Source organism: Heteronotia binoei, chromosome 1, assembly GCF_032191835.1.
Source record: "Heteronotia binoei isolate CCM8104 ecotype False Entrance Well chromosome 1, APGP_CSIRO_Hbin_v1, whole genome shotgun sequence".
NCBI classification, from domain to species: domain Eukaryota; kingdom Metazoa; phylum Chordata; class Lepidosauria; order Squamata; family Gekkonidae; genus Heteronotia; species Heteronotia binoei.
Window position 1 is genome coordinate 152,348,738 of NC_083223.1, and position 144,179 is coordinate 152,492,916.

At 44.6% G+C, this 144,179-nt stretch overlaps 2 protein-coding genes across 3 annotated transcripts in view; one reads left to right on the forward strand and one right to left on the reverse strand.

Annotated features, from left to right (window-relative positions):
- Positions 1–39,236: 39,236 nt before the first annotated feature.
- On the forward strand, positions 39,237–113,107 carry LOC132573790 (uncharacterized protein K02A2.6-like; the record flags this gene model as incomplete). Its single annotated transcript, XM_060241604.1, has 5 exons — positions 39,237–39,908; positions 104,488–104,790; positions 105,727–105,903; positions 106,241–106,322; positions 113,100–113,107. Coding segments are annotated over 5 exons (1,242 nt in total), but the record flags the coding sequence as incomplete, so codon positions are not given.
- A 17,495-nt stretch (positions 113,108–130,602) lies between these two features.
- The window catches only part of DLL1 (delta like canonical Notch ligand 1), a 14,675-nt gene continuing 1,098 nt past the window's right edge, over positions 130,603–144,179 (reverse strand). Inside the window, exons 3-11 of one of the 2 annotated variants that reach the window (XM_060242591.1) lie at positions 142,755–142,815; positions 142,239–142,496; positions 138,485–138,545; positions 136,307–136,437; positions 136,007–136,176; positions 135,684–135,900; positions 132,303–133,095; positions 132,065–132,179; positions 130,603–131,310 (exon numbers count right to left, since the gene is read on the reverse strand). In XM_060242591.1, the coding sequence (XP_060098574.1) occupies positions 131,305–131,310; positions 132,065–132,179; positions 132,303–133,095; positions 135,684–135,900; positions 136,007–136,176; positions 136,307–136,437; positions 138,485–138,545; positions 142,239–142,496; positions 142,755–142,815 (1,812 nt within the window). In that variant the 3' untranslated portion in view covers positions 130,603–131,304. Of the gene's footprint in view, positions 131,311–131,487; positions 132,180–132,302; positions 133,096–135,683; positions 135,901–136,006; positions 136,177–136,306; positions 136,438–138,484; positions 138,546–142,238; positions 142,497–142,754; positions 142,816–144,179 lie in introns of those variants that run through there. The other variant, XM_060242582.1, reaches the window with a different exon arrangement.

Below are 144,179 nucleotides of genomic sequence, written 5' to 3' on the forward strand. Positions count from 1 at the left end.
AATTTAATAGATGGCAAAGAAAAAATTCAGATTTTGTGTGGGCAGGGAAGAAACCAAGAATTAAAATGAAAATTTTAACGGATGAAAAAGAGAGGCGGATTTCAATTACCAGACTTAAAATTATATCATGAAGCAGTTTGCTTAGTATGGATAAAAGAATGGATAATGTTGTTAAACAAAAAATTCTTAGCGTTGGAGAGTCATGGAAATAAATTTGGCTGGCACACTTATATGTATTATGGGGGGGGGGAGATAGACGGCTTTTTCTATCACCATTATATAAGAAACAACTTGCTAAATACATGGATGAAATATAAGAAATATGGACATGAGAGAAAACCGTTATGGATAGTGCCAGCCGAAGTGATAAAAATAACAGCTGAGACGGGTGAAGAAAAGTGGTTCTCATATAATCAACTATTAAAAATACAAAGTGGCAAAATAGAATTGAAAACTGCTGAAGAGCTGAATAATAAATATGATTGGTTTCAAATGCAACAAATAAAGAGCTTGGTGGAGAATGACATTAAAACTGGAGGAATAAGAAAAGAACAAACAGAAATGGAAAAAGTTCTGCTTGGAGACAACGAAAAATTATTAGGGTTTGTAGAATATTTCGGGCTCAAATGCCGTGTTCTACTGGAGAAAGTTTTCCTTCCAGACGTTTCGTTCTCAGCTGTGGAGAACATCCTCAGTGGCGTTGCAGCCGGAGCAGGCGCAACCAAGAAGCCAAGAAGGTCAGAGCACCTGCTCCGGCTGCAACGCCACTGAGGATGTTCTCCGCAGCTGAGAACGAAACGTCTGGAAGGAAAACCTTCTCCAGTAGAACACGGCACTTGAGCCCGAAAGATTCTACAAACCCTAATGATGTTACCAGCCATGAAAACCTGAAATCTTTGATAACGAAAAATTAATTTCAAAATTATATAAATTATTTTAAAATGGTCTAAGGAAGATGAAGTAGTGAAATCTCAAATGATTAAGTCGGCAATTAATGTAAATAAAGAAATACAGATGGAAACTTGGGAATATTTGTGGAAGAATATGAATCTTTCGACGAGTCATAGTATCAAAGAGAACTGTTTTAAAATGATGTATAGATGGCATATGACTCCTAAGAAATTGGCAAAGATGAATAATAAGATGCCAGACAGATGTTGGAAATGTAAAAAACATGAAGGTTCTTTCTACCATATGTGGTGGACTTGGGAAAGAGCAAAAAAGTATTGGCAGATGATTCAACAAGAAATTTCTAGGATCTTGGGATATGAATTTAAGAAAGTTGCAGAGACTTTTTTGTTGGGATTACAAACAGAAAAATTTCCAAAAGAAGATAGAGCTATAATTTGGTACTTGCTTTCAGCTGCTAGGACATAATATGCGCAGTTGTGGAAGCAAGAAAAAATACCAGAGAAATGGGATTGGATTGTAAAAGTTATGACATGGAGTGAAATGGACAAATTAACAAGAATTTTAAGAGACTATGATTTAGAAGTTTTTAAGATGGAGTGGAAAAAGTTCAGAAGATATGTAGAAAAAGAGTGGAAAATAAAAGAACACTGGACAATTTTTGATAATGATTAAGTCTTAGAAAAAAGAAGAATATTAATTTTTGTTTTTATTAGTTAAGGGTACATTTAAATATTAGTACTTTAAGTAAATAACACCAGCGGGGGTCAAGTAACGGGGGGAGGGGTGGGTAGAAAGTAATATATGGGATAGATAAAAGAAGTTATTAATGATGCAAGAAATATAATTCGTTACCATATGTTACCAAATAAAATTGTTTTAACCCTAAAGAAGGGAGTCCATCAAGTTTTGAAAGATTCCAGGGGCCACGCTGACCCCAAACTGCAAACACTTCTCTGTAAGCCCCTCCGGTGCATTACGATAGTTTGCACTTTTGCTGTGGCGGCGTCCACAGGAAGCTGTTGGTATGCCTGTGACAGATCCAGTTTCCCAAAAACTTTTGCCCCCGCTAATGACGCTAGTGCGTGGCTCACCACCAGAACCAAGTATGCATGGCCCTGCAGTGACTTGTTAATTGTACATTTGTAATCTGCACAAATGCATATGCTACCATTAGGTTTGATCAGGGTGATGATGGGAGTCTCCCACTTCGCATTAGCTACCGGTTTCAGAACCCCTTGCACCATGAGGCAGTCTAGCTCCTCTTCAGTCTTAGGTCTCAATGCTAGGGGCACGCATCTGGCCTTCAGCTGTATGGGCTGCACGTTAGAAGAAGAAGAAGAAGAAGATATTGGATTTATGTCCCGCCCTCCACTCCGAAGAGTCTCAGAGCGGCTCACAATCTCCTTTACCTTCCTCCCCCACAACAGACACCCTGTGAGGTGGGTGGGGCTGGAGAGGGCTCTCACAGCAGCTGCCCTTTCAAGGACAACCTCTGCCAGAGCTATGGCTGACCCAAGGCCATTCCAGCAGGTGCAAGTGGAGGAGTGGGGAATCAAACCCGGTTCTCCCAGATAAGAGTCCGCACACTTAACCACTACACCAACTGGGGTTCAGTTGTAACGCTACGGGGTCCCCTGTGTATGTTCCCAGAGTTCTGACGAAAACAGTGGGGAACTCTTCGCACACTATTTGAAAATCTCTTTGAATGGGGGCCTGATGGATACCCATTACTCATGTTCCTAGGGCCTTGAACTATGCCCACCCCAGGAGGCTACTCAAGTCCCCTTCCACAATGATTAGGGAAAGCTTGCCCTTGAACCTCCTATATGTAACATGGACCACCCCCACCCCCAGGACTGCAACCTCCTGCTTTTGAAAATCGCGGATTATGAATGGGGACAGGTGTAGCTGGTCTTCTCCCCCTGGACACAACTCCCTAAATGTGCGGGCCAAAATGACCGTGTGGCCTGCCCCCAAGTCTACTTCCATTTTGTAAGGCTTGCCGCCAATGAACACAGTCACGTGGTACTTATCCAAGGATGGAAGGGGCAGTTGGCATACCTGAGTCCCCATCGTGGAGAGTGCCTGGATGTCGTCCATGAGTGCGACCTCGTGGCGGTGGCCATCTTGTTGGCATGGAGGTTTCCCTTGCCGCTGTGCCAACGATCGGCATACCTGTGCCAGATGCCTGGCCTTTCCGCATGTGTGGCAGGTCGAGCTCTGGAACCTGCAGGTGCGTCACTCATGCGGCTCCCCGCAGCTGGCGCAGGTCCTGGGGGTGGTCAGTTCTGTCGCCTGTGCCCGTGGCTTTTGTCGACCTGCCTGATGCAGCTTAAGGGCATCATCCCCATAGAAGTTGTCCAACTCTGTGGCTGGTCGCAGCTGGTGAGTGCTGGTACCCGGGCAGCGGGCCTTCTCCTTACTTGCATCCTAGGTGGCTATTTGTAGGGCCTTCACTAGTGTAGGATCTGCTTGTGTTGCGATTTTCCAACGTGCCTTCAAGTCCCTGAGGCCATGAGTGAAGTTCACAAGCAAGGCCTCTTCCAATTATGCGCCGTACTCCACCTTCCTGCCCATGTCTCGCAGGCGGGCTAGGAAGATCGCTATGGTCTCATTCGATTCCTGGAAGCTGTTGAAGAACTGTAGCTTTCGGGTGAGGTGAGTTGGCTTCGGGATGAAATGGCCAGTCAGCGCCTCGATGATCTTGTCAAAGGAGGACAACTCAAGTGTTTCCGGCGCGACCAGGCCCTCCACAAGCTGCAAGGTAGCAATGTTGCAGTTGCTCAGCAGGATGGCCTTCTTGATTTCTGGTTCGTCATCCTTGATTCGCTGTGCCACGAGGTGGTACTTGAGTCTTTTGACCGAGGCTTCCCAGGCCTCGGGCTGCGCCATGTCAAACTCCGGAACGGAATTTTGCTATCTGGATATGGTGGCCATGACCGGACTGGGCGGCAATGCCTGTTGTGCGGCGGTGCTGGAGCTCAGTGTGCTTGGTGGTGCCGGGGAACTCTGGACCTCGCTCATCCAGATCCCACCTTCGTTGCCACTATTGTATAGTGGGTTCTATGCATGGAGGAGTCTCGAAGTAACTGATAACAAGCTCTTTAATAGGAGTGACATAATATAAGGTCACATTAGAAGACTGGATATGGGGTCTACTGGGCCCAACTTATATACATCTCTGGGTTCCCACGCAAGTTCGTCATTGGGTCAATTAAACCAGTGGGGGCTTGTGATTGGTCTAGGGCTGCAGAGATTTGGATCCTGCAGTCCTTTGTTCCTAAGTCCCCAAGCTCAGTCCGTATGGCTCCAATGAACCCAGCAGGAATACCCAAAGTCTTCCCTTGAGTCCACATACATAACAGAACTGGTTTTATATACATATACAGTGCTTTTTTTGTAACAGGAACTCCTTTGCATATTAGGCCACTCATCCCTGATACTGTATATCCAATCCTTCTGGAGCTTACAGGGCTCTTAGTACAGGATTGGCTACATCAAGGGTGTATGGTCTAATATGCAAAGGAGTTCCTGTTCCATATATATATATAAGATTTCTTCCCAACCCTAACCCAACATTCTCTTCTTGTCAGGATTCACAGACAACAGCTGGTGCAGAACCACCAACACCCTCCAGCCCTGATTCAGCAGGTGAAATTCAGTGGATCATTTCCAGTCTTCTAGTATTACCCACACCCTTAGAGTGTAGTTTTGTTTGTAACCTCCATCCATGTATAATCTTGTAAACCTCTATCATGACACCCTTGAATTGACATTTCTCCAAGCTCAAGAGCCCCAACGTTTTAACCTTTCTTCATAGGGAAAGTGTTCCAACCCTTTAATCATTCTAGTCGCCCTTTTCTGCACTTTTTAGAATGCTATAATATCTTTTTTGAGGTGTGGTGACCAGAATTGTACACAGTACTCCAAATGGCCCTCCTCCCTGTTTGTATATTTATATTGTTTTATTAATTTAAAATAATTCACATGTATTTATATTTTAAACACTTAATGTTTGACATGTTTGACACTTAATGTTTGACATGCTGCCTTGGAAATCCTGAACTGGAAGGGAAGTCAGCATGGAAGTATAGTAAATGAATGAATGCTAGCATAATGAATGAATGAATGCTAGCATAATCCATGATCTATGCATAATCTTCTCCATCTCCCCCCCCCTCAAAAAAAAAGTGCCCTCTTCCTTCCACATATTTCTGGAATGCAAGCCCAAGTGCTGTACAGTCAGAACATCCTTTAGCCAACTTTTATTTCCACTCTGTTTTCCCTTCCACTAATGAGATTACTGAGCCAGCTCAGGATCAAGTTCAGCTTCCTTGAATGGATTTCATTTCCAAACAGTAGTATAAACTGCATCCCCATCTCCAGTGAGATACTCAGTTTACCAAGCTTGTAACTAAAGCTTATTGTTGCAGCCGTCATAATCAAAACATATCATTTCCCTTTCTTCTTAAAAAGGGATTGTTACATTAAATTAAAATCATATACTATTATTAAAACAGCCAAAAAATAGAGATTTCATAACTAACAAACAAAAATATTACAGAAAATATTTTTTTTTAAAAAGAGAGAGAAAAGTAACATATCATTACACAATTGCCCTCACATTATTACATCAATGTTATTAAGACTGGCTCAGGCAAATAAGAGGTCTGTGGTAAGGAACATTCATTCATTATGTATTTCACCATCTGAGCCTAAAGTGTCGTTAATAATAAGTCTTTTGAAGGCATTTAAAATAAACTGTTACAACAAGAATGATTTTCCTAACAACTACTTTAGTTTCTCAATTTCACATTCTTAAATGCATAAATCTCTAAACTAAATTACTAAATTACATCAACTAGATTACTTAGGACAGCTATTCTATGCAATCATTTGGAAGTTGTTTTGCTTTTGGATCGCATAATATTATTGTGATCAAGTGTTTCTCATGAGGAATCTACTGATATTTCTGTCATTGGTGGGGGTGGGATTTCCCCTAGTCTCTATGGTAAAGGCAATAGGGCAAATAGCCTAGAGTGTCACCCAGAAGTGACTTCACATCCTTCCCAAACACCATACTCCCCAAGCACTGCATCCAAAATCTCAGCATTTCCTGAGGCAAAGTTGGGAACCCTAATCTACATGCACCCAAGGCTTCAGTCTGCACTGATACCCCTGCACATACACATTTTACAAGTCTTCACTGTAAACTAGGGTTGCCAATCCCCAGGTGGGGTCAGGGGAATCCCCTAGTTTGGAGGCCCTCCCACTGCTTCAGGGTCATCAGAAAGTGGGGGGTGGGGTGGGATGTGTGCTCAGCATTTGCAGACTGATTCCCATAGGGTATAATAGGGAATTGATCTGTGAGTATCTGGGGCTCTGGAGGGGGGCTGTTTTTTGAGGTAGAGGCACCAAATTTTCAGCACAGCATCCAGTGCCTCTCCTCAAAACACCCTCCAAGTTTCAAAAAGATTGGACTGGGGGTCCAATTCTATGAGCCTCCAAAGAAGGTGCCCCTATTCTTCATTATTTCCAATGGAGGGAAGGCATTTAGAAGGCATGCAGTCCCTTTAAATGTGATGGCCAGAACTCCCTTTGGAGTTCAATTATGCTTGTCAGACCCTTGCTCCTGGCTCCACCCCCAAAGTCCCCAGATATTTATTGAATTGGACCTGGCAACCTTACTGCAAACAGCCACACAGTGAAGGAGCCATTTTATGTGCCAGCTGGAGAGTGGGAAGCTTGTTGTCTTGGCAGACGGTAAGAAACCTGGACTAGTGATGAACAGTAAAGCAAGTCATTTGGTAGTTTCTACAGAGATAGGATAAGTCCTGTTTGTACCAGGTACATATATAGACATATACCAGGCAAATAATCAAGCATAAAACAGAGATTACTGCCATCTGTGCAAGTGTGAAGTCTTTGATGAAGATCTGAAGTTGTGTTATAATGCATCAGACTATTGGTTCAGGAAGCCCAGTATGGTGCACTCTGACTGGAAGTGACTTTCCAAGGTCTTTCCAGCCCTTTTACCAAATACTGTTCAATGAATGGATTGAACCAGGACCTTTTTGATACAAAACATGTTTTCCAAAGCCAAGATATGACAGAGTACATAACATTTTCACTCATGAAAACTGTGACAGGTGTTGCCTTGGTGACAAGGTATGTGTCTTGGTGGCTGACAATCTATGCTAGAAAAAACTCTGGAAATTTTGGCCAAGATCCAAAGCGCTATGTGTGGAGTTCTGTTTGCATACAAGGTATTTCTAGCTCCCTCTTCCAGCAACATTCCTCTCTCAATGCTTCTGAGGAGACCTAAAAATTCAGCCCTGAAGACCACATTTCAAACTCCTCCTAAGCAGAGGCAGAACTGAGCAAGCTGGGCTGGAACAGAGAAGCCAGGAGAGAGCTGCTGGGAAAGTGAATGGGGATTTTTTTCCTTTCCTAAATTGCTAGATTACCGGGGAGCATTAACTGAGGTTGCGTCATGAGAGGACAGAGACTGAGGGTGAGTGGGTGCTTGTAGCCTGCTGGAGAGTAGTGTTTTTGTATGGGTCTGTTTGGGTCTTTTGTCCAGTCTGTTGTTTGCCTGGGGCTGGTGCAAGCCCCATCCTCTACTGATGTTCCTGAGAGATGGGGGCTGTGGACCTCTGAACTTTAAGGCTCCTCCTAGACAGAGGAGTGAGAGTCAAAGGACTGTTGGCCTGTGGGTCTTAGCCTGGGGAACAAGCCAGAGGACACTGCATCACTCTAGATCAGGGGTGTCAAACGTGTGGCCTGGAGGCCAAATCAGTCCCCCAGAGGGCTCTTATCAGGCCTTTGAGCAACTGGCTGTCATCTGCTTCCTTCTCCCTCTCTCTTGCTTCCTTCTGTATAACAGCTTCTTTTTCAAGGCTTGCACAATTGCACAGGAGCTATAGAGCAAAACCTAGACCACCATTAATGTTTTAAGTATGTTTAAGTTATATATATATATATATTGTATATATATTGTATATATTTAAGTTATATATATATATATATATATATATATATATATATATATTGTCTACGCAGACTGGCAGCGGCTCTCCAGGGTCCCAAGCTGCGGTTTTTCACACCTATTTGTCTGGACCTTTTTAGTTGAACCTGGGACCTTCTACTTATCGAGCAAATGCTCTACCACTGAGCCACCGTCCCTCCCCTAAACATATCCCCTTGTGTTTGTCTGTGTCCTTTATAAAATTTATATCTCTGCTACCATTTTATGATACACATGGCCCAGCCCAACAAAGTCTCAATTATGTCAGATCTGGCCCTCGTAACAAATGAAATTGACACCCCTGCTCTAGATACCTTTAAACCCCTAACCAGTTATGAAGGTAAAAAGCCAACAGGGGAGCGGGGGTTATCCAGTGTTTTGCAGAGAGTGCCACATGTATAATTATCTACCTACTGGGCACAAATTGTGGGTGTGTGCTCGCTGCATGGAGTGCATGACTCTCAGGGAGCAGGTTCGTTCCTTGAGACATCAGTGTGATGAGAAGGATACCTCTGGGGGGAGATAGGGAGAGGAGAGGGGAGGAGGATTTTGCAAACTCTGTGCAAGAAAATAAGAAGTGAACACAAAGGGGGGGCCCTCTGGAAACTGACATGATTAGTTTGAAACTGAAAATAGTGTTTTCATGGCTGGAGAATCACATACACACCATTGTTTTGAAGTTTGGTAAACATTTTAAGCTGCAACAGTCTGCCTGGAAATCTGTCAGTTCACAAACTGGCATGGACCTCCACAAACTGCTTAAAAGTTCATGGAAAGTTTGTGCAGGTTGTCCTGCCATGAAGTTCAGCTCACATACCACTAGCTGGCCAAAATTTTGTAAACTGCTTTAAAACCAGCATAATGTAAACTGCTTTTAAACCTGCAGGTGATACCTAATGGCTATTGTACAGCTTGTTCAGTGCAAAGGCCTGCAGTGGAAACTTGAGCTGAAGAACTCCGGTGGGGAGGGCGGGATAGAAATTAAATTAAATAAAAAATAAAATAAATACCACTAGCATGTATGTTGAAGCTGCATGTAGCTGACAGTATAGATTTGCATATTTTTGCATAAACTTGACAGATACTGAATGTGCTACAACTATGACTCTCCAACAGAAATAATTCCAATGGATATGCTTAAGAGTTGAAAGTTCATAACCTTTACAGCTGCTTGTCTCTGTGCTATCAAAAGAATTTAAAAAGAAAGCTACAATTCTCGCAATTATTAGAATCCACTGACTGTATTAAGCTGTCAGCAACCCACAAAATGGCAAATTATATGCTGTATATTACATTTAGATCAATGCAACCATAATTTACTTTTGATTCAAGAACACTTTCTTCATTGACTTTTAGATCATACACCATGACATTCAATGGTTTACCCAGAGTAAAAGGGATGACTGAACATTGAAGCTTTAGAGACCTCACATCACAAAGCTCTATGTAGGGCAGATTCTTTACAAAAGGGCTTATTTAACAGCCACATGACATTTGTGCTGCATGTGCAGTTAGTGAATTTTTTACAAGGATACTATGTTACTGGCAGGTCACAGGCACATAATTACAGTAACAGCTTTTCCCTAGACTTAGTACTCACAAATAGCTACGCTTGATTTGCCAAGTCTATAGAAGGACGAGTGTTCTTTTTGTTTCTAGGCATGGTATGAAATACAATCCTGTATCCTTACAAGAACTGAGTGAGGTTTCTTCAGAACAAATACAGGCAATCTACAATTGAGGCTTCATGCAGCCCTGAAGACCATATTTCATTTGCTATGGCATTTAATGGGGCATAAAGTGCAGACTAGGGGTGTGTATTCAGCATAAACCAAGCTAAAAACATACCCAAAATTTCCTTATCAGTATTTTTTTGGGGGGAGGGGGGGGTTCAGCTAGTTAGCCAGTGGGCTACTTATCTGGCTCTCTGAAAATGGCTATTTTGGGTTTGTTTGTTTGTTACTGCCAGATAGCCACAGTTAAAAGGCATTTAAAGGGTTCTTAGTCCTTTATGCCAGGTATGTCTAACAGGTAGATCACGATCTACCAGTAGATCGTGGAGAAGTCAGAGGTAGATCACCAGCCCCACTTGGTCTCATGGTTTGCTGGACAGGTGTTTGGGGGGGGGGGTTGATGATTGTTTGGTGTGGTGGTATTTGATTATTGGTGCCAGTATAATGAATTGTTATTTTTACTTTTAGAACTGCATGTGTGGTTTTGGCATCATTCAGAGGTTTTCAGTTCCTGTTGATCTTTAATACTTTGGGACAGTGACAGTTTTGGACCAGATTCAGTCAGTGTTAACTTAGCACCCCAGCCACCCCAGTATAATGAAGATGAGTGTTCCAAAGAACAGCAAAACCTACCACTTTTATGATGAATGGGAAATGGACTATTTCTTCATCATGGTGGAAGACAAGTGTTGTTGTCTTCTTTGTAACACCGCTGTATCCTTGCCCAAAAAGGGTAGTCTGAAGCATCATTATAAGGCTCTGCATAGCAATAAGTTTGATGCTGATTTTCCACCCAAAAGTGAAATTTGTAAACTGAAGCTCAAAGAACATAAATCTAAATTGGCTGCACAGTAACAATTGATGGCGAAGCCAAGGTCACATTCGGTCAATGCAACCATGGCATCCTTCAAGGTCAGCAACCTGATCGCAAAGAATGCAAACCATTCAATGAAGGAGAATTTGTAAAAGAATGTTTTCTTGAAGCAACAGACAATCTTTTTGAAGGATTTAAGAATAAGAAAGAGATCATAGCTGCTGTTCAAGATGTACAGTTGTCAAGAAACACCTTTGTGAGGCGAATAAAAAAGATGTGTGGAGACACAACTGAACAATTGTTGGAGGATGTTTCAGTTTGTGTTGCTTTCTCACTCTAACTGGATGAATCTACAGACATAAGAGACGTAGCCCAGTTACTAGTCTTTACCCAGATGGTTTTGAAGACTTCAGTGTTAAAGAAGAACTACTTGGAATGATTTCTTTAAAAGGGAGAACTACCGGTCAGGAAATATTCAGCTCTTTCCATTCTTTTGTGACAAAGTGTAATCTTCCATTGCATAAACTTTTTTCCATCACTACTGATGGAGCAAGAGCAATGACAGGTGAGGTTAACGGTTTCATAGGCCTCTGTAGACAGCATGATGACTTTCCAGATTTTCTTTCTTACCACTGCATCATTCACCAGCAAGTTTTGGCAAGCAAGAGACTCAATACAAAGACTGTCATGGACATCACTTTCAAAATTGTAAATTCAATTCGTGGAAGATCACTTCAAAGACGGCTTTTCAATCTTACTCTTGATGAAGGGGCAGCGGAAATCATTTTGCACACAGATGTAAGGTGGCTAAGTAGGCACAAATTTCTGCAAAGATTTCATGATTAGCTGAATGAAATAAGAAGGTTTTTGAAGGAGAGGGGAGATGACAAAGCAGAGTTGGAAGATGAGGAGTGGTTATGTGATCTGGCATTTCTCGCTGACTTTACAGGCGAACTAAGTGATATGAACCTTGAACTACAAGGTAAAAACAAATGCATTGGCGAGATGATGAATACAGTTTCATCCTACAAGAGCAAATTTGAGCTAATGATGACTGACCTTGCAAACAACACTTTTGATCATTTTCCTAATACGCAGGACCATCTGGGACAATATCCAAATTTTGTTTTTCAGAACGAGAAGTATGTGACAGAAATCTGCTCTGTTATCCAGGAATTCGAAAAAAGATTTTGTGACTTCCAAAGAATTCAAAAAGTTGTGGAGTACTTGTCATACCCATTCAAAGCAGATATGGACATTAAGGAAACTGCAGCTGCTATCAGTAAAAATTACTCATTGAAAAAGGCATCTCTTGAAAATGAAATAGTAACCCTTAAAAATAACATTTTTCCCAAGATCCGTGCTGAGCAAGAATCATTTTGGAAGCTAGTGCCTAGAGACAAATTTCTCAACTTGAGAAGATGCAGTGAAGCTGTACATTTCTATTTCAGTTCAACTTATTTGTTTGAATCTGCATTTTTCCATCTGAAAATGACAAAAAGTATAGTTCCAACATGACAGATGAACATCTCCAGGATTCCCTGAGACTGGCCCTCACACAATATTCACTCAACTTCAAAAGGCTGGTGGATGAAATGCAGGCTTAGACATCTCACTAATTAGCAAGAGCAAAGTTTTAAAGATTGCACAAAATCAGCCTGGATCAATACTTGACCTACATTTAACACAAATTACTCAATAAAAGTTAAAGGCCGAGGTCAGACGCACATAAACTGACGAGATGGGCATGGATGAAAGTCAGATGAATGTCGGATTTTATGCGGTTGTCCAAAAATCAGCATCTGGCAATGGTCATTGGCTCGTTCGTGTCCCGAACTGCCATGACTGAGACGCGGGCTTTTTTGATAGTACATTAAATCCAGAATAAGAATGCTTCCGACGACTCCCGCGCGTACTTTCTATGTTTGAACGCTCCATTGTAGCCGACTCGTCGCAAGCACACATCCGCTTCTCTGCGAGAGCCCACTCCAAATGATATCATTGTGCCAGCAATTGTTGACTCAGCCTTCCAACCTTCCGAGGTCGGTAAAATAGGCACCCAGCTTGCTGGGGGGGGGGGAGTATAGATGACTGGGGAAGGCAATGGCAAACCACCCCGTAAAAGGTCTGCCATGAAAACTTTGTGAAAGCAGCGTCACCCCAGAGTCGAAAATGACTGATGCTTGCACAGGGGACCTTTCCTAAATGGGGGGCGGGAGGCAGATCACCCACCTTTGCTGTCTCCTTGCCAGGGGAGGAAGATGACCCACCTTTGCCATCTCCTTGCCAGGTGGAGAGACAGCAAAGAGAGTTGCCATGCTCCCCCCCCCATTTAAACACCACGGCGGGGTGTTTAAATGGGGGGGGGAGATCACCCACCTTTGCTGTCTCCCTGCCAGGCGGAGAGACAGCAAAGAGAGTTGCCGTGCTCCCCCCCCATTTAAACACCACGTCGGGGTGTTTAAATGGAGGGGGAGGAAGATCACCCACCTTTGCTGTCTCCCTGCCAGGCAGAGAGACAGCAAAGAGCGTTGCCGTGCTCCCCCCATTTAAACACCATGGCGGGGTGTTTAAATTGGGGGGGGGGGAGGAAAATCACCCACCTTTGCTGTCTTTCTGCCAGGCAGAGAGACAGCAAAGAGAGTTGCCGTGCTTTTTCCCCCATTTAAACACCACGTTGGGGTGTTTAAATGGAGGGGGGAGGAAGATCACCCACCTTTGCTGTCTCCCCGCCAGGCGAAGAGACAGCAAAGAGAGTTGCTGTGTTCCCTCCCCATTTAAACACAACGTCGGGGTGTTTAAATGGGGGGGGGAAGGAAGATCACCCACCTTTGCTGTCTCCCCGCCAGGCGGAGAGACAGCAAAGAGAGTTGCCGTGCTCTCCCCCCATTTAAACACCACGGTGGGGTGTTTAAAGGGGGGGAGGAAGATCACCGACCTTTGCTGTCTCCCTGCCAGGCGGAGAGACAGCAAAGAGAGCTCCTGGGCTTCCCCTTCCTTTCTGGGTGTTTAAATGGGGGGGGGCAGATCGCCCACCTTTTCTGGCACCTTTTTTTTTTTTAAAAAGCCAAGCACAATATCCCACGTACTGCGCTTGCGCGAGTGTGGAATGCCATCTCAAAAAATGAGGTCCGGTTGAGACCTCTAATCAGCCAGCGACGTGACCAACGCTGCTTAGAACTGAAGGATGGAGGGATGTCTGATCAGGAAATTCATTGCAAAAAAGCTGCAGGGTATAATAGCGACGGGTTAGGGATGGATTTAATGGTGAGTGTGACCGTGGCCAAAGAAGGTTATTAAGACAGTTTTTAAAAGTTATAACAATAAAAATTTAAGAAAAACTGTTTGCAGTTCTTTCTGGATCTTCATCTCTGTTTTGTTTTTGCTTATTTTGCTTACCAATAAATGACAGAAGGTGCATTGTAAATGGGTGTGGGGGGGGGTGGAACCCAACTTTGGTGGGTTAAAATCTAATTTAAAACTAATTTGAAGCTTAATTTTCATGGTGGTAGATCACCAGCACTTTTGTCCAGAAAAAAAAGATCACGACCTGTTCGAAGTTGGACATGCCTGCTTTATGCCTTTGGCATAAACTCTCAGCTTGGAGAAGGCATTTAAAAAGACTGTGTCCTTTAAATGCCTTCAGAGTTTGCCCCAACCAAGTGATGTATATAAATAGAAGACCACTGAAAGAATTTCAGCAGAGATGGCAAGCTTACTACTCATGTTATGGGATTAGTTAAATTTCTTGATTTTTGAAATTATTTGCATATTATATTAAAGATGATGATTTTATTGATTATAGGTTTAGTATTTTTATTTAGTTTTTAACTAGAAACAAGACTTAGAATCTGACCAACAAGGTTAATATCCAGGTTTCAAAGACGGTTTAAACTTACACAGAAATTTGTTTAACTGTTAAAGATGTAACCTTTTTACTGTTAATAGATTATTGCCAATATTAAAATAGTTCTTGTCTATAATTTTAAAGAGAGAACTCAATTCAAAACACTGTTTTAATATCTGTTTCTGTATCTGAAACATGTATTCTTATCAATACAGTTGATTTAACCTGTTGTAAGTAACTATTCATAATATTTCACAGTTTTTGATCAGTTCATATTTTTCCCTTTCTTCTTTTCCCCTCTGTATCCCACTTCTTCTTCTTCTTCATCTTCTGGAGAAAAGTAAAAAAAAAAAACCCTTAATCATAAATAAAATGCCTTCAGAGTTCATTCACCATGGAGTCATGCAGCTGGGGCTCACAAAGTTAGACCCCCTGGTCCAACCTTTTTGAAAATTGAGTGGGGTGGTGGTGGTTTGAGGAGAAGCATGAGCAGCTATGCTGCAAATTTGGTGTCTCTACCTAAAAAAAAAAGTAGTCCTCTCAGAGCCCCAGATACCCCTGGATCGATTCTCCATTATAGCCCATGGCGACCATTGACTATAACAGTCCACATAGGATATAATGGAGCTAAAAAATTTGGCAAACCCAAATGTTTCCCAAATCCAAATGCCATACCAGTATTGGGATACAAGAATATCAGGAGATACCAATATTTTGGGGGTTCAGTATGGGCAAACCTGAAAGATACCAGGGTTTTGTTTTGTTTTGCACACCTCTGCTGCAGACATATTTGGGGGCAGTGGGTTAGCTGGGGTTTTTAAATTTCACATTTTAATTGTGACTTGAGCAATTAGAAAAAACAAGGTATAAAAATTTAAATAAATAAACAATATTTCTGCGGCTTGCAAAAAAAAAGCTGAACTGTTGTTACCATTTTTTAATGTTTCTAGCTAATAGCCCACTGCTTTGTAGATGCCAAGCCACATATTCTACAGAAAGACAGACAGACAAACAACACAATAGTATTAATTAGCAATGACCAGATTAAAGTTGTGGGCTAAAGGAACTTGGAGAAGTTTAATGAGTGCTGATTATAGCTATGACTGTGACTGAGGATAGGTGTATACCCCTGAGCAGTTGTCCTAAACTAAGACTTAGAATAAAGTTGGAGTCCAGTAGCACCTTTAAGACCAACAAAGTTTTTTGGGGAACATAAGCTTTTGTGTGCTAAAAGCACACTTCATCAAACAATAGTATGGGGTGGAATAAACCTTTGTTGGTCTTAAAGGTGCTACTGACAGGGCTTTTTTTGTAGCAGGAACTCCTTTGCATATTAAGCCACACACACCTGATGTAGCCAATCCTTAAGAGCTTACAGGACTCTTAGTACAGGGCCTACTGTAAGCTCCAGGAGGATTGGCCATGCCAAGGGTGTGAGGCCTAATATGCAAAGGAGTTCTTGCTACAAAAAAAAAGCCTGTATGCTCCATCTCTCACCCTGGCTACTGGACTCCAACTTTGTTCTATTGCTTCAGACCAACACAGCTGCCCACCTGGATCTAAACTAAGACTTGCCACTGCTGGCAAGAACAAGGAATTTTTATAACAGGTTGTATGTAATTTATCTGATTTAGCTATTTTTCATTTTGTTTATCTCTTTCAATAAAGGGGCAGGTATCTCTTTCAATAAAGGGGACCCTATCCCTGCATGGGACAACTCTAGACTTTGCAATGCCTTCTGCCAATCCAACTTTCTGATGTTTGTTTCCTTGCCTTATCAAAGCTCATGGAGAATTCAGGACAGCTATCAACAATAGAACTCATGCTTTGCATTCTCAGAGAGCCTAGCTAGGCATTACATTTGGCACATGTCAAGACATAGGTGACCAACTCAATTTGTTGTCACACATATGAACTGGAGAAGTGCTCCATTTGTATTCTTGGTTCTGGAGTGCGGGGAGGGGACGCGAGGAGAGGCTTTTGGTTTCCCTCCAGTACCATTTTCCAAGTGGAAATGGCCACAAGGAGGGTCCTTGGAGTCAGGGAAATAAGAGTTTTTATATTCCACTTTTCTCTTTAAGGAATCTTAAAGCAGCTTATCAAAACAGTTCCTTCCTCTCCACACTACAGTCACCTTGTGAGGTAGATTTGGCTGAAAGAGTTTATTTATGAAATTTTCATTCTGCCCTTCCCCAGAAGCAAGTTTAGGGCAGGTTACAATATGCCAGTAAAACATATAAAACAATTCCATATAATTTCAGTTAAAATCTAGAAACCCAGCCAGATCTACATGATGGTGAGATGGTAATTGGTGCACCTCAGGGATATAACTGTAGATGACTCCGGAAAGGGCCATTGACTACAAAATTGCAAAGAAAAACAAGAAGATGGAGAATAAATGAAGATTTGCTACAAGCTAAAGAAATTGTAACATTTTTAGAAAATGAAACTAAAGCTTTTTTCCAAATAAATGACAAAGATGATATAGAGTTCCAGATGGTATGGGACGCTTACAAAGCTGTAATGAGAGGAATGTTGATTACATTAAACAATAAGGATAAAAGAGTGAAAGAAATACAGAGATTGGACATTCAAAATGAGATTTAAAAAAAAGAAGGGGAACTGAGAAAAAGACCAGGGAAAAAGAAAATTATAAGGGAAATTACTATATTACAAACCCAAATGAGACATTTGTTGAATAAAGAAGCGGAATGGAATTTGAAAAAACTGCAACAGAAATCTTTTGAGGGTGCGAATAAACCTGGAAAGTACTTAGCCTGGCAATTGAAGAAAAACAGAGAAAGTAAAATTATTAATAAAATTGTGGCTGATGGAAGAGAGATAGTAGATCAAGAAGGAATAAAAAGACAATTTTTAAGTATTATGCTAATTTAAGGGTGTGAAGATAAAAAAGAAAAGATTGAAGCGTATTTGCAAAACATTAAAATAGTACCCTTAACTGAATATATGAAGAAAATTTTGAATGAGCCAATTGAAAAAATTAAAATTGAAGCAGCAATTAATGCAATGAAAATGGGAAAGGCATCTGGGCCAGATGGATATATGGCTAAATTTTTCAAAACCTTTAAAGAAGAATTAGTACCAAAACTGCAAAAATTGATGAATATGATGTAAGCCAAAATGCCCTCAAAACGAGGTTGGGGAATTAGTTAGGTGGGCACCTGGCTCCCAAGGAATCTTTTTTACCAATATATACCAGGCTCAACCATCCAGAGGGTAATGCTCAATAAAGAGGACTCTAATTTAATAAAACCAATTGTAATTTATTTAGAATAATATAGTTCTTTCACACAAGATAAAAATACAATACAATCACACATTCACACAGGTCTAAGAAACACAGATAGATTGATAGGGGAACATATAAGGGTAGACAGACAGGGTGATATTACCTCTCGCAGACTTCAAGGAAGGCTCCGGTGGCGACAGCTGAGGGAATGGGGGAGGACCCGAAACTGATCAGGAATCGGGGATGGATCTATGCAGCGGAAGGTGGGTTACTGATAGATGCACACCTGTGGGTAGCTAGTCCACAGGTTATAAGGCCTCACCTGAGCCCTTAGGGGATGGGAGGCAACGGGGAGGAGGAATGGGAGGCTCTGTGATGACCATGAAGGCTGGACATTAGCAGAGCCAATGGTGAGTCCTTTGGTGACACCTGATTGGGTGTTTGCTTTGACCAATGAACTTCACCTTCGTCCTGGGCACCCTGGAAACTTCCAGGTTGCGACAGGGCCTGAGGCGGCTCCAAGGGTGTCAGTATGGAAATGGCTAGGTACTTGGGATTAAGTGGGCTTATCTGGGAAGGTGACAATAGAGAATCAAATATTGACCTAGGTATCCCCGGTGTAGACAAAAGACCTGGTTATGACAGGAGATGTTCTTCCTCTTTCTCATCAACTTCTGGGCAGGAGTTATTGTTTAGGGTATTGCTCGGCAATTAGGACTGACAGTTGAGCTGTTAATCCATTCATGGGGCGAATGGGTTGCTTGCGGGCTAAGGGTGACTCAGGGTGTGTACATGAGCTTCTCACTATGAAGGAATGAAGTCCAGCCTGGCAGGAAGATGGCTACAAGTGGTGTTAGCGAGACACAGTGGATTCCATGCTCAACGCTTCAACACCGGTCGCCTGGAGAGCTCCGTGGCAGCGCAGCTTCTTCCCTACCATGGCGGACCCACGCAGTGACGGGGAAACGTCCGTACACATTGGCAAGCACTCTATACCGGTTTAGAATGCCTGCACACTTAGGTTGTTTGCACACATGAGTCCCTTTTAGTTCCTGGATGGTTTTGCTCACACCCTCTGGCCAAAGGTGTGTGAGCTCACTTCTCCAGGCACCCTGGCAACCATGCTGGTGATTATGATATTGGGGAAAGAGGGGTCATTTCCTCCCAATGATAAGAGTAAAAGGAAAAATACCAAACACTTGGAAAAAAGCTGTAATTTCGTTGATCCCCAAGGAAGATAGAGATGTTACGAACGTACAGAACTACAGACCAATTTCATTATTAAATAATGATTATAAGATATACACAAGAATCTTGGCAGAATGACTTAAACAATATTTGATTAATTTCATAAAGGAAGATCAAGCAGGGTTTCTCCCTAAAAGGCAAATAAGAGACAATATAAGAACAGTTGTAAATATTGTAGAATATTATGAAAAACATCCAGAAAAAGAAGTCGCATTATTTTTTTGCAGATGCAGAGAAAGCCTTTGGTAATTTGAACTGGGACTTTATGTTTGCAGTAATGGAAAAGATAGAACTTGGAGAACACTTCATAAGAATGATAAGATATTGAAGATGAAGAAGATGAAGATATTGGATTTATATCCCGCCCTCCACTCTAAAGAGTCTCAGAGTGGCTCACAGTCTCCTTTACTTTCCTCCCCCACAACAGACACCCTGTGAGGTGGGTGGGGCTGAGAGGGCTCTCACAGCAGCTGCCCTTTCAAGGACAACCTCTGCCAGAGCTATGGCTGACCCAAGGCCATTCCAGCAGGTGCAAGGGGAGGAGTGGGGAATCAAACCCGCCTATCCCAGATAAGAGTCAGCACACTTAACCACTACACCAAACTGCAATATATATGGAACAGCAAGCAAAGTTGTGTATAAATGCAGACCTCACAGAGGATATGATGATCAGTAAAGGTACAAGACAAGGTTGTCTGCTTTCACCATTGCTGTTTATAATGACTCTTGAAATTTTGCTGATGCAAATATTAGACGATAAAAAAAATAGAAGGGCAGAGGATTTACATATAAATATAGAGCGTTTGCTGATGATATAATGTTTATAGCTGAAAATCCTATACAAGTAATACCTTTGCTGTTAGCCAAGATACAAGAATATGGAGAGTTGGCGGGACTTTATCTTAATAAAGAAAACTCAAAATTTTTATGTAAAAACATGCAAGTAAATAAGCAAAAGGAATTGCAGAGACTGACGGGATGTGAAGTTACTTCTAAAGTAAAGTATTTGGGCTTGGAGATAACAATGAGGAATATTGATTTGTTCAAAAATAACTATGAAAAGCTATGGCATAAAATGGATGAAGATATGGTGAAATGGAATAAACTTAATCTGTCATTGCTGGGCAGAATAGCTGCAATTAAGATGAATATTCTGCCGAGAATAATATATTTGTTTCAAACCATTCTGATTGTGAAAGATAGCAAACAATTTAATAAATGGCAAAGGAAGATTTCAGAATTTGTATGGGCTGGGAAGAAACCAAGGATTAAAATGAAAATTTTAACAGATGCTAAAGAGAGAGGAGGATTCCAGCTACCAGATTTAAGACTATATCATAATGCAGTTTGCTTAGTATGGATAAAGGACTGGATGACGCTGTTGGATAAAAAACTTTTAATGTTGGAAGCTCATGGAAATAAATTCAGCTGGCATGCTTATATGTACTATGGGAAGAAAAAGATGGATGTTTTTTTTCCCCCTCACCATTATATTAAAAATAATTTGTTAAATACATGGATGATGTACAAGAAATATGGTGATGAGAGAAAGCCATTATGGATAGTGCCAGCAGAAGTAATAAAAATAACAGGTGAAACCAGTGAAGAGAGAGGATTGTCATACAATCAATTACTAAAAATACAAAGTGGCAAAATAGAATTGAAAACTGCTGAGGAGTTGAATAAAAAATATGATTGGTTTCAAATGCAACAAATAAAAAGCCTGGTGGAAAATGATTTCAAAACTGAAGGAATAAGATGTGAGCAAACAGAAATGGAAAAAGTTCTGCTTAGAGATAATGAGAAATTAATTTCAAAAATATATAAGTTACTGTTAAAATGGTCTACGGGAAATGAGGTAGTAAAATCTCAAATGATTAAGTGGGCAATCAATGTAAATAAAGAAATACAGATGGATACATGAGAGTATCTTTGGAAGAACTTTATGAAATTATCAACATGTCAGAGTATAAAAGAAAATTGTTTTAAGATGATGTATAGGTGGTATATGACTCCTAAAAAATTGGCAAAGATCAATAAAAAGATGCCAGACAGATGTTGGAAATGTAGAAGACATGAAGGCTCTTTTTACCATATGTGGTGGACTTGTGAAAGTGCGAAAAAGTATTGGCAGATGATTCAACAAGAAATTTCAAAGATCTTGGGATATGAATTTAAGAAAGTAGCAGATACTTTTTTATTGGGATTACAAATGGAAAAATTTCCAAAATAAGATAGAACTTTGATCTGGTACTTGCTCTCAGCAGCTAGGACATTGTATGCGCAGTTATGGAAGCAAAAAAAAATACCAGAAAAATGGGATTGGATTGTAAAAGTTATAACATGGAGTGAGATGGACAAACTAACAAGAATATTAAGAGACTATGATTTGGAAGTGTATGAAAAGGAGTGGAAAAAGTTTAGATGTTATGTAGAAGAAGAATGGAATATAAAAGGATATTGGACAATTTTTTTATAATGATAATACTGGAAAAAAGTAGAATATGAATATAGGTTCTTATGGTTTAAGGGTACCTTTAAATGTTAGTATTTTAAGTATATAACTTCGGCGGGAGTCAAGTAATGGGGGGAGGGGGGACTAGAAAATAGCATATGGAATAGATAAAAAGAAGGTATTAATGGATATGGTTATCATATGTTATTAATAAAATCGTGTTTATAACGGAAAGGGCCATTGAGGTAACAATTGGGCCCAGCCTATAATACGTTGGTATAATGAAGAGCCTAGGTTGGTTGAAGGAGGAGCTGGTTAGAGACCAGATGTAGTTCTCTGAGAGAAGTGAGACTGGCCCATGTTCACTCAGCAGGCTTCACCCAGTTCTCCCACTTTGTAGTACTCCAGAGCCAAATAAAGCAACAGAGCACTTTCAAGGTAAGTTCTCCGATTTATACATTTGACAATGATTAAGGTCAGTCACCCATGTTCTGACTGAACATGTGTCACACAGTGTCTAGTTTGGCTCAATGTCCTCTAGTCAGAAGATCTTAGATGTCTGCATAATGTCACTGGTCAGGATGAGAGAAGGCTTAAGATCTGAAATGGGTATAAGGTAGCTTTGTTATGTTCATATTTTTGTCTATCTATATATTAATCAGAAATATGTGGGGGGAGACCCTGTAGTTCTAATTTGAAATATAACTGTTTTGTTGTAGGCTCCCACACACACACACATGCACACAGCCACACAACCAATCCTTTAAAAATACAGGTGAGGGTAACCACAACTACTCCAGATCAGATCATTGTCTTGTGATGAATATGCACATTTTATCTGCTTCCTCAGTCCGATTATTCTGCCACTTTGCATATTACTTTCAGCTAATGCGATGGACACACTGATGATTTACTGACCAGCAATTTGCATGAAAAGTAGCTGCAACTGCAGTGACCAGTGTAATTATCATTCCTAAAACAGACATCAGGGGGTTTTGTATCTGCTTGCTCCTTTAAAATCTGAACAAAAATTTAAACAAAATAGAGTTTTTCCCCTTTTCTCCCTTAACCAAAGGGAAATAAGAAAATATATAACATTATCACCAGGGCTGGAGGGGTGGGGAGATCAAACAATGAAATAGAATGTTGACTAATACTGCAAAATGCTTGCCTTATTAATAACCCAGCTGAAGCAGAGGATTTCCCTTGAGGTTCTGGATTAATGGCCAGCTAGGTGGAGCTGATGACATGAGGCACAGCCGATAGCCATTACCCCAGCTGGTAATTATTTAATCCCTTAGGAAATGCCTGACACAGAATCCATTATTGTGTGTATTAAATGAAAAGAAATTGCAGACATATGGATGGGGTGCATGGATGATGCCATTTCAAATGGTATGCACACAGGGCATTCCAAGTGAATTAATGCCCTCCACAGGAGCCAATCGGGTTGCTGGCTTTACTGCCACAACATTCCATCTCTCTTTACAACCTCTCGCACTATCCAAGCTGACTGGTGGACACATAATTAAAAAGAATTAATGATCTGAAGCAGAAATTGTATTTAATGAAGCACTGATCACACATGTGTGTTGGTGCCAAAGCTGTTTGCTTACAAATGTTTACCAATTTTCTGCATATAAAATGGCTCTACCACCTGCTCTTTCTTTCTCTTTAATGAAACTCACCATTGGTTAATCTCTTCAGTATAAGCTTATTAACAGACCTTAGAGTTTTCCGATGAAAACTTCAAATATCAGGAATACATGTGCCAACTGTAATGTCTATTGCTTAAAATTATATAGTGCCCAGATGCTTTGACATAAAATATCTGTACATTCTGCTTTCCTGTAACATGCAAAATAAAGGGGATCTGGCGACATTTACATAATAAACGGATGTTTATCTTGTGCTATAAATGTAGGGTTGCCAAGTCCAATTCAAGAACTATCTGGGGACTTTGGGGGTGGAGCCAGGAGACTTTGGGGATGAGGGCAGGAGACACTGGGGGTGCAGTCATGAGCAAGGTTGGAACAAGTACAATTGAACTCCAAAGGGAGTTCTGGCCATCACGTTGAAAGGGACTGTACACCTTTTCAATGCCTTCCCTCCATTAAAAATAATGAACAATAGGAGCACCTTCTTTGGGGGCTCATAGAATTGCCCCCCCTGGTCCAATCCTTTTGAAACTTCAAGGGTGTTTTGAGGAAAGGCATCAGATGCTATGCTGCAAATCTGGTGCCTCTACCTCAAAGAACACCCCCCTCCCAGAGCCCCAGATAGTCATGGATCAATTCCCCATTATTCCCTATGGGAATCATTCTCCATAGGGAATAATAGAGTGCCCAGTAGACATTTCCCTCCCCTCCCACGCTTTCTAAATATGCACAATGCACACAATGGCAGAAGCTTAGAAATGCCCTGGCAATACATCTTTGAGATGTTGGTGCAATGCCATGCCTATGTGCAAGAGGGGGAGAGATGGAGCATACAGGGCTTTTTTTGTAGCAGGAACTCCTTTGCATATTAGGCCACACACCCCTGATGTAGCCAATCCTTCAAGAGCTTACAGGGCTCTTATTAGAGGGCCTACTGTAAGCTCCAGGAAGATTGACTACATCAGGGAGTGTAGCCTACTATGCAAAGGAGTTCCTCCTACAAAAAAAGCCCTGATTTCTATCAGCTTGCAGAATCAGAGCCTCATGGAACAGCCCAACAGAAACTGCAAACTGTTCCAAAGCAACTCCATGCAAAGGATGAATAAGGACACTTATCTGTGTGGGATGCACTGTTGCTGAGTCCTCAGTTAGATTAGTTAAAAATCCAGGTGAATTCTAAAATCTCAAAAGTGGAAAAGAAGAAGTATGGTAACTGGAATAGTGCCAAGGGGATGTCAGTCTCTCAGATCTGTACCTCCCACCACATGCAAGTGCTTGGGCTCACATGCTGGTTGTTGCTGCTGCAGAACATTACCAGTTACTGGCCTTGTTTCTCTTTGGGTACTTTGTTGGCAGCCCACCAAAAGGGGTAGAGGTCAGGATGGATCACATTCATAGTGTCATGCTAACCAAGTGCTGAGTCTACAACACTACCAAAAATACTAGTGGCCAGGGTGCATCTAGCAGCTGTGCCATGGGGATGCCAACTCACTTGTTCTAGCTTGGCTCCTGCACCACTACAAGCTGCTTAACAGACAGTTTTTGACCACCCATATGTGGTCTTCTTAGGCACTGCAGTGACAGGGGAAGTTTTACTGTGATTCTGTGGTCTGCCCTCGCATCTTTCTAAGGCACAGAGCTTTGGTTGACCAAGAGAACTGGCAACCACATTCATCTGACTTGCATTCTGAACTTCATTCCAAACGATGTTCAATAAATGTTTGGATTGTTTCATAGACAGCTACTTTAATGAGATTTAGTAGATGGACATCTATGTCCAGTTCATTTTTACTGCTAAGCTCAACTCTTTTCAGAGTACGATTTGCATTAAGAGGAAGCTGGGCAGATCCTCTATGGCCTATGCATTTTTGCTCAAGCAAAGTTTTCTTTTCATGTTTTCTCAGCTCTGAGGAATTGGAGGAACTCCCCCAATCCCTTAGAGCCAAGCATCCTCAGAGGGCACTGGGGAAGTGAAGGGCCAAGTGATCTGACCCCGCTCAGCTTTCCTGCACCGCGGGAAGGCCAAGCCGGGGGGGGGGGGTTGCATGGAGGGTTCCTCAAGAGGAGCCTGCTGTGCAGACAGGGCCATCTGACTCTGCTTAGCTTTCGCTCGCCACAGAAAAGTCAAGTGGGGGCGGCGTTTGCGCGGAGGGCTCCTCAAATGGGAGGGCAGGGGTGGGGCCTCACCTGGGGCAGCAAAAACCCCAACACCACCCCTGAAGAAGAGGAAAGGCCACATAGGTACATGGTAAGCCAAATGATTTGTGTCTAAGGAACCAATCAACATAAACAGCCCGTTCTCTCCAGTTGCATCTGAATCTGCAAAATCTATAGATGTTTGTCCTCTTCTTGTCATAGTGCCAGCCTGTGCCCCCCTTTACTTGCAAAAAAGTGTTTAGGCATTACACCCCTCCTGAGACCTCATCTGGGAAAGGCTCTTGGCTTTCTGATGGGTGTTCTTCTATGCAAAAAGAAACCTAGTGTAGTGGGTGGGAAAGATTCTCCTATCTTGGTTCAGTTTGCTGATTTTTCATTTAGGGAACTTTTAATATAAGGAAGTATTCCAAAATGTGATATTCCATTATCCTCCAGTTCTAGACTGAAGTACCACCCCATTCTCATCTCACTCTTCAATATGTGTGAATAAGGCCTGATCAACTTTAATTCAACTGTGTCTATACAAGTGAGAGACCCACAATGATACACAGGAGAAGGAAGGCCTCACCCCCTCTCATTTGACCACATACCTCCCCATACTCTCCCTCCCCCTTTTAAATGGATCAGATAAATGTCAGTGCATTGGAAAGGGCTCTAAACCCTTCAGAAAACTGAACATTGCACTCTTTCTGCAGCCCAAGGCCTTAGCAGTATTGTTTTTGTTTGCCTCATTACACCAAATGGTCACCGAAATCTTATGACATAGGCTGATTTCCCACTAGTATTGTTCTGCCCCAAGGCTTCTGTTTCTCCCCAGCTCAAGAGATCAATTTCCCATCGGTTGCTGTGTGGGTGCATTTTAAGCCGCGGCAACCTCCAGTTCCTTGTGCCGTTTTTAGATGCTATCTTTCCAGGATTACATTGCGGCATGGAGAATTGGAGGTTGCTGCAGCTCAGAATGCACCCACAGAGCAACTAGTGGGAATTCTATCATTGCTCCAAGGAAAACAGAAGCCTGGGGCAGAGAAACACTAATGGGAAATTAGCCATAGTCTTGCAGGAGCTCAGTCAGCATTTGTTTTTGTTTTTGTTTTAATATTGTAATGTCTGTGGCTACGAAGGCATCACTTCTACAATTTTGAGAGTGGACTCAACCAACCAATTTATTTTTTTTTCCAGGGCTTTAAATCCCCCCTGTAAACTTGAGTTCTCCCCACTGTGGCACCACTGTGCAAAACTGAAGAAAGTGAAGCAGAGAATCCTCACTGTGTGAATGCAGCCTAATGGGGAATGTGTGACTGCTGCCAACTTGCATCTCCCTAGTGATGTCTAGTAAAAGAAACACATGATGTGATGTCATGGATTCATTGTTCAACCCACCATGCACATTGTAGCCAATGAATGGGAGCAGAGGCCAAGAAATGCAAGATGTGATGAGAACATGTCATGTATTTCTTTTACAAATATAACTGGGAAGATGTATGTTATTTGCTGCCATGTGTCCCCTGTAACACAGGTCTAAACATTTAGGACAAAGCATTGTAAACTAAGGGAAATGTAACCAATACTGTTAAGTGAAATTGGTTCTTCCCAATGAAATGCTTCCATTTTTTACACTAATTTCCATTATGTTTCACAAGAGATTTGGGGGCCTGGCATTGCTGTGAGAAGAGTGTGAGAAGATGCCAGCACAGTCAAGCAGTTGCCAAGGCAAGACTACAGCAATGTTTGACATTGTATTAATGATGGTGCCGGCCATCTGGCCATTAAGGACAAGCTGCTGCCAGGGTGTCTCTTTCCATCTCATTTCAGGAGCTCTGGAGCCTGAGACAGAGTCCCCCAGGGAGATCCTGGCTAAAGATCATTCCAGCATCCCCCTCAGATGTTGTAGTAGAGAAAAGGGACAGGGGAACTGATAAGGGAAGGGAAATGTGCTGTTCCTCCAACCCACCCACACAGAAAAACAACAGACAGCATCATACATGAACAGTGTCAAAGTAAAAGAAAACAAATTAATGTGCTGTAACAAAAGAATAGGTATCTTAAGTAAGAGATTGGGAAAATCAACATTACAGTCCCCCCAAAATCAAGGAGAATGGAGAAGAGGCAAAATCAGGATGAATTAAAAGTTTAAAAATAAAAATTAACTGATCAAGGGTCCATTTATGGAAGAGAAAGTAAGAAATTGTTTCAGAGGGTCACCATGTTGGTTTGCAGTAGAACAACTACATTCAAGTCCAGCACCTTAGAAAACAAGATTTGAGAGGGTTAAGATTTTGAGAGTCAAAGCTCTCTCCTCATCAGATATGAAGAAATAGTTTTATTCCTGAAAATACTGGAACATCCTAAATCTCATTATAAAGGTTCCATGCTGCCAACTCCATAAGAAATAAATAGGTCTCATTTCACAAATCACAATGAATAGATAAGGAGAAATAAGAAAGAAGTCATTCACAAGCCTTCAAATCAATCATTGTGATAGGCTCAGCTTGGTTTGTACCTCTTTGAGCAGCAATTCTTTTACCCTTTGAGGCCTAGACGAATGAAGAGGATCCTTACATCCTCTGTTTTTTTCTCTGCTATGATAAAATCTATGAAAAATCTAACTTATCTTAAGCATGCAGTACTTTCTCTGGATTGCATCCTTACTAGTGAGGAAACCAGCATATAATTAAAAAAAAAACCCAGTAAAAACCATCCCTTCCATTTCTTCTGTATATGGAAACACCTCTTCAGACTGGTGTGTTTGCCTCCAAGTTACATTAAAACAGAACACTGAAATCCAGTGGTTGAATATTTAAGAAAGAGGCATTTTATTTATTTATTTATTTATTTATTTCTATTCCTCCCATTCCCCGTAGGGCTCAGGGCAGAGTACAACATATAATAAAACAATAAAATACAATAAAAACATTTTATAAACAAACAAAACAGCACTCAGAAAATGTTTCATATCATTGCATATTGCTCAGCCTGGCCATCTCACATCATGATAAGATGTTATCCCATAGAGATGGCAGATATTGTTCCATTTTATAGCACAGGTGACAGTGCTGGCAGGGGAGGCCAACCAGATCAAGAATTTGCAGGCTAACCTTCTGTTCCTGATCATAGAGGAGCTTCTTCCAGTCTGTTTATTTTGAAATAACCAACATAAGAATAACACATTTAGAATAGGTTTCCCAATCTCCTGACCCCAGCAGGGGAACCCCCGGTTTGCCAGGCTCCACCCCCCCCCAGGCTTCCCAATCCCCAGGTCCCAGTGGAGGATTCTCCGGTTTTACAGGCTTCCCTCCGCCCCCAGCCAGCTGGCCAGCGGGGGCAGCCCCACCCTCACAGCCACCATGCAGCTCTAGATCCTGGGCAGGTTTAGAAACCTGCAAACAAGTCCGTTTCAAAATGTGTGTATATGTGTGCCTTTAAAGTTGAGCAGGAAGTACTTCATGGGAAGGGTCCTCAGCATAGTCCCTCGGTTTGTTTTCATTTCATTTCAGAGGAACTAAGAGTGTGTGTGTGTGTGTGTGTGTGTGTGTGTGAGAGAGAGAGAGAGAGAGAGAGAGAGAGAGAGAGAGCAGTGTAGCCCCTGTTCTTTTCAGATATCTGTGGAGGAACCAGACCCAGTAAGTGCGTGTGTGTGTGAGAGAGAGAGGGTTGCCAATCCCCAGGTTTGGAGGCCCTCCCCCCCCCCCCGCTTTAGGGTCATCAGAAATTGGCGGGGGGGAGGGAAATGTCTACTGAGCAATGATTCCCATAGGGAATAATGGGGAATTGATCCACAAGTATAGGGGCCTCTGGGTGGCGCTGTTTTTTGAGGTAGATGCACCAAATTCTCAATATAGCATCTAGGGCCTCTCCCCAAAATACCCCCCAAGTTTCAAAATGATTGGACAGGGGCACCTTATTTTGGACCAGGGGGTCCAATTCTATGAGCCCCAAAATAAGGTGCCCCTGTCCTTCATTATTTCCTATTGAAGGAAGGCATTTAAAAGGTGTGCTGTCCATTTAAATGTGATGGCCAGAACTCCGTTGGAATTCAATTATGCTTGTCACACCCTTGCTCCTGGCTCCACCCCAATGTCTCCTAGCTCCACCCCCAAAGTCTCCTGGCTCCACACCCAAAGTCCCCAGATATTTCTTGAATTGGACTTGGCAACCCTACCCCAACCCAGCCAGCTGGCTGGCGGTGGAAATCCCATCTCCACAGCCACTATGTGCCTTTAGATCTCCTGCAGGTTTAGAAGCCTGCAGGCACATCACATTTTAAAATGTGTGTGTGGGCCTTTAAATTTGAGCAGGAAGTGAAAGCTGCATCAGGAGGGGCCAGCAGCAGAGCCATGTGTGTATGTGCATTTGTCTGTCCGTTTGTGTGTGTGTGAGAGAGAGAGCAGTCTCTGTGCTTGTTTTGGATTCATTTCAGGAGTCTTTGTATAGAAACCTGTTTATGGGATGGAGGGAAACTCCACCTCTCTCTCTTTTCATTTGCCTGTGTTAGTCTGTCAGTTGGAAATACAGCAGCTCCTGTGTGTAAAGCCCCAGGGAGATTTGTACTTAAGCTAATCAGTTGTTGTGAAGCAAGTGGACAAGGAGCTGAGAACAGCCAGTGGAGCTGAGTTCCTTGGTAGACAGAATTGGGCTAAGCTTCTGTCTGAGTGAGAGAGTTTTTGGTCAGAAGGGGGTCACAGCCAGGCACTTCAGTGGGGTTCTGTCAGAGCAATAGCGCAGACTCCTAGTATAAACTGAGAACACTCTAATACATAAATACTGTGACTGGATTCCTGTGGCTAGAAAGGGATCACAAGAGTCCAAGTAGGGATCTAGCTGGGACTGAGACACACCAGGAGTTGAGAGGCTGGTTAGAGCACTCAAAAGGGTGTGAGTCCGGTGAGCTAGTGTGTATGTCTGCGAGGGAAAAGTTATCTAGCACAAATCAGGAATCCTCAGTGTGTGTAGAAAAGAGTGAATGTCAGTTTATTATTTTTATGATTTGAGAAGCCAGAGCATAGGGCAGTACCAACACCTCTGCAAAGCGTTTGTAGTGCCCAGTAGGCACTGCCCACCAGTCCAAGGTTTTTGTATAACTCTAAAGCTTGCCTGTTTATAGTTTTGATATCATCTCAGCCTGATACATCTCTGTTGTTTAGAGGCTGATTATTTTAATAACCATCTGCTGCCAACTGATTTGATCAACTAATTAATATTATTTTACCCCTCCTCCCTTACCTTTTGTGAACCAATAAATATTCTTTGTGGTTTTGAAAACTGTCTGGTGCCTAGTTTACTTTAGTACTGACAGGATTTCTGTATTTGTTCCTGAGGGATTGAGGGAAAGTGACTGGAGAAAAATGTATAGTGGTCACCCTCCCAAGCTGACCCTGACCAGTTCCTTACAGTGTGCTTGCAAACTCTGTTTATTTTGGCTGCTTTGTTTGTGTGTGTTCACTTTCCTTTACTAGAATTGCTGGGGGGACAAGCAAATGAAGACTATTCAAGGGAATAGCACTGCTGTATTTTTATTTATTTTAGGGAATGGGAAAGTCTCCTGGCTCCACCCCCAAAGTTCCCAGGTATTTTCTGATTTGGACTTGGCAGTGGGGCCCTTGGATGACCAAGGGGTAAAAGGATTACTGAAGAAGGATAGGGAAATGGCTGAGAAGCTGAATGCATTTTTTGCCTCTGTCTTCACTGTGGAAGATGAGAAGTGTTTGCCCACTCCAGAACCGCTAATTTTGGAAGGGGTGTTGAAGGACCTGAGTCAGATTGAGGTGACGAGAAAGGAGGTACTACAACTGATAGACAAATTAAAAACTAATAAGTCACCAGGCCCGGATGGCATACATCCAAGAGTTCTGAAAGAACTCAAAGTTGAACTTGTGGATCTCCTGACAAAAATATGTAATCTTTCATTGAAATCTGCCTCCCTTCCCGAGGCCTGGAAGGTAGCAAATGTCACCTCCATCTTTAAAAAGAGTTCCAGAGGAGATCTGGGAAATTACAGGCCAGTCAGTCTGACTTCAGTACTGGGAAAGTTGGTAGAAACCATTATCAAAGACAGAATGAGTAGGCACATTGATGAACACGGGTTATTGAGGAAGACTCAGCATGGGTTCTGTAAGGGAAGATCTTGCCTCACTAACCTGTTAAGAGTTCTTTGAGGGGGTGAACAAACATGTGCAGAAAGGGGACCCAATAGATGTTGTTTACCTTGACTTCCAGAAAGTTTTTGATAAAGTTCCTCATCAAAGGCTCCTTAGTAAACTCGAGAGTCATGCAGTAAAAGAACAAGCTGCCAGGGCTCTTTTTCTAGCAGGAGCTCCTCTGCATATTACACCCCAATCCTCCAAGAGCTTAGAGGGCTTTTAGTACAGGGCCTACTGTAAGCTCCAGGAAGATTGGCTACATTAGGGGGGCATGGCCTAATATGCAGAGGAGCTCCTGCTAGAAAAAGAGTCCTTGTCAAGTCCTCTTGTGGATCAAAAACTGCCTAATTAATAGGAAGCAGAGCAAGTATAAATGGGCAATTTTCGCAGTGAAAGATGGTAAGCAGTGGGGTGCCACGGGGCTCAGTACTGGGCCCCATGCTCTTTAACTTGTTCATTAATGATTTGGAGTTGGAAGTAAGCAGTGAAGTGGCTAAGTTTGCAGATGACACTAAATTGTTCAGGGTGGTGAGAACCAAAGAGGATTGTGAGGCACTCCAAAGGGATCTGTCGAGGCTGGGTGAGTGGGCGTCAACATGTCAAATGAGCTTCTGTGTGGCCAAGTAATACACATTGGGGCCAAAAATCCTAGCTATAAATACAAGTTGATGGGTTTGAACTGGCAGAGACTGATCAAGAGAGAGATCTTGGGCTCATGGTAAATAACTCATTGAAAATGTCAAGACAGTGTGTGATTGCAATAAAAAAGGCCAACACCATGCTGGGAATTATTAAGAAGGGAATTGAAAACAAATTAGCTAGCATCATAATGCCCCTGTATAAATCGAAGGTGTGGTCTCATTTGGAATACTGTGTGCAATTCTGGTCACGGCACCTCAAAAAAGATATTATAGCATTGGAAAAAGTGCAGAAAAGGGTAACTAGAATAATTAAAGGGTTGGAACACTTTCCCTATGAAGAAAGGTTAAAATGCTTGGGGCTCTTTAGCTTGGAGAAACGTAGATTGCGGGGCGACATGATAGAGGTTTACAAGATTATGCATGGGATGGAGAAAGTAGAGAAAGAAGTCCTTTTTTCCTTTTCTCACAATACAAGAGCTCGTGGGCATTCAATGAAATTGCTGAGCAGTTGGGTTAGAACAGATAAAAGGAAGTACTTCTTCACCCAAAGGGTGATTAACATGTGGAATTCACTGCCACAGAAGGTGGTGGCGGCTACAAGCATAGACAGTTTCAAGAGGGGAATGGATAAGCTTATGGAGTAGAGGTCTATCAGTGGCTATTAGCCACAGCTTATCATTGGAACTCTCTGTCTGGGGCAGTGATGCTCTGTATTCTGGTGCTTGGAAGGGGCACAGTGGAAGGGCTTCTAGCCCCACTGCTGGACCTCTAGATGGCACTTGGGGGGTGGAGGGGTTTTTTGGCCACTGTGTGACACAGAGTGTTGGACTGGGTGGGCCATTGGCCTGATCCAACATGGCTTCTCTCACGTTCTTATGTCTCGCAACAAACTCTGTCTTGCAGTGGGAGGGAAATGGTGATGCCACTACCTGCATGACCCGGAAATGTTGTCATCACTTCAGGTGATACTCTAGCATTTGTGCCAAACTCTACAGTTAAATCACAGCATTTTGAGTGAATGATAGAATGTCATGCCTGGCATGATAATGTCACCTCTGGGTTGCAATGAAAGTGATGTCCTCATGCCAGGGATGCCAATTGCCACCTTTGAAGTCCTGCCTCCCCCATCTCCAGCTATGTGCCAGGCCACGCTTGGCAACCCTAACCTCCATCCCACTTGCTGCTGTTTCCATGGCAAGGGTACCTTTTCCCACCCCCTTGTGGAAGCAGATTCAATTTAATTATCTATTATATATTTGAAGTTTTGATTTGATTTTTTAGATTTATTAGATTTATATCCCGCCCTCCCCGCCGACGCAGACTCAGGACTACTTTCAGTTTTGCTATAAACTGAAATGAAACATGAATATGGAGAGGGTTTCTTCTGATATTCACAATATACTTTTTAGTTTTTCTTAACATAAATTGAAAACTGATTTAATAGTCTAGTGGATCTGAATGATTCCTGAAGATTAAATTTTACATTTTACATGAATCTATAAATTCAAATCACAGGGACTCCAAGAAGACTTCACACACCAGCTAGAATGTGAGATATTTTCCACTCTCAAAGTACTAGCAAAACAAAGCACTTTTTGCACCAGCTGCCTGAAACAAAGGACTTAAACATGGAAACCTACAAGCTTGGGCTCACATTCACCCTGTCCTCCCCCTTACTTTTGTGCACTGCACTGAGATTAAAGACTTCCTGATTTAGATGAAACTAGCTGCAATTGTTGTGCCATATGAACTGGGTGATTTAACAAAGCTTAATATGCTTTTCGTCTATAAACTGGGATTCATCTAAATCTGCATTAAATCACATTTGACTTCCTTCTCAGTTGGAGTTTATTAAAATGATTTTGGAAAAAAAGATAACTCCCTTGCTTGAATCCCCCCCCCCATATGCTGGGGGCAGTGTTCCCTCTAAGCTGACTTAGCGTGAGCTAGCTCGCAGATTTTTAGCCTCCAGCTCACACCTTTTCATCTTACCTCAGGAAGGATGACCCCAGAGCACAATAATTTATGCAGTAGCTCACAACTGTAATGCTACCAGCTCACAACTTTAATACTGGTAGCTCACAAAGTAGAATTTTTGCTCACAAGACTCTGCAACTTAGAAGAAATATTGGCTGGGGGTGTTAAAAAGTACATTGTGAGTTCCAGATCTCCAACGTAATATGACTTGGCCTTAAAACTTTGGGTTTTGGGCTTACTGGCATGTTCTTCTGTGAAGATACATGTGTTACATCATGTGTATGTTTTCGTAAAACTCTGTGTTTTCAAATAAAACAAAAGAAACTAAAACAATTACTTAGTATGCTTCTCCTCTTCCTCCAACAATATCTAATTATTACGTTATTGTGATTATTGAAAAACAAAGTTAATTTAATATAGGTATATTGGCATGGATTCAACCATACAATTAAGAAAACTCAAGCACTCTTAAATTTTCTTGAGGAAGCAGTGGTTTCAGCTGATAACCCCTTCTTACTCCAGTCCACTGATCCCCTTGAACTTTTGCTCCTGATGGTCAGTAAACCCCCATGGGCAGCATAGTGGAGAACTTCAGAGGAAGAGGAATTGGTGGAAATTGCCACCCCCTCTTAAGAAAACTTAAGGGCACTTATATTTATATAATAATTATATTTACTTGATTTATAGCCTGCCTTTCTCACTGAGACTCAAGGTGGATTACTGCTGCTGCTAATAGTAGAAGTAATACTAGTAGTAGTACGTTGACAACTGGAAACAAAAACACTTGCATGGGCAGTGTTTGAAAGGAACGGAAAACGCATACCAAAAAAAATTGGAAGTGGCTCCAAAATGAACACCTGAAGAAAGAAACAGAAGGACTCATTCTAGCTGCACAAGAGCAGGCACTTGAAATAAATAGTATGAAAGCCTTTGTTGAACTGAAATTTTTGCAAGAAATATGGCTTACTATCAGTCAGAAATTCATGGGAGCACAAACAGCACAAGATCACAGAGAATTATGAAACAAAGATTCTTTGGGACTTTGGATTACAAAAAGATAAACACCTAGAGCATAACACCCCTGATATCACAATTGTAGGGGAAAAAAATGAGAAATAGGGTTTGGATCAGGGACATTGCAGTCCCTAGAGACAACAGAATAGAAAAGAAAGAACAAGCAAAGATCACAAGTACCAAAACCTACAAATACAGTTAGTGACCTTCTGGGAAAAGAAGGCTGCCATCATATTGGTTGTCATTGAAGTCCTTGGAGCAGTGCCTAGAAATCTCAAGAAACAACTGGATATTCTGGGCATTGAACAAAAAATACTAGCTCCGCTCCAGAAGGCAGTGTTACTTGGAACAGCAAGAATAATGTGAAGATACATCTGCAGTTCCCCAGAACTTGGCTAGATCTCAAATTGCAGAACACCATCCACCAGTCAAATATCGGACTGTGACAATTCATCATCATCCCCATTTGTAAGAAGGCTTAGCTCAGATGATGAATGAAGCTGTCTAGACAGGGCATAGCAGGAGAGGTAATCCTGTGGATATGTGCATCAAAAGCCACTAAAGACTTTGTAGGTGATGACTAGAACCTTGAATTGAATAGTCTAGCCGTGAGGTAACCATAGCATGGATCCATGTTGCCACATCAGTCAAGTCAAAGGAGCCATCTTCCAGGCTAAATAAAGCTGGAAGAATACTTTTGCAGCTGCCTTAACAGTCTATGGGGTGGGGTTTTCCTCCAAACAAACAGAGGGACTGAGAGCAATGTGGCTTTGTCTGTTCACTCCACCCCTGCAGCTTTCCTGCCAAGGTTTAAAGGTACACACACATTCAGAAACACAAACAGTTGTAAGCCTCTTCGAAACTTGCCATGGTTTGAAGAAACATGGTGGCTGCTGGGGCAGGGTTGGGGCAGGATTTCCTGAAAAACTGGGGGATCCCCCACCTGGACCTGGGGACTGGCAAGCCTAGATAGCTTATGCCAAAACCACAAATGATTTTTCCTAGCGGGCTTTACATAGCAACTGAAAACATTGAAAAGGCTGAGTTTTGTGGAACCCCATAAGGCCGGTCTCAAACACCCACCAACAGCAATGTTTTGAGTCCTACCTGTAGTGTATGGCGTTCGCAGAACGCAACCAGTTCATAAGGGCCACAACAGCAGAATGACATCAGCCGCGGAGGCAACTGAGAAACATCCAGGTGCCTCCGCGCTGGGCGCAACGATCCGCCAATCACAGCTCGTGGTGGGAAATACGGCTGGCCGGCATTGGACCGGCCAGCAGGGAGAATAGTCCGGCAACTGTATATATGCGGGATCCGGCCCGCGTGCTCTCTCTCTCCATCTTGTATAGTACCATGGAATAAACTATGTTGCCCTACGCTCGTCTCCAAGTCTGGTACTTTACAGTGGCGACGAGGATGGGATCCTAGCTTCATCGGCTACGACGGAGATCTTGGGCAACGAACGACCGGACACGACCGCCGCCGCCACCATGGCCAACCAGGGCGGGATCACCGGCTACCTCGAGCCCTTCGACCCCGCAAATCCAGAGGGGTGGGAGTCCTACTCGGAACGGGTCGAGTTCTACCTCCGGGCCAACAAGATCACCGACGCCGGAGCAAAGAGGGATGTTCTCCTGAGCGTTTGCGGGCCAGCCACGTTCAAGATCGCGAAGGGTCTCTCGGCGCCCGCCCGCCTGGCGGAGAAATCCTACGAGGAGATCATCCGGCTCCTCACGGGCCATTTCTTGCCGCAGCCCTCACGGGTGGCTCGCAGATTCCTGTTCCACAGAAGGGACCAGACCGCAGGAGAGTCAGCAGTGGACTACTTGGCGGCCCTCCGCAAACTCGCCGGGAACTGCAACTTTCCCCAGCTGGAGGAAACCCTGGCCGACCGATTCACGTGGGGCCTCCGCGATGAAAGGCTCCAGCAGAAGCTCTTCGCCAAAGAAGAGCTCACCCTCCAGGGCGCCTTCAGCGAGGCGGTAGCGTGGGAGAGGACCGCCAGGACGTTTCCCCGGGCCAAGACCGAGACCGCTCACCACGAGGAGCTGGACCCCGAGCACCAGGACGAGGGAGAAGCCTTCCAGACGCGACGCGCCGCAGGACCCGCCGCCCGAGCTCCACAGCACCCCCGAGCCCACGAACGGCAGAGTCAGCGCACCAGCGAAAGGGCTAAATGCGCCAGCTGCGGCGACCCCCACGATCGGCGGGACTGCCAGTACCGGACCTGGGACTGCAGGAGCTGCGGGAAGACCGGCCATATCGCGCGAGCTTGCCGAGCCAAGCCCAACCGCCCGAGGCCGCCGAGTCCCACTCCACAGCCTCCACCTCACTTCAGGTACTGAATTTACCCCTGACCACCCCCAACAAGATAACGATGGCGGTCCTCATAGACGGGGCACCCTGCACCATGGAAGTGGACTCAGGCTCCTCCATCTCCATAATTGCGGAGGAGACCCTGAGAAGGCTACGCCCCGGCCAGGGGCTGCAGCTGCGACCGGCAAATTTCATATTGCGGGACTTCCAGCAAAACCCGGTCCAAATAGCGGGGTGGGCACGGGTGCTGGTGGAGCAGGGGTCCTTCAGAGGGCCCCTAGACATCCTGGTAGTCAAGCGGCCGCTTACCACCCTGTTGGGTCTTGCATGGTTTGGCCCCTTGGGAATCCGAGTAGAGGTGGCGCGCACAGCCACAGCAGGAGGGTTCGGGGAGGTGTGCGGAGAGTTCCCCGACGTATTCGATGGGTCGCTGGGTAGTTACAAGGGCCCGGCCATCTCCCTACCGCTCGACCCGACGGTCAGACCGATCCGGCTCAAGGCAAGGAGGGTCCCCTTCGCCTTGAAGCCCAAGATCGAGGCAGAGTTGGACCGCCTAGTAGCCCAAGGGGTCCTGGAGCCAGTTGATTACGCCATGTGGGAGACCCCCATAGTGACCCCGGTCAAACCAAATGGGGACGTGCGGATATGTGCCGATTACAAGTGCACAATTAACAAAGCGCTCCAAGACAACCCATACCCGGTGCCAGTAGTCAGCCACATCCTGGCAGCCCTGGTGGGGTCAAAGATTTTTGGGAAGCTGGACCTGGCACAAGCCTACCAGCAGCTCCCAGTGGACGCTAAAACGGCCGAGGCGCAGACGATAGTTACCCACAGGGGGGCGTTCAGGGTTAACCGGTTGCAGTTTGGGGTCAGCGTGGCTCCGGGGATCTTCCAGAGTATAATGGATGCTCTCCTTAAAGGGATCCCCGGAGTCCAGCCGTTTTTCGACGATGTTTTAATCGCCGCCCCGGACCCTGAGGAATTCCGCAACCGCCTGCGAGAGGTGCTCCGCCGTTTCCAAGCCGCTGGACTAAAAGTTAAGAGGGAGAAGTGTATGCAGGGGGTGCCACGGGTGGAGTTCCTGGGTTTCGCAGTGGACGCGGAGGGAATCCACCCGACCGAGGAAAAGACCAGGGCCATTGTTCAAGCCCCAGCCCCCACGTGTAAAGCGGAGCTACAGAGCTTCCTGGGGGTCCTCAATTTCTACCACATGTTCATACCCCACAAGGCGGCTCTCGCCGAACCCCTACACCGATTACTGGACAAAAAAGCTCCATGGGTGTGGGGGAAGAAGCAAGCCGCCGCCTTCCAGGCAGTTAAAGACGTTCTGGTTTCCAACGGGGTGCTGCACCACTTCGACGAGCGCCTTCCGGTCATCTTGGCTTGCGATGCATCGCCGTACGGGGTGGGCGCAGTCCTGGGGCACCAGTTACCGGATGGCCGGGAGGTTCCGGTCGCATACTACTCACGCACCCTGACCTCGGCAGAACGGAACTACGCACAAATCGACAAGGAGGCCCTGGCCATAGTAGCGGGGGTCCATAAATTCAACGATTATCTGTATGGGCGCCGGTTCACGATAGCGACGGAACATAAGCCGCTTTTGGGTCTGTTGGCCCCAGACCGACAAACTCCCCAAATCCTGTCCCAGAGGGTGTTGAGGTGGAATCAATTCCTCAACTCGTACACCTACACGCTGGTACACAGGGCGGGCAAGGCAATGGGTCACGCGGACGCTCTCAGCCGGTTGCCGCTCCCTGACACAGGCCCCGATCCAGCCCCAGCACACCAGGTCATGTCGATCGAGTCGCTTCCGGAGCAGCCCCTCCACGCGGCGGAGGTGGCTAGAGCCACCGGGAAAAACAAAACCCTAGCACGGGTGCTCGACTGGGTGGTGAGGGGGTGGCCAGAGGGGAACATGGGGGAAGAGTTCAAACCCTACAAAATGCGAAGGGAGGAACTCACAGCCCACAAAGGGTGCCTCCTATGGGGGAGCAGGGTAGTGGTCCCCCCCCCTCTACAGAAACGGGTCTTAGAATCACTCCACGAAACACACCCAGGCATAGTGAGAATGAAGGCCCTGGCCAGGAGCTACGTATGGTGGCCGGGGATGGACGGGGAGATAGAGAACTGGGTCCGGAGATGCAGCACATGCCAGGAGTCGCGGCCGGACCCACCCAGCGCCCCGGCTACACGGTGGGAGACCACAAGGAAACCGTGGTCCCGGCTCCACATTGATTTTGCCGGGCCGTTCCAGGGACAGATCTTCCTAATCATTGTGGATGCATACACAAAATGGTTAGAGGTCGTTCCCGTAGGGTCTACCTCGTCAGCAGCAGCCATTAGAGCATTACGCAGGGTCCTGTGCACCCACGGTATTCCGGACACCATAGTCTCGGACAACGGGGCAGCGTTCACCTCGGGGGACTTCCAGGCGTTCCTCCAGAGGTACCTCATTAGACACATCCGGTCAGCCCCCTTCCACCCGGCCACCAACGGCCAGGCCGAGCGGATGGTCCGAACAACAAAAGAGGCCCTGGGAAGCATAGTGCAAGGCGATTGGGACCACCGGCTAGCCGCGTTCCTCTTCGACAACCGGGTCGTCCCAAACCCAGTCACCGGGGTCAGCCCAGCCGAGCTCCTCATGGGGCGCAAGCTCACCACAAGGCTAGATCGGCTAAACCCCGACAGAGCCCCCGACATGCGAGGGTCACCGGAGGTCAGAGAAGCGGCTAGGGGGTTCTTCGCAGGGGACCCAGTGTACGCCCGCAACTACGCTTCAGGCCCCGAGTGGGTAGCCGGGCGGGTACTACGGGTCGTGGGTTCCCGCCACTATGAGGTATCCACCGAGGGGGGCCAGATCCTACACCGGCACATCGACCAGTTACGCCGCCGGACTCTCCCAGAGGTACCCACGGAAACGAGAGAGGGGACAGGGTCCGAGGGGCACCCAATGACACCTGCACCGACACCACGGCCACACACACCAGCAGAGGCGGACCAACCCTCGGACCCCGACCCACAACCCAACAACGCTCAACCCCCCGGGGAAACCCCAGAGGCGGAAGTAGCCCCGGCACCACAAGCCACTCCCAGGCGTTCAACACGGGAGCGCCGACCTCCCGCTTACCTCCAGGACTATGTCACTAACTAAGGGGGGAGGAGTGTAGTGTATGGCGTTCGCAGAACGCAACCAGTTCATAAGGGCCACAACAGCAGAATGACATCAGCCGCGGAGGCAACTGAGAAACATCCAGGTGCCTCCGCGCTGGGCGCAACGATCCGCCAATCACAGCTCGTGGCGGGAAATACGGCTGGCCGGCATTGGACCGGCCAGCAGGGAGAATAGTCCGGCAACTGTATATATGCGGGATCCGGCCCGCGTGCTCTCTCTCTCCATCTTGTATAGTACCATGGAATAAACTATGTTGCCCTACGCTCGTCTCCAAGTCTGGTACTTTACACTACCCATCCATAAGGAACATTTTAAACCAATCCAAGGCACATTCCTTAATCCCTCATTCTTCCTCTGAATATTTCAGCAAGATGGCATGGTCCATAGTATCAGAGGTTTCCAATAAATCCAATAGGAGCAAAAGAGAGGCACAGGCCTTGTCTACATTAAATTGGAGATCATAAACTAAGGCCACCAGCTCCAACTCTTGTTAGAGAATTCTGCTTGAAATTCTATTTCTTTATCTCAAACAGTGTGATGGATCACTGGATCAAATAATCATTGAGAGGCATTTAAAATGAAAAAGCAAAAACATATTTATTACTACAGGGAAAGGGTACTGGGAGATGAAAATAACAAACACTAAAGAACTACATCCTCACACTAGAAGACCACATGCTTAAAGGAAGACCACTTCCTCCTTCTTCTTGAACTCTCTGCCTGAACAAAGGAAGTCACCTGACTAACTGACCAAACAGACAAAACAGGTTTTCCCGCTTCTAGACCTTGATTGACAGCAGTCAGTATCTTCTTCCCAGGTCATGCAGACAATAGGGAATCAGGCACAGTGTTAACCCTATAATGACTGGAACTTTAGAGCATTGCAAAGGACATACAAAACAAATACATATTTCCAACACCCCTTCTCAATGCCTAATGTGCAAGTAATTATGTATTCAATAGTCATTACTCATTATTCACTGTAACATTCACATCAACTAGATTCATCATTTCACATAAATATTCAAATCTTGTGCATAGCCTTTGACTACTAGCCTTGCTTTGTACAAGTCTATAGTGACATCATCTTTGTACTTTATTTTGTAGACCCATTTGCATCCAACAGGCTTTCTTCCTGCAGGTAGCTTTGTAAGAGTCCATACATTTTTTTTCATAAATGGATAGTATCTCTTGTTCCATTGCTTGAATCCATTTTTCCTTTTCTTCATTAGGTAGATCACACACTTGTTTCCAGCTCTTGGGTTCCTCTTTAGGTTTTCTATAGATGTCACAGTATCCGTATTTCTGTGGTGGTTGCCCTTTTGTGCTCCTTTCTGATCGTCTTAAAATGCATCCAACTCTGAAAACATGCCCTTGTGTAGACAAATATGCATAGACAATCCACTATCAATCAAAAATCTTCCTCTTTCACCAATAAAATTCACATTATTAACACGCATGGTACTTTCTCTGTTCCTTTCTTTGTTTCTACCTGGGCCATGTGGCTTGGAAAATTTCAGATTTAAAAATTTCTGGCTGCTATTATTTCTATGGCCACAGGGTGGTGCCCGTGTTCCCTCATTTGAAACATGCTTTAAAATGGCTATTCCTTTGTTCAGCAGCAGCATCACAATTATTACAATATATTGCAATATGGCCTTTTTGTCCACATCTATGGCATATTATATCTCTTCTTGATTTATTCCTATACTGTGGTTTCAGGCTTAAAGGAGACATAGAATCAGACAGTTCAGTGTCCTTGTCCCCAGATCTGGAGGCTGCTTCCTCCTTGATAGCATTTAACAGGCCTTCCAGACTCAAATCCTTTTGCAGTTTCAAAATCATCTTAATTGGCTTGTAAATACTGGGTAGAGCTTTCAATATAGTTGAGATTAAGTCTCGTTCTGCAGTAGCCTCACCAAGCTCCTGTAGTCTGGATTGCATGCACATAAATTCTTTCAGACGTTTAGTCACATTCTCCCCTTCTTGCACTTGAAAACCAAATATTTTGCCCTTTAAATCATTAATAAATCCATGGGTAAATTAAAGTGCCAGTGCTAAAGTATTTCTCATGCAATCAGTTCTGGTTTTTCAAGACTATTTCTTTCATTTTCAGAGATACTGCATTAATTTTATTTTCAGAGATGCTGTATTGTTAATACAGCCATCGGCCATTAACGGCCATTGTTAATCTGCAGAATATTTTAGCTATTTGCTATGTATGAATGATTTAAATGATTTTGAAGCTTGTAGAAGCCTCATGTGAAATAGGGCAATATGTGCATCCCTGCTGCGGTCATGTTGCTGTTATTCTTTTCTATACTGGCTACTACTGAAAGAAGTTTTGGAGCGTTGGACTCTGTTTTCACGGCCTGCCTTACCACATCCCGGACCTACCACTTTAAAAAATAAGAACACTTGCTGTAAATGAAAGGACGTTGGATTCGGGTGTGATATATATTGCACTTTTGTATAAATTCTTTATGCTCAGCTGCGCTGGGCAGGGCATATTTCTAGGATGGAAAACCACCGCCTTCCCAAGATTGCCCTGTATGGCGAACTCTCCACCGGCCATCGAAATAGAGGGGCACCAAAGAAGAGGTACAAGGACTCCTTGAAGAAATCCCTTAGCACCTGTCACATCAACCATCACCAGTGGTCTGACCTAGCCTCAGATCGCAAAGCATGGAGGCACACCATCCACCAGGCTGTCTCTTCCTTTGAGAACACACGCATAGCTGGTCTTGAGGACAAAAGGAGATTGAGGAAGAATCGCACTGCTACAGGACCAACCCTAAATCAGACTTTTCCCTGCAGCCGCTGTGGCCGGACCTGCCTGTCCCACATTGGTCTTGTCAGCCACCAGCGAGCCTGCAGCAAACGTGGACTATTGCACCCTTCTTAAATCTTCGTTCGCGAAGCCAAGCCGAGAGAGAGATATTTATAAATCTACGAATTTTTCATATTTGAGGCTGATTGGCAACCCTACCCATATGTCACTGTGGCTTTCTTGTCTACTGTCTGAAAAAACAATGGATCAGGAAAAAATGTGCTTGGGGGAAGAAAGATCTAGTAGTATGAATCAGGTGTCACCATGTCTGTTTGGAGAAACTGGGGGGGGGGGGTGTACATTGATGCATGAGAAGTTTAAGATTATAGTATGAATCAAGCATTAAAAAATTGCAGTACATCACTGATGAACCCCTCAAGGCTGTTCAATAAGGGTTATGGTATTAATCCTTGCATGGTCAATTTTGCCCAAGGAGGAGAAAGGTGGTTACTTGATTCTTAACAATCATAACAGTGGGTAGGATGCATACAGAAGACATTGTACTGATAATAATAATAATAATAATAATAATAATAATAATAATAATAATAATAATAATAATAATAATAATAATAATAATAATAATAATAATAATAATAATAATAATATTTTATTTATATCCCGCCCTCGCCGCCTAAGCAGGCTCAGAGTGGCTAACAACATCCATAAAATTATACAATGCAGTAATTATACAAGCTTTAAAATCAACATTATCTAAAAACCATTCTAATGTACATTTAACATAACTTGACAGTAACAGTGGTGTTCCTGGCGCTATTCTGTCAGTTTACATGATAGCGAAGATCCCTGGGGCAAAATCATTTTGGCAGATCCATTTGTTCAGCGATCATTAATCAACAATCTGCAAAGGCCAACCTAAAAAGGATGGTTTTGCAGGCCCTGCGGAATTGGTCAAGACTCTGCAGGGCCCGCACCTCTTCCGGGAGCTGGTTCCACAGGCATGGAGCTGCGATGGAGAAGGCCTGTGCGCGGGTGTTCTGCAATTTGGCCTCCTTTGGCCCAGGGATAGTCAGCTTGTTCTTCCCTGCTGACCTCAGTGCTCTCTGGGGCTCGTATGGGGAAAGATGGTCCCTCAGGTAGGCAGGTCCTCAGCCATATAGTTGATGAGTTTCCTTTAGTCACATGTTGATTCTGTAGCTCCTCAGGCTCCATAGGTAATATTCTGGTACTTGCCTTATTTCTCCACAGACAATGAATTATGTCAGAACGTATTGTTATACTAGCATGGATTCAGCCTTCCTCCAAGGAATGGAGGAGGAAGAAGGAGGAGGAGGAGAAGGAGAAAGAGGAGGAGGAGATTGGATTTGTATCCCACCCTTCACTTTGAATCTCAGAGTCTTAGAGAGGCTCACAATCTCCTTTACCCTCTTCCCCCACAACAAACACCCTGTGAAGTAGGTGGGACTGAGAGAGCTCTCACAGATGCTGCTCTTTCAAGGACGACTCTGCAAGAGCTATGGCTGACCCAAGGCCATTCCAGCAGCTGCAAGTGGAGAAGTGGGCTTTCCATTGGAGGAAGAATCATTTAAGTTGGAGGAAAGTCTCCTAGGCTGGAGGAAAACTTCAAACCTTGTTCAGTGAGGTGATTAGGTCCACTTCACCATTTGTTTTATATATACACTACACTGTACAATTACATTTAATATATAATTACACTTATAATTATGTTATACATTATGGTATACTGTAGTAATTAATAATTTATTTCTGTTTTGCCCATGCCCAGTAATACTCCCTATTTTTACTATAATCTCCTTTCTCTTCTTCATACTGGGAATGACATAGAAGCAATATCTTCTAATTCTGTATGGCAAGAAAGATATAGTTCCAGTGAAACTTACACCAAGTTAATAAAGTTGTGTGTCTATCCAGGTATGGGTCCTTCAGACACAAATACATTACATGTCTGGCACAATGCTTTTTTTTTTTTTTTTGAAATTTTAAAGTTTTATTAAGAAGAAATAATACAGGTAAAAGAAAAGACAAAGAGATAAGATAAAAAAAAATGAACATAGAATACATAAACAACCATCTCTCGCAAACCACAAACAAAATAGATACAAACAATCAACTATAATCTAACATCTAACATCTAACCACTAACATCTACCCAACCATACACACTGGGAGATGGAGAGAGTTAAGCATCAAAAAAGACAAAAGGGGAAAAACCCCATGGTTACTCCGATCCGACACCTCTACTTTTAACCCATTTATAAATAGGGTCCCATTCCTCTTGACATTTTTGCACATTGCCGTTTCTTAATCTTGTGGACATTAGGTCGGATTCTGCGGCTACCAACAATTTATTAATAAATTCATCTCTATTGGGAGTTTTCCCATTTTTCCAGTATTTGGCATACAAAATTCTAGCTGTGGTAACTATATACAGTAACAGTTTCAATTTAGAAAGAGGCAAGCTTTGTCTACAGATATTTAACAAATACAATTCCGGCACATGGTTAATTTGCATTTTTAAAATTTTTTGGATCCAAATATTAACTTGTGACCAATATTTTTTAGCATGTTTACATTTCCACCATATATGAAACAGGGAGCCTTTAGCTTCTAGACATTTCCAACATTTGTTGGAGTATGTAGGATAGATTTTTGCCAACCTATCCGGCATAAGGTACCATCTATAAACCATTTTATATAAATTCTCTTTCAGTTCTGCTGGTTTCGTCAGTTTTATGTTACGCTTCCATAGTTTTTCCCATTCTTCCAAATCTATATTGTAACCAAAGTCCTTCAACCAACGTATCCATGCTTCTTTCACAACCTCGTCCTGCATCTTAATTTGAAGTAACCAGTCATATACTTTAGAAATTATCTTCTGTTTGGATTCTAGTATAAGATCTAGATCAATTGGTGTGTTCGTAAAACCCTTTTCTTTATCTTTACGAAATCTTGACTTAAGTTGGCACTGGAGGTGTCTGGCACAATGCTAAGTGCAACTGCCACAATTTTGGAGTAGACTATCTGCCTATCGCCCTGACCTGGATAGCTCAGACTAGCCCTATGTCATCAGATCTCGAAACAGGCTTGAAAATGTCTACAATTTGGTTAGAAATATCTACCATTTCCCATAGCAACTCCATTGACTAGCAGCAGTTCCTTGTGGTCCTAGTGTCACTGAGATGCCCCAGAACCATATGTATGTAAGATATGTATGTAAGATTCATTCCTGATGAATCCCATGCTTTACTCTTCTGCATTATCACCACAAGTCAGACCAGTCTTTCCTCCAATAAGCAGATCCTTCAAGATCTCAGCTGAGATCTGCAGCTGAGATCTGATCTTATATAGGATTCCAACTAAGCTCTTCTCCCCATTCCCATGTGCTCCCAAACCCTACTTCCATGTGCTCCCAACCCCATCCATTTTTTACCCTTGCACTTACAAAGTTCTGAAAGTGAAAGTGTTATGCCCACCTCATACAGGTAATGCTTTCCACTAGCACAGTGCGATGCTCCATCTGGGCAAGGTGTTTTAGCAGCAATCCTATAAATGCCATAAAATCCCATGCAATGGTGTTAAGAAAAAGGGAGTGTGTCATGTACAAAGCATTGGATCAGCATGGAGCTGCATTACTTTTTGAGAACAACATAATTGCATCTCAAATTATAGAACCTGTACTTTATTACCTGAAGTCTATTCTTGAGGGTGGGGAGAGAGAGAAAGTGACATTAAATAATATAAGATGGAATCCCAACCCATTTACTTTGAAATAATCCTGTTAAAATCAATGGGAATGCTTTGAAGCAAATGATTACAATTTTATTGTTCTATGGTGTTCTGTCCACTAAAAAATTTCATAACTCTGTATTAACTCTTACACAGGACAAGACCACTAACATGTTGTGTAGAATTTAACCAAGCTGGGAGCCAATTTTAATTGATTATTCTTATTTTAGAGTCCAAAAGAGGATTTTTACTTTAAAGCAAGAATGTAGCTTTCCAACCTTTTGGGGTCTGGTTTTGTATTTTTTTTTCCTAATTCAAAGTCTTTGTAACTTTACCTAAGGGCCAATTAGTCAAATGATTTTAAACAAGACCAGGGCATTTTTTGTTCACCTGAGACATTTTTACTCCCTTGAAGTATAGTGGATTTTAAACAGAAATTCTCTCCTGCTGTGCATTGATCAGCTATTGATTGGTGAGAGCGTGAACTAAATTATCCCTGCCAAATAAAAGGCCTTAAGGATGAAGGAACTGAGCTGTGCACAGGACTATATATATTTTTTTTAAGTAAGCCACTCTTTTGTGGTGGGTTCGAAAGGCCGTGGTCACTCTTGAGGAGAAAAAAATGTTAATTGAAAAATTCCTTAAATAGGTAGCAGCTCTGGAAGTCTGCTTTACATAAAAGGTATGAAATCACAATCAGGCAATGGGGGAGAAAAGGATCCTGCAGTTCAAGTGGGAGTTTTCTTCCTAATGGTGCTGATTAATTTCTCATTCATGGATGACATGGAGTGATGGAAATGAGTCCTTTCAGAAGAGAAGAGTAATGACAACTGGACCTGTGGGTGCTTAGGGCTGGGGGCGGTGAGGAGTTTGAATTAATTGGCTCATTGGTACAGAACATTAAAACAAAAGAGTTCCCTATGGGGTAGTAAGATTTATTCCATATCAAGCAGCAGAACAATAGGTAGGCTTGATCAGACTTCACACCTGGACATTTCTTTGCTAGACTCTTAAATCATCATTCCAAAACTTAAAAAAAATGCAAATAGAGATGAAATATGTTCATCACCTTATCTAAAGCTATAAAAGATTTCTAAACAACTCAGCCTTTTATTCAACCTCACCATTTTATTATTTTTGTGTTCTGGGCCACTAATTGTAAGATTAGCTGGATTCAGATTTAGAAATTTAAATTGATCTCCAAAATGCTCAGCTTACATTTCAGATCCAGTGCTGTACTCTCTCTGAAAAGCATCTCAGAACTTAAGTGCTTAGCTTAAAATTTGAAGATTTAAACTGCCTGGAATCAGAGTTCCATGAGCATTCTGATATGTAGAAATAAATGTATATCTGTGATTCTGCCCTATTGCTTCCAATAAATAAAGAGGCATTTGAAAGTGGGGTGATGGGCTCTTGTACATGTGCTTCAGATTTCTTATGGTCCTAATAATCTGCTGGATTCAGGAGTTCAGCTATTTAGGTTTGCCAGCCAACCAGAACAAGACAGTCTGGCCAGGTTTTTGTTTTTTGCAGTTGGAATAGTTGCCAAGGGGCAAGGCTGGATTTTCCTATTAGCTATGTATTTAGGCACCTTGGATGTACAGAGTGGTTTTGCACTGGGCTCAATCCCAAGATCTTCCAAAGCCATCAGAGCACTGTCTCAAATCCACAAAATCCTTTTGCTATCTTTTGCTTTGTTCCACGATTCTGGGATCTGTCCTGTAAGGCAGAGATTTCAACCCATGTACCAGATTTTTCTTCAGAAGTTGGCATCTAATACATAGAGAAATATTTTAAAACCCCAAAGAAATAACTAAACTGAACTTTTTACAAGAATGGAACTTATCTCTCAAATACAGCATAACTAAGCCACCCTGAGCCTGCTTCGGCAGGGAGGGTGGGATATAAATAAAATAAAATTTAAAATAAAATAAAATAATAAACTACTGATTAAACTGAATATGATAGATGACAAACTATACATTCCTTTTTAATAATTTCCAATGGATCCATGTCTTGGGCTATGCCCACAGTGAAGGCTACTCTAGTGAAATCTCCCACTGTCTGTTGTACATTTCCTTATGGTCTATTCCTTCCAATCCTCTTGTAATATAAATGCATTCTACTTCTGCGTGATTTGGCCCAGGCTCGTGTTACAGCATGTCTTTAGGCATGGATTAGTGTCTGTTATTCTCCAAAGCCATTCACTGTTCCCGAACTTCAATGGAACAAACTTGAACAACATATAACTACTTTCAAAAGAGAAACCCTGAAAGGAAGGTTATTCAATAAACATATGGATTTTACCAATAACAACTCCCATTTCCTGATAAGTATAAGTAGCATCACTTATACATGATAATATATGTATATCATTTATTCACAGTTTAAACATAAAAGTACCTAACATTATTCATAGCATTCTTCTTCATTAATAGTCCTGAAAACACAAGTCAGTATTATTATTTCCATTGGAATCAATGGGAATGACTGCTTGGAGGTGATGGCTTGCCCAAGGCTACACAGCATGGTGATAGAGACTAAAACAGCACTTTTTCAATGCAAAAAAAAAAAATTCTGTATGTCAGATGAGTGGTTGGTGACAGACCCCTAACTGTTCATACAGTACACTTGCCAAAAAAACTGATTGTGGCTCTCCTCTCAAAATGCATGCACTAATTTCTTCCTTCCTCATGCAAATTACCATGACCTAAATTCAAAAGCTACATACACTGATGTTATCTACAGAAGAACAAAATAATTGAAATAAATATTCCAAAGAGAGGAAACTAGTAAGTGACACAATGTGCACTAGATAATGTGATTGTATGAGGATGAAGCTATTCAAATTCCCTATTTAGAATAGGCTGGATTAAATAAACACAAATTGAATTAACCAAAACATTCAACATATGTTTTGTTAAACTCTCTTGAATATTACTGAACCTCACACAGAAGAGATACATGATCAAATGAAAAGACAAAAAAAGGAACGGGAGATGGCAATGGGACTAAGTAAAATATAACACGAAGGTGGTCAATTTAATGCTGTATTAGTGGCCTGAACTTTCAATTCCCAGAGGAAAAGAATGATTAATGCCACTACCACATGTATACCCATATCTGACCCTGATCTCATCAAATCCCCCTGCCACCATCTGCTGGTTTTAATTCCTCTGCAATATTTGTATTTGCTACCTCCCTTGTACAAAGAAGAGGGGGGTGGAATGCTTCCCTGCTTATGAATAGTGTGATCTGGTTGTAGTAGCTGAACACTGGCCAGGAGGCATCTGTTGCTTATAGTCCTGACAGCATCTGCTACTATTTCTGACTTTTCCCAGCCCACCGTGAGATATGGTTTCTCCCAAAGGTGGCCTTTGTGTGCACCATTGTCAATTCCATCATTGTCTGCCACAGCTTGTTCCCACGATGCAGCAGTCATTATTTGCCACACTGCAAAATCTTTCTAGCTGGCATTCAATAATCTGAAATAGTGTGAGATGGTAGTTATGTGGTTAGTCCTTTTCCTGTTTGTCAAGGCACTGACTTTTTAAAGTGTATTTGCTGGACCATTTTGCAAGGGAGATCTGTTCAGCTTTCAAATGAAAAATGTAAATAGACCACTAACAGTTTTATTTTAAACACAGTACAGGTTGGCATTGGCAAAACACACCTTTTTTTCTTTGCACAAGAAAAAGCAGTTGTAAAAACAGACTCTTTTAATTCCTTAAACTAAAACAACCATAAAGGAAACATTGTTTGGGGGGGGGGGGTGTTGCCCATTTCCTTCCACGGCTATTAAGCATTGTAACCAAATGTGTGTGAATGCTATTATTTATGTGTCTGATCTTTAAATACCCTTGGCTAGTGGGATACAGACTGAAGTTTCTGATGGACACAGGCATCCCGGGCTGTCATCTGGCCTTGTCCTTCTGTCAAAGGGAGAGTGTGTCAGGCTCTTTTCCTGGGAACTTTTAGAGTAAGACACCGTAAGTGCCAAAAGGCCCCTTCTCCAGAGAGCTACTTTTAACTCCTGACAATATCCTTGGTGTCAGCTCAGAATAGCCCACTATGGGGCAAGGGAGAGAGAAAGCACAACAGATGTTACTAGTAAAACTGAGTTTTACAATTCTGCAGAGTTACCACTCTTACACACCTACAGCTGAAATTTACTTACAAGATGTCTAGGTCATTTTCTTGAAGTACAACTTGTCCCAGTCTATTTTGTACGCATGAATTTTGTTAGATGAAATTTATACAATTAAAATAGAGATTAGTCAATTTCTTTAACATATTTGTTAAAAGGCTTTCCATAAAATGCTCAAAAACAACACAACACAAAAGCACCTAATAAAATACATATGAACCCCACTTTCAAAATCATACAAAAACAAAGACACATGGAAAAGTAGCAGTACTTTTAAATCTCATAATCGCCAACCCCAATTTCATACTCTGTTCTTTCTCCCCAAGACAAGACACTTGTTTTAGAAAGTAACTGCAGCAAGATAATGCTTGTTAACTTTATTGGAAACTGGTAATTATTTCAGACCCAAGGAAAATTTCCACATCCAACCTCTTGCTGTATGTAATAGGGTATGCAGAAAGCCTACTTGGTAGTTTCTTAATGTGTGAAAACATAGCAAGAATAAAAGAAAATCTTCTTAGAGTTTCCATGAAGTTCATATCAACATGCTGTTTAGGACAAGGAAAGCATTACTAGTCTTATCCATAACAAAGTACAAGTTTTCACTATAATTCAAAGCAGCAACTCTAAAATGTTGTTCAAGCATGAAAGTTTCTGAGTAATGCAGAACTGTTCATCAAGCTTAATAACAACATAACATTTTCTCATTGAGTTCTGGGTAAACCATGGGAATCAGTTGTTCAGACACAACTAAGAATCATCTAACTTTTCTGTTTGCATGAGACCAGGTGCTATTTATTTGGATTATTAGCTGCCTTTTCAATAGAAAATTACTCTACTTACCATCCCAGCAAGTCCTTCATTAATTGAAGATATCAAAGCCAATATGAGCATCCAATTTAATAAACACAAGCTACCAGTCATTGTAACAGAGTAAGAAATGACATACCAAAACATATGTTCTCATAGAAATAATTTAGTTCTGTATTGACAGCCCCCACTGATTAAAATTGGATCCTAATTATTAATGAACTAAAGCTTTAGCTGACTGATCTATTAATTAAACAAATTAAAGGTTTCAGATCTATAAAATTGTAGGGTTATACAATCAGGGGTGGGTATTAGTTTTTCAGTTTTAGTGCCTGAAAATCCTGTCCCTCATAAAATCAAAACAATTTGTCCTATCCTTTATTTTTGTTTATTTATATCTCCAGAGAACCTGTTCAAGGTGGCTTACATAGTAAAATATGATTAAAAAAATATAACACAGCATAAATCATTAAAAATTAATGAACTGTTAAAAACCCGGCCAGAAAATAAAATAACACAAAACATTAAGTTGCTTAATAGGAGTGTCATAAAATGGTTATTAAGTTAGAAAAAAGCTGTAAAAGCAATTTTAAAAGCTTGTCTGGGGCAAAATAACTGGCCTGGAGCATAAAAGAAATTTGGGTAGCCAGCAGGCAAACCTCAAGAGGAAGGGAATCCTGCAGTTGAGGTGTCACCACTGAAAAAGCCCAGTCTCTGCTTACCAGTGCCACCTGACTCATCACAGGCTTCAGAAAGCAGGCCTTATGATGATACAGTACAGTACAACTGAGCAGTACAGAAGGAGACAAGGTTTGCCAACCCCCAGGTGTAGCCTGGAAATATCCCAGGATTACAATGATCTCCAGACTACAGACATCAGTTGCCCTGGAGAAAATGGGTGCTTTGAAAGATGGACTCAATGGCATTGTACTCTACTGAACACCCCCCCAAAAAACCCTATCATCCCCAAATCTCCAAAACCCTACCATCCCCAGTCTCGACCCCCAAATCTCCAGGAAATTTCCAACCCAGAGTTGGCAATCTTAGAAGAGGCAGTTCTTCAATATTCCAACCCCAAGTCATGTCAGGTCTTCAAGGTAAGAAACACTTGGGATTTCGGACCAGGGCGGTCTGAAATCTGCTGTAAGATAATGTGATCTGGCTAGGATTGCCAAGTCCCCCTTGACTGCGGTGGGGATGGAAGAGGTTGGGTTTCCAGATCCAGTTTGGGAAGCTCCTGGAAATTTGCTGATGGAGCCAGGGAGGACAGCAACTTCAGTGGGGTCTGGAGCTTTTTTTTCTGAGGCAAAGCACTGGAACAGAGTTCTAGAACCTTTTTGTGGAAACAAAATTCTCAAAAAAATTCAAAATTAAATTTTGTCATGGGTACTATAGGACATGACAGTCTTTGATCCAACAAAGTATGTTAAAACACATTTACTTCAAGGTCATCATTCAGTGTTAGGCACCAAAAGCAAGACTCAAAAAGGAACTGAGGAAGTTAGTGATATAACCTTTGGACACTGCTTTAAAGTAGAGGTAAGTCTGTAATGCATTAAAATAATATTGTTTTAAAGAAACCCATGTGTTTCTGCTCATTTCCCTCTTGAGAGTTCCAGCACTTCTTTTTCTGGGGGGGGGGGCCTGGGGGGGTTCATTCCATAGAGTCTACCCTCCAAAGCATCCGTTTTCTCTGTAATCTGATAGCAGAACTGACCTCTGTAGTCTGGAGATCAGCTGTAATTCCGGCAACATATAGGTTGGCATCCCTAGATCTCACCTTATTTTAAGAAAAAAACAAGATGTAAAATGGTTGGGTTACATAAGTTTAAAAATGGTCAGTGTGTCATCTAAAGGACAAAAGAACAATTTCATCACAAAGATTGTGTGTCCTATATAGGGATGGGCACAAAGTGCATTTTTTGAGGTTTGGTTTATGGTTTATGGCTGAACCACAAACTGGACCACGAACCAATACAAACTAGGAGGTTGGTTCGCAAACCAGACCAGTTCGTATTGGTTCATGACCCATGCTTTTTGCTTTTTGTGAAAAACAGCTCACGGGCATGGAATGGCTCTGAGCCATTTAACCCCCTTCTTTCTGTTCCCTGCTGCTCAACAGTTTTTCATCAAGAGCAGAAAGCTCAGAGTCATTTAAACTCCTGCTTTCCACTCTTCATGAACTACCACAAACTGCCTTAAATTCATGGAAGTTCATGGCAGCTCTTCAGTTTGTGAACATCGCTTCACAAAACATGAGCCAAAATTTGTCATTTGTGAGCCTGTTTGTGCTTGTCCCTAGTCCTATATAAGTAGGCTAATTTTTTTACTAAAAGCTAAAACAAAAACAAACCTTTGATCCTATGATACAAATAACTGAGAATCAGAATAGATTATGCAAATAGAGTGCACATTTTATTTCTATTTTTCTAATAAATACAAATTACAAAATCTCACTTTTGGCAAAATTAATAGTGTTTACATGTGTCACAAATATTACTTTGATGCAACTGCTCCATTGACTCTGTATAGTAGATTAGCACTACTTACCCCATTTATGTATTTAAAAAAATTGTATGCTGCCTCATTAGGCCTCATCTAGGTGGCTCACAACAATAAAACAGAAACAAACAATAAAAATACATCATACCAATAAAAACAAATATGTATTTGGAAAGATAAAAACAAGTGAGTCACCTGAAACCACCTAGCCAATCTGAGAAAGATGAGATCTGAAACAAGTATGTCCTAATTCATAGCTCAGTCCTTCAAAGCCAATAAAGAAGGGCATAAATGTTTAAGATTGCATTGCTAGCCACCCACCCACCTCATATGCTACCACATCAGTATAGGGTAGGAGAAAATAGAGAAGGCCATAACAAGGAATAATGATAAATGTTTTTTTGGCTAGCCTAGCTCCCTTACTATTGAAAAACCCATGTCAACCCCTAACACAGAAACTTTAAAGTGCTCATGCATTATCTTTTCCACATTGATGAGGACCACATGCTTTTTTTAAAAAGAAAAAGAAAACGAAAGTAGAGAATTTCAGGATTGTATATATGCCATCATTTTGTTGTTGTTGTTGTTGTTGCTTGGATTTATTAATTGTCCTAGCCTGGCTCATGCTGGGTCCTGGGCAATGTACAACATATATCATAAAAGCATATACAAGTTAAAACCAACACAATAAATTAGATTTAATTTTTTTCCCAAAAATCCCAGATGGTGCTCTATGAGTTTTACATTCTGGACTACCAGAGCATCATATGGGGGCGGGGGGGGCTTACAAAGCATCTGGGGGGAGTGGGAAAGAGGAGGTGCTTATAACAGGTTAGATTTTGCATCCCAGACATGTCAGTGCTCTATATAGCCTATAGATGTATGGATGCATCTGGTGTTCTTGCATCAGCAGCGTAGTCAACATTTTCCATCTCTTCCTCATGTTGTTGAGGGCCTGTCTCCACAACGCATCCCATTGTCAGGAGGACATTCTTGCAGAAGCAGGATGATGATCAACATTTAGGATATAATGAAGACTATTTTGCATCTGTCATTAAAAAATATAGAAAGCCAATGTTTTGCTAGTGTAACACATGTTAAGCCTTTGTTTCAAATCCAACTTAGACTATGAGCTGCTGTTTCCTTTTCTGAATAGCACTGCTTTGAGCAGTTCCAGGCCCCAGACAAATAAAAAAAACACCCTCTCTTAAAGCATACAACTAGTGTTGGGTTACAAGCGTGACTGGAAAACTGCTTTGGATCAAACACTGCAGTAAAAAGAAAAAGATGCACAAAGCCCATTTAGCAATACTGTCAAGGCGCCAAAGTTACAAAAGTGAAAATTAACATAAAACTAAGCTGAGGCATGAATGGCATTTATTTACCTCAGAGAGTCAGTTGTGCTCTTACACAGGCAAAAGAGAAAGTTGGTCATTTGTGGTGGCTGAAGGGAAAGCATTACGTCTTTATCCTGAGTGAGGCGGCAGGGAAGAAAATTTGCATCAAGGACAATGCACCACCAAACAACATATGTATCGTTATTTTGGTTTCTGTTGAAGCGTCTTGTTTCTAAAGCAAAAGGCCGCAAAGTGGCGGGGAATTTTTAATAATGTCATGTGTTGTTATTTACTGCTCTTCTCAACAACAACAGCAGCAGCAGAGGGGTCAAGCATCATCATTAGCAAGTCAGACTTAATGCTTTTTGTGAAAGAAAAAGTCAGGCTCTTCATTTTGGGAAGGAGGTTTGGGGAAAAAGTTTGACTTTTGACAACATTTAAAAATAGTCCCCTCATCTCCAGCTTCCTCTGAAGTATGTTCCATACTGTCCTCATTAGACCTGGCCTGAGCTTTTGCCAAATGAACAACCTCCTCTTTGTCATTCTTTTGCATTTTTAATGCAGCTGATTTTCTCTTCCTTTCCTCACACACATACACATGACTTTTTTCACGAGGAGGAGGAAGGAGTTCTCTCTTTCGCTTTGGCTGTTGTTTTTCTTAGACCTTCCCCAGCAACAACTCAAACATGATCTTAGCCAATCAGAAAGGTTTCCAAAGGTCAGATTGAATCAGGGAAGGAGGGAGAGGGGCTCATGCATTGTGCTCTCTGGCAGGTGACCACTATGTGAGAACAAAGAGTGGGTCAGGGCTGGAGCCAGATCTTCTTTCTCAAGCCCATGTTCTCCTCTCCTCACAATCTGTCTAAATTTAACTTGCCATTGAGGGCCTTAGCTGTAGAAAACAGCTTTATGCCGACTAATCCAGGCAGAAGTAAGGGTAGACACAGAGGCAGGTTGAAGAAGATGTGGCTATTCTGATTCTTATCCTCCCCTCTCTGTTTCCTCCATCCCCCCCCCCTGCCTCTCCCAATGAAAAGTTTTCTGAACAAAAAAATTGGTGACAAGATTAATCAACCTGTGGAGCTGAAACACATGCTCGACTTAAACAACCTCTTTGCTGTTATTAACAATTGCTCTGGCATGTCTCTTGTTATGCTAACGGAACAGATTAGAGGGAAAACTATCCCTTCTTTTCTGAACAGGCCAAAGGACTGTGCCTGATGCGGGGGGGGAAGGGGGGCTTCTTTTAACTTTCCCCTTCCAGACACAAGTTATTTCAAAGTAAGAACACAAATCAGAAAGGAGGGGGGTATAGTTTTGTTCTCACATGCCTAAAACCATGTAGCCTAATCATAAATGTGTTTTGGAAGAAACTCCACTGAATTCATGGGCTCTTCTTTGTTAATTTGCAGCCATTGTCTCAATTTATAACATTTGATAAGACTATTTAAAAGAAAAGCTGATATCTCTGGTCAAAGCATACTTACTTCCTACAGTGACTCACTTTCATCATTCACACACACACACACTTTGTCTAGGGTTGCCAGGTTCCATTTTCTCCCCAGCAGGGAGATTTGGGGGCATTCCAGGAAGGGAAGGGGATGTCCCCGATGTGATGACATCACACAGAGTGATGTTGAGGATGTAGTGCCATGCATGCTCCCACTTTTGGGGGGGAAGTGGGTGCCACATGCCTGCCCTGCAAGCTGTGGATTCACCGCTTGCTGAGCAGGTGCACATGGCTTCTGCTTGAAAAGAGCAAGTGTCCCCCGTGTCTACCCTGCAAGCTGCAAATCTGTCACTTGCAGGGCAGAAGTGGGTGGCCCCCATTTAAAAAGGGTGGGTGCTGTGCACACCTGCCATGCAAGCTGAGAACTTGCCGCTTGCAGGGCAGGCAGGCATGCCCCCCACTTGGCTTGTGGGGCAGGTGCACACAGTTTTCAAGCAAGGCCATGGATGACTTTTGGGGTGGGGCTTCCCCACCTGCCAGCTTGTGGGGGGAGCCTGAAAAATTGGGGGATCCCCACCCTCAAATGGGGACTAGCATCCCTATCTTTGACAGAATTCCAATGGTGGCCATAGTACTGAAAGGTTGGAGTCCACTGGTCTATAGAATATCAGCAGCGCTGTTTGTCGACATAACAACAACAACAACAACAACAAATTTTATTTGTATCCCGCCCTCCCCGCCGGAGCAGGCTCAGGGCGGCTAACAACATGGTTCAGAGTTAAATTATACAAGTAAATAAAACTACATTAAACATTATCAGCATTTAGTTAAAATCTGGTTAAGCTTTAAAATTAAATTAGTTAATTTTTAAAAGTGCTAGTGCTATGTTTACTTTTTCTGATGGCGGTTTCCTTCGCAATTTCCATTTTCATTAGGGAAGGCCAGTCTGAAGAGGAAGGTCTTGCAGGCCCTGCGGAACTGTTCTAGGTCCCGCAGGGCCCGCATTTCCTCTGGAAGTTGGTTCCATAGGCTCGGGGCTATAGAGGAGAAGGCCCGGTTACGGGTGCTTTGCAGCTTCACCTCTCTCGGTCCGGGGATAGTCAGCAGGTTTTTCCCGGCTGACCTCAGTGCTCTCTGGGGTTCATATGAGGAGAGACGGTCCCTAAGGTAGACAGGTCCTCGACCATATAGGGCTTTAAAGGTAATGACCAGCACTTTGTAACGAACCCGGTATGTAACTGGCAGCCAGTGCAGTTCGCGCAGCCCAGGCTGTATGTGCTCCCATTTAGGGAGTCCCAGCAACAGTCTAGCCGCTGCGTTCTGCACCAGCTGCAGCTTCCGGGTTCGGCACAGAGGCAGCCCCATGTAGAGGGCATTACAGTAATCCAGTCTCGAGGTGACCGTTGCATGAAGCACCATTGCCAGATCTTGGCGCTCTAGGAAGGGAGCCAACTGCTTTGCCCGCCTTAGATGGAAAAAGGCTGACTTGGCAGTGGCTGCAATCTGGGCCTCCATTGATAATGCAGGCTCCAGTAAAACTCCCAGGCTCTTAACTCGGTGCGCCGCTTTCAATGGTGCCCCGTCGAAGACCGGGAGAGGTATTTCCCCTCCCCGAGCGCCCCGACCCAGACAAAGGACTTCTGTCTTCGCTGGATTCAGTTTCAGCCCGCTCTTCCTCAACCAGGTTGCCAAATCCTGCAGGGCCCGGTCTAAATTCTCTGGGACGCAGTCAGGCCGGCCGTCCATTAGCAGATAGAGTTGGGTGTCATCTGCATATTGATGGCACCCAAGTCCATGTCTCCTGGCAACCTGGGCAAGGGGGCGCATGTAGATATTAAATAGCATTGGTGAGAGAACTGCCCCCTGAGGCACTCCACAATCCAGTGTGCGCCTCTGGGACAGCTCGCCCCCAATTGCCACCCTTTGTCCCCGATCCTCGAGGAAGGAGGCAAGCCATTGTAAGGCAGACCCCCTCACCCCTACATCGGCGAGGCGGCGGGTCAGTAGCCGATGGTCGACCGTGTCGAACGCAGCCGACAGGTCCAACAACATCAGCACCGCCACACCGCCCCGATCCAGGTGCCGTTGGAGATCATCTACCAGGGCGACCAGTACTGTCTCCGTCCCGTAACCCGGGCAAAAGCCGGACTGGCAAGGGTCTAGGATGGAAGCGTCATCCAGAAAGCTCTGCAACTGTGACGCCACTGCCCTCTCTATAATTTTACCTAAAAATGGTAAATTAGAGACCAGTCGGTAGTTTGCCAATTCGGCCGAATCCGCTGTACTTTTTTTCAAGAGGGGACGGACCAAAGCCTCTTTTAGAGATGATGGAAAGTGCCCCTCCGAGAGGGATCTATTTATGATGTCCCGTAAAGGACATTCAAGCTCCCTCAGGCAGGATTTAATTAGCCAGGAGGGGCATGGGTCCAAATCGCAAGTTGTAGGGCGTGCAGAGGAGAGAATTCTGTCAACTTCCTCCAGGCTGAGCGGGCTGAAGTGATCCAGGATTAAATCCGAAGACAGGCACGGGGCCTCGGGCTCACATACTGTATCCAAGGTGATGGGCAGGTCCTGGCGGAGCGACGTGATTTTGTCTGCAAAAAATTTCGCAAAAGCCTCACAGCCTATTTCCAATTCTCTAACGTTTGGTCTGCCTTGGGGCAGTGTGGTTAGCTGTCCAATTATTTTAAACAATTGTGCTGGGCGCGAATTTGCAGACGCAATCTTGGCCGCGAAGTACTTCTTCTTCGCGGCCTTGACTGCCACCTCATAAGACCTCATAAACGTTCTATAGGATGTTCTCGCCGCTTCGTCATGAGTGCGCCGCCACTGCCTCTCTAGTCGTCGGAGTCCTTGTTTCAACCGGCGTAGCTCCAAGGTATACCAAGGAGCCAGCCTTGAACGAGGGCGCAGAGGACGTCGAGGTGCGATCTCGTTGATTGCCCCGGATAGCCGATCTTGCCAGGCATCAACCAGGGCATCAAGGGAATCGCCAGGGGGCCAAGGATCCCGAAGAGCCATTTGGAACCGTTCCGGGTCCATCAGGCTCCGCGGGCGAGCCAAAATAGGCTCTCCGCCCTTACAGGGTTGTGGTAGCGTCTCCATACGAGCCTTGAGGGCTAAGTGATCCGACCATGGTATCGTCTCCGTTGCGATTTCGTTCACTTGAATCCCGGTCGCAAAGATCAGATCTAATGTGTGCCCAGCCTGATGCGTGGGAGTCGTAACAAATTGGGAGAGTCCCAGTGTCGCCATGGAAGACACTAGGTCCATCGCCTGAGTAGAGGCCGCGCCATCGGCATGGACATTGAAGTCGCCCAGGACCAGAAGCCCTGGGTACTCCAGCGCCCAGCCGGACACCGCCTCCATCAGGGATGGTAAGGCGCTGGCCGGTGCGTTAGGCGGACGGTACACCAGCCAGATCGCCAACCTCTCCCCGACATCCCACGCAAGGCCAACACACTCAATACCGTCGATCTTTGGGGCCGGGAGAGCCCGGAAGGAGTAACCCTCCCGTATGAGTACCGCCACCCCGCCACCCCGCCCACTAATCTGGGACTGGTGAAAGACCGAGTAACCTGGGGGGGTCATCTGGGAGAGTGCCGTCGTCTCCCCCTCTTGTACCCAGGTCTCGGTCACGCAAGCCAGGTCTGCGTCCTGTTGAAGCAAGAAGTCCCTAATGGTTTCAGTCTTATTATTTATAGACCTGGCGTTGCATAACACCAGTGTCGGACGCGGGCAATTTCTCTTGGTCCCACTACTTGTCACCGTCGGGATGGGAAGTAGACTAGAAGGGGGCCGAGCACTGTTTTGTCTCAGCCTCCTTCTCTCACATCTCCGTCTATTCCCACCGTCATATCTTCCCCTCCCCAGGAGCACTGGGATCCGGACATCCCGACCTATTCTCCCAATGAGTGGTGAGTGGTGAGTGGTGAATGAGTGTCTATTACATGAGTGGTGAATGTGTCTATTAACTCCACCGAGCAGCCATACATCTAAGTTTCAGTTCTGAATCTTCAGTGTTTTCAAGCCAAAATTGAGAGTTGCCCACTCTGGCTTGGGAAACTCCTGCTGATTTGGGGGTGGTGCTTGGGGTAGGCTTCCCAACCCTCCAGCCCTGGCGGGGGACCCCAGGATTTCCACCCTCTTCCCCCGCTCCCCCAAAAAATGGAAGCGGGGGGGGGGTGGAAACGGCGCCGGGGAGCAAGGCCAGCCGCCGCATCCTGGAGCCGGCGAGGCCGCCGCACTGCTGCTGCCCCCTCCCCTCCCACCGCAGCTGCTTCTCCGAGATGAACCCAGGCTTAGCCCATCTCAGAGGAGCAGCCAAGAGGCGGCAGCAGCGCAGGGGAGGGTGAGGCAGGCCAGGATGGTGAGCCGCGAATCCGGGCCCTTCCAGGACCCGGACTCGCGGCTCGCCACGCCCCCGGCCCGCCTCCACCCCCCCTCCCCTTCCACCCCAGAGGCGGAATGGGCGCGGCAGCAGCGGCGCGGCGGCCTCTTCTCTGCTCGCCGTGGCTGCTCCTCCGAGATGGGCTCAGGCTGAGCCCATCTCAGAGGAGCAGCCACGGTGAGCAGAGAAGAGGCGTCAGCCACACAGCGGCGTCGCACGCTCCGAGACAGGGCGGCTCGCCGTTTCCCCCCCTCCCCCCTAGCTCCACCCCAGTGTCTCCTGGCTCCACTCCCAAAGTCCCCAGATATTTTGGGGGTTGGACTTGGGAACCCTAGCTTGGGGACAAACTTCAGTTTCTCCTAGACGCTATGGTAACCCATAGAGTTTACCCTCTGAAGCTGCCTTTTTCTCCAGGGAACTGTTATCTGTAGTCTGTAGACTGGTTATAATTCCAAGAGAACTCCATGCCCCACTGAAAGGTTGACAATCCTAGCTATCTTTGAGTCAGGCTTATTGCCAATGGGGTGGTTTTGTATTACTTACAAAATTCTATATTGGATTATACCAGGGAGGCTCCTTGACTTGCAGATTCAGAGGCAAAATCAAGGGCAAATGCTCAGTCCCACAGCTTAATGGCTTCTCTGCCTTTTCATTAACACTTGGGGTAAAGCATGGAAGTCTGGTCTCTACTCTGTCTTGCAGAAGAAGTAAAAAAGATTAAACTATTCTCACAATGATAGAACAATTAATGTATTAGCAATATTTACAGAACCCTATACAGAACACCATAAAAGCCCCGTGGTGTAGAGTGGTAAAGCTGCAATGCTGCAGTACTGCAGTCAGAGCCCTCTGCTCACAACCGGAGTTCTATCCCAGTGGAAGCTGGTTCAGGTAGCTGGCTCAAGGTTGACTCAGCCTTCCATCCTTCTGAGGTCAGTAAAATGAGTACCCAGCTTGCTGGGGGGAAAGTGTAGATGACTGGGGAAGGCAATGGCAAACCACCCTGTAAAAAGTCTGCCGCGAAAATGTTGTGAAAGCAACGTCACCCCAGAGTCAAAAACGACTGGTGCTTGCACAGGGGACTACCTTTACCTTTTTTTATACAGAACATCAACATAGCTGAGAGATAGTGTCTCAGATATGTTTGCTGGCTTTTTCTTAACCAGCCTCTTGCTCTTATGCCTTTAAAAGTATCTTGATCTGCAGCAACAAGCAGGAGATAATGCTTATCTTCATGTTACAAAAAGCTTTAGCTGATGATTTCTAAAGATTACCCTGCTGCTAAAGGCACAGAAGCAGATGGGTCCTTTTTATGGACTGTTGCCTATCCTAGCCCAAAGTTCATAGCAGTCCTGAGCACAGTTCATATTCTTAATTATCATGATAGACAAATCGATGTCCATAATACTTATTCTGATGTGGCTCTTCCTTAAGCTATTATTAGTGACTGATGACCACACCCAAAAGAGCTGCTGCAAACATATCCCTACAAGTTACAACAATGTTTCCTCAACTAGAGGTCCATGACAATACTACAAGGCATATGTAAGTTCTTTACAAGGACTGTAAGCTTCTGTGATGCATTTCTGGCTAACACAAAAAGGGAGCCCCTCAGTTTTTAGTTAAGGGGGATGGAGATTCTCCATCTTGGAGGAAGGGAACAGACTCTGTGTCCTTCTTTTAAAGGCCAGAAGTTTAAAGAGACAGCACCCCGCAGTCACCTAATAAGTTGTTCCGATCCAGTAGCTCAGCCCTGGATCACCAAGAAGATACATTCCAAACAAAGAGTGCTTTCATACATACTACATAACACACTTTCAATTCACTTTGCAACTGAATTCCACTCTGTGAAATGGCAAAATCCACTTGCAAGCATTTGCTGAAGTGTATTGAAACTGCATTATTTAGCATATGTGAACATGCCCTCTTGAGCTATCATGAAACAGGTTTTCACTCTATTTTCCAATGACAAGGATTTCAGGATTCTGATAGACACTGCTATTCGCTTATAAAATAATAGCCAATGATGTTTTTCAAACTGCAAAAGTTCAGGTTTTGTGTGATGACCACCTTTTTCTATCTCTATGATAACTCTGAAATTTTCCCAGGTCTCTTAACAGTTAATACTTCCAGATAGAAGGCACCCTCTTTTTATAAGTATTAAGTTTTAAAGAAGCACTTTTGAGGGGGAGCTTGGAAGCCCAGAGAAAGGTTTAAATCATAATGAGGGCTCCTAGTGTTATGCCCAGACCCCTCCTCTTTTGGAAGGACTAATCTGGTACCTCGGAAAGGGTGATGGCAGGCAACCTTCTCTCTTAGCATCATCCTTCTTCTCAGATCTTTGTTCTTTGGATAGGTAAATATAGTCCCATAGAAGAAGTTCCCTTCTTTGTCTCTGTTTATTTTCTGAACTTGTATGTGTGTTTACAGAGTTTGATTTTATTTATTTAATTTTCTTTAATAAAAACAATTTCATTAATCATGGCTTGGTTCATTTGAGAGTTCTACTGAGGGAAAAATCCCAGTACACACAGGCAGAGTCCCTGCTTCATTAACCCTTTTGGTGTCCTGGCTAATTCCACAACAAAATCAGGAGACCCTCAATGTGGCACTACATTGCTAAAGTTTGAGAATCTCTTCCCTGCAAAGTTGTTTCCATATAAACAGCAACAGGAAAAAGAACAGTAAGCTTTTTTGACTATGGCAGTGATACAGACCTAGCAGTTTGGGAGCCATTTCAGGCACACGTCTTTTGATCACTGTTTCCCAATGTGGCACCTGCCCCACATTTCCCAAAAGTGTGCAAGACCCTTGCCTAGTGGCATTTGTTCTTGGCAAGTGGCTTCCACCTTGAAACAGCCACCACCAAAGGAACAGGACAGCTGCAAGCCTCCATGAGGAGCATGCCTCATGCCCCTGATGGAAGTAAATGGAGCTCTTTGGGCTGACAGTAATTGTGAATGTGGCTTTTCATGAGCTGCAGATTGAGTGCCACTAATTTGGGGGTTAAAAACTCCTGGCAAGGTTGAACAACCTTACTGATCAGCATTTGCCAGAAATGAAGTGTAGAAGCAGGCCAAGCAAACTGGCCTTATGATGCTTCTATTCTAGAGAGTTTTCTGAAGGTCGCAAGGCTGTACTTTCAGTCCACTTTCAATGCATTTTCCAGCTGGATTTTACTGTGTGAACTGGCAAAATCCAGTTGGAAAGTGCATTGAAAGTGGGCTGAAAGTGCATTATTTAGTGTGTGTGACTACAGCCATTCTGTTCCCAGGTGATGCCCCCGGAGTTGAATTGCTCTTTCACCCCTTATTCAGAGACAAATCTGAGTTTTCTGCCTATTGTATAGTCAATAAAAAGCTGTGAGCACTCATAGCTTCCTTAAAAGTGTGAACATACAAAACGTGTTTGCAAGTATGGTTGTTGCATTTATTTTTAATGCTGAAAGGTGCAGATAAATATCCTAGTTATACTCTTAAAAATGTAATACATAAAGCAATCCTAAATATATTCACAGCAGAAGAATTTTGAGAAAGGAATTCTATAGTGTTTTTCTAGGATATTAGTGCAAGGAAAAAATTATAACCATGCAAAGTGCTAAAGCTTATACCCTTAACAAGGATCCTTAAGGATCCTTAAGACCGGACCACCCAACAAACAAGTGTATAAAAATCTTTTTTCAATGTAAATTAGATCATCAATACACTGCCCATAGATCAGTTAACAGATTTAGTTCCTCATTTCTCATCCCCCTTGCCCAGGCAGTGAAACTCTGGCAGCTATTACAAAGAAGCAATTATCTCAAAGAAATCACTTATTACCAGGAATTCATATGGTAATGAACGATAGAGATGAAGGTGGTGGTGGTGATTATGAGGCCAAGTGGATTACTATTCTAACTGGAGTAATAATGATAATAATCCAATTTTTAAAGGGAGGGATTGCAGATTTAATCATAATGAACAGTTCATTATCTAGAATGAACTTCCAAAATTGCTCTGATGGAGAATCTGGACTAAAAAGACATTATTCTGAATGGTTGACAAATTATGTTGATTTAAGAGTCATATTTACATTATTCAAAAGATGCACAGGCAACTTTTATCAATGTCACTGTTATGATAATGGAATGGCGGAAAGAAATAAGTATCAATTTAGCTACTCTTGAAAATTAGACACCATAAATCCCAGCATGGAATTGCATCAGCAGATATTTCTCTACCACAAAGGTGATGGCTGAGGGTATGGATTACCTCATGACCAAAACGTTCTCACAGATGATGGGCTCAGTCAAAGCTGACAGCATTAATAGAATCATAGATTCATAGAGTTGGAAGGGACCTCTAGGGTCATCTAGTCCAACCCCCTGCACAATGCAGGAAATGCACAAACACTTTCCCCCTAAATTCACAGGATCTTCATTGCTGTCAGATGGTCATCTAGCCTTTGTTTAAAAACCTCCAAGGAAGGAGAGCCCACCACCTCCCAAGGAAGCCTGTTCCACTGAGGAATCGTTCTAATGGTCAGGAAGTTCTTCCTAATGTTGAGCCAGAAACTTTTGCTTTAATTTCAAACCATTGGTTCTGGTCCTACCTTCTGCGGCCACAGAAAATAATTTCACACCATCCTCTAGATGACAGCCCTTCAAGTATTTGAAGATGGTGATCATATCACCTCTCTGCCATCTCCTCTCCAGGCTAAACATCCCCAGTTCCTTCAACCTTTCTTTATAGGACTTGGTCTCCAGACCCCTCACCATCTTCGTTGCCCTCCTCTGAACTCGTTCTAGCTTGTCTATATCCTTTTTTAAAATGTGGTGCCCAAAACTGAACACAATACACCAGGTGAGGTCTTATCAGAGCAGAGTAAAGCAATACCATCACATCACGTTATCTGGACACTATACTTCTGTTGATACAGTCCAAAACTGCATTTGCCTTTTTAGCCACCGCACCACACTGTTGACTCATGTTCAGCGTATGATCCACTAAGACCCCTAGATCCTTTTCGCACATACTACTGCTAAGACAAGTCTCCCTCATCCTATAACCATGCATTGGATTTTTCCTATCTAAATGCAGAACTTTACATTTATCGCTGTTAAAATTCATTTTATTGGTTTTAGCGCAGTTTTCCAGCCTGTCAAGCATTCCCTCTATTTCTTCATCCAAATCATTGGTAAAGATGTTGAACAAAACAGGTCCCAGGATAGATCCTTGAGGCCCTCCACTTGTCACTCCTCTCCAAGAGGATGAGGTACCATTCACAAGCACTCTTTGGGTGCGATCTGTCAACCAGTTACAGATCCACCTAACAGTAACAGGATTCAAACCACATTTTACCAACTTGTCAACAAGGATAGTATGTGGAACCTTATCAAAAGCGTTACTGAAATCAAGATAAATGACCTCTACGGCATTCCCCTGATCCAGCAAGGTAGTCGCTTTCTCAAAAAAAAGAGATCAAGTTAGTCTGACATGACTTGTTCTTGAGAAAACCATGCTGGCTCTTAGTAATCACATCCATTCTTTCTAAATGTTCCAGGACCGCCTGTTTGATGATTTGTTCTAAAACTTTTCCAGGTATACACGTCAAGCTGACGGGTCGGTAGTTACCCGGGGAGGGACGGTGGCTCAGTGGTAGAGCATCTGCTTGGGAAGCAGAAGGTCCCAGGTTCAATCCCTGGCATCTCCAAAAAAGGGTCCAGGCAAATAGGTGTGAAAAACCTCAGCTTGAGACCCTGGAGAACCGCTGCCAGTCTGAGAAGACAATACTGACTTTGATGGACCAAAGGTCTGATTCAGTATAAGGCAGCTTCATATGTTCATATGGATCATCTTTTTTCCACTTCTGGAAGATGGGGACAACATTCGCCTGCCTCCAATCTTCTGGCACCTCTCCTGTTCTCCAAGAATTCTCAAAAATAATAGCCAGAGGCTCAGAAATTACATCCGCAAGCTCTTTTAGAACCCTTGGATGCAATTCATCTGGCCCTGAGGACTTAGTTTCATTTAAAGAAACTAGGTGTTTATGTACTACCCCTATGCTGATCCTAGGTTGGAACTTCATACCCTCCTTAAATGTTTTGTTTTTGCCATGTTGAGCACCGTTTCCCTCAGAAGAGAAGACTGAGGAAAAGTAGAAATTGAGCAGTTCAGCCCTCTCTTCACTACCCGTTACAATTTCACTTTCTTGCCCTCGCAATGGGCCTACCATGTCCTTGCTCTTTTTCTTACATACGAAAAGAACCCTTTTTTGTTGTTTTTAGCATCTTTGGCCAGCCTAAGCTCATAGTGAGCTTTAGCTTTCCTAACTTTTTCTCTACAAGCACTGGTGATTTGTTTAAATTCGTCCTTGGTTATAAGGCCCTCCCTAAGAACATAAGAGAAGCCATGTTGGATCAGGCCAATGGCCCATCCAGTCCAATACTCGGTGTCACACAGTGGCCAATATATGTTTGTGTGTATGTATGTGTGTGTGTGTGTGTGTGTATATATATATATATATATATATATATACACACACACATATACAGACACACACACACTGTGGCTAATAACCAATGATGGACCTCTGCTCCATATTTTTATCCAATCCCCTCTTAAAGCTGGCTATGCTTGTAGCCTCCACCACCTCCTGTGGCAGTGAATTCCACATGTTAATCACCTTTGGGTGAAGAAGTACTTCCTTTTATCTGTTCTAACCCAACTGCTCAGCAATTTCATTGAATGCCCACGAGCTCTTGTATTGTGAGAAAAGGAAAAAAGGACTTCTTTCTCTACTTTCTCCATCCCATGCATAATCTTGTAAACCTCTATCATGTCACCCCGCAGTCAACGTTTCTCCAAACTAAAGAGCCCCAAGCGTTTTAACCTTTCTTCATAGGGAAAGTGTTCCAACCTTTAATCATTCTAGTTGCCCCTTTCTGCACATTTTCCAATGCTATAATATCCTTTTTGAGGTGTGGTGACCAGAATTGTACACAGTACTCCAAATGAGACCGCACCATTGATTTATACAGGGGCATTATGATACTGACCGATTTGTTTTCAATTCCCTTCCTAATAGTTCCCAGCATGGCGTTGGCCTTTTTATTGCAATTGCACACTGTCTTGACATTTTCAGTTGTGTCATCCCACCAAGTTTCAGTAAGGCCTATTATGTCATAGTCTCCTTCCTTTATTAGGACTTCCAGTTCCTCCTGTTTGTTTCCCATACTCTGTGCATTAGCGTAGCGATATCGGAATTCTAATTTTGTACATTCCGAGGGTTTAGTTTCCGTACAAGCCTGTAAGTTAACATTATCTAGCATATGCGCCACTCTTTGCAAATCTTTAATGTTTTTATCCTCAGTTTCTGGCATTATACGAGGCTTTGAATTATTGTCTTGCTCCCCCATACAATTTAGTTTAAAGCCCTCCTTATTAGGTTAGCAAGGCTGTTACCAAACACCCTTTTTTCTACCACCGTAAGGTGCAAACCATCTCCCAATAGAAGACCACCATCTCGAAATCTTTCCTGACGACACCATCAACGTAGCCAGTTGTTTATTTGAAGTATTCTTCTTTCTCATCCTAAGCCACGGCCTTCAAAAGGAAGCACTGACGAGAACACAGCTCCTTCACCTGACCAGAGCCACATAGTCATTTCTAATACATTCAGGGCTATGATGGGCAGTATCGTTCGTTCCCACGTGGATCAACAAGAAAGGATAGTAATCCATGGGCTTGCTAAATCTTCCAATCCTTTCTGTCATATCCTGGATGCGTGCACCCGGAAGACAGCGGACCTCTTGGGATGACAAGTCCAGTCGGCACACTTTGGGTTCCACACCTCTGAGAAGGAGTCTCCAATCACCATTACCTTCCTCTTCCTATATTGGAGAGCAGAAGCTCCAGGCTTCTTATCCACAGGATCCTGAGAAACTTTCTTCAAGCTTTGTGGAGGCTGGGGAAGTAGCCCTTGTTCCAATGGTTCAGAATCAGTTACTGTGGGGAGATCCTGGAACCTATTGCTAAGCAGCAGGGGCTCAGAACATCTTCTGATTTTCTTTCTCCTTCGGGTTACATTTTTCCAGAAACCCTCCTCCTGTGTTGGATTCTTTTCTAATTGCTGAGATACCATTTCCTCTCCCTCCTCTTGTCCTTTCAAGAGCACCTCATGCGTTTTGTCAAGAAAATCTTCACCTTCGGTTATACACTGCAGTGTGGACAATCGTGCCTCCAGTCCCTGTATCTTCTCCTCCAGCAGGACCACTAACTTACACCTGCTGCAAGTGTAATTGCTGCTACTCTCAGGTAGAAATACAAACATCCCACAGACTTTACACGTCACTCCTTCACTAGCCATACTGCTGCAATCCATTTCAAAATTTTCTTTATCTTGACCTCTCTTTAAATCCCACTACCAACTGCCACTTGAAACTACTTGTGGGTAACTACCCACATTTCTACAGAACCCCCAGGTCAAGAGCCCTTTGGCTCTTGCTCTTCGGCTCGCGCCTCTGGCAAGGATGAGCCTTGCAAATTAAAGGCTCAAGCCCCCACCCATCTCTGACTCAACAGCCAGAGCAACAGCAGAGGATGGGGCCAGCAATTACCCTCAGGCAAACAAGCTCTCCTCACTCAGCAACAGCTACACAAAAGACACACAAAAGCAATCACATCACGTGATCTGGACACTATACTTCTGTTGATACAGCCCAAAATTTCATTTGCCTTTTTAGCCACCGCATCACACTGTTGACTCATGTTCAGCGTATGATCCACTAAGACCCCTAGATCCTTTTCGCACATACTACTGCTAAGACAAGTCTCCCCCATCCTATAACCATGCAGTGGCTTTTTCCTACCTAAATGCAGAACTTTACATTTATCCCTGTTAAAATTCATTTTATTGATTTTAGTCGTTTTCCAGCCTGTCAAGGTCATCCTGTATCCTGTTTCTGTCTTCTTTTGTGTTTGCAACCCATAAGGTGAGGAAATATGGGAATCCTGAGAAGCCTAAGGGCAGAGTGACTGCTATTGCAGAAAAGGTCTGAGTTTGCCACAATTACATATAAAATTCCACCTCCATGCCCACTTTGTGTTCTCTTATCTGTCTTGGGTTACCAGCTCCAGGTTGGGACACACCTGGAGATTTGGTGGTGGAGTCTGAGGAGGGCAGGGTTTGGGGAGGGGAGGGACTTCAATGGAGTACGATGCCATAGAGTCCACCTTCCAAAGTGGCCATTTTCTCCAAATGAACTGATCTCTGTCACCTGGAGATGAGTTGTAATAGTGAGAGATCACTGCCACTACCTGGAGGTTGGCAACCCTACATCTGCCACCTGTTACAGCACCTATCTGAATTTATTTTTTGGCCTAAAGATACCACATCTACCCATTAGTGACTGATTACTGGAACACATCTGGTCTTATCAAAGGCAATTGCTACATTTATATACAGCCTTTCTATCTGCGTGTTCAAATCAGCAACTGGATGGTAAAGAGAACACTTTCTTTTAGCCCATAATTTTTAAAACGAACATTGGCGATGTTTTTCTTCCCTTGCCATCCTCAGAGGCTGAGGCATCTGTATTGTATCACTGTAGTGCACAACCATTATAAAATAAGAGGAGGATTCCTGATGTGGGCGGGGGGCGGCATTTATTTCTGCAACTTGCTACTCCACCTAGCAATCTCCCATCAGTTTGTGAAAATATTGATGTGTTTTTCTTTGTAGTTTAAGACTTTGGGTTTTCTGCTCACAAATAAAACAAATTGCAAATGAGAAGATTTCCCCATAACAAGGATGTTTCCCCACCTGCTCACCTCCAACCAGAGTCTGGGGACAAGCTGTTGTGCCACAGGACAAACAGTTACTGCTAGTTTAATACTAATAAAAGCCATTTTTCCTCCTGTCTTCTAGAAAAGCTCTTTGATCATTCAGACTCCTTCTGATGATGGCAGGCCATTAGTATTGATTTTCTGACTAAACCCTTCTTTGCTTCACAAAGTCCCCTCCAAAATCTATCAAGCTGCAGAAGTGCTGAAGTCAATATATCCCTCTTGAAGGATAAATGTGATATAGCACAAAGAAGAGAGTATGGGGGCCATAACAAAACTTCAACAGATCTCCATATGGTGCCTTGCAATTAAAAAAGAGGGCACAGGGCGGATTAATAATTTTTTGAGGGGGAAGGGGAGGAGTGGGCTTTGAACGAGATAATGAGTGAGGTGGAGACAGAAGTGGTGTTTGGCCATACACAAAGTAGAACCCTTTCCCTCTGAGCCTTTCATCTCTGGGTCACTGGTTTCAATCTAACCCAGGTCGATTGTGAACAAAAATCATTTTCCTCTCATGGCTGCTTGCTGACCTATGTGATATGAAATGGTCAAGTCAGTCACCTTCCCAGTTGACAACTGTCCTCATAAGCAAATCCACTGATCATTATAGAATTATAGGAATGGAATAGAGCATGAGGCCATGGAGCTCAATTTCTCAAACCAAGTCAGTACTCCCTATATCAGTATCATTACCAAGAGGTTCTTACCTAACCAGAGGGCTAAGCTACATGTTGTTTGGAGATTATGTGACTGGATTTCCACCAGTAATTTAGCAAACAGCTTGTGGCCTTATGTGGATTGGGGCCATGGGGTGTGGTTATGTTAACCTTTGTCCCCCACACTGCTTGTCCAGTTTATTTCAGAAGCCTCAGACCTGCTGTTAGTATGGACAAAGAAAAATATGCATTCATATTATACCTGTCTGTTTTCCCTCCAGCTGTAAGCAATTTCAGCTGGGGAACTGAAACAAGGGGAATGATTAAGCTTCCATATCCCAATGCTCTGTCCCCAAATGAAAGCAGTCATTTGCCACGACTGTTTGTAAAGGTAAAGTCTCTCTCTCTCTCTCTCAGCTTGACTTCGCGAACCAAGATTTAAGAAGGGTGCAGTAGTCCACGTCTGCTGCAGGCTCGCTGGTGGCTGACAAGACCAATGCGGGACAGGCAGATCCGGCCACAGTGGCTGCAGGGAAAAGTCTGATTTGGGGTTGGAGCTGTAGCAGTGCGATTCTTCCTCAATCTCCTTTTGTCCTCAAGACCAGCTATGCGTGCGTTCTCAAAGGAAGAGACAGCCTGGTGGATGGTGTGCCTCCATGCTTTGCGATCTGAGGCTAGGTCAGACCACTGGTGATGGTTGATGTGACAAGTGCCAAGGGATTTCTTCAAGGAGTCCTTGTACCTCTTCTTTGGTGCCCCTCTATTTCGATGGCCGGTGGAAAGTTCGCCATACAGAGCAATCTTGGGAAGGCGGTGGTTTTCCATCCTAGAAATATGCCCTGCCCAGCGCAGCTGCATCTTCAGCAGCAGTGCCTTGATGCTTGTAACCTCCGCCCTCTTGAGGACTTCAGTGCTGGTCACAAAGTCACTCCAGTGGATGTTAAGGATGGTGTGAAGGCAGCGCTGATGAAAGGGCTCAAGGAGTCGCAGGTGATGACGGTATAAAACCCACGATTCGGAGCCGTATATGAGGGTTGTCATCACAACCGCTTTGTAAACATTGATCTTTGTGCCTTTTTTCAGATGCTTGTTGCTCCACACTCTTTTGTGCAGTCAGCCAAATGCACGGTTTGCCTTTGCCAGCCTGTTGTCACTCTCCTTGTCGATCTTGGCATCTGAGGAGATGATGCACCCCAGGTAGCTGAACTGCTGGACTGTCTTCAGAACTGATTCACCCACAGTGATGCAGGGGGGGTGATAATCTTCCTGGGGTGCAGGCTGGTGGAGAACTTCTGTCTTCTTCAGACTAACTTCTAGGCCGAATAGCTTGGCAGCCTCTGCAAAACAGGACGTCATATGCTTCAGAGCTGATACTGAGTGGGAGACGAGTGCAGCATCATCAGCAAACAGTAGCTCTCGGATAAGTTTTTCCATTGTCTTGGAGTAAGCCTTTAGTCGCCTCAGGTTGAACAGGCTGCCATCAGTGCGATAGCGGATGTAGACACCATCGTCATCATCCATATCTACTGCGGCTCTTTGAAGCATCATGCTAAAGAAGATCGTAAAGAGAGTTGGCGCGAGAACACAGCCTTGCTTTACACCTGTGCCTATTGGGAAGGTCTCCGAGAGGTCGTTGCAGTGTCTGACTTGGCTGGTCTTCATGTAGCTGGATGATCATGCTGAGGAACCTTGGGGGACATCCTAAACGTTCCAAGATTTGCCACAGGACTTTCCTGCTAACGGTATCGAAAGCTTTGGTAAGGTCGACAAAAGTCACATATAGACCCTTGTTCTGTTCCCTGCATTTCTCTTGGAGCTGCCTGAGAACAAATACCATGTCGGTGGTGCTCCTGTTAGCTCTGAAGCCGCACTGGCTCTCTGGGAGGAGTTCTTCTGAAATGGTGGGCACCAGTCTGTTCAGGAGTATTCTGGCAAGGATTTTGCCTGCGATGGAGAGCAGGGTTATCCCCCGGTAGTTGGAGCAGTCTGACTTTTCCCCTTTGTTCTTGTGTAGAGTGATGATGATTGCATCGCGAAAGTCCTGTGGTAGTTTGCCTTGTTCCCAGCAGGTGACAAGTACTTTGTGAAGTGTGCAATGTAGTACTGTGCCCCCATGCTTCCAGATCTCTGGTGGGATTCCATCAACTCCCGCTGCCTTGCCACTTTTCAGTTGCTTGATGGCTTTAACAGTCTCTTCTAGGGTGGGGATCTCATCCAACTCTGTTTTCACTGGTTGAAGTGGGGTGAGGTGGATTGCTGAATCTTGAACCACGCGGTTGGCACTGAAGAGAACCTGAAAATACTCCGACCACCGGTTCAGTATGGATGCCTTGTCTGTGAGGAGCACTTGGCTGTCTGCACTACGCAAGGGACTCTGAGCCTGATATGATGGGCCATATACTGCCTTGAGGGCTTCGTAGAACCCTCTTAAATCACCAGTGTCTGCACACAGCTGGGTTCTCTCTGCAAGCTTGGTCCACCACTCGTTCTGAATGTCTTGAAGCTTGCGCTGGAGGTTGCTACATGCAGCGCGAAAGATTGCTTTTTTCCCGGGACAGGAGGGCTGAGCAATATGAGCTTGGTAGGCAGGTCTCTTTTTTGCTAGTAATTCTTGGATCTCTTGATTGTTCTCGTCAAACCAGTCCTTGTTCTTCCTTGTGGAGAACCCGAGGACTTCTTCAGAGATCAACAGGATGGTAGTTTTTAGGTGTTCCCAGAGTGCTTCTGGAGAAGGGTCTGTGGGGCAACTTGGGTCCTCAATTCTTGACTGGAGTTTTGCCTGGAAGGCAGCTTTAACTTCAGCTGACTGAAGGCTGCCAACCTGAAGCTTCCTCCGAGGGATACCTCCTCTCCTGGGTGTGGGTTTAAAGTGAAGACGGAGATTGCAGCGTACAAGACGATGATCCGTATGACATTCCGCACTGGGCATTACTCGGGTGTGTAAGACATCTCGAAGGTCTCTCTGGTGCACTAGAATGTAGTCGATAAGGTGCCAGTGCTTGGACCGTGGGTGCATCCAGGTTGTCTTCAGGCTGTTCTTCTGCTGAAAGATAGTGGTGATGGTGAGCTGGTGCTCCGTGCAGAATTCTAGCAGGAGGCGCCCGTTATCATTGCAGTTGCCAATGCCGTGTTTGCCAAGTACTCCTTTCCAGGCTCCCGAGTCTTTACCTACTCTGGCATTGAAGTCGCCAAGGATGATCACCTTTTCCTCTGTAAGGGTCTTCCGTACGAGGTTGCGTAGATCAGCATAGAACTTGTTCTTTTCTGCAGGATCTGCTTGAAGGGTTGGGGCATACACACTGAAGAGTGTTGCATGCTGCTTGTTTTGAAGTGGGAGGTGCATGGACATGATGAGATCTGAGTGACCTGTTGGCAGGTTTTCGAGTTTGGAGGCAATGGAGTTCCTGACCATGAAGCCAACGCCAGAAAGGCGGCTCTCAGCCTTTGACTTACCCGACCAGTAGAGGGTATAGCCAGCACCATGTTCTTGAAGACTACCTTCCTCAGGGAAACGGACCTCACTGAGAGCTGCTATGTCAATATTCAACCTGAGAAGTTTGTGGGCAACTAGAGCAGAGCGTCGTTCAGGGTGACCACTGTCTACTGTGTCAAGCATGGTTCTGATGTTCCAACACGCAAGCTTTAGTCTTTGCACACTTTGTGAGGCAGGTACATACCTTTTCTTTGTTGTTATTTTTTGACCGCAAGTAAGGATGCCCGTTGACCGTGGCTAGCCAACTGGGGGGGGGGGAGATGAGCTTTGTTTAGGCCACCTTTTCTAGGCCCCTCTCCATGTGGAGCAAGCAGTGCTGTCCCTAGATAAGGCTGCTTGGTCGTTCAGGGTGCTGCCGAAAAATGCTTTCGTCTCCGGGTCAGCATCAGGCGACCAATACCCTGAACCGCCTACATGCAGGATCGGGACTGCGGCTTCCAGTGGCATCTTCCACCTACTGTTTTGCCCCTTGCCCATCGCTGCAGGACTTGGTGTGTTGTGGGTTGTGGATGTGGATATGCCCTTCAGGCCTGCGCAGAGGAGTTTTTAGGTGAAGCACAGTGTGCGCGGTACTGGCTCCACCCTTTCACCTTGGGGTCATCTGCCATGGCCCAGTCAGCCGGGACGCCGGCAGCGAGTCCTCCAGGTGGTAGGTGTTACATTAACGAGCTCTATCTGCCCGGGTTTGATGTTAGAGTTTTCCTTCTCTTGGCTGGCGAGGTTGGTGAGCCCAGCCTGCCCATCCAGTTATACCGCCGGATATTCGGTCGCACCATGACGTGGCAAACTCTGTGAGAAACGGGGAGGACCAGCGGAAGGTGTTGCCCCGGATTAGGGTGACCATAATGTCTGAAGGCCACCTAGGGACACCTTTTGGGGGGGGGAAGGTAGGGGTGTGCACGCGCGAAGCGCGCGCGCCGCCGGAAACAGGAAGTGACGTCACTTCCGGTGATGTCATGCCACCGCCGGAAACAGGAAGTGACACCACTTCCGGTGACATCATTTCCCCGCATCACCTGCCGGAAACGGGAAGTGACATCACTTCCTGTGACATCACTTCCCCCAAATGACATCATTTCCCCCAAATGCCACTGCCGGAAACAGGAAGTGACTTCACAGCACTTCCTGTGACGTCCCCAAAAATCCCCCAAATATCACCGCCGGAAACAATTTTGTTCTCAAATCCTGTATATACTTAATCAGTATATGGGATAAGGCACTTTCTCAACTGTGCTGCATAATGCAGCCTATTTATTTTGTCCTGTTTGCTCTGTTGGCTCTATCTGCGCCACCTTCATCACTTTCGGGGTGTGGATCCCCCAGTGGGGTGGTCTCCCGACTCCCTCCGCCGGCTGTTTCTGATAGCCCTGCGCCCCCTCTTTCATTTGATATGTGTCCCGTGCAGGTGCCACCCTCCTGCCAGGAGATGCCGCAAAATGAGCCCCCTTGAGGCTTATAGCGGCAGGGCTCGGGGGAAGCGAGCTAGACTGCTGTTCTTTTGAGAGGTACCTGTGGCATCGGTCCCATCGTTGTGGGGCCCAGGGGGCCGGCGCAGCGGCACGCTGAAGCAGCCTGTCGGTCACTTCCAGGTTCCTGTCCTGCATCTCGACCTGTGTTATTAGTGACAGGCTGCTTCGGCGTGCCGCTGCGCCGGCCCCCTGGGTCCCACAACGATGGGACCGATGCCACAGGGACGGGCTCGAAACACTCTATGACCCCTCAAAAGAACAGCAGTCTAGCTCGCTTCCCCCGAGCCCTGCCGCCATAAGCCTCAAGGGGGGTCATTTTGCGGCATCTCCCGGCAGGAGGGTGGCATCCGCACGGGACACATATCAAATGAAAGAGGGGGCGCAGGGCTATCAGAAACAGCCAGCGGAGGGAGTCGCGAGACCACCCCACTGGGGGATCCACACGCCGAAAGTGATGAAGGTGGCGCAGATAGAGCCAACAGAGCCAACAGGACAAAATAAATAGGCTGCATTATGCAGCACAGTTGAGAAAGCGCCTTATCCCATATACTGATGAAGTAAATACAGAATCTGAGAACAAAATTGCACCAGAAGACACAAACACAAAGCTCCCTTACACTGAATCAGTGCTTGGGTCCACCAAAGTCAGTATTGTCTACTCCAGTCACAAACACAAAGCTCCCTTACACTGAATCAGTGCTTGGGTCCACCAAAGTCAGTATTGTCACATAAGAACATAAGAGAAGCCCTGTTGGATCAGGCCAGTGGCCCATCCAGTCCAACACTCTGCGTCACATAAGAACATAAGAGAAGCCCTGTTGGATCAGGCCAGTGGCCCATCCAGCCCAACACTCTGTGTCACATAAGAACATAAGAGAAGCCCTGTTGGATCAGGCCAGTGGCCCATCCAGTCCAACACACTGCGTCACATAACAACATAAGAGAAGCCCTGTTGGATCAGGCCAGTGGCCCATTCAGTCAGGAAGGGAGGAGGGAGGGAGGGAGGGAGGGAGGGAGGGAGGGAAGGAAGGAAGGAAGGAAGGAAGGAAGGAAGGAAGGAAGGAAGGAAGGAAGGAAGGAAGGAAGGGAGGGAGGGAGGGAGGGAAGGAAGAAAGGAAGGGAGGAGGGAGGGAAGGAAGGAAGGGAGGAGGGAGGGAAGGGAGGGAGGGAAGGAAGGAAGGGAGGGAGGAGGGAGGGAGGGAAGGAAGGGAGGGAAGGAAGGAAGGGAGGAGGGAGGGAAGGAAGGAAGGAGGGAGGGAAGGGAGGGAGGGAAGGAAGGAAGGAAGGGAGGGAGGGAGGGAGGGAAGGAAGGAAGGAAGGAGGGAGGGAGGGAAGGAAGGAAGGAAGGGAGGGAGGGAGGGAGGGAAGGAAGGAAGGGAGGGAGGAGGGAGGGAAGGAAGAAAGGAAGGAAGGGAGGAGGGAGGGAGGGAAGGAAGAAAGGAAGGAAGGAGGGAGGGAGGGAGGAAGGAGGGAAGGAGGGAGGGAAGGAAGGAAAGAAGGAAGGCCAGCCGCCCCCCCCTCCAGCCGCCCCCCCCAGCCGCCCCCCCCCCCCGCTTTCGGCTTACCTTGATCCAGGGCGGTGGCGGCCTCTCCTCCGGGCTGCTGGCGGGGCTGGTGGCGGCTGCGGAGGCCGGGAAGGCGGCGGAGAGGCCGGCACTGGTCTCTGGAGGGCCTCCAAGGACCAGCGCTGGCCTCTCCGCGGCCTCCGCTGGCCTCTGGAGGCCCTCCAGGGACCAGTGGCGGCCTCTCCGCTTCCGGCGCTGGCCTCTGGAGGCCTCCAGGGACCAGCGCCGGCCTCTCCGCGGCCTCCGTGGGCCTCTGGAGGCCCTCCAGGGACCTGCGGGGGCCTCTCCACTGCTGGCGCTGGCCTCTGGAGGCCTCCAGGGACCAGCGCCGGCCTCTCCGCGGCCTCCGCAAGCCTCTGGAGGGCCTCCAGGGACCTGCGGGGGCCTCTCCGCGGCCTCCGCGGGCCTCTGGAGGCCCTCCAGGGACCCGCGGGGGCCTCTCCACTGCTGGCGCTGGCCTCTCCGCGGCCTCCGCGGGCCTCTGGAGGCCCTCCAGGGACCCGCGGGGGCCTCTCCGCTTCCGGTGCTGGCTTCTGGAGGCCTCCAGGGACCAGCGCCGGCCTCTCCGCGGCCTCCGGGGGCCTCTGAAGGTCCTCCAGGGACCCGCGGGGGCCTCTCCGCGGCCTCCGCGGGCCTCTGGAGGCCCTCCAGGGACCCGCGAGGGCCTCTCCACTGCCGGCGCTGGCCTCTGGGGGCCTCCAGGGACCAGCGCGGGCCTCTGGAGGCCTCCAGGGACCAGCGCCGGCCTCTCCGCGGCCTCCGCGGGCCTCTGGAGGGCCTCCAGGGCCCCACGGGGGCCTCTCCGCCGCCTCCGCGGGCCTCTGGTGGCCCTCCAGGGACCCGCGGGGGGCCTCTCCGCTTCCGGCGCTGGCCTCTGGAGGCCTCCAGGGACCAGCGCCGGCCTCTCCGCGGCCTCCGCTGGCCTCTGGAGGCCCTCCAGGGACCAGCGGCGGCCTCTCCAGCCTCCACCACCGCTGCCGGACCCCGCCTTCCCGGCCCGCGCGCGCGGCTTGCCGGCTCCCCGCTGGCTATACCGGGACTTTGTAATGGTCCCGGTATAGGCAGCCCGGGAGCCGGGAATTGGTGGCCAGAACCGGGAAAGTCCCGGGAGACCGGGACGGTCTGGCCACCGTACCCCGGATGCAGTAATGCAGGAGAGGCCATTGCAGTGACCATCTGCCAGGCATAGCCGGACAATGACCACGCGGCGTTCACTACACCGGGAAAGGAGAGGCTATGTATTGCGCATACACTTTCCCTGGGGGGGGGGGGGCAGGATACCCAAGAGGGAGGTAAAGTACACATCAGAGAATTAGCCATGTATCCTCAGCATAACATGATCCCCCCTGCCCCACTTTCTAACCCTCCTAGATGGAAGAGTGCATTATGGGTCTCTCCTGAAACTTCATTAATATACTGGCTAGTATCCACACTAGGTGCTCTGTACAATCCAGGGCATAGCGACTTGTGTTTTTTTTAATAAATTCCTGTGCCACCCATGTTTGAAACGGATGAGCCTGTACAGTGCAACGTGATCTGGCATGGGTAGGTATCCACTGCTCAGACTCCCAGTGGCCGTGGCCCAGCCCTTAAGCATGTACAAAAGGAACTCAAGAACCCAGCCATCAAGTTCCAAAATGCTGGAAACTGTGGTGCTCAGGGTGACACTGCAGATCTAGTCCTGACATAGCCATGAGATGTTGTAGTTAAAGTATCTATTAAAACTGAGGAGATCCAAATTCAAATCTCCCGTAAGTAATGAAGCTAAATGGGTGATCTTAGGCCAGCTTTTATCTCTCAGACTAGCCTTCCTTGCAGAGTTCTTGTGAAGGTAAAATGAAAGAAAGGGTGTATATGCTCCCTTAGCTCCTCAGAGGAAAATAAATATAGCCATGAGCAAAATCCTTAAGGACAGATTAATCCATCCTGCTAAACTTGCCATCAGTATCAACTGCAATAGTTTCAGTGAGGCTCCATTCAGAGACACGCCCCCCCCCCCCCAGCTCGTTTGCAAGATCAGAGTCCAATAATAGACTCCTCTATGAGTAAAATCTGCTCATAACAAAAATCTGTATTGCATTGTCACTTCTGTCAGACCGCAAAGAATCTTGATTTGAGTACAACAGTAAACTGACATGTTTTATACAAACTGAGTTTAAATGAAACAGTCTCCTGGGTAGTGGGGGAAAGGGGGAATTTTCATTTCCTGATGCAGATGCAAAAGGAAAACAGAGCCCTGTATGTACAAACAAAAGAAGCAGAAATAAAATTGTCATTCAGAAGAGGTTCTAAAAGACATATGCCCTGGAGAGTGCAGTTTTAATTATGAATTTTATCAATGCTCCCTACAGCAGCTGATACCTTCCCCATTAGTATCACTAAATTATTCTTCCAAGACAGGCTCCTTGCCTTGCATCAGTTGACACAGAGAAAAATCCATGTTTTTGTGGTGCATCCAGAGAGGGGGCCACACAATGTAATGTACTGGGTTTGAGAACGGCTACAGCTACACAGTATTCCTCCAAAAACAAGAGGTAAAGGTCATAGAAATTTCCTATCCCCCAGTCTAATGACCTCTTGTGGGCATGGAGGTTTCAGTATACAGTATACATTTAGGGCGTTTTTGCACTGACCTTAATCGGCAGCGACGTCCCTCTTCACCGCACAGGATCTGCGCGGATTTCGCACCAATTGCTGCGGAGCACCCGGAAGAGCCGCAAAGTCCCGCGGCTTTTGCGGTGCAAATGGAAACCGCCAAAAGCCAGTTTCCATTTGCGCCGCAAAAGCCGCGGGACTTTGCGGCTCTTCCGGGTGCAGCCCAAAGAACAATAAGCCTTATTGCTTGGAATTTATTGTTGTGCAAGATGAGACTCATAGACCACTCCTGGAGACTAGGGGGATGCATTGGGTTTATCTGAGCTGGAACCCCTCCCCCCTGAAAAACATCTTGCTGGTGTTTTTAGGCAATTTTTTTCAGCCAGATATCAACTACCTTGACTATCTGATACAGCTGAGCCCAGAAAATCCCGAAATTATTCAGGATTTGGGGGGGGGGGCGCAGAATAGCTGGTATTAAAGGGTGTTTAAAGGGATGGCAGTCCCTTTAACCACATTTTGGGTGAAGCTGCAGCTTGAATAAGGCATTTAAAGGGACAAGCCCTCAGAGTTCAGCCATGCTCAAGGAAGGGACCATAGTTCTGCAGTAGACAACCAGATGATCTGTTTGTATATACAAGGTTCCGACAGGTGCTTAGTTGGGAGCTCCGAGGTTTTTAATAGTTTTTAAGGTTTATTCTTGGATAAGCTTTTAATTTAGTTCTGGCACTCCTTTGTGTACCATTATTTAGCTTATCACTCACATGTTGATATGTTTGTCTAGCTGCTGAAAGGAGTTTTGAAAACTTTCATTGAGTTCAGAAGTTTCTCTGTGAGCTGTAGCCTTGAGAATTGTTTGGTGCAGCAAGCTAGTTAGGATGAAATACCTTGTTATCTCATCAGTGAAGCCATGGCTTGCAAAAGACATTTAAAGAGAAACAATGGTGGATGAGGGCACCTTCTTCTGAGGTCCATATAATTGTACCCCCTTGTCCAATCTTTTTGAAACTTGGAGGGGTTTTTTGAAGAAAGACATAAGCAGCTGCGCTGCAAATTTGGTGCCTTTACTTCAAAAAGCAGCTCCCACTGAGTCCAGATACCCCGCAGATCAATTGTCCACTATACCAGTGGTCCCCATCCTTTTTGGCTCCAGGGTGGCAGGGCGGAAGCACCAAATTCAGCCTTGCCATTTTGCCACTCCACCACCCCATGGCATGTGAAGCTTCACCCCCCCACACACACGGCACCTCCTCCTCCTCCCTCCGTTTTCACAATGTTAAGGCTGGGAAGGGCCCATGAAGTGCCTTCCTGGCTCCGTAAAGGCTGACCCCCTCACCAATCAGCTGATCAGCAGGAAAACCATGGTGAAACCACAGTGGAGGCCGGCGGCCCACTGAAAATCCATGCTGCCCTTGCCTCCTTTCCACTTCCTTCCTGGGTGGGGGAAGGAAGTGGGAAGGGGACAAGGACTGTGTGGCTTTTTTAGTGGGCTGCTGGCCACTGCTGCTGCAGTTTCACCTAGTTTCCTCACTGATCAAGTGATCAGCATGGGGGGTGGGGGGGAGTTGACCTTTACAGAGCCCGGAAGGCAGTTCATGGCCCCTTCCCCAGTCTTAACATTGTGAAAACGGAGGGAGGGAGAGGAGGTGCCGCAGAGCGGTGGCGAGGCTCAGCAGTCCGGTTACTAACAGGTCTGTGGCCCAGGGGTTGAGGAACCCTGCACTATACCCTACGGGGACCATTGACATAGGGCAGAGGTGGCCAAACTGTAGCTCAGGAGCCACATGTGGCTCTTTCACACATATTGTGTGGCTCTCAAACCCCCACCACTCCATTGGCCAGCTTGGAGAAGGCATTTCTGTCTTTAAATCATTTATCCAAGCCAAGCCAGCTGGCAATTTGGAGAATGCATTTAAAGTTCCTTTCTTCCCACCTCTACCTCCCTCCTCCCATCTATTTTTCTTCCTTCCTGCCTGCCTGCCTTCCTTCCTTGCAGCTCTCAAGCATATGCCCTTCATGTCTTGCAGCTCCCAAACATCTAACATTTATTCTATGTGGCCCTTATGTTAAGCAGCTTTACCTGCCATCGGGTATAATGAAGCTGAGGAAAATTGGCAATCCTGAATATTTACCAGATCTGAATACCATACTGGTATTGTGATTCAGGAATATCAGAAAATACCAATATTTTCCAGGTTCTATATACCCAACCCACAAAATACCATTTCTGCATACCCCTACTGGAGAGCAAAGCAGTTCAAGCCATGCAACTGATTCAGGTACAGCACCAGAATATTTTCATGCAGTGCAGACCAATGAGCAGAGCCAGCTCATTGCTGGGATGGAAACAGTGATACTGCACAAATTTGGGGATATTTTTCAAGGAGAAGGACATTTGGCAAGGAAGCTAAAATTTAAGACAGACCCTACTATCCATAAAAGGAAGTGACAATCCATAAAGGAAGTTAGTTCTAGCACTGGCAGGACCACTGAAGCAAAAGCTAGCCAGTCTACAAGACAAAGGCATAATTGCTCCTGTAGATGTTAACACAGAATGAATCAGCAGCCTAGTTGTGCAAAAATCATTAAGGAAGTTGTGCATTTGTGTTAGACCTTTCAAAGGATTGAAATGTAAACAGTACCCACATCACTGATTATGTGATATGGACCCATTCCATGCTAAAAAAAATTCAGTGTTTGATGTAAACAATGGATTCTGGCACCCAAAACTGGACACAGGGTCAAGCCATTTGACTATGTTTACTACTCCTTTGGGTAGGTATTGTTACCTAGTATGCCAGTGGGCATCAACCCAGACCCAGAAGTGTTCTGGAGCAGACCAAATCAAGAACTAGAGAAATTCCAGATATAAAAATAATTGCGCATAACAATTTAATTGTGGGAGAAGGAGATACAGAAAAAGAAGCAATGTGAAATCAGGACAAAAAGTTGCATCTCTTGTGGAATATAAATTCAATCCAGATAAATCAGGCTAAGACTAAGGGAAGTGCCTTATATTGGACACCTGTTGACAGCAGAGTCCGAAAAATGACCCTGGAAAAGCTGAAGCAACTGAAGAGAGGCCAAGACTAGCAGATGGAAAGAGTGTCCAAACATTCTTGGGAATTATTAACAGCCTGGCAAGCTTAACATTACAACAAATCAGCTAAGGACCTCCCCAAGCTGCAAGTTGGTGAGCAGGTCTTGATACAGCCAACAGAATGACAGATTAAAAACTGGAGAAAGGTTGAAGTTAAACATCAAGAGACCACACAGTCATTCAAGGTGGTGACTGGGATTGGAGAACCTTTACGGGAATAGATGGTAACTGTGGAACAGCGGCCAAGCCCATGATCACTCTGGATCAGCAGGCCAGGAGGAAAAAAAACAACTCCATGGGTGCAGTTACACGTCACATTAAAAGCAGGTGTGGAGTGCTCAAATTTGAACCGCTCAATATTGATTCGATGCAGGGTCGTTCAGACAAGCATCCAAGAATGCGACTCATTCTGTTGTTGAGCATTCAAACATCCAATACTATCAAGCTCTTTTCTTGGAGCATGCGTGATCAGATGGTGATTTCTGGGAGGGGGGGTCCATTGAACATGCAGCCAACTGTTTGGAGTTGGGAAATCAAATGTTGCTTCAGAGGCAGTGGGGAAGGGGGAAAGTTTCCAGAATTAACATTGCCGATTCAAACCAAGGAACTGCCAGGAATTACTTTCCTAGAAATTGGCAGTGACAATGATATCTGGAAATCCTCCACATTGAAAAAAAAAGATTTTTTTCCTATTTTGAATAGTGGGATAACGTTTCCACCCCCCCCCCTCCGATCCTGTGTTGATTGGAGAAGCAGAAGCATCACCTCAGATTCCCGGATGATCTGGCAATGCGCATGTCTGCTGAGGCTTTTTTTTAAAAAAAAGGTGGGAGGGGAGGTAAACATTCCAAGGGGCAATATCGCACGTGAGCTGTCCAAACAGGAAAAAGCCAATCTTGTGCTGCTTTTTTGAAAAAGGGCCGGACTTTCTGCGCTGTCAAATTAATGTGGCACTGATCCGCAGCAAGTCAGAATGACCCTGGATGATGCTCGATTGCCAGATGTGGATGTGTGGATGAACATATTTAATCTGTCAGTGAGACGGAGCTGTGTCGCCATTAATGGTACGTGTGACCGCACCCCATGATGAACATATAGCCACTCCAGTTGTTAGTCCAGAAAGAAGAGATAGCCCAAATTTCTCAGATCCTATTGCCCAAGAAAACAATAGACTGACCAATACAACTCAACCATTTATAAACACTACAGACCTTAAAAATGGGCAGGAAAAAATTACTTTATCTGTAGCGCAATACAGTAAAACTTGGGCAGGTCAAATGGTGAGGAAACCTCACCACCTAAAAGACTATGCTTAAATCTATGGAGTTATATGGGGCTTTGGGATTTTTGGAAAATTTCCACTATTGGCTGACTGAATGTGTCTGAGTGTGTCATTGCTTTTTTAAAAAAAAAAACACATTGTATTCTAAATCTTTCACTGACATAAATGAGATCATCAATTTGATTAAAAGAAAACAAACAAACAAATGTATCCTAAATCTAAACCTTGGTCTTCAAAGGTAAACAGAATCTGGACCCCAGCTTCCATATTTTAAAGCTTCAAAGGTTTTTACTTTAAAGTCTTTTTTCACTCTGGAGCCCAGCATGAGTTTGGCTGCAGGGCGTTTTTGTGTGACGGCCTGTCAGCTTACATCTCCACTACAGTGAAATTCAACTAATTGTAAGTGTGTATTGTTCCAGGAACAACACACACACACTTCACTTTTCTGTACCTTTTTTCATCTGTGTTGACAGCATGTTACCTGGCATCTAAATAATCACAGGGTTTATTTTTCTGGGAGAACACAGCGGAATGGAGTTCCAGAACCTCTTCATGGAAACAAAATTCTCTAAAAATGTTTAAAAGTTCATGAAGGGCATCTATGTGTCTCTCCTTCATTTCCAGCACCTCTTTTTCCCTTAAAAAAAACCCTGATCACAAAAAGGTATTTTTAACATACAGAACATGATCCTTTCATACTGTTAAGCCATATAAGAAATTCAACAGAGTAATCATGGAAACTATGCAGATCTATTAGTTACCTCTTCCTTCTCCTTAAGGATGCGGCATCCACATTAATTAAAGACCCTGAGTAGCCAACTGCCCTGACTGCCACAATTTTCTATGTGGATTTATGACTAAAGATATATATGGGCAGGGCTTTTTTTGAGCAGGAACGCAGTTCCAGCTGACTTAGTGTCAGAGGGTGTGGCCTAATATGCAAATTAGCTCTTGCTGAACTTTTTCTACAAAAAAGCCCTGTGTGAAACAATGGTAACATCAGGAATGTGGCCTAATATGCAAATGAACTCTTGCTGGGCTTTTTCTACAAAAAAAACCCCTGTATATGAGATTCCTATGCAACAGCATCTTGTTTCCCTCTTCCCATTGGGATAGGGGCTATTTAGAAGAAAGAATCTATAGGCCATGAAAAGATAGTGTAGGACAGGTCAACCCAGTATCCGCAAATGGTTCATGAATAGGGGCAAAACTATTGTTTTTTACTTTGCTACATAAACTCTTTTACATTGCACAGATTCACTAAACATAGTTAATTACACCTTTCACGCGCATACTCTCTTTACCATGCACTGAAGCAAAAGGTGTAGTCATCAGGGCCGGTGCGTGGGAGTAGGTAATGTAGGCAGTTAACTAGGGCACCACTTGGCCTAGGGGGCACCACTTGGCGCCCCCTCCCTGGTGAATGACTCTGGCTCCTGACCATTGTCACCCTGTCCTCTCCCATCACCAAGCTGCCCTCAACAAAGCCAAGCCACCCCCTCTCCCCGATGTGTGACTTGGCCTCCCACCTCATCCTATCCTGTCACCCTCCTTCCTGACATGGCCGGCAAGCACTTATTCTCACATTTTTTATAACATCACATTTAAAAAAAAAATTAAAATTAAAAATGTGAAAAGTTTCAAGTTTGTCACTCTTCAACTCCCCTATATTTTTTATAATGGGGGGCGCTAGTGGGTGATTCGCCTTGAGCGCCAGAAAGCCTAGCACCAGCCCTGGTAGTCATAATTCTTTTCTGGCTAATAATCTGTTATCTGCCCTTGGATTGCAATGAACCTTCTTGTTTTTCCTGTGCTTCATTAATTATGAGCAGGACTTTTTTAGAAAAAGACCAGCAGGAATTCATTTGCATATTAGGCCATGTCTCCTGAAGTGGCATCACTCGTTCAGTAGGCAACTTTCCCCATATTGACACAGAACAATACAGTGCCATAAGCTGCATTTCATGGATGTGTGTTCTCACAAAGTCCAATGAGACACCTTGTTTCCCCCCCACAAAAAAAAAACAGCTGGAGAGAGAGAGAGCCACAAGCAGCAGAGCAGGCAGCGGCAGGCCCAGCTTCTCCCGAGAGGGGACACTCATGGGTGGCCCCACATCTTGCACTCTCTTTGCAAGCCCATTGGAGGCTGGAAGTGGCAGAGAGGATGGAGCGTGCAGTCTCAGAGCGCGTGGCTGCCTATGCCTTCCCTCTGCCAGAGACCTTTTTTTGAGCCAGAGCCCTGGCCAAGCCAGCTGGAACAGCATTCCTGTGCATTCCTGCTCAAAAAAAAGTCCTGATAATGAGTTTTTGCCTATTCAGGGGTCAAACATGTGGCCCACTTGTAGCTTGCACAGGGCTCAAATCCACCCCCCAAGCAACTTCCTTCTGCCTCCTTTTCCAGGGCTGCTACTGCAGCTGCAAGATAGCTTGCATTTCCCACAGCTCCCTAGTGGCTCTTTGCTTTCAGCTTCCTGTTTCCTGCTTCCTGCCTCCCTTCACCCTCCCTTATTCTCTCTCTCTCTCTCTCTCTCTTTCTCTCTCTCTGTCGCACACACACAGAGCTCCATGGCTGTTTCCTGTTTCTTGTGGGAGAAATGCAGAGAAGCATCTCTCTCTCTCTCATACACACAGAGCTTCTGCTACCTTCTCTGGAGCTGTTCCTCCTCTTTTGGGGTGGAAGGGAGGGGGAGGAAAACAAGAGAGAGAAAGTTGGAGTCCCATAATGGCAGCTTTAAGACCAACAACTTTTTATTCCAGGTATAAACTATTATGTGCAAGCACACTTCTTCAGAGGGAGGGAGAGTTAGTGGATGGATGGATAGATTCTTTTTACAAGCACAATGTACACTGAGGAAATTATTTTGGCTTATTCTGAAAAGTTGTTTTTAAAAGACTGGATTTCTCTGTTCCTATCTGGATTTATTTTCTTTTGAAGAGACCCTGATTAGGAATTAGAACACTTGGATTGGTCCTTATACCCTGGGCAGTGATTTCAGATGCTAAATGATAATAGTACACATTGGTAAGGAGACAGGAAAACTAGCTCTCAGTTCAGTCCAGGAGAATGCAGTTGAACTTCATTATCAATTGCAATTCAGCAGTCTCTCTGTCTAATTTCCCTTTGAAATTCCTTTGTAAGACCACAGCTATTCTTAGGTCAGCAACTGATTGCTGAGGTTTCTAATGTCAGACTTATGTCCATTTATTCTTTGCATCCTCCTGGATGGAATTGAGACCTAGGTTTCCTGTCTCATTACCAATACTGGTATCTCCACACCTACTACCTCTCTGCATATCATACCTAATGCAATCAAGCCTGCTATTGTCATTCACCTGCTATTGCCATTCGACATTTGAAATCACCTGTATAAAGGTTGATGTGTCTGGCACCACTTGTTACATTTTATGGTACACATAGCCTGGCCCAACAAAGTGACATTTATGTCAGATCTGACCCTCATAACAAATGAGTTTGACACTTCTGGTCTATGTAATCTGTGAACTTGTTCTTTGTTCCTACTTTCTCTTACTCCATGCAGAAAACAATATGTTCCCCCCTCTGGTAGTTGTGTGTATTGGTTTTAGGGTTGCCAATTCCAGGTTGAGGAATTTGTGGAGATATGAGGGTGGAACCTAGGGAGGGCAGGATTTGTGACTTAGCGTAGTATAATGCCATAGCAGCCACTTTCTCTAGGGGAACTGTTCTCTGTAGTCTAGAGATCAGTTGTTCCAGAAGATATCCAGGCCCCACCAGGAGGCTGGCAAATGTAGTTGGTTTAGTCTCATAGGATGGAATCCTTAGTTCAGTTTGTTATTTATAATTGTTAACTGTATGAGTTCCCTTGTCCTGAAACCAGTTGCTCCCATCGCTGTATCTCCTTGCTAATAAATGGATGCTGTTTTAAACACACTAGTCTCTGCTATGTTAATGTAAGAACAGGAATCTCCGTGAGTTCCCTATTCCCAATCTGTGAGAAAAAGGAAACATTGCATGATGTCAGAAATTGCCCTGTTTTTTCTTTGGGTCCACAGCACAGGACAATTCTTGATTATACCCTTTATTGAATAGTGGAGCATCTCAAAATTCCATCAGATTTATCCTTTGTGGGGAATTTAGAGGAGAACTGGAAATAATTGGGACAGAATTTAAAATTGTACCTAACAGTCACAAAGGCTGAACAAAAGGCTGAGGATTATAAAATTGTAGCTTTGCTTCACTACATAAGAAAAAAAGGCCTTGATATTTATAATATGTAGGTTATGTTTGCAAACCCTGAGAGTGAAACTTCAGCAGAGGTATTAGCAGACTTCAATTTTGTTGTGAACTCCAGAAATAAAATTGATAGACACCAGTTCTGGCAATTACAATATAATGAGGCTGCTAGACTAGATGATTTTGCCACCAAGCTAAGAAAAATGCTCAGCATTCTGAGTTTGGCTAACTCAGGACCTAATGCTAAGGGAAATATTGTGTTCTGTCCTTGACCTGGATAGCCCAGGCAAGCCCGATCTCATCAGAACTCAGAACCTAAGCAGGGTCAACTATGGATAGTACTTGGGTGGGAGGCTTCTTCAAAATACCCTGTCGGGAGGACAGGGACCGGATTTACTCAGCCACCTCTCTGAACATCCTCCAGGCCCCCAGTAGGGATTAGTCACCAGAGGTCGACATGACTTCCAGGTGCATACATACATACACAAATAGACAAGAAATACCAACAACAACAAAAAAGATTGCATTCTGGATAACTGACTGCAAACTTAAAGAAAAACTTTCAGAAAAATCTGTACTCACCCTTGAGCAAGCTATGGATATTTGCAGAACTTAAGCTCTTACCAGTGCCCAGGCTAGAACTATGTTTTGTGAGCAAGAGACCCCTAATTTCAGTTATATACGGACATCGTAATCACCCATTTGGTTGCCAGGGTGCCTGGAGATTCAACTCACACATATCTGCTGTCAGACATGGGTTTTAAATACCATTTTATAAGAGACTTATGTGAATACTAACAGCCTCAGAGTTACAACAGCACTCTATATCTCTGGAAGAGTGCTAGCCAGAAGTACAGATAAGTTTCCAGCCGCTCTGTGCGTGCACCATTTCGGCCGTTGCAGTGGAAGAAGTCGTGTCTCCAGGAACTGTCCGGGCAAGCAGTATCCAGCCTTGATCATGAAAGTCATGTTGGTAGGCTAACATCATCAGCGACCATCTTCCTGCAGTGCCAGACTCCATGACAGAGAAGCGAGAGGCTCACGTACTCAACAGCTGTTACAACTGCATAAGGCAATCAAGCTCAGCTTAGGCGTGGACCCTGCCAGACCGCCCAAGTCCTTGTCAAACGGAACATGACAATGGACGGTGCTAGCCAGAAGAACAGAAGAGGAAGACCAGCTTCACCTAGAGCCAGAGTTCTTTGTATGAATCGGGTGTCACCTTAGGTACCAATTTGGCTCTCCATTGTCACCTTTAGATAAGTTTGGATAGCTTGTTTAATCACCTCCACCCAACACCTCCACACATGCCTCCACCCATGCCATGCCATGTCATTCTGGAGCGTCCCCTTTTCCTGAGATAACACACCATGTGACACCACATCATGTCCCATCTGACCCAGCGTCATAATCCTTTTGCCCTCCTACCCCCTAAGGGCTTAAGGAAGATCTTATAAACTCTGACCCTACATCCCACACGTGTGCATCTGACAGTTCCACATACCCCACTGTTAGATACGCCCCTGATACCTGATCAGTTGAGGGTCCATCTCCCATCTCCTTTTTCATCACCATTGGAGCCTTCCTCAAAGACTACGATAGGTAATTATTACCCTGTTTGTCAATCCTTGTGTTTACCCCTGTCTATTTCAACCCTATCTTTATTAGGACTGTATGTGCGTTGTGTGACTTTATACCCTTATATGTTTGTCTTTATTCTATAATAAAACCCCTTAATTATTATATTATATTGCCTTGTTATTAGGTAACTTCCAAAGCAGACGCCTTCTGTATAAATAGGTTTTAGATCTCGCTGAAAGGCTGATTGCCCTCCACTCTAAATTCCCCAAAGCCCTATTTTTAGGGCAATTGGCTTAACAGTTTGCAGAAGCAATATTGCTTGCAATTTATGAAAAGCAAAACTACCTCAATTCCATGTACAGGGAAAGCAAATTCCCACCAAAATTTCCACTGCAAGCAACTACCCCAACAAGCACACACAAGATTTACAATAAATGTGGAACGGCACAGAATCCTAGGCAGTGCCTCACTTTTGGAGTTATTTGTTATAAATGCTCCAAGAAAAATCATTTTGCAAAAGCATGCAGTCTGAAGGGAATGCAAAAGTAGAAAAAGGTAGGGGTATGCTATTTATGGGTTCTATGTCCTACTGACAGCTTTCCAAATACAGCAATCATTCGAAGGCATGGTACAGCACAGTTGCAGTGTAGACCTACCAATCTCTTTTAAATTTGACAATGGAGCAGAAACAAACACTATCCCAGTTGCAGTAGCCAAAACTATAAGGTTCAAGCAGAGCTTTTTTTGTAGAAAAAGCTCAGCAGGAACATATTTGCATATTAGGCCACACCCCCTGATACCAAGGCAACTGGAACTGGATTCCTTTTTGTTCCTGCTCAAAAAAAGCCCTGTTCAAGTGTACCATATTTAGACACAGGTGACACTTGTTTGCTTTTGGAGGTACTCTCATAAAACCAAAAGGAGCAATTCTGGTGTATTGCACAGCAGGAAGTTAAATTGACTTTCTATATAATTGAAGATAATGATCATTATTAATTTTTTTAAATTTATTTTGTACATTTATAGCCAGCCCTTTCCCGTGAAGGGCTCAGGGTGGATTCCAACAAGCAAAAACATTAAAAACCAACAATAAAACATCAAAATAGTTAAAACAATTAAACCAATACTTTAAGTCAATCATTTAAGATTACATGGATGGTATAGGCACTTGAGGCATAATTATCATGAGCAGCTTAAGTTGCTCCAAGATGTCAACAATATTGGTCCCAAATGAAGTGGCAGTCATTGCTGGGAGGCCAGTTGGATGGTGTAATAGGGTGAGGACATCTGCTTGCCTCAACCATAGACCTGGAGGAACAGCTCCGTTTTACAGGCCCTCCGGAATGGTAACAAATCTGGAAGGGCCCAAATCTCTGTAGGGAACTGATTCCACCAGGTTGGGGCCAGGATTGAAAAGGCCCTGGCCCTGATCGAGGCAAGCCAGATGTCCTTTGGGCCAGGGATGGTCAAAAGATGTTGGCCAGCCAATCACAATGGCCTTCGGGGCTCATATAAGGAGAGACGGTCCCGCAGGTATGCCAGTCCCAGGTCGGGCAAGGCTTTAAACGTCAATACTAAAATGTTGAAGTGAATCCAGTACTCGATAGGTAGTCAGTGCAGACTGTGCAGCATCAGCTGACTGCTTGCCCATAAAGACAATTCAGTAAGCAATCGTGCTGCTGCATTCTGCAGCAGCTGGAGTTTCCGGATTAGTCTCAAGGGCAAGCCTGCATAGAGCGAGTTACAGTAGTCCAACCTGGAATTGTTGCATGGATCACTGTAGCTAAGTCCCGAGGAGCCAGATAGGGTACTAGTTGTTTGGCCTGCTGAAGATGGTAGAAAGCAGCTGTGACCTGGGCCTCCATAGAAAGGGTGGCATCCAATATCACACCCAGACTCCTCACATTCTGAGCTGGCACAAGAGGTGCGCCATCCAGGGTGGGGAGCCAGATGCCCAATCTTGGCCCCCCGTGACTCATGAACAGGACCTCCGTCTTAGTTGGATTAAGCTTCAGTCAGCTCAGTTGTAGCCAACCAGCCACTGCTTCCAATGCCCTGGTCAGATGGTCTGGGGCAGTCTGACTGCACATCCATCATCAGATAGGGCTGGGTGTCATCTGCATACTGGTGACAACCCAGCCCAAACCCTCTAGCAATCTGGGCAAGGGGGCACATGTAGATGTTAAACATCATTGGCGAGAGAATAGCTCCCTGCGGTACACCACATTCTAATGGATAACGCAGGGAGGTCTGCTCGCCAATTGCCACCCTTTGTCCCCGACCATGAAGGAAGGAGGAAAACCACTGTAAGGTTGACCCCTGAACTCCAATGTCAGCAAGGCGGTGGGTCATTAGATCATAATTGACCATGTCAAACACTGCTGAAAGATCTAGAAGCAATAGCAGTGCTGACCCGCCTTGATCCAGATGCCTTCTAAGGTCATCTGTGAGGGTGACCAGAGCAGTCTCTGCCCCATGACCAGGACGGAAGCCGGACTGGAAGAGGTCAAGGACGGATGTATCTTCCAGGAAAGCTTGGAACTGCTCCGCCACCGCTTTCTCAATTATGTTGCCCAGAAATGGTAAGTTCGAAACTGGTCGATAATTGGCCAGGACTGTCGGGTCCAAAGATGGCATCTTTAAAAGCGGCTGAACTACTGCCTCCTTAAGCTTGGCTGGGAATACCCCTGATGACAGGGATAAGTTGACAATCTCAGCCAGGGGACCCTGAATGTCTGATCATTCAAGATGGACATGGGTCCAGAGGGCAAGTGGTAAGCTTGACTGCAGCCAAGATCCTGTCCACATCCTCCTGGGAGAGACAACTGGAAGTGGTCTAACATGGGACCTAAAGATGGCCAACAGGCTTCCAGTTCCTGCACTGTATCAATCGTGACTGGGAGATTATGGCAGAGTCGAGATCTTATCTGCAAAGTAAGTCACAAAAGCCTCACAGTCAATGTCCAATTCCTTTACTTTTTGGTTGCCTATTGGCACCATAATCAATGATCAAATTGTTCTAAACAGTTGAGCTGGGCGCGATTTTGCAGATGCAATGGAGGCCACGTAGAACTCTCTCTTAGCGGACTTCACTGCCTTCTCATAGACCTTCATAAACGTTCTATAAAAAGTTCTAGACTCCTCGTCATAAGATCTCCACCACACTTGCTGCAGCCATCTAAGCTGCTGCTTCATCCTCTGCAGCTCCATGGTATACCATGGAGCTGCTTTGGTGCGGCAGTGAAGAGGGCTCCAGGGTGCGATATCGTCGATGGCCACAGAGAGTCGGAAATACCAATCCTCCACTAACTCATCCAGTGATCCGCTAGGGGGCATCGGATTCCACAGAGCCTCCCAAAGCCACTCTGGGTCCAGTTGGGTCCGCAGGCGAGCATAAATCTGCTCACTGCCTACGCAGGAAGAGGGCTGCAGGTCCACCTAGCCTGTGCCCACCACTATGTAGTTTACAATTTCTAAGAGCTATTACAGAGCACAGTGTCTATGAATATAACTTATCCTTTCCACCGTCCCACTCAATCCAATGCTCTATATCACCTTGACTCTAGTATAAAATATCTTACTGAAAACTTTCCATTTCGCCAATTAATTTAGAACAATTAATTTAACCCTCCCTTCCCCCTCCCACAGCACTTAATCAATTGGTAAAATTAATAACATTTGAATACCTCTATTTTTTTACTAATTAATATAAGTAATTTAATCCCACCCCTCCTTTGTCTACCCAATCAATTAGCAATTTAATCAATTTAATCAATTTAATTAGCAATTTAATCAGTTACTCAGAAGTGATGCATGCATCACTCTAGATTTACTTTAGCAAGTCCATGTGGTGCTTCACATAGAAACTACAATGGGTGCGTTCAGACACTCCTTTAGTTCCAACATAGGCACATTTCCCATTCGGATTTCCTGACTTCCACATCTGTTACTTGGTAGCAACTCGTAGTCATCCCAACTTGCCCCAGACTGATCTCGTCGCAGTTTGACCCTAGAGAAAGTCTGGTCCTTCCTGCTTGGTGCGACATACAATCGGGTTATTTCTGTCTGAACAGCTCATCTGTGATGCAGCTGGTTTGCACTTCCCTCAAACTGCGACCGTTTCTGGCGCCGTTATTAACAGATGAATTCATGCGTGCGCATGACCACATAACCGTTCAGCAGAGTTTTGCATTTTCCCTGTCAATACAGACTACACGGGAGCAGAATCTTTCTTTTTTAGAGGAACTGGAATATAATATTCCCATTATGTGGCATCTCCATGTGTCAAAGTCCCACTTCTCCCTGAAAGTAGTTCTCTGCTGATCAGCAGTTTGAATGCATCTGGCTAGGCTTCTCTCCCCCCTCCCCTCACGAGGATCCCTTCCCACAACAGCTGTTTTTCAACTGCATGAAACGCATTGCAACTACCTCGGGCTTTTTTTTTTTTCAAACACACGCACTGAAATTGTCATTCTCCAGGAAATGCTCTAGCTTCCCCACACACTCTCTTTCAAAAGTTTAAGTGGATCCTTCACCTCACCCTGTAATAAAAGAACATCATCCAGATTCGACTCTTTCTCTTTTTTAAAAAGGTTTTGGAAAGGCTGCTTTTCTTTCTTCCAAAGTGATCCGTCATCAACAATAACACTAATAATGGGGGGAAGGGTTGCAGGAGGCATGGAAAGCAAGAAAGCCCTCCCCGCTGCCCGGGGTCTGAACCCAAATCCTTTTCCCTCGCCATCCATCTACAAATGTCTTGAACTCTAGAGCAACCATATCGACAAAGAAATTGCAACCCCCACCCCCCACAGGAGGTGTGTGTATGTGTGTGCGCGTGCTGGGAGGGGGGGGAGAAAAAGGGAATTTGGGGATGGTGCTTTTAGCTGAGGGTGCAATGTGCAATCCAACTAATGGTTCCTAGGGAAAGAGGCAATCGGGATCTCTTCATCCCCCCCCCTCCAAGTGTGTGTGTGTGTTTGCTTCTCTTTCCACTCCAGGTTTTGCCGGAACTTGTTATTTCAAGCACAAGGAAGAAGCGATACAAGTCTGCAATGTCTGATCATTCAAATACAGAACCAATGCAGGACCGCTCTCTTTCGGGAGTGGTCATCTGATCAGAAATGTGTCGATACAAAATTGGGCGGTTCAAATTGGAGTGTGATGCTTTTAGTGTAATGTCTGACCGCACACAAAGAGAGATAACAGTTTTCAAACACTGCACAGATGTTTTCTGAAGGATTGGGACAACTTCCTACCAGTCACATTATGCTGTCCATAAGTATACAAAGATTCCCTACTTTGTAATGGAAAAATCACATACCCAGACTGAACAACAACTGAAATAATCACAAAGGTGACTAAGCCCACTCCTTGAGAAGCAACCTACTATTCATACAAAAGGCATTAGTGATCCTACAAAAGGCATATAAGAGACAGATCCATCTTTCCCCCCTTCCTCTGGCTCTCTCAAATGCCGTCTAAAATCCTAGGAGAGAGGGGGCCTCTAGGAACAGATTTGGGGTTGCTGTGGGAGGGGGAGCCAAGGAAATAACATTCTGTGAGCAGAAGTCCTTGTGTCCTCAGCAACTCTAGCCGAGATCCAAGCCCAAGTAATAAAACACCATAACAAAAACTGTACAGTGGGAGTCTGGCCTTATAAAGATCACTAGGATCTAACCATATTTGTAGTGATTTGCATTGTTGGTCATCTCTGTGTTCTGGAATACATTTATTATTTTATTTATTCCGGGATTTATATCCCGCCCTTCCCACGAGTGGCTCAGGGCGGCTTACAACAAACAATAAAACAATAAAATCGGAACAAAGTAATTACATTTAAAATCAAGCATTTAAAAACCTAAAAACCTTAAAATTATTTAGCATTAAAACTATACAGTAATCACAGAAATCTAGAAAGCTACATTTATCCAGTCAGGCGTAGGCTAACCGGAAGAGGGTCGTCTTACAGGCCCTGCGGAACTGAGTAAGATCCCGCAGGGCCCTCACCTCTTCCGGTAGCTGGTTCCACCACATAGGGGCCATTGTAGAAAAGGCCCTGTCTCTAGTTGTCTTGAGACGCACTTCCTTGGGCCTGGGGATGTTGAGAAGATTTTGAGTCCCAGACCTCAGTACTCTCTGGGGAACGTGTGGGGAGAGACGGTCCCTCAGGTAGGCAGGTCCCAGGCCATATAGGGCTTTAAAGGTAATGACCAGCACCTTGTACCGGACCCGGTATGTTATTGGGAGCCAGTGCAGAGCCCGAAGACCCGGCCGAATGTGCCCCCATCTTGGGAGGCCCAGTAACAGCCGGGCCGCGGCATTCTGCACCAGCTGCAATTTCCGGGACCAGCACAGGGGCAGCCCCATGTAGAGGGCATTGCAGTAATCCAACCTCGAGGTGACCGTAGCATGGATCACTGTTGCTAGGTCGTCGGGGTCCAGGAAGGGGGCCAACTGCCTTGCCCGTCTAAGATGAAAAAACGCGGACTTGGCAGTGGTCGCTATCTGAGCCTCCATCTTTAGGGACGGCTCCAGTAGCACCCCCAGGCTTCTGACTCTGTCCGCTGGCCTCAGCGGTACACCGCCAAAAGCTGGCAGGGGGATTTCCCCCCCCCGGTCCCCGACGGCCCAAACAAAGGACCTCTGTCTTCGCAGGATTCAGTGTCAGTCCACTCAGTCTGAGCCACTCAGCCACGGCCTGTAATGCCTGATCTAGGTTCTCTGGGGCGCAGACCAGTCGGCCGTCCATAAGTAGATAGAGCTGGGTGTCATCAGCATACTGGTGGCACCCCAGCCCATACCTTCAGGCAATCTGGGCAAGAGGTTGCATATAGATGTTGAATAACATCGGGGAGAGAACCGTTCCCTGGGGCACCCCGCAATTAAGTGAGCGCCTCTGGGATAGTTCCCCCCCAATCGCGAGCCTTTGTCCCCGAACTTCAAGGAAAGAGGAAAGCAACTGCAAGGCCAGGCCCTGAATCCCCGCGTCAGCGAGGCGGCAAGTCAGCAACTGATGATCGACCGTATCGAACGCCGCCGATAGGTCCAACAGCATCAGTACCGCCGAGCCACCCCGATCCAGATGCCGTTGAAGGTCATCCACCAGAGCAACCAACACCGTCTCCGTCCCATGACCTGGGTGAAAGCTGGACTGAAGTGGGTCAAGGATGGAAGCATCCTCCATGTTCCTTCACATATATTGCTGGCCTTTGGCTCTGAGGAAGATCCATCTTCTTATGCGTCAAGGACTGGTCACATGACTATTTTTTTGTAATATGTCACCAGAATGTTGGTGGGACTGCCAAGAGGTCTTTTTCAATTTTTCATCTAATTTAATAGTAGTAATCAAGCTTTGTAACAACAGAGCTACTAAGAATTCTCCATTTCTCTTAATACCCAGTTCTTGCGCCACAGCAAAACTCAAGCAATTGAGGTGCTAAAGGTTTCTCTATTTTACCTTGATTTTTAGCTCACATCCGTAATATTACTTTTTTCTTAAATATAGCATTTATAATGTTATTTTCACACTGGAGTAGGAAAATTCAGTGTGGAATCAGCAGTGATCAGAGTACAGGTGGGTAAGATGAGGTCTGCTGTGGACTGGAAGCCAAGATGGAACAAAACAGCCATGTGGATGCAACCCCAATTAGGCTTCCATTTGGAAAATTATAAGACATTGTGGAGAAACGCCATTTTAGTCAATGTTGGAGCTTCATTGGGAGGGAAAACATGAAACTGCGAAGCAGGCTTGGGCCTAGCCTTCCCCTCACTCCCCCCTCCCTTCCAGAGCCAAACCAACAACGCTAGGGGGAAAGTCTCCTAGAGAGACAGGAAGTTCTTTTGTTCTCTGCATGTGAGTTAGGAGGAAGAGTGTTCAGTTCTCAGCTGCAGCTCGAAGGAAGAGGTTGCCAGTGTGGGGGCTCCTGCCTGTGCATGCGGCCTAGTCAGGAAAATGAGGCCTCCAGGCAGTAAGACCAAGTAAGTCATCCCAAAAGGCAGGGTGTGTTTAGATCAGGGACAGTTGGATGCGTTTTATAACACATTTCCTTTGTCATGCTGTTTGCTGTGCGGGTGCTGTGCTGTGTAACCTTTTACAAGCAACTGTTTTTGTTTTGTTCTTCTGTTCTTTTCTTTTTCTCTTTTAATTAAATATTTTTACTGTTTTAAATGCTGGCAGTCCATCTCTGTACCACATAGATCCCCAAGCCGCTTAGACCACGCTGTTTTATGAAGGGGGCCCCGGGCAAGGGGGAAGGCATGCAGTTGGATAAGGTGCCAATCCTCCAGGGGTTCCCCAAAGAAGTGCTGAGGTCTCTGTGATACCCAAGTACAGGGTGGCAGAGGACCTTGAGGCCTGGCCTCATAGCTGGAGAGGGGGATTGGGAGTCCTGTTCCTCTCAATCTGAACCCCTAGACTGAGCAGGTGGTGGCAGCGAGCCCAAGGGGCAGGAGGAGAAATAGCTCCCTCCAGGAGTTGGCGACTCAATAGGGAGCTGACGGGACCGGGTCTGAAGGCAGAATCAGGCCGGTTCCGTCACAGACATATCTCAAATTATCTGTCCATTATAACTTCTTTTATAATCAAAAACATTTACTAATTTCATTTGATCAGCCAGTCATACATTCCCAGTGTTAATTACCCTGTTCTTTTCATCAATAACTACTTGCAATAAGTTTACCACTGTTATCACTAGTTCTGAAATTTGATGCAGAGATCAACTAGATGCTGATTCTGTTTTGTTCTATACATCTGCTTCTGGAGGCATCATGATGCAAGGTGTAATCTTGGAAATGTGTAATCTCTGGAAAAAACAATCACTTACCAGCTTGTATTTTGAAAACAGCCTGGCTCCTGTTTGTTTATGCTGGTTCTTTCTTTAGCTTTCACTTGAAAAGATTTTGCTTTACCTTTAACCCTACAAAAGGTACATCATTCAAAACTGGGCTGTTGCAAGGAGTAATGTCTTCTGAGTAGTTTCCCCAGTGCTACAAAATGATCTCCCTGAGGAGGGTAAGTAAGTCTGTGGGTTGTGTAGTGGTAAATTTCAAAGTGCAGCCACTCTTCATGGTACTACACAGACACCCATAACTTTCCCCTAAGCCTAGGCAACAGCCACAAAATAAGATGTCTCCCCTTTTTCCTTCAAATGAGTAGTGAACCCAGGATTAGGATATGCCCAAAATGGATGATAATAATAATAATAATAATACTTTTTATTTATATCCCGCCCTCCCCGCCGAAGCAGGCTCAGCGCAGCTCACAACATATTAATTCAATATAATACAATAAAATCATATAATTCAATAAATACTACATTATAAAACCATCGTTTAAATCAACATTCCAATTAAAATTAACATTTATGGTGCTAAATTTCAGGTTTTTAATAAATTGATGGTGGAATACAACAGCAGCGAATCTATCATTAACTCAGCATTCAGCGAAGGCCATCTTAAAAAGAGTAGTCTTGCAGGCCCTGCAGAATTGCTCAGGACTCCGCAGGGCCCGCGCTTCATCCGGAAGTTGATTCCACAGGTGTGGAGCTGCGATAGAGAAGGCCCGTTCCCTTGTGTTCTTCAATTTGGCCTCCCTCGGCCCAGGGATGTTCAGCTGGATCTTTCCCACTGACCTCAGTGCTCTCTGGGGTTTGTACGGGGAGAGACGGTCCCTCAGGTAGGCAGGCCCTCGACCATATAGGGCTTTAAAGGTAATAACCAGCACTTTGTACCGAACCCGGTATGCAACTGGCAGCCAGTGCAGCCCACACAGCCCCGGCTGTATGTGCTCCCACTTTGGGAGCCCTAACAATAGCCTAGCCGCTGCGTTCTGCACCAGCTGCAGCTTCCGGGTTCGGCACAAAGGCAGCCCCATGTAGAGGGCATTACAGTAATCCAGTCTTGAGATGACGGTTGCATGGATCACTGTTGCTAGGTCCTGGCGCTCGAGGAAGGGGGCCAACTGCCTCGCCCATCTAAGATGAAAAAACGCTGACTTGGCAGTGGCTGCTATCTGGACCTCCATTGACAATGAAGGCTCCAGTAGGACCCTGAAGCTCTTGATCCGGTGTGCCGCTTTCAGTGACACACCATCAAAAACTGGGAGAGGAATTTCTCCTCCCAGAGCGCCACGACCCAAGCAAAGGACCTCCGTCTTCGTTGGATTCAGCTTCAACCCACTCAGCCTGAGCCAACCTGCCACGGCTTGCAGCACCAGGTCCAGGTTTTTTGGGATGCAGTCAGGCCAGCCGTCCATTAGAGCTGGGTGTCATCCGCATATTGATGACACCCCAGCCCATACCTCCGGGCAATCTGGACAAGGGGGCACATGTAGATGTTAAATAACATCGGAGAGAGAACTGCTCTCTGCAGCACCCCACTATCTAGCAAGTGCCTCTGGGACATCTCTCCTCCAATTGCCACCCTTTGTCGCCGTCCATCAAGGAAGGAAGAAAGCCACTGTAAGGCCAACCCCCTGGTCCCTGCATTGGGAAGCCAACGGGTCAGTAACTGATGGTCGACCGTGTCGAACGCGGCCGACAGGTCTAACAACATCAGCACCGCCACGCCGCCTCGATCCAGATGCCACTGGAGATCATCCACCAAGGCGGCCAGCACTGTCTCCGTCCCATGGCCTGGGCAGAAGCCGGACTAGTAAGGATCTAAGATGGAAGCGTCATCCAGAAAAGCCTGCAACTGTAGCGCTACTGCCCTCTCGATAATTTTACCTAAAAATGGTAAATTTGAGACTGGTCGGTAATTTGCCAATTCGGTCGGGTCTGCTGTACTCTTTTTCAAGAGAAGGCGGACCATAGCCTCTTTCAGAGGTGTTGGAAATCACCCCTCTGAGAGGGATCTATTTACAATGTCCCGTAAAGGACATGTAAGCTCCCTCTGGCAAGATTTAATCAGCCAAGAGGGGCATGGGTCCAGATCACAAGTTGTTGGACGTACAGTAGAGAGAATTCCATCAACTAAATGTCTCTGTGAAGTTCATCACCTCTCATTTCAGAAGTTAAGCACTGATGTAAAGAGAACAGTGTTAAGTAGTTGAAGCCAACTTTGTTATTTTTTGTTCTAATTGATTCCTGAGTAATGTGTTGGCAATAATTTTCTCTATATTAATAGTTTATAAATAAATTTTATTTTTAAACAACAGTCTGGCTGTTGTGTACACCTGCCCTGGGAATCTACAAGGTTAGACTTTGGGTTCCTTTCTACCTTTAAAACAGTGGTGATATTCCCCAGGTCAGACCCGGGGCACCATCATATCCAGTTTGGCCCTAAATTGAGATGTAACATACAAAATAAGAAGAGCCCTGTGGCACAGGTCAGTAAAGCTGTCTGTAGTCCAAGCTCTCTGCTCACAGCCTGAGTTTGATCCCAGTGGAAGCTGGGTTCAGGTAGCTGGCTCAAGGTTGACAGACTTTTATCCTTCTGAGGTCAGTAAAATGAATACCCAGTTTGCTGGGGGGAAAGTGTAGATGACTGGGGAAGGCAATGGCAAACCACCCCATAAAAAGACTGCTGTGAAAACATCATGATGCGACGTCACCCCAGAGCCAGAAACGACTGGTGCTTGCACAGGGGACTACCTTTACCTTTTTTAAAGATACAAAATATATCTTAAATTGGGATGTATGATACAAAACTACTGGCCTCAACAACTTCTCTTGCTGTATGTGCTCTTTTCTCTCCCTTTTACATTAAAGGCTTGTCTGGGAAAAGTGCATCTTCCAGAATAAGTCTGACAGCAGTCATCCTATGAAACAATTTTCCTGAAATTGAGAGTCCACTGTTTCACATAATTCATTTGAATTTTCTTGAACAAAGTTGCTATATGTTGGGTTAAGTTTCTGTAAAGGTAGAGACCAAGTTGCTTCTAGGATCATCTGCAGTTTGGCTGGGTGAATCAATTTCTACAGAACAGAAAGTATTTTGATGGTATAATCTGAGATTATCAGCATGAAAGGTGTTGTGTCTGGCGTTCATCCCAGAAAGTACAGCAAACCGCACCTGTGGGCGGTGCCTGGAAGGGACGAACGCAGCCCGCCTATGACGATCAGTGGCGAGAAGTTTAACTGGTCAGGATTGGCCCAGACCAGGAAGAAGGTTGTTCCAGGAAATGTATATAACAGGGGACCCGGCCCTGCCATGTTGTTTTTGTGATGTACTCGCTAATAAAGCATGTTGCCATCTGAACATCTCCGACCAGTACATTACACTGGCGACAAAGGTGGGATACCGGTGAGCAGCGAGCAGCCTCCAGCCACCTGCAAGCCCTGCGATCCGAGCTCTAGTACTTTCACGGCCGAGGTCATGGCTACTGCTCCTGGACAAACTCTACCAGCATTCAACGTCACCCAGCCCGACTTATGGGAATCATGGGTGGACCAGATCAACTACTACATAGAGCTGCACAAAATGGAGGCAGAGGCAGACAGTTCATTCAGGGTGGAGACCATCCAGCTGATGAAGCGACTCATCGCGCCAACCACCCTTGCAAGGGTAATCTATGACCAGCTGGTCAAGGTGATTAGTGTTTGCGCTTAGTGTGGGGTCTTCTCGAGACTTGCAGAAGGAAGACTGTACACAGTTGCTGTTAAGCTAACTATATACAAGGTTTATTTACAATATTTATACAGACTGACAAAATGCTCCGCCAACACATCCACTATACACACACCACACTCAGCACAGGCATATAGTACATTTATACAATTCAGTACCCAATCAGCTTAGTGCTGAGTCACTAAGAACAACCCCATAACATCATCTTGGCTGATGCAACCTGGGGCAATGCCAGCTTGTTCAGCTGTCATTTAGATCATCTAGATCTGGCTGTGGCCTGTAGACTGGATATGCTGACATGACGAACCACATGGCGCCACAGCCATCTCGTCTCACACGCAGGCGTGTGTTCTACACGAGACAGCAGAGACAAGCTGAGTCCACCACTGAGTATCTTGAAGAGCTCCGTGGATTAGCCCTGAGATGCGATTTCACGGGGGACCTGGAAGAGATCCTGCTGGATCGTTTCACGGTTGGAGTCCGGGAGGAGAAAATGCGTCAAAAGTTGCTAGCATATGAGGACAAAGACATCGACCTCGCGAAAGCACTCCGACAGGCAACTGCCTTTGAATAGACGCACACCAGCCCTTCTGCGAACCAGGCCACCGCTGCCTTGATCTCGGACGGCTCCAACAAGGAAGGAGCACATCAGCTTCGCCGCCAGCTGCACAGCGGGCTGAAAGCACCAAACCGACCACGGGCAGCGGAGAAGCCGGGCACCAAGTGCGCCAGCTGTGAGGACCCACACAAGCGCCAAGACAGCCCCTACCATAACGCAGACTGCAGAAGCTGCAAAAAAGTGGGCCACGTCGCCCGAGCTTGCAGGGCCAGACCCAACAGGATGCCCCAGTCCACACACCACAACTCGACAGATGCACACACGACAGCCGCAAACAGCAACCAGGTAATGAACTTGCCCCAGGACACCCCCAACAAGGTCAAAGTGCAGGTCTTAATCGAGGGGGGTTCCTGCCTGATGGAATTGGACACGGGATACTCCATCTCCATTATTTTAGAGGAGACCCTCAGTTAACTTTGCCCCCACAACCGGCCGGCCCTGTGGCCCGTGGAGTTGATATTGCAGGACTTTCAAAAGAATCCAGTGCAGATCATGAAGTGGGCCAGAGTTCAGGTGGAGTTCAAAAATTTTAAAGGGGCTCTGGACATTCTTGTGGTGAAGTGCCTTCTCACCACCCTATTGGGATTGGCTTGGTTTAAGCCCTTGGCCATCAAAATTATACGGGTGGACCACATACAGGCCCACAATTTTGAGCAAGTGTGCCGGGAGTTCCCAGAATTATTCGATGGGGCTCTGGGAATGTACAAGGGGCTATCACGTTGCAGCTGTACCCCACGGTTAGGCCCTTGAGGCTGAAGACTCAGTGGGTTCCGTTTACACTTAAGCCAAAAATTGAAGCCGAACTGGACTGCCTCATGGCCCAGGGAGTGCTAGAGCCCGTCTCCCATGCCACTTGGGAAACCCCAATAGTCATCCCAGTCAATCCGAATGGGGATGTGCTCATCTGTGCAGACTACAAATGCACAATTAATAAAGCACTACAGGACCACCCATACCCCGTCCCAGTCGTCAGCCATGTCCTTGCCTCCCTGGCTGGTTCCAAGATTTTTGGGAAGTTGGATTTGGCCCAAGCATACCAACAACTTCTGGTAGATGAGCAAACGGCTGAGGCTTAGACCATCGTTACGCACCAGGGGGCTTTCAAGGTGCGGAGGCTACAATTTGGGGTCAGTGTGGCTCCAGGAATCTTCCAAAGCTTAATGGACTCTCTCCTTAAAGGGATTCCCAGAGTGCAACCCTTTTTCAATGATGTTTTGATAGCGGCACCAGACGCCGATGAGTTCTGCCACCGCCTTCGAGAGGTGCTCTGCTTCCAGAAATGCAGATCTCAAGGTGAAGTGGAAGAAGTGCTTGCTTGGGGTGCCAAGGGTGGAGTTCCTGAGGTTTGCAGTGAATGCCGTGGGAATTCACCCAATGGCCAACAAGACCCGGGCAATAGTACAGGCCCTGGGCCCCACTTGCAGGGTGGAGCTACAAAGTTTTTCGGGGCTCCTGAACTTTTACCACTCATTCTTGCCCTACAAAGCAGCTGTAGCCGAACCCTACACAAACTCCTAGATAAGGGTGCCCCATGGGTCTGGAGAAAAAAGCAGGTTGCGGCCTTCCAGGCGGTTAAGGACATCTTGGTTTCAAATGAGGTACTCCACCATTTTGACGAGTCCCTCCCTGTGGTTTTAGCATGCGATGCTTCCCCTTATGGAGTGGGCGCCGTCCTGGGCCACCAACTCCCAGACAGGAGGTCCCTGTGGCCTATTACTCTCACTATTTGACCCAGGCTGAGCGCAACTACGCCCAAATCGATGAGGAGGCATTGGCAATCGTGGCAGATGTATACAAGTACAACGACTACCTGTATGGTAGGTGCTTCATGATTGACACAGACCACAAGCCATTGCTCGGCCTACTCACCCCAGACCGCCAGACACCGCAGATCCTGTCGCAGCGGGTCCTGCAGTGGAACGAGTTCCTCAACTCATACACCTACAAGCTTGTCTACTGCCCCAGCAAGGCAATGGGCCACACAGACACCCTCAGCTGCCTTCTGCTGCTGCAGATGGACCCAGATCCAGCCCCAGCCCACCACGTGATGCTCCTGGAGTCTCTACTGGAGTGGCCCCTCCATGCAGTGAAGGTAGCCAGGTCCACGGGCAGAGACCGCATCCTTGCATGCGTTTTGGACTAGGTGGGGAGGGGTTGGCCCCCGGGCAAATTGGACTCTGCTTTCAAACCATTTGTTTCCCACTGGGAAGAACTATCCTTACACAAAGGGTGTATTCTTTGGGGCAGCAGAGTGGTGGACTCTCCCTACTCCGGAAGCAAGTGCTCAAAGCCTTGCACGAGATGCACCCGGGGATAGTGCGTATGAAAGCTCTGGCACAGAGCTATGTATGATGGCCAGGAATGGATGAAGAGATTGAGGGGTGGGTTAGGAGGTGCCAAGAGTCCCGGCCAAATCCATCTGGCGCCCCCGTTCACCACTGGGAATCCAATTGGGTGCTGTGGTCCCGGGTACACTTAAACTTTGCGGGGCCATACCAGGGGCAAATATTTTTTATCTTGATAGATGCTTACACAAAATGGCTGGAGGTAATCCTAGTCGCTTCCACCTCCACCGCGGCTGCAGTCAGAGCCTTACGGAGGGTTTTTTGCACCCACGGAATCCCTGACACCATAGTGATGGACAACGGCACCGCGTTTACCTCCCGGGAGTTCCAGGAATTCCTGAATAGGTACCTCATCCACCACATACGGTCCGCTCCCTTTCACCCAGCCACTAACGGCCAAGTGGAGCACATGGTTCGCACAACCAAGGAGGCCCTGGGTCGCATAGTTTAAGGGGATTGGGACCACTGACTGCCCGCCTTCCTGTTTGGGAACAGGATCAACCCCAACGGGCGTAAGCCTTTCCAATTTACTCATGGGCAGGCGGTTAACCACCCAGCTAGATAGATAAAACACCCCGACCAGGCCCCGGACCTCTACAGCTCCCCTGAGATCAGGGAGGCCACGAGGGGGTTCTTTCCGGGGGATCCAATCTATGCCAAGAACTTTGCGAGTGGGCCGGAGTGGATACCAGCTCGGGTGCTGCGGCTCACCAGGTCCCGCTCTTACGAGGTCTCGTTGGAAGTGGGGCAGCTCCTCCACAGACACATAGACCAACTCCGCTGCTGCACCCTGCCAGAGGAACTGGCAGGGCCAGGGGGAGTGGGGAATGGGAAGATTATGGGGCTGCCACAAGAAGCAACCCTGCCGAGCTCGCTGGTGTCACTTGCGGAGAAGCCTTACAGGGTGGGGGAGATACCTCTGCAGGATCGAGACAACGCTCTGCCAACTGCAGCCCAAAGTGAGGAACCAGCAGTTACAGAATGCCAGGCAGCAGCCCCAGCTCCCCAGATCAAACCTTGGCGGTTGCTCAGATAGTGGCAGCCGCCCGCTCATTTGAAAGACTATGTATCTTGAACTAGGGGGGAGGAGTATTGTGTCTGGTGTTAGTCCCGGAAAGTACAGCACAGTGCACCCGTGGACGGTGCCTGGAAGGGACAAATGCAGTCCGCCTATGACGATCAGTGGCGGGAAGTTTAACTGACCAGGATTGGCCCTGACCAGGAAGAAGGTTGTTCTGGGAAATGTATATAATAGGGGACCCAGTCCCGCCATGTTGTTTTTGTGATGTACTCACTAATAAAGCATGTTGCCATCTGAACGTCTCCGACTTCAGTACATTACAAAAGGAGTCAAGATTAACTTCTGTTTTCTGTTACTTCAACACTGTAATTCCTGATCAAAGACCCTGAAGCCATGTATAAATTATTATTTCTGACTTATAAGATCATCTTCAATGTATTTTAGCATAACATTTTGTCCTTTTCTTTAATAGGCTGGTCACATGCTCCACTGTGTGTGTTAAATGGCTATTTCATTTTAGGTAAGTAGTACCTGTCATCTGCTCTTCTATGACTCTAAATAAAGACTCCATTAGCTCACATTTGTGCCTCTCAGCTTTGTACTAGTGAAAGCATTGCTCATTCAAAAACAAAAGCAAAAGAATGGAAAGCCAAGAACAAGACCTCAGCAGGGTTGTGTGTGTGTGTGTGTATTTGTGGGCTTGTCACAGTACTCACCACTACTACACACTGGCATCTTTGGGGAGTGGGCACTCTCCCAAGTGCTGATCCATGTGTGCTGGCCTGCCCCACTCAGCCATAGAAAGGACACTCAGTGGTGATTTGCTGAGGGAGGGGGAATTGGTGGAAACTGGCACAATCTGATAAATTAGTAAAGCAGAGCCATTACTCCAGGTTGATATTCTCATGAGAATATAAGAACATAAGAAAAGCCATATTGGATCAGGCCAGTGGCCCATTCAGTCCAACACACTGTGTCACACAGTGGCCAAAAAAACCCCAGGCGCCATTAGGAGGTCCATCAGTGGGGTCAGGACATTAGAAGTCCTCCCACAGTGCCCCCCAAGTACCAAGAATACAGAGCATCACTGCCTCAGAAAGAGTTCCAACAATACACTGTGGTTAATAGCCACTGATGGAACTCTGCTCCATATGTTTATCCAATCCCATCTTGAAGCTGGCTATGCTTGTAGCTGCCACCACCTGCTGTGGCAGTGAATTCCATGTGTTAGAGAGCAATCTTAAGCAGGTCTACTCTGAATTCTACTATTCAATAGGGCTTACTCCCAGGAAAGGGCTCTTAGGATAGCACTGTTAATGACCCTTTGGGTGAAGTACTTCCTTTTATCCATTCTAACCCAACTGCTCAGCAATTTCATTGAATGCCCATGAGTTCTTGTATTGTGAGAAAAGGATAAAAGGACTTCTTTCTCTACTTTCTCCATCCCATGCATAATCTTGTAAACCTCTATCATGTCACCCCTCAGTCAACATTTCTCCAAGCTAAAGAGCCCCAAGCATTTTAACCTTTCTTCATAGGGAAAGTGTTCCAACCCTCTCATCATTTCCGTTGCCCTTTTCTGCACTTTTTCCAATGCTATATCTTTTTTGAGGTGCGGTGACCAGAATTGTACACAGTACTCCAAATGAGGCCGCACCATTGATTTATACAGGGGCGTTATAATACTGGCTGATTTGTTTTCAGTTCCCTTCCTAATAATTCCCAGCATGGCACTGGCCTTTTTCATTGCAATCGCATACTGTCTTGACATATTCGGTGAGTTATCTACCACGATCCCAAGATCTCTCTCTTGGTCAGTCTCCTCCAGTTCAAACCCCATCAACTTGTATTTATAGTTAGGATTTTTGGCCCCAATGTGCATTACCTTGCACTTAGCCACATTGAACCTTATTTGCCATGTTGATGCTTTGGAGTACCTCACAATCCTCTCTGGTTCTCACCACCCTGAACAATTTAATGTCATCTGCAAACTTAGCCATTTCACTGCTTATTCCCAACTCCAAATCATTAATGAACAAGTTAGAAAGCATTGGACCCAGTACTGAGCTCTGTGGCACCCCACTGCTTACTACCCTCCATTGCAAAAATTGCCCATTTATACTCATTCTCTGTTTCCTATTAATTAGCCAGTTTTTGATCCACAAGAGGACTTGTCCTTTTACCCCATGACTCTCGAGCTTACTTGGGAGCCTTTGATGAGGAACTTTATTAAAAGCTTTCTGGAAGTCAAGGTAAACAACATCTATTGGGTCCCCTTTGTCCACATGTTTGTTCACTCCTTCAAAGAACTCTTAACAGGTTAGTGAGACAAGATCTTCCCTTACAGAATCTGTGCTGAGTATTCCTCAATAATTTTTGTTCATTAACGTCCCTACTAATTCTCTCTTTAATAACAGTCTTCACTAACTTTCCTGGTATTGAAGTCAGACTGACTGGTCTGGGTGGCTATAGTGGAGCAATCGTCCCAGAGGCACCCACTTGTATGTGGTGTGCCCCAGGGGGTGGTTCTCTCCCCGAAGTTATTTTAACATCTACATGTGCCAACTTACCTAGATTGTCCAGAGATTCAGGCTGGGATGCCATCAGTATGCAGTTGACACCCAGCTGTATCTGTTGATGGGGGGCCAGGCCAGCTGCACTCCAGAAAATCTGGACCTGGCATTACAAGCCATAGTGAAATGGCTCAGGCAGAGTTGATCGAAATTGAATCCAACAAAGACGGAGGTCCTATGCTTAAGCCACGGTGGTCTGGGGAGGCAGATCCCTCTACCAACCTTTGATGGGGTGCCAGCTTCTGGGGTCAACTGTCTAGGGTGCTCCTGGAGCCTTCATTAACTATGAAAGCCCAGGTAGCAGCCACTGCCAGGTCTGCATTTTATCATCTTAGGTGGATAAGGCAGTTGGCCCCATACCTAGAATGCAGCGATTTGGTAGCAGTGATCCATGCAATGGTCACCTTGAGAATAGACTACTGTAACACCCTCTACATGGGGCTGCCCTTGATGCAGATTTAGAAGCTGCAACTGGTGCAAAACGCTGCAGCTAGGTTGCTAATGGAGCTACCTTTACGGGAGCACATTCAACCTACTCTGGAACTGTTGCACTGGTTGCCTGTGGTGTTCCGGATTCACTTCAAGATGCTGGTTATTACCTTTAAATCCCTATATGGCCTAGGATCTGTCTACCTCCGTGACCGCCTCTCCCCATATGAGCCTCAGAGAGCACTTTAATTAAGTACACAAAATCTTCTTATGACCTCTGTGCCAAAAGAAGCATGGCTGGCCACTACCAGAGCAAGAGCTTTTTCAGTGGCAGCCCTTGCTATGTGGAACGCCCTCCCTGAAAACATCAGGGCCCTGCGGGACTTGCTACAATTCCACAGGACCTGTAAGACAGAATTGTTTAATCTAGCATTTAATAAATAACGAGGCGACCACTATTCTACCATCCCATAGCATTGACACCTGAACCATCCCAGTACAAATCCAGAGTGCCAGATAACATCTTATAATACCATTATATGCAGCACTCAATAAGAATTAAAACCTGTCATCTGGATCCTGGTGAATGAGCCTGAAACTGTACTACATATTTTGAATTGTATGAACTGTTGAAATGTTTTAATGATTTTATTGTACCTTGATTTTAACATTATGTTGTTTTAACTGTTGTTAGCCATCCTGAGCCCATTAGGGGAAGGCAGGATATAAATGCAATAAAATAAAAATAAATAAATAACTGACGTGTTGTTCTGATATTAATAATTCAACAGATGTGGGGTAGCTGAGATTTCAGATATCTTAAAGTGCGGTGATGAAGCCAAATTAACTCATTCCTGATTTAATCTGTATTAATGTGCACACCTGGAAGTGCTGATATTTTTATAAGGCCCAGATCCATGATACTGCCATAGCTGTGTTATTTGGAAATAGCTCCATTGATGTTACACAGTGCTAATTCAATCTTAGAAGTTGTTCATTCCTGTGGCTCATTTTAGAACAGCATTTCCACACTCTAGCCTGAGGTTGGAGATGAGCATAACTACTTGGGGATAGATGATTACCTCACAAATCATACAAAAGTGTGCCTTTTGGAGCAGGAATTCCTGCCCACCAAGCTCTCGGTGATACTATAGGGTCTGCCATCCAAAGCTGCTATTTCCTCCAGTGGAACTGATCTGTGAAGCTCAATTATGATTTCAGAACTCCAGGTCCCACTTTGTGGTTCATAACCCTACTGGGATCAAAGCGGCTGTAGGCATTCAGAGTGAATTAACCATTATGCAGACCAATGACTCTGATGCCCAGAGACCCCCAACAGCAAGTCAATGCTGCTGGACCCAAACACCTTGTTTTTTCCAGGAAGAAAATATAAATTTGACTGAAATTGATCACTTATTCTGGTGGTTTTGTAGAATTCAAACGATCTCAAGTTTTATGTTCATGGCACTTTGAGGATGGGGGAAGGCAGGACCTGTCATGGAAGAGAGAGGAACGGAGTCTGGTAAACATGACCCTGTTGGACAAAGGCATCAGAATGCATGTCTTGGAGCACTGCCTCTTGGTGTTGTCTGGCAAAACCTATGGCCAGAATGACTTACACTCGTCCTTCAGCCTTTGGAATAGGATGATACTTAAATCAGTAGAGATACTAGAACTATTGTGATAAAATCATTACTAGACAAATGCCACTGTTGCATTTCTGTATAACGAAGTAATAATAATGTTAATATATATTTATATACACAATTCTATTTTGTCATCTCCATGTACTTTTTCCATAGATAAAGGATTCCATTCAAATACTTCATTTTCGCCTACCTGAACCTAATCCAAGAAAGGTCAGGTAGTGCAAATCTAGCAGCCCTGTACACTATTGGTAATAAGCAATCATGGCTGAAATGCAAGTCCTTTCCTCTAGGGATTAATGGTCTGAGGTACACCAGGAGGTCATTAGCCCCTAGTCAGTCATTAATCCCCAGGAAATGCCCTTTGTTGAGGTCAGTGTTGCTATTAGATTGAAAAATGTTATAAGGACATTGCAAATACTACTACTAATAATAATAAATAAATAAAATAGTTCTGGACACAGAAACTTGCTATGATGCTTTTAACAAAGGATTACCATTTGTCTGAGAGCATTTTGCTGAAGATACAAAGTTCCAGCAGAATGAACAATAATGTCTCTGCTTCCTCCTCTGATCACAGCTCAGTGACTCTGTAGTTTCATTTGCACATTGATTTTTGTTTCTCTCAGTACTGTTTATTTTAGTAATTGTCAACTCTTTTCCTGTCCTTTGCTGACCTCAGGAAACAACTTTTTAAAAAAAAAATGTGTTTCCATTCTGGGACTTCTATTATCTACTGAATCGAGCTGCACGGACTTCCGTGGAATGACTGAAAAAGACAAGAGGGTTCAACTAAGTCTTGAGCAAAAGTCCAACTTACCTTCCACTTTAAGAGTATGGGAGGAAAAGCCAGAAATTAAAGTGAAGAGGGGTTTCTTTCCTTAAAAGAGTAGTCCCCCTGAGACAAGAATAGCCAAAGCAGGATGTAGTGTTGTGGCCTTCATGAAAGTAAGAGGAAAGGATTTTACAGTTTGAAGAGGGAGGTTCATGGTGTTAATTAATGGCATTTACTCAGCATGATTTACAAAAAGAGAAGGAGGGGGGAAAGAACAGGGAAGGCAAAACAGAGCAGAAGGGGGGGAATCTTTATGATTAGGTTCTGGGCAGAAGGAGAGGGGAGAGAGCCGTGCAGGATGAAGGAACAAAGGGAGGGCTTTTCTGCCTGTCTTCTGATATTTTCCAACTCAGCAAAAAATCTATTGTGCTGCTTGAAGGAGGGGGTGGGGGAGTCAAACTTAAAAGCTTAGGGTATGAAAGCAACTGCTCAACCATTGTTTAATACCACCTAATGTAATGTTGCCATTTTCCTGTTATGTATATCCTTATTTTCTTTAGAAAGATTCCATGTTATCATTTTTCTTTTCAGAAGGGGAGGGGAGAACCCCATCCCCGAACAAATACTTCTGTTAGAAAATATCACTATTGACCAGATGTCATTGATCTCCTTTTTTCCACATGCCCCCCCAACAGCTGGCAAGACTATAAGGTCAAATTATTCACTAGGAATACATACTTTCTATTTGTCTTTAGATAAAGGGATTTTAAATCCAGCTTGTCAGAAGGGGAATGTCAAAAACTGTGGGGTGGATTTCTTGCAGACAAAAAGAATAGTTCTTTAAAATCATTACCCAATGATGATAATTTCCATAGTGACCAATAGAACATCCAGATGACCTTTTGGCCCTTTGGATTTGACATCTGTTGTCCCTAAAAATCTTCCAGCAGAGAGAACTTTTTCACCAGACTTTCACACCTCCTGAAGTAACATTGGGGATTTAGAGTAGATTTTGTGAGGCATATGTGCAGTGGGCAAGGTGGTAGACAACTGGCTAGGGTTCACCTGGGAATTGCACCTTGAATGAAAACACCCAGGTCATTACACAAGGGCAACCTTCACCTATCTGTACTGAATTCCGATAGTAAAATTGGCCCTATCACACTTTTGATGTAGCCTTTTCAGAATATTATGTTGAAAAGCTAGGACCCCAGCTAATGCTAGTCAGTTTTTATTAATAGTATGAGTCTCAGTGTCAACCATTGTCTAACATTTAGGCTGAATTCACACACGCCATCTAAAATTCTTTTTGGTGCTTCTCCCTGTTGATGTCATATGTAAAAATGAAAACAGTTCTAATGTGTAAGTATTCTGATTCTACCACGTAAAAAACAGAAAGGCAGTTTGAAATGTGCTTGCATTTAATTCCTGAAGGAAGGTTGATTTACAATGCACATACAACTTCAGTCTTTATGTATAGTTACTGGTATATTTTACTTTTCAGCAATATTCTCTGTATTATGAAAATTCTGTAAGTGCACAGCCTCCAGAATGAGTCAAAAGTTGAGATGTTCCACCAGGTTTTTGATTAGGACAGAAAACGTTGCTCAACTGGCACCTCCATCCCCTGCTTCTGTGGGGCCCCAAACCTGATGTAGCACAAGGAAATCTCAAACAGAAGAATGTGAATAGGACGCCATTGGCATATACAATTTATTTTAGCTAATTGATTTTATATGATTGTATTTATTATTCTCTGTTGTAAATCAATAACAATGATGATGATAATGATGATGACGACGATGATGATAATGATAATAATAATCCCTCTAATTTATTTGGAAATTTATACCTCACTCTTCCAGTAGCTCAGGATAGAAATATATAACCCAGAAGCCCTTCTCAAAAAACCTTTTACAAGCTTTCCTGAAACCTTGTAGTAGTGGGGCTGCCAGGTCTTCCTTTATGGCAGGAGGCCTTACACAAGAACCAGAATAGGGTTGCCATTCTGCCCTAGGGTTGCCCATCCCCAGTTGGGGGCAGGAGATCCCCCAGTTGGAGGCTCTCCTTCCACTTCAGGGTTATCAGAAAGTGGAGGGGAAGGAAATGTCTGCTGGGCACTCCATTATACCTTATGGAGACTGGTTCCCATAGGGCATAATGGAGAATTGATCCATTGGTATCTGGGGCTTGGGGGGCTGTTTTTTAAGGAGAGGCACCAAATTTTCAGCATAGCATCTGGTGCCTCTCCTCAAAACACCCCCAAGTTTCAAAAAGATTGGACCAGTGAGGTCCAGTTCTATGAGCCCCAAAAATGAGCCCCAGTTTGGTGTAGTGGTTAAGTACGCGGACTCTTATCTGGAAGAACTGGGTTTTATTCCCCATTCCTCCACTTGCACCTGCTGGAATGGCCTTGGGTCAGCCATAGCTCTGGCAGAGGTTGTCCTTGAAAGGGCAGCTGCTGTGAGAGCCCTTTCAGCCCCACCCACTTCACAGGGTGTCTGTTGTGAGGGGAGAAGATATAGAAGATTGTAAGCCGCTCTGAGTCTCTGATTCAGAGAGAGGGCGGGGTATAAATCTGCAATTCTTCAATTCAGTTCTTCAAACCCCAGTCTCCACAGTTTCTACCTCTAGACCTCTGAAAATCTCCCAACCTGGAGCTGGCAACCCTGGCTCAAAGCCATAGTGTGGGGTGGGACTCCCCCCCCCCAAACCAACTTGACCTAAAATAGCTCCCAAGAACTGCTGTTTGTCCTGTTGGAAGAACTACATGCAATACTCAGAAAACTTGTATACCCCCTCACCACCAACAGGCAGAATTGCTGAGCTGAGATCTAAAGCTGGGGAAGTGTTTAAACCGAAGCACTGATTGGAGTCACAGCCACAGAAACACACGCACAGCAGCTGGTATTTATTAATGAAAAAACTCTCTAGATCCTAGCATGGCCCTCAGGAAAAAAGAACTGAAATCACAAAAGTTTTCTCACTGTGAAAGCTCTTTTTCTTTGCAATCTACAAGTTCACATATAATTCTATCCTGAAATGAGTGTGTCCTTTAAAAAAAAAAACTTGGTAAAACTATGTACAGCCCTGCTCACCACTCCCCTCCAAATTATATTACAGCAAACCTAGGATCCTAGGAGTCAGATCAATTTTATTTTCTAGGGCTTTGGGATTGTCTTGGTTGTGCTAGTGCCTATTTCTGGGTTTCTGCCACCTTATACTACACCTGAACAACATGGCTGCTTTCCAGATGCAATGGCTGGAGGAAGTGACACCAGGGACTGAAAAAGCTACACTGTTTCTACTTAGTCAATGCTGGCATAGTTTTTCTGGCACAGAATGAAGTGTGAGTAGTTGCTTTTTTCTTCTAGCTATTAAATATGCCATGGCACCTTTCACACCTCAAGTCTGAGTCATTATATTTTGTGCAGCTACATGGTCCTTGTAACTTTAATTACATTAATTGCTATTCTCAAATTCCCTTCCCTAAAACTGTTACATAAAATTGCTGGCACAGAGTAACACCTGGCTTTTTCGGAGCCAAGAGTTAGTCATTCTTGCATAGAAGATGCCCTAATATACAAGGCTGCCTTCATATGAAAGGTGGATAACTTGAATAATACCCCCTTTGATGTGTATGAATTTGCAAAATTAAGATTTAGAATTATTCATAAAGTTGGAGACTGAGCCTGAAGAGGGGGAGCATTACTAATGTCATGACACCGATTTGAGCAGCTGGATGTGACATCACAGAATCCATGGCATTCTAGGAATTCTCCCCCCCCCCTCAAACTTTACAATAGAGATTGGGGGAATCATTAGAGTGTTCTGGATGTTGAGACTAGAGATGGCCATGATAAATTACATGATAAATATGAGATTTTGCATATGTTGAACATAAAATGAGAATCACTCAAGCACACATATAAAGAAAAATCAAGTGCACACTCTACATAGATAGTAGTGCACTCGTAATTTGAACAGGGTTTAAGTAATTTGAACAGGGTTTAAGACTGCAAGAAGTGGGAGGTATTCAGCCTATCTGCCAGTTGCACTGGCTACCAATTGAGTACCAGATCTGCTTCAAGGTGCTGGTGCTAACATTTTTTGGCCCCCTCCCAGCCAGTCAGCCGATCGGCTGATAAGGCTGGGGGCCGTCTTTTGCCTCCCCTGGATGGAGGGGAGGCAGTGGTCTCTACCCGGCCATCTGGGTCCTCATGGGGCGGGCACAGGCTAAATTTTTAAATGTCTATATAATTTGATGTTACCTGCCCTAGGAAGGGTGGGATATAAATGTAATAAATAAATACATAAATGCCAGAGATATATGCACTCTCATTTGTGCATGATACAAACATCACAGGTTGAATAATGTTTGGCAAATGGGCTGCCCTCAGAAGACTGGTATAGCTTGGTCCCTGTCACATTTATAAAGCTTTTCCTTTGAAAAAAAATTTTTTTAACTCAGATCATAATTAGTCAGTTGAGTCAGCCAATCAGTGCCAAAGTAAATGTTTGGACAATGTAATAGTACAATGTGTAATGAAAACAGAACAATCAAAAGGGGTATATCCTAAAGCCAGCAAAACTTGGGACAAAATTGCCTCAACCTTCCAACTAGAGGAGTAAATAAATGATGTCTTTCTGCCTTACTTCTTCAGAGCTCAAGGTCATTTCCAAAGAGCTTAGATGGGGGCTCCTAGAAACATAGTCAAGACATGGGTGGTTCTACCCACATATAAGAATCATGAAGGGGGATGATTGTTGTGTGATAAGATGCCACAGGGAAGTGTAGCCCCATTCTAAGCTGATTTATATTCTAGTAAAGCAAAATTATGCTACCAGGATTTCCCCAGATTGTTCACCATATAAACCAGAAGTAACACAGGACTTTTAAAGAAATATAGAACAATGACCAATATGCAGATGGCGGTTTGTTAAAATAAAACATGCTGCTGAAAATCTGATGCTTGTAATCAGGCAAAAGATTTGTGATTAGCATGACTTCTGCTTTGGGGGGACAACTTAGGGGAACAAAGAAAGAAACATTCTTTGAATATTTGATAGCAAAACCCTGTGGAAAAAAAGGCTTGATCCCCTAACAGAAAACCAATTGAAAAAGATGACTTGTGATGCACTAACAGCTGCTCACTGCACCTGTCATTTATTCCCATCATTATACTTCCTGTAACATTTCTACAGAGACCTAAAGGGGTCTCTGTTCTGCAAGGGCAAAGGCGTCTTTGGAATGGCATTTCCATGAGAGTCAACTGGCTGGCTACAGATCTGATAGAGACTCTCAGTGTTTCTCAGAGCAAGCCTTTGTACCAGGGTGATCCAAGTGGATTGTGTCTTCCCTTGTGACATAAACAGTGCAATCCTAGAAACACTTTCCTGAGAGTAAGCCTTATTGAATAGACCTGAATAGGATTCTTAGTAGACCTGCTTAGGATGGCAAGCATCTTTTAAAGGGGTAGGAGGAGGCCATAGGAAACTGTTCCCCTGTGTCTGTTGAAGTGAGCCATTTCAGGCATTCTGTAGATCAGCTCCCACTATCATATCTGATCTAATTTTCTTTAACTTAAATATTGTTATGCTGCTTTCCAACCAATCAGGGTCCCCAAGGCTGCATGCAAAAATCCATTAAAATACCTGAACAACTAAAAACATTTATACTTATAAAATAATTCAATGAAACACATAAACAACATCAGAACCAGGGAAGAGGTCCAATAGCTATTACTGGGGGTATGTCAAATGAAATAAAAAGGTCTTCACCCACTGGTAGAAGACTCCAATAGATTGAGCCAGACAAACCTTTCTGGGAGGGAGTTCCAGGTCGTTTTCGCACTCACCTTAATCAGCAGCGACGACCCTCTTCACCGCGCAGGATCTGCGTGGATTTCGCACTAATTGCCGCGGAGCACCCAGAAGAGCCGGAAAGTCCTGGCGCTTTTGCGGCGCAAACGGAAACTGGGTGTTGGCGGTTTCTGTTTGCGCCGCAAAAGCGCCGGGACTTTCCGGCTCTTCTGGGTGCTCCGCGGCAATTAGTGCGAAATCCGCGCAGATCCTGCGCGGTGAAGAGGGTCGTCGCTGCTGATTAAGGTGAGTGCGAAAATGACCCCAGAGTTTTGTGCCACAACCAAGAAAGACCTTTCTTGGGTCATCATAACCTATCTAACTGCAGAAGGCAAGGGCAACCGAAGCAGGTCCTCTGAAGATGACCAAAGTGAACAGACAGGTTCATATTCAAGAAGACAATCTTTAAGATATATTGGTTCCAGGCCATTCAGGGTTTTAAGGGTCAGTTGGAAGCCACTATAGATGGAACAAGTCTGGAGTGATCTGGTCCCTATGACCACTCTAGTCAACACTCCGGCTGCAGCATTTTGTACCAGCTACAGGTTCCAGACGGGGCAATGCTGTGTAAAGTAAATGGTGGTAAACTACTCTAGATCTTATTAGGGCATACACCACAGTGGCAAAATTGTTTCCATTTAGGAAGGGGCACAACTGGTTCACCAGCCAGAGGTGAAAGGAACCCCTGGCCACCAGTGTTCCATAAGAACATAAGAGAAGCCATGTTGGATCAGGCCAATGGCCCATCCAGTCCAACACACTGTGTCACAAAGTGGTCAATATGTATGTGTGTGTGTGTGTATACACACACACACACACACTCACACACATATACTGTGACAAATAACCACTGATGGACCTCTGCACCATATTTTTATCCAATCCCCTCTTAAAGCTGGCTATGCCACCACCTCCTATGGCTGTGAATTCCACATGTTAATCACCCTTTGGGTGAAGAAATACTTCCTTTTATCTGTTCTAACCTGACTGCTCAGCAATTTCATTGAATGCCCATGAGTTCTTGTATTGTGAGAAAGGGAGAAAAGGACCTCTTTCTCTACTTTCTCCATCCCATGCATAATCTTGTAAACCTCTATCATGTCACCCCACAGTCAATGTTTCTCCAAGCTAAATAGCCCCAAGCATTTTAACCTTTCTTCATAGGGAAAGTGTTCCAAACCTTTAATAATTCTAGTTGCCCTTTTCTGCACTTTTTCCAATGCTATAATATCATTTTTGAGGTGCGGTGACCAGAATTGTACACAGTATTCCAAATGAGACCGCACCATCGATTTTTCCATCTAAGCTGCAGAGTCTAGTGAGTAAAAATTCTACTTTGTGAGCTACAGGCATTACTGTTGTGAGCTATGGCATTTAAAGTTGTGAGCTACTGCATAAATTAGTGTGCGCTAGGGTCATCCTTCCAGAGCTAAGATAAAAATGTGTGAACTAAAGGCTAAAAATCTGTGAGCTAGCTCATGCTAACTCAGCTTAGAGGGAACACTGCTGGCCACTGCTGTTGCTTATTACAATAGGAGACCTGGGTCCAGGAACCCGCCCAAACTGTGAACCTACTCCATTATGGGGAGTGCAACCCCATCCAGAAGAGGGTTAGACCCTCCTTCCACCAGTAGCTCATCAATTTGTTGGGGTTATGTTTCAGTTTCTTAGCACTCATTCATCCAAAACAATTCCCAGGCTCCTGTTCATGGTTTCCACAGCCTTTCTTTGATCTGCTGATAGCACAAGATAGAGCTGAGTGCCACCTTCATATTGGTAGCAACTCAGCCCATATCTCCAAATTATCTCTCCCAGCAGCTTTATATAAATGTTGAAAAGCATGAGGAATCAAGATGGAACCTTGGGGAACCCTCTAGGCCAGTGACCAGAGAACACAGCAGCAGTCCATCAGCACTACCCTTTGAAACCTACTATTGAGGTAGGACCAAAATCACTGCAGAACACAGCCTTCCAGTTACAGTCCTTAAAGTCAGTCCAAAACAATGGTACTATGATCAATGATACTGAAAGATGCTGAGAGGTCCAGGAGACTTAACAGGGCCACTGTCCCCCTGTCCATCTCCCAGCACATGTAATCCACCACTGGGTGACCACGGCCACCTCAGTCCTATGACTAGACCTGAAACCAGATTGGAATGGATACAATCTGCCTCATTCAGAAATCCCTGAAGTTAGCTAGCCACCACTCATTCAATCACCTTGCTCAAGAACAGTACATTTGAGACTGGGAAGTGGTTATCCAACTCTCCTGGGTTTGTCTCTGTTTGTCTCCATACCACCAGAAGTTTCAATCAGTAGTGTTTGGCAGCAGTACACTAACAGCTCACACTGTGGAATGAAAGTCACTCTTTGTGGTGACCCAGTATACACAAAATGGCTCACAACAAGAATCATAGTATCATAGAGTTGGAAATGACCTCCAGGGTAATCTAGTCTAATACCTTGCACAATGCAGGAAACTCATAAACACCTCCCCCCCCCCCACACACACACATCCCCAGTGACCCCTGCTCCATGCCCAGAAGATGGCAAAAACCTCCAGGATCCCTTTCCAAACTGGAAACTCCAGGATCCATTTCCAAAATTCCAAAAAAATTGCTGACTGACCCCAAAGTGTCAGTCAAAATGCCCTTCCTGGCCTCCTTCTCATGATCTGCGTAAGTTACAGAATCAGCATTGCTGTCAGATGGCCATCTAGCCTCTGTTTAAAAACCTCCAAGGAAGCAGGGCCTACCACCTCCCAAGGAAGCCTGTTCCACTGTGGAACTGCTCTGTCAGGATGTTTTTCCTAATGTTTAGCCAGAAAATCTTTTGATTTAATCTCAACCCATTGGTTCTGGTCCAACCTTCTGAAGCAACAGAAAACAATTCTGCATCATCTTCTATATGACAGCCCTTCAAGTACTTGAAGATGGTGATCATATCACCCCTCAGTCATTTCTTCTCCAGGCTAAACGTACCCAGTTCCTTCAACCTTTCCTTATAGAACTTGATCTCCAGATCTCACACCATCTTCATTGCCCTCCTCCAGACACATTCCAGCTTGTCTATATTCTTCATAAATTGTGGTGGCCAGAACTGAACACAATACTTGAGATGAGACCTAACCTAAACAACAACTAACATGGGAGGAGGCTGCCACTGTTATGTCACTGAACAATATCATCTGTAAGACTGCTAATAGAGTAACAAAGGAACAGAGAACTGAGATATTGAGAAACCACCTTTGTTATGAAATCTTTTTATAGTACCTAATATGTAGTTTTTAAATTATGTGTTTTATTCTTTTATAATTGTAATTTGAATTGTTTCTACCATGATTGTTAGCTGCCCAGAGTCCACTTGCAGAGTGGGGGGCATATAAATCTAAAGTAAACAAATAAATAAACCAGAGCAAAGATATACCATCACTTCATGAGATCTGGACATTATACTTCTGTTGATACAGCTCAAAATTAAGTTTGCCTTTTTAGCCACCGCATCACACTGATGACTCATGTTCAGTGTATAGTCCACTAAGACCCCTAGATCAGAATGTGCCAGCACAGCAGCTGGTGGAGAATCAATCACTTGAGCTGAGGAAAGCAGAAGCCCAGGGATGGAGTAACTGCTACTGAGGCATTAGTAACCGTCTACAGCACTCCCCTGATCCAGCAACGTAGTAATTTTCTCAAAAAAAGAGATAAGGTTAGTCTGACATGACTTGTTCTTGAGAAACCCATGCTGGCTCTTAGTGATCACAGCTGTCCTTTTCTAAATGTACCAGGACTGACTGACTGATGATTTGTTCTAAAACTTTTCCAGGTATAGATATCAAGCTGACAGGTCAGTAGTTACCCAGATCCTCCTTTCCACCCTTCTTGAAGATGGTGACAACATTTGCCCACCTCCAATCTCCCAGCACCTCATTTGTTCTCAAAAATAATGGACATAGGCTCAGAAATTACTTCTGCAAGTTCTTTTTATACCCCTTGGATGTAGTTCGTCTGGCCTTGAGGGCTTACTTACAAGAAATTAGGTGTTTATGTATTACCACTATGCTGATTTTAGGCTTCAACTCCCTTCCCTCATTATATGTTTTGTTTTTGCCATGTTGAGCACTGTTTTCCTCACAAGAGAAGACTGAGGAAAAGCAGGAATTGAGCAGTTCTGCCCGCTCTTCATTACCTGTTACAGTTTCACTTTCCTGTCCTCACAATGGGCCTTGCCGTTGCTCTTTTTCTTTCTTTGTACATAAGAAAAGAACCATTTTTGTTGTTTTTAGCATCTCTCACTAGCCTTAGCTCACACTGAGCTTCAGCTGTCCTAATTCTTTCTCTACACACTCTGGTTATTTGTTTATATTCATCCTTGGTTATAAGACCTTCCCCCTTCCATTTCCTAAATAAGTCTTTTTTATTTCTCAATTCTTTAGAGAGCTGTTTGTGGAGCCACTTTGGTTTCTTTAGGCTCCTCCGATTTTTCCTTCTCATAGGAATAATTTGTGATTGGGCCTTCAGTATTTCACTTTTAAGAAACTTCCACCCCTCTTGAACTCCCTTCTCCTTAAGTATTTCTCACCATGGGATTTTACCCAACATCACCCTAAATTTGTCAAAATTTGCTTTCCTGAAATCCAATCTATACGTCTGACTACATGCAGCTTTTCTCTTCCCCAAGACTGTAAATTCCAAAAACACATGGTCACTACTACCCAGGGTGCCCACCACTTCTGCCTCATCAACCAGTTTTTCCCTGTTGGTGCAAATCAAGTCCAAGATAGCAGTTCCCCTTGTTTCCTTCTCTACTTTCTGGAAAATGAAGTTGTCACCAAGACGAGTCAGGAATTTATTTTTAGCATAGTTGGACTTCCAACAGATGTTCAGGTAATTGAAATCTCCTATGACCACTGTGTCCCTTCTTTTTGAGAACTTTGCAATATGTTGTAGGAGTGTGTCATCTAAGTCCTCTGCCTGGCTTGGTGGTCTATAGCAGATCCCCACCATAATATCACTGTTATTTTTTACTCCTTTTATTTTTACCCAGACACTCTCAACTGAACTGCCATGCTCAGATTCACATATTTCCTCTCAAGTGTATACCTTCTTCACATATAATACTACGCCTCTACCCTTTCTTATTTGTCTGTCCCTTTTAAATAAGTTGTACCCCTGAATCCTAACATTCCAATTTTGAGTGTCATCGCACAAAATTTCATTAATGCCTATTCGGTCATAGTCCTCCTTCCAGTTCCCTTACTCGACGCATTAGTGTAGAGACATTGAAATCCATGTTTTATGCACCCCAAGTTTTTCATTTCCTTTCAAACCTGTAAGCAATCAAGAAGCAGCAATCAAGTAGAATTGTATGGAGCCTGTACATGTGACTATATCAGAAGATGTGAGCATAAGATAAACATGCAGCCCCAGAGCTAGGGGCAGACCCCTGTGTCATGCCCCCCTCCCCCCACAAGCTCCTCTGAGGATGTCACCATGCACATGCAAAGTGTGCATATGGCATGATGACATCACCAAAAGTGACATCATCAAGCTGAGCAAGCAGGGGACGAGAGCACGACGGGCGGCACACAAGAGTGCTGCCGCGCCTCCACTTTCCCCTGCAGTATGCTCTTCAATGGCTTCCTTTGAAGTCCCAGAAGAGTGCACTGTTTTAGCGGTGCCTGGCTGCTTTTGGGTTGAAAGCGGCTGAGTGGTGCCTTCCTGTTGCACTGATGAGTGCAATGGAAAGGCAACCCTCATTCACTTTCAACCCAAAAGTGACTGAGCACTGCTAAAACAGTGACTTTTCAGAGACTTCCAAGGAAGCCTCTGAAGAGCATACTGCACTGTGTAGTGCTCCTCCAAGCTCCATATGGGCAAGGGGGAGTAAAGGGGCACCTGGCGGCGCACCCAGGGCAGGGTAGCACCCTAGGCAGCTGCCTACCCTGCCTACTCCCACCATGAGCAAATGAATATGCAGAGTTCATTATCCTTTTAAGCAAGTCTAAAGGTTAAAGTCCAGTCTGATACCAGTGGCTGCAAACACAAGGGCCTGAATAGCCTAGATCTTCCACAAACAGCATGAGAGGTATTGTGGGGTGCAGTGGAAGAGGAAAGGCAGGAAAGCCATGTTCCAGAGATGAACATCCTTCCATCTATGCAAATGTTTTGGTGGACCCAACTCAAGATGTGTAAGCCCAAAACCACCTTGGGAACAGCGGCGTCACTAGGGCGGGGCCAAGGGGGCCATCGGCCCTCCCCCAGAGCATTCTCATTGGCCCCAGGCACTGACCCATGGCTCCCCCCAACAGGAAGGGGCTGGCCCTGGGACTACAACGCTGCTGCTGTGTGTGGGCTGGCCGGGATTCTGAAACCGGGGCCGCGCTGCCGCCGGCTCAGCTAAAAGCATGTGGGTGAGTGGGGGAAACTTAAATGCTGCAAAACTGGTATCTTGGATTACGGGAGCTGGTCATGTGACCAGAGGGTGGATGAGGGAGGGGCCATGTGAAGTGGGAGGGGTTGTGTGCGGAGGGGGTGACGCAGCCCTCCAAAAGGGGTGATGCCCAATAGGGGGGGTGACTTGAATCAGTTACACCCCAGGGTGCAACCCACCCTAGTGACGCCTCTGCTTGGGAACCCAGAGAACCAAGTGCTCTGTGAATGAAGACCATAGTTAAGGTTACCAACAACTTGGAACCTTCCAACAACCTTCCCCCTTAACATAGGCTTATTGAGATGGTATTTAGCAAATGTTATTTACCTCCACATGGTGAAAAGTTTCACCTGCCCATTTCCACACATTAAGCCTCTATGAAGGGACAGGGCACTTTTTCCAAAGGCTGTTGGCCACCCTAGCATTAGTCACGTTCATATGCACTCTGTTGCATTTTGCACTGTGATTAGATGGAAGAAGACAGGTATAAAGCACATAGGATAGGTTGGAATAGGTTAGAAGTAACTTCATTGTATTCATTTGAAACATTCCTTTTCACAGAATCAGTGTGACTCACTGTTATTTTCATATCATTTATTTTATTTATTTTTTATTTTATTCAATTTATATCCCGCCCTACCCCACTGAGGCGGGCTCAGGGCGGCTATCAATATCAATTTGATGCACTCTTTTTTTCATTGCTAGGCCCATGCTAAGATCTGTATATATACAAGGATCAAAAACGGGGGTCCCCATGAGGGGGGTCCTGAGGATATCACCTGCCTCATGCATTGTGTGTGTGTGGTGGGGGGGACACAGGCACCATAGGATGCTTCTTTTCCCCCTTTATTTGGGAAGAGTGGGCACCTTTGACAGAGGAAATGGTATTCAAGGAATAGTGAGCCCTCCACAGAAGGATGCAGCCCTGCTTAGCATCATGCTGTAGGAATCAAATTTCTGGAGCTTCCCATCTGTGTGAACAGGGTGTACTCACCTGCTGGAGTGGTCCTGTCTCCTGGTCTCAAAACGGGGGGGGGGGGGGCTAAAAGTGGATAAAATGGAGTATAAAAAATATACCCTTCCCAGATTCATAATCTCCTGTAATGCCTAATTATACAACTCATATTGCCAGGTGATGCCACCATACTGTGGAGTCTGATCATCCACAAAATTGTTCTATTATGTTTCTGGACAAATGTTTGAATATGAGAGAATACCAGAAAATGCAGCAGAAGTTGGCTATATTGAAAAAGAAAAATGTCTTTATCAATACATTCCTAAAAGCGCTATTTTAAGTTAGACTCTTTTAGTCAAATACTTAATTGTAAATATTAAACCAATATTTGTTCATCAGCTTGGATAAGGAAACATTCCTTAGTCAACTGCAGTGTTCCTACATCTGAACTTTTTTCTAAACCTTGTGGGAATATTTCTGTTCATTTGAAGTTTATAAAAACATGTTGTTACAAAACTGTATTGCAAGACTGATGTTAGTGGACAACAGGCCTCTGACAGCAGCAATTCAACAAAGCAGAGCATTGTGTTTCTCAAGAGGAAATGTCAAAAGAACTTTATCTTCTGGCAGATAGATAACCCAGATAAATCTGTCCCATTCTGGATGCTCACAACTGCCATTCTAGTCATTCACACTTCCTGGAATCAAGTCAAAGACAACCCAGGCAGCAGACTGCAAATAGCAGGCTAGTCTCTACAATACCATTACTTTTGTTGTCATGAAAATCATGTCATGCAGGAAGAAGCAAAATCAAGTCTCAACCAAACACAATTCAGGTTAAGTGGCTGCAGTCCAATACAATGTTTAAAATGCTCAAACCCATTTCAATCAAAGTACGTTTAACTTGGACTTGGACCGTTGTCATTTCTGATTGCCAGCATGTCAATCTTCTATGCTGAAGGTCACTTGAGAAATATATCGTGGACTACTGTCATATTTCAGTAGCATCATTTATTTACATTTCTATAATTTTTGATTAATATTAATTGCATTTGATCAAATTAAATGAATTTTCTAACTTCTTAATCTCTGCTACACTTTACAGCTCAGAGTAGTGTATGTGGTTCTCCCTTTCTGCATTTTATCCTAGCCACTCTTTTGAGGAAGATTAGACAGAGAGTGACTGACCCAAAGCTGGGAATTATTAGGAAGGGAATTGAAAACAAATCAGCCAGTATCATAATGCCCCTGTATAAATCGATGGTGTGGTCTCATTTGGAGTACTGTGTGCAGTTCTGGTCGCCGCACCTCAAAAAGGATATTATAGCATTGGAGAAAGTCCAGAGAAGGGCAACTAGAATGATTAAAGGGCTGGAGCACTTTCCCTATGAAGAAAGGTTGAAACGCTTGGGACTCTTTAGCTTGGAGAAACGCCGACTGAGGGGTGACATGATAGAGGTTTACAAGATAATGCATGGGATGGAGAAAGTAGAGAAAGAGGTACTTTTCTCCCTTTCTCACAATACAAGAACTCGTGGGCATTCGATGAAATTGCTGAGCAGACAGGTTAAAACGGATAAAAGGAAGTACTTCTTCACCCAAAGGGTGATTAACATGTGGAATTCACTGCCACAGGAGGTGGTGGCGGCCACAAGCATGGCCACCTTCAAGAGGGGTTTAGATAAAAATATGGAGCAGAGGTCCATCAGTGGCTATTAGCCACAGTGTGTGTGTGTGTGTGTGTGTGTATAAATTTTTTTGGGCCACTGTGTGACACAGAGGTCGTTTTCGCACTCACCTTAAGCAGCAGCGATGACCCTCTTCACCGCGCAGGATCTGCGCGGATTTCACACTAATTGCCGCGGAGCACCCAGAAGAGCTGGAAAGTCCCAGCGCTTTTGCGGCGCAAACGGAAACCGCCAAAAACCAGTTTCCGTTTGCGCCGCAAAAGCGCCGGGACTTTCCGGCTCTTCTGGGTGCTCCGCGGCAATTAGTGCGAAATCCGCGCAGATCCTGCGCGGTGAAGAGGGTCGTCGCTGCTGATTAAGGTGAGTGCGAAAACGACCAGAGTGTTGGACTGGATGGGCCATTGGCCTGATCCAACATGGCTTCTCTTATGTTCTTATGTTACCAGTGAGCACATAACTGAGGGGGCTTATACTCTGATTTCCCCAGTCCAACACTCTGGCTACTCTATATTGCACGCTTTACGCACTGATGCCACGCTAACAGACATTTTACTACTTGTTTCAAAGTCAAAAACTCAAAGAACCCTTGAACTGTTCTGTTATACTGATCTGGGCTCATGGAACTTTACAAAAATGTATTTGTGTTTGCTTTCCCTTATTTTCCTTGTTCCTGATACCTCTGGTTTTTTCAAGTGATATTTTTAAAATCATATCTGTAACAAGGAGGACATTGAACTGAAGTTGTAAGGAGACCAAAACAGCTGGCTACCTCACACTGCTTTTTGCTAATCCTTAACTTGAACAGAGAAAATGAGCATTTCAGCAATCTCTCTCTGCCAGAATGTTACAAAATGCTGTGAGAATTTGTTGACTTAGACTAGGGAGGCCAGGGTTTGAATCCCTACTTATCCACAAAGCTTATGGGGTGTTCTCTGTTGTGAGGATGGGGGGCTGTATGGTATTCTGAGTACTTTGGAGGAACAGTGAGCTAAAACTCTAATACATGGATTCCTTATGATACAGTATTTTAGTGGTTATGATGAAGCATAACTGTGCCATAGCTGGGAAATTATCCATCCCATTTGATTCCAGCTTTCCTCCAAGGAGTTCAGGGCTGCACAGGTGGTCCTACTCAGGCTGTGAAAAATGTGACTGGCCTAAGATCACCTAGTAAACCTCATGACAGTGCAATTTGATCTAGGGTTTTCCAGGCCCTAAACCAGCATGTAACCTAGGGTTGCCAGGTCCAACTCAGAAAATACCTAGATCCAAGTGGGCAGCCATGTTGGTCTGAAGCAGCAGAACAAAGTAGGAGTCAAGTTTCACCTTTAAGACCAACAAACTTTTATTCAGAACGTAAGCTTTCCTGGGAACTTTGGAGGTGGAGCCAGGAGAAAGGTCATGACAAGTACGAATAAACTCCAAAGGGAGTTCTGGCCATGTCACTAAAAGGAGCACTGAACTCATTTTAAATGCCTTCCCTGCACTGGAAATAATTGAGGATGGGGCACCTTATTTTGGGTCTCATTGCGCACTTGACCTCCTAGGAGGTTTTCTGAGAAGAGGCACCAGATGCTATGCTGAAAATTTGATGCAAGTGGGCCTTCCTTTGATACATGGCATAAGCTTGTCTGAGAACACCAAGCATCCAAATTTAACCAGCTGCTAGCCTCCTCCTAAAAAATTTTCTGATTCTTTTTGACATATTCTGAAAGGTTATTAAAAGTCACTTTGGGTTTTCACAACCAAGTAAAATGACTATTTTGAATGCATAAAGAAATCATAAGGCTGCCTCTGAACATGTGCATCCCACCCCCCTCTAGAAAACCAGCCTGCCATGGCAAATCCAGGAATACTCCCAGTTTCCAAGCAAAAAATGTAGAAGCAGCAAAGAAAGAATTTTCCTAGTAATTAATTCAGCCCTCCAACCATTGCTTCTATGCAGTTCCTGTAAATTGTCACATTCCTAAAACGTGCCCGTTACTCAGATTGCATGGTTCCATGGGAGTACAGGATTTCTGTTGCTAGCTACAAAAAAGTAAATCTCTTTGGACAGACAGGGGACTTTCCCTTCCTGTACCCACCAGTGGGATAGTCCTAGCTAAACATGCAGTTGCTTTATTATACTAAATTAGGCCAATGGTCCATCTGGGTGAGTGAAACCCACACTCAATGACAAGTCCAGGCCTAAATTAAGGGCCTTTGCCAGTGCTGCTGGCCAAATCTTTTGACTTTCAGATGTCAGAGACTGACTGCAAGGGACCGATTTGCCAATATCAGGGACACTATCTGCCAACGAACAATGTTCCCCCCACATCCATGTTAAGCATCACTACAGCCATTGTTCAGTCAAATAGTTTTGCAAAGATGATTTATGTTTTGAATATCATTAATAATATTTATTTTGGAAAAATAGTTTAAAAATGACTTTCATCATAAACAGTAAAAAACCCTCAAATAACATTTTGCACAATATTTCATAAATACATTATATACAAAAAATATAGTCACATAGACCCGAAGTGCCTTTGTACATATTTACCAAAAATTTAAATTATAAAAAATGAAACTTCACAAAATACTCAAGCTTTACAAATATCCTGAAAATATTTTTTACAGATTAAAAAAAAATAACACGCTTTTCCCACCTAGTAAAAAACACGTTTTAGTATAAAAAGGACAAAAAAAGGCAGTGTGTGTATTTCTAATTCAAGAAACAACTGGCTCATAAGAATCCAAAATATACACTTCAGGCAGTGCATGCTTCTTATGCAGATATTAAGTCCATTCATTAAATATATATAGGAAAAAGCAACTGACCATAGTGCAATGATAAATATTCATAAAAGGCAGTGCAACAGGTATCCTTGAACACAGACCCTGGCCTAGTGTCCGTGTGTTCTTTGCAGTCACTTTTGCTAATTTCAGTAGAGAACCAGCTCAGCCTGAATTTAGTTTCTCAGCAGCAGTCAGTGAAGGAATCTTTCTCCCTTTCCCTTGTTCAGCAGCATTCATTGGGGCATTAAATTGTAAATTGTTTCAAAGACAACAATTTTGCTGTATTGCCTTTCCTTTACACCTGCAGAGAGTTGAAAAAGGTGGGTGAGAGAAACAGGAGTGAGTTGATGCAAGGGATGAAGAATATATGCTAGAATTATAAATGCCAGCAAGCACTTTCTTTAGGTGACCAGCAAGGAAGTTTCCATTCAAGTGAGTTATTTTGGGTTTTTTTCCTTTGAGGCAACAAATGACTAAATATTTTCAAGGCTTGGCTACATGGATCAATCCACTTAATAAGATGACAAATGATATTCCTCCAGTGATAATTAAACCAAGTACAGCCACTTATACAGTCTTGTCCATTTTCAGAAGATGTCATGATTTCTGGCCCTGAATTTAGTGTTTCATATTTGCTTTATTTCTTTAATTTTAGAACATCCTTGAGTACATATTAATGATAGCTCTAGCATCTCATTCAGAAGTCAGTGCTAACAGTGCAGGCAGTATCTAAGTTATGGGAAAATTTTCTTAAGCAGGTATTTTACCCTGGAAACATTCTGTTAACTTTTAGTTCCATTAGTGCCAATAGGACACATACAGTATACAAAGGCACAGAATCATCTTCATAACACATCCCATTGGAGTTTAGGAACTACAACAGAAGAAAACAGTTTGCAGAACTGAGTTTCATGAGGGACAAACAAAAGCTGTATTTTGCAATCTGCTAAAAGTCGCACAGCAAGGCTAAGGGGAATAGAATATGCTAGTGAGTCTAGCCAGCTGGGAATCTGGATCAATATGCTTATCTTTTCAGCCTGCTAGGCAATACGAACCTCTGTAGCTATGATGCATTCATCTTTCTCTTCTGATATGACATACACCGACTGGTACTTTGTATCTTTCGAAGTGGAATATACAGATTCTGGTCGTTTCCTTTCAGAGGTTTCACTGTAAAAAACAACACATGCCAGAATAAGATGGATGCTTTTACAACCAACAAGAAAACCATTTCCAGCACTTTACATGGAGAGTGCTCACCCATCCATCCTTATGTATACTCCTGATACATACCTCTTTAGCTGTACTGTGCTTTTCTCTTCTGCCTCTGAATCATATGTTTCACACTTAGCTTCGCATTTGACGTGCTCTTCTCTCACAGACTCCTCATTCTTGAGTTCATGAACTAAATTGTAATCCACTGATGGGTATCTGGCTTTGTACCCATTTTTGCCAGCATGTTCACTGTGGAAATCTACTTTCTTATTGGTGTTCTTAATCTGGGTAGCACCAATGACACTTATGGAAATGTCCTTCTCCCGCTGGCAGTTGGCCAAATTGTTCATGGTCTCAGTTTCACTTCTGCATGCATCAGGCTGATGCTGCCTCTTCTGCGTTTTGAGTCTGAAGCAGACAACAATGGCTGCACAGCCCAGCAAGAGCATCAGGACCAAAATAATTCCAGCACACACTGCAATCCAAGGAAATTGGGAACTCTGGCCTTCAGTATACTTCTCAGTTATGTCAACAATGACTGGCCCTGGAGGAGGTTCTGGGAGCAAAAACTGGCAGTTGTGACCACCATATCCTCGAGCACACTCACAAACATAGCGGTTGTTTCTCTCATGGCAAGTGGCCCCATTATGACAAGGGCTGTGTTCGCATTTGCTGACAGGAGTGCTGCAGTTCTTTCCACTGTATCCCGGGGGGCAGGTGCAAGAGTAGTCATTGATTCCATCTTGGCAAGTCCCACCATTCAAGCAAGGAAAGGAAGCACAGTCATCCACATTATCATCACAATGTCTTCCGGTAAAGCCAGCTTGACATTGGCATATGTAGGAGTTCCCAAGATCAACACACTGGGCTCCTGGAAGACAGTAAATATGGCAAATGATGATTTATATGACCCCAACACTGTGCAAGAAAGTTTACTTATTACCCACTACACTGACATCCTAAGCTTTTTTCCAAGGGAGATCTATGATTCTCCTATTTCATCCTCTCAACAGCGATATGAGATAGGTTAAGCAAGGTCTCACATGAGATAGATTAACCAACTGTCCCAAGGTCACCTATGCTCCATCACGGCTAAGTGGGAATTTCAACCAACTGACCAAACACTCTGTTGGCTAGTCACCTTTATACAAAACAGACAAGATGTAAATACTTAGCAAAATTTCTCTTTAGTATGCTTGTCAGGCATGCCATAGGTTGTTCCACTACTTCATATCTTCTACCATGTTCCAACAAACAAGCAAAGAAAACCATGTCTGAATCAGGTCAAGTCCTGAACTCCATACAGGTGATCTTTAGAAGCAGGGAGTACACAAGTATTTAAACAGTATAAACAAGCTCAGATAATTTTTTTTAAATCCCCTTGCAACTATTATTTAGAACCCCGGAACATAGAGGTCCTATTTGGCCAACAATCATTGATGGATCTGTTGTCCATTCATCCATCTAGCCTGTTTCTAAAGCCACCTCAGCAAGTGATGCAGCAAGTTCTAAAGTGAAATATGATTCTGCTTTCTGCACTCATTAACAGGTGATCTTGATTTGCCAGATGTTTCAGTTGCAAGCAGCACTTTGGTCCTGAGTCATTTCACTTCAGTGTCAGATTACTTACAGAAAACAATGTTAAAAACCTTAGATCAAATGCTTCTTCAGCCTTTACATCAGTGCCACAGTGTTCTAGAATACTATCATTCATGTTAACACCATCACCTGTATGAATGACATCTGCAGCTGTAATTGGAAGCAGGGGTCCTCTAGAATGCACACTTGTTAATAGGCTCCTTATCTCTGTTACAATTAATGGGCATGATCCTGTTAGACTTCAGCAATTTCATGTCCTAGGGGAACTTAATGGGACTTTAAATGCTGAACTATGGCTGGATTGTACGTAATCAGTGCAAACTTTAAAAAATGAGTAAGGTTTTCATAAACAACAGAGGAGGCACAAGAAAAGCGTATGTAAGATTTTAAAATCTAAAATAATTGGGCCAATTCATTCCTTCATTTTGGAGTCTCTCTCTAAACTGTATTTTAGGATATTGGTGAAAGTCTCATCTGTGTTACTACCTCCTCATATGAAAAACAAACAGTCATATAAAACCAGCATGATGGAAGGAATCTTTCTTTCTGAAGAATTAAATTGCTATGTGAAGGGAGGGATTTTAGCGGGGGGAGGCAAAGGAACAGTTCAAACATGCAGCCTTCCATCTACTAGCAGGAATGAAACAATCCTGGAAAAAAATACTGTTTAATTTTGCAGAAAAGTGTAAAATGACGCTTCTGAGTGCAATGTTCATAAACACAGCTCCTCAACTAAGAGAATCTTTCGTCTTTTAGTGTCATTTCCCATATGAGAAAAACCAAGATTATAACTGCACCCAACAACATGGTCATTCCAACAAAGTCTTAGTAAAGACAGACTATTCCAGAAATAACACTCTTTGAACTGTAGCCTGTACTTAATAGATCTGATGCTGGTCTCCCTCGGACTGATGCCAGTGGAACTTTACGGGAGGTTATTTATGTTGACTGACATTTTTACCTGTATTAGGTTGGATCCAATTAACAGAACAAATCCATGGGAGGGCTGTCTTCCCAATTCCCTCCGCAGCTATACATTCCTCCCCCCCACAAAAAAAACCCCCTGCTTCCAACAGTCCATGGACCCTTGGGAACAGAGAGGAATGTTATGCAAAGCAGGGCTGCTGCATTTCAAGGCTCCTCGAACCCCTCCCCCCAACCTACTGTTTAGTTTTCCCTTGTTCAAAGTGAACCATGAGAATGATTTGGATGGCAGGATACGAGTTAAATAAATATGATCATATGAAAAATTCAGGACAATAGCTCCAATGCACAGCAATGGGTCCAACACATGCCAAGGGCTGTATGTAAGAGACATGCTGCATCTTTCCCCCAATCCCTGCCAATGACTGATTACTCTGCCAAAAGTTAAGGCTGAAATCTTATATACTCTGCTTTGGAAATCAACCCCACTAAACTCCATGAGTGCTTTTACCCTACTAAAGGTAGTCCCCTGTTAAACACCAGTCATTTCTGACTCTGGGGTGACATTGCATCACATTTTCATGGCAGACTTTTTATGGGGTAATTTGCCATTGCCTTCCCCAGTCATCTATACTTTACCCCCAGCAAGCTGGGTACTCATTTTACCAACCTTGAAAGGATGGAAGGCTGAGTCAACCTCGAGCCGACTATCTGAACCCAGCTTCCGACGGGATCGAACTCAGGTTGTGAACAGAGCTTGGACTGCAGTACTGCAGCTTACCACTCTGCACCATGAGGCTCCCGACTACACACCCTTAATTAGAACAGGGCTCCATACTATATAACATTAAACTTCTATGAGAACTTCACTCTCTCATTTCCCATTGAAGCTCAGGACAGGACATTCATGAACTCAAAAGGGTTGGTAGAGCTTACCATTCGCACAAGGACTAGAACTGCAATAGTCAATTTTCTTTTCGCAGTTAAATCCAGAGTAACCCACTGGGCAACGGCAGCTGTAGCCACCTTCTGGGTTGTCTGTGCATCTTCCTCCATTGAAGCAGGGGCCATCCGCACAAGTCATTGCACCCAACTCACAATTCTTCCCATAGAATCCAGGTGGACAAGTGCAAGAATAGCTGTTTTCTAGATCCTGTTGAAAAGAAAAGCATCATGCTTAGAAATATGTTTTACTAAATGGAAATGACAGTAAACCTGTCTTCACACCATTACAAAAATAGTTATCTTCTTTCACTTACAGTACAACTTCCTCCATTCTTGCATGGATTGGCATCACATTCGTTGATTTCAATCTCACAGTTGGAACCAGTATAGCCAGGGCGGCAAGAACAGGTGTAGCTTCCTTGGCCTGTGTTGGTGCAAGTGGCACCATTCTTGCAAGGCTTGTGATGAGTACAGTAGTTGAGATCTGCAGAATACAAAGATGAGAGGCACACCTGAAAGGAAGCATATGGCTTTGCAAGCACCCTATGTGGCCTATGGAAGAAAAGCTGAGAAAGCCATGGTACTATATTGATAATCAAAGGTGAAGAACTTACCCTGGTTACAAAAAAGGCCACCCCAGCCTTCCTGACAGTTGCATTGCCAAGGTTGTTGACAGGTACCATGAAGGCAACCTGGGTACCGGATGCATTCATCACAGTAACGCCCTTGCCAGCCAACTCTGCACCTAGGAAAAGAAGAACAGCAACAAAATTTAGCATAGGCATATATTCGTAATAGGATTCTGGAATGTTATCACAAACTGCAACACTGAAAAAAATAAAACCTTAGGAAGAGAACATACAGTTCAAGAATAACCAATCAGTCTTTCATTGCTCATATGAATGATGCCCAGCTGTATCTATTGATGGGTCCGCCTGCACCCCGGAGAATTTGGACCTGGCGCTGCACGCCGTGGTATCATGTCTCAGGCTGAGTCAGCTAAAGCTGAATCCAACGAAGACAGAGATTCTCTATCTAAGTCGCAGCAGCCCGGAAAGGGTGATTCCTCTACCAGACTTCGATGGGGCGCCACTGACGCCAGCATCGAGGATTAAGAACTTGGGAGTGCTCCTGGAGTCCTCCTTAACTATGGAGGCCCAAGTAGCAGCCACTGCCAGAGCTGCTTTTTTTCACCTTCAGCGAACATAGCAGTTGGTCCCTTACCTTGAGCACAGTGACTTAGCAATGGTGATCTATGCCTCGGTCACCTCAAGAATCGATTACTGTAACACTCTCTACATGGGGCTGCCCTTGACTCAGATTCGGAAGCTTCAGCTGGTGCAGAATGCTGCAGCCAGGTTAATAATGGGGCTTCCTCATCAGGAGCACATTCAGCCTGTGCTGAGAGCGCTGCACTGGCTGCCTGTTACGTATCTGTTTCAGGTCCTGGTATTAACCTTCAAAGCCCTATATGGCCTAGGACCTACCTATCTGCGGGACCGCCTTACCCCACATGTTCCCCAGAGAGCACTGCTATCAAGTTCTCAAAATCTTTTGGCTGTTCCTGGGCTAAAGGAGGCTAGGCCCAACTCCACCAGAGCAAGAGCCTTCTCGGTTGTGGCCCCAATACTTTGGAACACCCTTCCAGAAGCCATCAGGGCCCTGCGGAATTTATCACAGTTTCCCAGGGCCTACAAGACTGAACTGTTTTGGATGGCATATAACATCTAATGGGAGAAGGCTGCCACCACATCTGGATCCACAGCGTTTTTATTACTAACTGCCCAGGATCTGTGTGCGTGAGAAAGAAAATATTATATGATCTGCCTGAAGTAGCACCATTGTTATTTATCTGATTGTTTTATTGTTTTAATATTGTTTTGTTTACTGTCTATTTCATGCTGTTAGCCACCTTGAGTCTTTATGGAATGGACAGGATATAAACATAAATAAATAAATATCTTCTCACTGTTTTCACCATCTCCACATAAAACTTGACATCCTGATTTTGAGCATGTTACCAGTTCAGTGAAATGTGACCCTGAGCACTTAAGAGGGATGGCCTTAGGCTTCACCTTCGAATATATTTTCCAGAATTCTATCCTGACCTTGCTCCAAGAGTTTCAGAGCAGAATGTACAGACATATCCCATCAGATCTTCACAGCATCCCATGAAGTAGAAGTTGGCTGTCCCAAGGACCACACATTTCTATGAAACAGCAACAATCTAGGACTCGCTGGGTCACAAACCAGGACTTTGTTTTCCACACCATAGTCTCTCTCCTCTTGGTCATCACAACAACCAAACCACCTCATTATTACACATACTATTCATTAAATGGTAGCATCATTGCTCATTTTGCCATGGATCTAATATTAACTATTTATATCCCAGTGCTCTTAATCAATCGATTGGCTGAACACAAGAGCACTTAAAACTCATTTAACCTAAAATCCTACTCCTATTGAGTAAGCCCTCTAGTCATATAAAGCTTGAGACAGCAAATGAAAATCACTGCCAACAAGCACTAATTTCTGACCATTTGGTTCAGCATTGTTGTTGTAGATTTTTCACAATCCCATTTGACAAGAAACAAATAACTTGAAAGCATCTTTATGGGATCTTCACATCAAGTTTATTATTATTATTATTATTATTATTATTATTATTATTTTGGATTTCTATCGCGTGCTCCCTGCGAGTGGGCTCAGGGCAGGAAACAACATGATCAGAACATTAAAAACCAGTCAGGATAATTCTACAGCAGGAGGGACAGATTCTGAAAACTTACTTGCATTCCCCAGGCTTGTCACAGTATCCATGCTGCTCATCACATCCAGGCAAGCAAATTGCTGCAAAACAAAAAGAAGCACACACATGTAAGTTTTTTTGTTTTGCATTTCTGATGAAGGGGGATATAAAATTATTAAAAGAATATTACTCAGAGTTAAATTGCTAACAGCAGTTGAATGTATTCTATACAGTTTGGTACTAGTATAAATCTTGCTTAGTGACTGGGTGCTATGCTCAACAGCAAAGATGACTGTTCCCCTGCAACTGTACTAAATGGAATAAAAGAGAACTCACAATTGCTCCCTTCCTCACAGCTCCCATCTGCCTTTTCTTCTCAGTAAGACTCAGAAGTCCTCCTCCCCCACCCCAATTCTATGCACACAGCTCCACCTCTTGCTGTCCTCAGAAAGTGTGTGAGCGTGTGTGTGTGTGTGTGTGCATGAGTGCAGATAAGGGTGGACAGCTGGTGTGCAGGGTGCCAGCCAGGACAGCTGCTCTATTGTCTATTCTCTCCCAGCAGCTGCCCCACTGCAACAATACCCCTAACCTCTTGCAGCCAATCAGGGCCAAGATGTGCTTCCTCAGTAGCCTATCCCTGCCCAGATCTAATCTATGGCACGCGCATGATTTCTTGGCAAAGAGAAAAAACTTTTTTCTTATTCAAATAAATAAGTCTAAAGTTCTTTCACACACACCCCAAAAGGGAGGGGGGTTGGGGAGCACAGACAGAGTAAAGAGGTAAGCAGGCCAGCAGCAGGGGGGCAGGGGGAAAGACTTCTGCTCATTACTTTGCCTGGTTATAGAACTCATTAAGCAGGCACTGCAAGTTTTAATTCAACAAAGCAAGCTGGAGACAATGATGGGCCCAGAAGGAGGAGACACAGAAGACAAGGAGAAAAGCTGGGCTGATGATCAAGATGGTCTCAAAGAACTGACTGAATGAGGCAAGCCTGCAAAATTCGCTTTGCTTTCAGGATGACATCATCTCTTCTTCCCCCCACCCCAACAAAATGTGCCACATAGCCCAACTATTTACCCATAAAAAAGAGGGGAAAAGAACCACAGGACAGAGTGCTTCCAAAGGCAATATGCACTTTACTGGCTTTACTTGAACAATTCAGGGACTTTTTTCTCCTTCCACTTACATTTATAAGCTAGAGGGGCACAGTACTCATTGCTGAGCATGAAAGCTCAAGTTCCTGTTTCCTATGCTGGCAGTGTCATCCTAAGAACTGGGGGTCTGACTTGTCAGTCATGCCATAAACAGTTCATTCTGTCAGCACTCAGGGCAATGCACAGACCCTGACCCAGTATGATGACATCACACAGACTGACAGACATGCACACGCCCACATGTTCCACCACCAATCACATGTGACATATCTAACCAAAGACTGGGCTCCATATAGTTAATTTAGCTATACCCAAGAATTTGAGGATACCCAGTGGGATTTTTGAGTTTCTCTTGGAACAGCAGTTTGAGGAGTCAGAAAGATGTCGCAGGCACTTGAAGACAGGGCCAGACACAGATGAGGGGAGACAGGATTTAAGGGCAGCTGAGGCACTGGGGCAAGGGGCAGTAGATTGAGAGAAGCTGGGAGAGTGCAGAGTTCAGCAGGAACAACCTGAGAGAGGAGGACCACCCGAAGGACTGTGCTGGTCGACCCAAGGTCAGAGAAGCTGAAATATGCTGGGTGACGAGCTGTTAATAAATCACTGAAAGTAGGACCTCCCATGATGTGTTGTATCTGCTTACTTCATGACAAGCAGACTCCCAGGCTATCCTGTACTCTGCTTTCAGTGCCGTGTAGTATGGAAGTCCAAAAATGCATGGGAATGCAGAGCTAGAGGTGCAATCCTTTGGATCCTGGCCAGTGTTTGCTCAAATATTTTCAATGTTACTGCCTACCTTGGCTTTAAAGGCTTGGACAGCTACATCCAAAGCCATCTTGCCAAGCTCTAAATACATCCTAACACAGATTAGATTATACTACTATATTAAAGTGGATGTGTACATGACTAAGTGAAAAGAATAACAAGAACTTTTCATAGCCTGGTTTCATCTGACAGCTTTAATCATTGCTCTTCTGCCAGAGATCACAATCCTATCTGGTGGCTATAATTAATGTTAGCAGGACTTCTACGAACTACCCAATCAAAACTTCAGATGACTTAAGAAAGCTTCTGTCTGGAGTGCAAATCAGATCCCAGGAAAATTAAGGAAAAAGCTTCCAGTGACTTTTCCCTCCAATACTTTCCTTGGATGGATGCACTTTTTCCTTCCCCTACTCCTAATTATGCTGGCCTAGTGTTTGGGAAAAGTGAACAGGCATTAACAAGTATAAAATGCAGAAGGTCTCATCAGCAGCAAAAAATTCAAGCATTCCATCATTAGCATGGATTTTGGAAATATTTTGAGACTTTGGCTTTCTCCTCTGCTGAACTAAAAGTTTAACTAGTTTCAAGATCTGAAAGGAAATACCCAATCAGAGTAGGAAGTGTCTATAAAAATGCACTGTACAAGATATAGGGCATTCTATATCAGTATGCCCCTAATAAAAGGAACCAAAGGGTAAAAAGGACCTTTCTCATACATTAAAAGGAATAACTCTGTTAGAAGAGGAAGGCTTCATCTATATTAACAATGAATTAGTATGACTGCTTTACATGGGTCTGTTACAATCATAAACCAAGTTACATCAGTTTAAACCCACTGAAGAAGCTTAGACCGGAGTAACTTGGCACAAGATTGCACTAAGAATGCAGCAGTTATGTATGACTTTGATTAATTATTATAATTAATTATTGTGTATGTCAAACTGTATTTGTATGGCTTTATACAATTTAATGTGTGTGTAATCCATGTTTCTATCTTTTTTTACATTTCTGAATTTGGCAAATGCTGTTAGAAGAGCAAATCCCAATATATAAAAGATTGTTCTACCCTGCTGGCTATCACATTCCCACCAACTCAGGAGAAATGTTTTTTGTTTACTGAGGGAGGGAGGAAACATAAATGCTTAGCTGTCTCCAAGTAAAAATCAAATGAAAGTACTTAACACAAGCTTGATCATTCTCATAAATTTGTGAACAAGCAATCTTTTAGGGCTCTGGGTCTTCTTCCCCAAGGCAAAATCATCAATCTACTGATAACAAGGGAGGGTGTGCTGTTAGTGGCAATTCTTTTTTTTTTTTTTTTGCAATTCTAGTTACATTTTACCCTACCTTGTCTTGTTTATTAATGGGCGTTTTTGCACTGACCTTAATCGGCAGCGACGTCCCTCTTCACTGCGCAGGATCTGTGCGGATTTCGCACCAATTGCTGCGTAGCACCCGGAAGAGCCGCAAAGTCCCGCGGCTTTTGCAGCGCAAATGGAAACCTCCAAAAACCAGTTTCCATTTGCGCTGCAAAAGCCGCGGGACTTTGCGGCTCTTCCGGGTGCTCCGCAGCAATTGGTGGGAAATCCGCGCAGATCCTGCGCAGTGAAGAGGGACGTCGCTGCCGATTAAGGTCAGTGCGAAAACGCCCAATGATTGCATCTGGTATTTCATTACATTTTCACTGAGATGCTGTTGTTTTAAGTTTTCATGATCAAGTTTGCATGCTGCATTAATCATCAAGAGTGATACTAAATAAAGGCACTCCTATCAATTGCACTAGACATTGAATGGGACATGTATGCACATGTGAGAGTCAGAAAGCAGCACAGTGAGCACTTTTAAAAGACAGACTTTACATTGTGGACACTCACGGTCAGTGCAGTACTGCCCCTTCCAGCCTGGATTGCAGACTTTTTCCCCACGTTCTCCACAAGTGAAGTGACCAAAGGCATCATCCCTGGGACGACAGAAGACAGAGCAGCCTTCCCCATAATAGTGCTCATCGCACACAAAACGGTAGGAATACTTGAGGTCAGTACGTCCACTGCTGTGCAGGTCCTGGGACCATTCTTCCCCAACAGTCAAATGTCTCTGAGTGGCCAGGCGGCTAATGAGGCGCTCTGGATTCTCTGCAATAGGAGAGGAGAACATCAGTGCAATTAATTGAGAGAGTAACTTTATATTTGAAACCTAGAAGGAATCCTGGTTGATGTGGGCAGGGAATGTTTTTCATGCATTTCATACTTCAGCCAGGTGGAAATAAGGCTCACTAAGAATGGAACTTGTGATCTTCCTTAAAACAATCTCACCCTGATCAAGGACACTGAGAATACAACTGGAGCTGATGCCATTAGCAGCTGCAAGGTCTGCCCTGCCAAACTATTTACCTGTGCTTAGGTCCTCAGGGGAATCTGTATGCAGTGCTTCAATTATGAGGGAGAAAGTGCCCTGGAAAATAAGATTTAGAAAGAATACAGAGACAATGAGAACAATTGTCCACAGTCAGCAGAATAGCATGAGCATATGCTACAGCCACTGCAGGAATATACATGCCCAGCCAGCACGACTCTCTGATCCCTGACTCCGTCCAGCCTGTTTTCACTTTTCTCAAGGAAATGGCAGAGCTTTTTGAAAAGTTATTTCCTGGCCTGTTTTTTCAGCCTGCTCCTACAGGATGCAGTGTTAAAAAGAGCAGGGAAGGGAAAAGGGAGGAGGGGTAGGAGAGTCACTCTTCACACTTTGCTCTCCTCCCAGCTTTGTATACTGAGAGGTAACAAATGGGCAGTGTGTGTATGGAACTGCATAGAAGATCAAGCCTTTGGGAGTTTCAGGCAGGACTGACAATGACATGGCCATTTCCATAATGGGAAGACAAGGGAAGTGAAATCACAATAAAGTATGCTCGACCACCCTTATTATCATCCTTTCAGCTGACTGGCTGAGGCTGCTAATGAGACACAAGCTCCCAGCAAGCTTGCCTCATCAAAATTTGAAAACATGATGGACTCTCTCCACAGCACTAGTTATCTCTCCTGTGGATTTCTCTGAAGGCAGAGGGATTCAGAGAAGAGATGCACATTACTGTAGAACAGAACTGTAGCATTCTAGAATAAAAGATGCTAGGCTAGGTTAACATGAGGATTACTGCTTACATTAAAAGGCATATGGAAGCACTGATCTCTCAGCCAGTTGGCCAGGCAGCAGCATAACTAAGGCCTTGGAAGGGTAAGCACAAGGTCCTAAGTTCAAAGAAGGTAAGGCTAACATGGAAGGAATACTAGCCTGAATTTAGGAAGCAGACACCTTTAAATTAAGCTACACTTAACCATGCAAATAAATAAGATTTTAAGAAGCCACTTATACACACCACTTAATGGGGGGGGGGGGAATTCTGCCCCCTGGTGTTATACCCACAAGCATCCCATCCACATACATGTGAATTCTTAATGCATTAGTTATCCCAGCCAACACTGTAGTCCCCCTACTAGATATACACTGGGGTGTTTTAAAAGGCCAAGGAATTTTTCCCATCTTCTGAAACTTGTGTATATGTAAAACAGTTGACTCTGGCCCACGTTAGAGACAGTGAGCATGTATTAACCAATCTGGAATATGATCTTCCGCAGGGAAGAGCCATTTTAACCTGCAGTGGTACAAACATAGGTAGATATAGAACTCCAAAGTTACTAATCTCAGAATGCAAAATTATGAGTCTAAGAGGGCCAATGAGGTCAGAACTCATGTTAATTACACAATCCACATCTTATCGACATTTACTGGAGACATCTAATTGATCACAATCCCCAGAATCT